Raw genomic sequence first — 121,199 nt, forward strand, 5'->3', positions numbered from 1 at the left:
TGTAATCTCAGCTGCTCGGGAGGCTGAGGCAGGAGAATCGCTTGAACCTGGGAGGCGGAGGTTGCGGTGAGCCGAGATCGCGCCATTGCACTCCAGCCCGGGCAACAAGAGCGGAAATTCCGTCTCAAAAACAAACAAACAAAACAAGTCGCATCTTTCAGATCCTAAAGCACCACGTCGTCGGAAAACATTCAAATGGTTGCCGGTTTGCTTGTGTGAATTTTTCTTTTCCTTAAACTATAAGGAGAATCTCGATTCTCCTGCATTTAATTAATGCTGGGATCACCTCAGCCACTTTAACCAGAAATCAGCCACCGCTCCTCTGAGAACATTTTGACAACGTGACAAAAGACACTGCCAATCTAATAATGGGGGTGGGGTGGAGGAGACAAAACTACAGATACAGATTTGCATCCTGAAATCCTTAATTGCACACAACTCGGCCCGCTTTATGAGAGTCCGGGAGGAAGTGCGACACCGAGTCCTCCAAGGCTAACTAGAGGGTTAAAGTATAAGGTTACTAATCCGCCCTGCTTGTCAAGGGCCTAAAGGGACTCTGCCCCTTTCTGCTGCAGTGCCATCTGCTGGCTGCAGCCCGCTTGGTTACCCAGAGGGAAAACTGTCAAAGCTGGCCTGGAAAGGCAAGCCAAAGTCTAGTGCAGGGCAGACGCCTTGAGAAAATATACATACATGCAGAAAGAAAAAGAAAAAAAAAAGGCGGAATATATACGGGACAAAACCTAGGACAAGGCCAGGCAGCCACTCAGATTATATATATGTTTGCACATTCACACACAGACAAATTCCCCTGCCCAAAAGAACTGTTCAGGACCACTCAAAACAGAACAAAAGCTCTATTGTGTAGGCCTTCAAACCCTTCATCAACCGTTGTCTAAAACGGCAGCAGCTAATCCCAACACTTTGGAAGGCCGAGGCAGGCGGATTACCTGAGGTCAGGAGTTCAAGACAACCCTGACCAACATGGTGAAACCCCGTCTCTACTAAAAAATAAAATAAAATAAAATAAATTAGCCTGGCATGGTGGCGTGGGCCTGTAATCCCAGTTACTCGGAAGGCCGAGGCAGGAGAATCTCTTGAACCCGGGAAGCGGAGGTTGCAGTGAGCTGAGATAGCACCAGTGCACTCCAGCCTGGGCAACAGAGCGAGACTCCGTTTAAAAAAATAATAATAATAGTAATAATTGCCCCTCTTTGGCCGGGCGCGGTTGCTCATGCCTGTAATTCCAGCACTTTGGGAGGCCGAAGTTGGCGGATCACCTGAGGTTGGCTGTTCGAGACCTGCCTGACCAACATGGAGAAACCCATCTCTACTAAAAATACAAAATTAGCCGGGCATAGTGGCACATGCCTGTAATCCCAGCTACTTGGGAGGCTGAGGCAGGAAAATCCCTTCAACCGGGGAGGCAGAGGTTGCAGTGAGCTGAGATCCGAAAAGAAAAAAATTGCCCCTCTTTTAATCCTACAGCCATCACCCTAACCCTCACAACTGCCTGATTACTCCTGTTTTAGAAATAAACCGAGGTTTAGGGTAAGAACTGCCAAGTAATACACTGGCACAATAATTCCAGCCTTCTGAAATCAGGACTAGAAAATTTTCCTCCATACCACACTGGTGTTTCCTTTGACAGCAACCACTACCTACTGAATAATGCGTAAGTCCTCAGCTTGCTATTCAAGGCCTTCCAATAGTAGGTTCCACTGTTCCCTATATGGATTTTAAGCTTTGTCTATAAAGACTATGTTCTTCAGTTACAGTCTTTGCTTTCTCATTTTTGCTCATGCCACTCACTTTTTAAATATAATTTTTTCTCCCTCCCTTTTTTTAACTAGATGAAAACCTCCAATTTTTGTCATGCTCTGAAAGACAAGTCTTTCCTCTTCGGTAACTCTCAGAAGTTAGAATAAAGTTAATCGGCCGGGCGCAGTGGCTCATGCCTGTAATCCCAACACTTTGGGAGGCCGAGGCGGGAGGATCACCTGAGGTCAGGAGTTCGAGACCAGCCTGGCCAGCATGGCGAAACCCCATGTCTACTAAAAATTCAAAAAAAATTAGCCGGGAGTGGTGGCAGGTGCCTGTAATCCCAGCTACTTGGGAAGCTGAGGCGAGAGAATCGCTTGAACCCAGGAGTCGAGATTGTGCCATTGCACTCCATCCTGGGCAACAGAGCGAGACTCCACCTCAAAAAAAAAAAAAAAAAAGTTAAGCCTGGGCGCAGTGGCTCACGCCTGTAACGCCAGCACTTTGGGAGGCCAAGGCGGGCAGATCACCTGAAGTCAGGAGTTCAAGACTAGCCTGGCCAACATGGTAAAATCTCGTCTAAAAACACAAAACTAAAAACAAAAAAATTAGCCAGGCATGGGGCGTGCGCCTCCAATCCCAGCTACTCAGGTGACTGAGGCAGGAGAATCGCTTCAGACTGGAAGGCGAAGGTTGCAGTGAGCTGAGATTGCACCACTGCACTCCAGCCTGGACAACAGAGTGAGACTCCCTCTCAAAAAAAAAAAAAAAAAAGGAATAAAATTTAAAGGCTGAGCGTGGTGGCTCACGCCTGTAATCCCAGCACTTTGGGAGACTGAGGCGAGTGGATCACTTGGGGTCAGGAGTTGGAGACCAACCTGGCAACATAGTGAAACCCTGTCTCTACTGAAAATACAAAAATTAGCTGAGCGTGGTGGTGTGTCTGTAATCCTAGCTACTCGGGATGCTGAGGCAGGAGAATCACTTGAACCGGGGAGACAGAGGTTGCATTAAGCCGAGAACGGGCCACTGGACTCCAGCCTGGGAGACAGAGCAAGACTGTGTCTCATAAAACAGAAAAAAAAAAATTAAGGATGAAATCGAAGCTGAAAAACCAGCAGCAGTGATGAATTGGCAAATTACAATTTTTTTTTTTTTTTTTTTGAGACGAAGTCTCATTCTGTTGCCCAAGCTGGAGTGCAGTGGTGCGATCACGGCTCACTGCAACCTTCCCTTCCTGGGTTCAAGCAATTCTCCTGCCTCTCCTCCCGAGTAGCTGGAACTACAGGCACGCGCCATCATGCCTGGCTAAGTTTTGTATTTTTAGTAGAGATGGGGTTTCATTATGTTGGACAGGCTGGTCTTTAACTCCTGACCGCGTGATCCACCCGTCTCGGCCTTCCAAAGTACTGGGATTACAGGCGTGAGCCACAGCGCCCGGTGGCAAATTATGATTTTTATTTTATTTTATTTTATTTTAATTTAATTTAATTTTATTTTATTTTTGAGACGGAGTCTCACTCTGTTGCCCAGGCTGGAGTGCAGTGGTGCCATCTCAGCTCACTGCAAGCTCTGCCTCCCGGGTTCACTCCATTCTCCTGCCTTGGCCTCAGGAGTAGCTGGGACTATGCAGGTGCCCGCCACCACGCCCAGATAATTTTTTGTATTTTTAGTAGAGGCGGAGTTTCGCCATGTTAGCCAGGATGGTCTCAATCTCCTGACCTCGTGATCCACCCGCCTTGGCCTTCCAAAGTGCTGGGATTACAGGCCTGAGCCACTGCGCCCTGCTCCCTCCACCATATTTTTTCTTTTTCATATTGTATAAGATATTTTACATTTTTTTAATTGAATAGAGTGAGTCTCCCCAGGTTATTTCAAAATTAGTTGTATCAAGACTTTTATATTCTAAAAAAGAAAAAGTTGGCCAGGTGCGGTGGCTCATGCCTGTAATCCTAGCACTTTGGGAGGCTGAGGTGGGCAGATCACGATGTCAAGAGATCAAGATCATCCTTGCCAACATGGTGAAACCCCGTCTCTACTAAAAATACAAAAATTAACTGGGCGTGGTGGCAGGCACCTGTAGTCCCAGCTACTCGGGAGGCTGAGGCAGGAGAATCGCTTGAACCCGGGAGAAGGAGGTTGCAGTGAGCTGAGATCGCGCCACTGCACTCCAGCCTGGTGACAGAGCGAGACCTCATCTCAAAAAAAAAAAGAAAGTTCAGTTTTCTGTGAAATTGAGTTAGCTCCTTTCTAAGGTTGTTGGAGGATTAAGTGAATTACTATTTACAACAATATCTGACATGAGTAAGTGTTCCATAAATGATAGCTATTATTGTTTGTCCGGAGCTGCACGCCCCGGCCATAGCGAATGATAGCTGACGATTGGGAACGCCTGAGCTCTATTCATTTCCACCCCACGCCTTCTCCCTATCTTTGCCTTTTCTACCTGTATTAATACCTCATAAAAGATGGCGCTCTTCCTGCTTCTTCTTCACCCATTTTTCCCGCGCCCGCGAAAATTACTACCTGACAGCGCAGGTGCAACATGACGTTCGACCAGAGAAACCAATACCTACTTGGTCACGCCCTCCACTATGAGATCATCTTCGCCTTGGCCCAACCCCTTTCCCTCCAAGTGTATATAAGGCACTGCATTACCGCCATTAAGAGAGACTTGATCAGAGCACTGTCTTGTCTCCATTTCTCGTATCTCTTGTTCCCCAAATTCCCACCCCCTCCTCCAGGGCCTGCTTCGACTATCCCGCGGGCCGGGAGAATTGTTGTTGTTCATTTGTTTAAAAAGTATCTGTGGTTGGCCTGGTGGCTCATGCCTGTAGCCCTGGCACTTTGGGCGCTGAGGTGGGCGGATCGCTTAAGCTCAAGAGTTCAAGACTGGCCTGCACAATACAGTGAAAGCCCATCTCTACAAAAAATACAAAAATCAGTCAGGCATGGTGATGCATGCCTGTGGTCCCAGCTACATGGGATGTGGAGGTTGCAGTGAGTCATGATTGCACTACTGCACTCCAGCCTAGATGACAGAGCGAGACCCTGTCTCGAAAAAAAAAAGTATTTGCCAGTGTCTACTACTGTGTACTAAGCACTTTGCTAGATTTTGCAGAAATGAGTCCCTGTCCTCAGAGAACAAAATATGTTGAATAAGATAAATGAGCCGGGCGTGGTGGCTCATGCCTGTAATCCCAGCACTTTGGGAGGCCGAGGCGGGCGGATCACGAGGTCTGGAGATCCAGACCATCCTGGCTAACACGGTGAAACCCCGTCTCTACTAAAAATGGAAAAAAATTAGCCGGGCGTGGTGGTGCGCGCCTGTACTCCCAGCTACTCGGAGGCTGAGGCAGGAGAATGGCGTGAACCCGGAAGGCGGAGCTTGCAGTGAGCTGAGATCCCACCACCATACTCCAGCCTGGGCGATAGAGCGAGACTCTGTCTCAAAAAAAAAAAAAAAAGATGAATAAACACATTTTAATAGAACATGAACATTGTGTAAAGACAGCATCTTTGATTTGCACAACTGTTCTACAGATTTTTTTAAAAAATGAAATCTTGGCCGGGCGCGGTGGCTCAAGCCTGTAATCCCAGCACTTTGGGAGGCCGAGACGGGCGGATCACGAGGTCAGGAGATCGAGACCATCCTGGTTAACACGGTGAAACCCCGTCTCTACTAAAAAATACAAAAAATTAGCCGGGCGCGGTGGTGGGCGCCTGTAGTCCCAGCTACTCGGGAGGCTGAGGCAGGAGAATGGCGTGAACCCGGGAGGCGGAGCTTGCAGTGAGCTGAGATCCGGCCACTGCACTCCAGCCCGGGCGACAGAGCGAGACTCTGTCTCAAAAAAAAAAAAAAAAAAAAAAAAAAAAAAAATCTTGAGACTTAAAGAAGGGATGTGGGTGAGATATCCTGTTAGCATCCAAACCCAGGTCTAAGCTCAAAGCTCCCTTTCCCTTGTTATCACACTGCCTCAAATTACAGTGCTTTCCACTAATATTGATCTTTGATTATTTTGTTACAATCATTAATGTTTCTGTCCCCCTGGAAAGTCTCATAACCTCACTGCCACGTAGTGCAATCGTGTCTCACATCAGGCCAAAGCCCCCCTGGGTCACCAGCTCTTGCAGCCCAACTGCAAAGAATAAATAGAGCCTCCCAGCCTAGGGATTCTCAATTCAGACAGTCCTTCCTCAATTCATTTCAGTGCACTGGAGAACTGGTAGTTGTTGCCAAACGCCTGTCAGTCAAGAACAGTGGCCTGTTTGTTAGAGTTGTTGCAGTTATTGTGGTGAACACTAATCAGTCATGGGGACCATGACTGTGGCATTCTGGTTTAACCAAGGAGTAAGTTCAGCCTCAAAGGCACAGCTTGCAACAATAGCTTCATTTGAATTACAACATATTTGAAAAGGGATGTCAAATAGGCATTAATTCATGCTACAAACATTTGTTCCAGCACTTCTAAATCTAAGGAATGTGCTAGCCTTTGGGAACTCAAAGATGAATGAGAAATAGACTCTCTTCTTAAAAAGTTTAAGATTTAGTAGAAAAAGATAAGCTGTGTTTATAAATAACCAAAAAATACAGTAGAAAGTGAGAAGTGTCCAAGGAAAATGAAAACGAAGTGCTGGGGGAGTAGAAAGGAGAAACTGCCTTCAGCTGAAGTGTTCAGGGAAGGCTTTATTGAGGAGCAGACATTTTAGCTGGGCCTGAAAAGCATATAGCATTTCAATAAGCAGAAATAAAGAGCATTCTAGTGGGGGAGGGAATTGAGCCATCAAAGGCCTGGAGAGGGAAAGTGCAAGGTAAGATTGGGGCACAGTAAAGCCTCCCCTTCCTCCTTCAATGGCTAACTCACATTCATCCCTCAAGTCCCAACTCAGACTTCAATTGCTCAAGGGAGACTTCTCGGACCTTCAGTCTCCTTCCCCAGTCATCTTTCCAAAGCATACAATATCCGTTTAACTTATGTCCCCCTGCTATACTGTAATGTTCATTTGTTTTGTTTGTCATTTTATCCACAGTCCCATAGCTAGTGCTGAACATTTTGCAAGTGCTTCATGAATATTTATTGCATGAATATTTGAATGTGGCTTTGTGGAATTGGAATGTAGAGCTCATGAAGGACAACAGCAGAAGGTAATGGTGAAAGGCTCTTAAATAAAAACAACTGCCGGGCGTGGTGGCTCAACCTGTACTCCCAGCATTTTGGGAGGCCAAGGTGGGCGGATCAACTGAAGTCATTATGCTTCAGGGGACTACAGAAAGCCAGCTTCCTTTGATCTGTGTGTAAATCAGTCCTTGGCAGAGTGCATATAATGTCCATATAAATTACACCCCTCAGTGATAAGATTACATACCTCCTTCATAAAAACCTGTCATCCTGTTTTGTTCTTCAGCTCCTCATCAGGATCTTTTCAACCTGCAGCTCGTTAGGGAAGGAACTAGGCTGTGTTCAGACCTCTTTTGAAGAGAGAATTTTCAAGACTTCTTTTCACTCTTTGATTTGGATCTGGCAAATTGGGGAGGGGATGCTGGGTGGGAAACAGTTATGAAATGCCAAGATATTCTTTGGCTTTAGAAATTCATTTTTCATGTACCCATCTGGAAACATAAAAGAGAGGCATAGTGCTCACTGCAAAAAGAGAACAGATGAAGTAGCTGTGTTATGTGCTGGTATCTTGAGTTTTGCCAAGAAAATCTGGGCCTACATAAAATTTGAGAATTATCTGTGTGATGAGACCAGAAAGCAGTGGCTTAGACAAGAAAAAATTTTTCTGTTCACCAGTATCCTCAAATGGAGACTTCACTTGATCAGATGGTATATGAAAAATGAATCAACTGTTGCTATTTCATAAAACCTTTTTATATTTTCTAAATTACTTAGTGCTAAATACTGTTACTCAGTTTTAAATACCCCAACTAAGGAAAAAGAAACTATTGAAGAAATAATTGTTTGAGGCCAGGCGCGGTGGCTCACGCCTGTAATCCCAGCACTTTGGGAGGCCAAGGCAGGTGGATCACCTGAGGTCGGGAGTTCAAGACCAGTCTGACCAATATGGAGAAACCCTGTCTCTACTAAAAATACAAAATTAGCCGGGGTGGTGGCGCATGCCTGTAATCCCAGCTACTCAGGAGGCTGAGGCAGGAGAATCGCTTGAACCTGGGAGGCGGAGGTTGCGGTGAGTCGAGATCGCGCCATTGCACTCCAGCCTGGGCAAAAAAGAGCGAAACTCTGTCTCAAAAAAAAAAAAGAAATAATTGTTTTTTATATTTGCAGTTGGGGTAGAAGAAAGAAATCTAATATATTGATTCATATACTGGTAAATTCATCTAGTATAAGAACTTGTGATGTTAAATTGAAGTTTTGTCATCTTATAAAAGACAACAAACTTATTTTGTGTTTAAGTCTGAGTTGTTACAGCAATTTTTAGTTGATTATTTATTTTTCTTAGCCAACTCTTAATTTTCTTCATATTGCATTACTCTTTAGTTGTCTCTGGAAATTCTACTTACTTTAAGGACATGAGAAATTCAAATGAGAAAAGTTGCTGATATTCATCAGTGTGTTTGGACAGTTCATAGGATCCACAAATCAAATGAGGGTGTTTCCTGAAGTAGAAGAAAACAGAACTTTGCAATTGATACTGAAGTATTTTGCCATGGAGTTAGTAACTCCTGAGCAGACCATTTTAGATGGCTCAGCATTTGACAGGAAGACTTCTCCATTCCCTCCTTATATCTACAGAAGGATCTGTTGGATGTCTAGAACTTCTCTATTTAAAAAAAAAAGAGTAGGTCTAAAATTAAATTATTATAAGCAAGCATAGGCATGGATCTTCCAGTTGAATTGTCCATTATCGTAAAACTTAATGGTGGACAAGTTAGCTGTGGTTGATTCCTGTGTGGCAGTAAATTGTCTTCTGTCTGCTTACTCCAAATAATAAAAGCTGCTAGGAAGTTTAGATTTTGAAATAGGCAGTTTAATGCTTTGAGGGTTTCTAGAAATACAGAAAGTCATCAAGTAAACACTACATGTCTAATCATCTCAGAGTTGTGGCTGTTATCTCTTCAGGAATTGGTCCACAGGGTAAATTTCAACAATTCATATGTTTTCCATTGTCAATTCTGAAGACCTTTGAGATGAGAGAAAGGAAATCTAGTGGAACAGGAAAGAGAGTTACACCTTGTGGGTGTGAGTTTGGGACCTGTTGGCCAAAGGGAATGTCACTCCCTGGAAACAGGTTCAGCATGTTTGCACTTGTTATTTTGTAGCTTTAATGATTTTTGTTTTCTAATGTCTCTAAGCTTGGTGTTTAGAGCTGCTTCATATTTTAAACTAGTTCCATTCCACAGTACTAGTTCAAACCAGTTCTTACAGCCTCCTGGGTGGGTCATCTTGACCTAAACTCTTTGTGTTGTCACATTTTGAGATGTTTTCATAGCAGAATGTACCAAAAGTGCACAAGGTAAAGGTAATTTACAGCAAGAAACAAATACACATTTGTTTTATTTCTTGACTTTCCCTAAGCAGATAAGCAGAAACTTGTTTAACTCATTACTTTGTTTGATGTGTCTTGCATATTTTTGACTAAAAGTTATAGGAAGTTATTCCTCTGGGGGAATCTTTTACAGGTGGAGGAATGGGGATAGCAGTATAGCCTCAGATTCAAACTGGCATCACCCTAAACCCTGTAGGCCAGGGTGGAATGAAGTCAGCTCCTTTTTATGGTTGAAATACAATTTTTTATTCACCATTGTCTGCACAAATCCTTGAAAATAAACGTTTTTTCCCCTACAATCTTTGTCAATTTATTTGTCACATGCTGAATTTATTGAAGTTTGTTCAATACTCCCCTGTGTTCAGTTCATAGCCTACCTTTTTAGTTCACATTAGTGAATACCATCATTCCTGTTATCCCGTTGTGACAGCACTGAATATATTATATAGTTCAGAATCTGGCCGGGCGCGGTGGCTCACACCTGTAATCCCAGCACTTTGGGAGGCCGACGCGGGCGGATCACGAGGTCAGGAGATTGAGACCATCCTGGGTAACACGGTGAAACCTCGTGTCTACTAAAAGTACAAAAAAATGAGCCAAGTGTGGTGATGGGCACCTGTAGTCCCAGTTACTGGGGAGGTTGAGGTAGGAGAATGGCGTGAACCCTGGAGGTTGAGCTTGCAGTGAGCTGAGATTGCGCCACTGCACTCCAGCCTGGGCAACAGAACAAGACTCCGTCTCAAAAAAAAGAAAAAGAAAAGAAAAAAAAGGCCGGGCGCGGTGGCTCAAGCCTGTAATCCCAGCACTTTGGGAGGCCGAGACTGGCGGATCACGAGGTCAGGAGATCGAGACCATCCTGGCGAACATGGTGAAACCCCGTCTCTACTAAAAAATACAAAAAACTAGCCGGGCGAGGTGGCGGGTGCCTGTAGTCCCAGCTACTCGGGAGGCTGAGGCAGGAGAATGGCGTGAACCCGGGAGGCAGAGCTTGCAGTGAGCTGAGATCCGGCCACTGCACTCCAGCTCGGGAGACAGAGCGAGGCTCCGTCTCCAAAAAAAAAAAAAGAAAAAAGAATCTGGCTTAGCTTTCTCCTTTAGGGCAGCTGAGATAGATATATCTAGAGATATCTATAACTAGATATATATGTATCTATGATATGCTGAGATATATATAACTAAATGTATGTAGTAAGGTTTCATAGATATACGAATAAGATATTCATATATATATGAATTAATAAGTTTTGAGGCGTATTAAATAAGGTAGATAGCACCCCTAATACATTTCACCTACTATTGCTATTAAAATACAAGTATCATCTGCCCTAAACAGTCATAAACATCTTCATTCAAATGAAGTTAACAAGTTAGCCAGCCAGGCACCTAGAAAATCCTGGAGCCAGGCTGGGTGCAGTGGTTCAGGTCTTTCATCCCAGCACTTTGGAAGGCCGAAGCGGGTGGATCACTTGAGGTTAGGAGTTCGAGATCAGTCTGGCCAACATGGTGAAATTTTGTCTCTACTAAAAATACAATAAAAGATTGCACCACTGCACTCCAGCCTAGGTGACAGAGCAAGACTCTGTCTAAAAAAAAAAAAAAAAAAAAAAAATTCCTTGAGCCAGCGGGATTCTGGCACATACAATGGGTACTTTCCCCCTTATTTATTTTAAGTGCCTGGTGAGACTGGCACAAGTACACAAGTACAAATTAGAACTTAAGTCATTTTCTACTAATCTCCAAAATTCTTCTGATTTCTACCCCCCAACACCCATTTCATTGAAAAAGGAAAAAGAAGGAATTGAGCCATTAAAATTATGCTTTCTAATGTGAGAGGAGCTAATTCTGCTTATATAATCACTGCTATTTTACACTCTACTCATTCTGGAACTTGGAAGTCAATGTATATTTTAATAGATATGACCATAAATGAAGGTTCAAAAATTTGGATGTCACAGCATTAAGTTCTGGGCAGCCTTAGGGCTCTCTAAGTGGGGACAGGAATATGTCTTCCTATCTTTACCCATTTCATAGATATCCTGACTTCCTAATACTTAGATTTAAATACAGTATTCTTGGCTGTGTGCAGTGTCTTAAGTCTGTAATCCCAGCACTTTGGGAAGCCAAGGCAGGAGGATTGCTTGAGCCCAGGAGTTCAAGACCAGACTGGGCAACATAGTGAGACCTCTGTCTCTACAAAAAAATTTTTTAAAACAGTAGCCAGGTGTGGGCCTGATGCGGTGGCTCACGCCTGTAATCCCAGCACTTTGGGAGGCTGAGGCTGATGGATCATGAGATCGACAGGAGATCGACACCATCCTGGCTAACACGGTGAAACCTTGTCTCTACTAAAAATACAAAAAATTAGCTGGGCATGGTGGCACGCACCTGTAATCTCAGCTACTCAGGAGGCTGAGACAAGAGAATGGCTTGAACCTGGGAGGCGGAAATTGCAGTGAGCCCAGATGGCGCCTCTGCACTCCAGCCTGGGCCACAGAGCGAGACTCCATCACAAAAAAAAAAAAAAAAAAAAAGAAAAAAGAAAATAAAGTAGCCAGGTGTTACCTGTGGTCCCAGCAACTGCAACTTGGGAGGCTGAGGTGGGAGGATCAATTGAGCCCAGGAGGTTGAGGCTGCAGTGAGCCGTGATTGTACCACTGCACTCCAGCATGAGCGACAAACAAATAAGTAAGTAAATACATACATACATACATACTCTATTCCTCACCTTTCCCTTTGGTAAAATGACGTTTGCCTTCTCCCTAGGGAGAAGGGGCTACTGGGGAAGCCAATGCTCCCCATGGTAATAACCAGGGATTGCTGTCTTCTTGGAAAAGAAGTCACTCACCTATAAATATCCAGAAGTTGAATCATTTTAAAAAATTTAAGGGCTGGGCGCGGTGGCTAATGTCTGTAATCCCAGCACTTTGGGAGACCAAGGCGGGTGGATCACCTGAGGTCGGGAGTTCAAGACCAGTCTGACCAACATGGAGAAACCCTATCTCTACTAAAAATACAAAATTAGCTGGGCGTGGTGGCGCATGCCTGTAATCCCAGCTACTTGGGAGGCGGAGGCAGGAGAATCGTTTGAACCTGGGAGGCAGAGGTTGCGGTGAACCAAGATTGCGCCATTGCACTCCACTCTAGGCAACAAGAGTGAAACTCCGTCTCAAAAAATAAACAAATAAAAAATAAAAACAACAATACTTATGGAATATTTACTACATGCCAGGTACTACCCAAAACACTTTATGGTTATTAATAAATCTAAGCCTCATAATAACCTTATATGGTTAGTAACTATTATTATCCCCCGTCATAGATGAGGAAGTGGATGTACCAGCAGGTCAAGTAAGTTGTCTTAAGGTAACATAGCTGATAAATAATACAGCTAGGATTTCAAACTCAACCTATCTGATCTCAGAGTCTGCATATTTAACCATGGAGTACAGGCAGTGTGGTTAAGACTGTATTAGGATTATTGCAGAAATTCTGAAAGCCATTTAAAAAGTGACATTACTTCGCTAAGCCCAAATTAGGGAGAAGCACTGTAGAAGTTTACACCCTGGGATGGAGGGGTGAAAGTGGAGGTAGGGGTGGGACTGCAAAGCTTCTGCCTTGATTTGGAGTCTGACTGCTGCTACCTGCCTGCCCATATCCCATCACTAACACCTCTCAAACCGACCATCCAGCTCCTGCTTTCCTCATTTCTGATAATCCCACCCCTGTCATTCCTTCCAAATTACTCTCATACAGCTCCATTTCTTTCTTCTATCAATTACCTCTCTACTGAATCCATTCTTTTGTGAACAAATCTCTTTCGTCATTACCTTTTTCATTAAAAGCTCATTCCATTTTTTTGCTGTAATGAAAGGATTTTCTGAGCAGTTACCTGAATGACTGGGATAAGTTCACAGCTTCAATTCATTCAGTAATCATTCATTCAAAGTCCACATTCCTTGATCCTACTGCCCTCTTGCCCTCTTTTTTCTTTTTCTTTTTTTTGAGATGGAGTCTCGCTCTTGTCGCCAGGCTAGAGTGCAGTGGCGTGATCTGAGCTCACTACAACCTCTGCCTCCCAGGTTCAAGCAATTCTCCTGCCTCAGCCTCCCGAGTAGCTGGGACTACAGGTGTGTGCCACCACGCCCAGCTAATTTTTGCATTTTTAGTAGAGACAGGGTTTCACCATGTCAGCCAGGATGGTCTTGATCTCTTGACCTCTTGATCTGCCCGCCTTGGACTCCCGAAGTGCTGGGATTACAGGAGTGAGCCACCGCTCCCAGTCTTTACTGCCCTCTTAAGGCTACTTTCCTCTCTGGTTTTCTACCTTCAGTATCCTAGTATACACTCATTCTTTAAACTTTTATAATCTGGCTTCCCTCTTCACCAACACCCTCAAACTTTGTTCTCCAGATTATTCCCATATCTCCTAGTTGTCAAATTCAAGGCCTTTTCTTAAATCTTCAATCTTGTAATCTCTGGCACTGAGCACTCCATACCACCTGCTTTTATTTCTTGGGTTGTTTTGTTTTGTTTGAGACAGAGTCGCACTCTTTACCCAGGCCAGAGTGCAGTGGCATGATCTTGGCTCACTGCAACTTCCAACTCTAGGGATCAAGCGATTCTTCTCCCTCAGCCTCCCAAACCACTGGGACTACAAGCACTCGCCACCACACCCGGCTAATTTTTTTTTTTTTTTTTTTTTTTTTTTTTTGTATTTTTAGTAGAGACGTTTTCACCATGTTGGCCAGGCTGGTCTGAAACTCCGGACCTTAAGTGATCAGCCCGCCTCAAACTCCCAACACCTGCTTCTTTTTGAAACTTTTTCTTTTTGGGTTTTCAGTTCTTCTCCTCCCTCTCCTCCTCCCCTTTTCCTACTTTTATCTTTTCCTACCTCTTTGACCATTCCTTCTGTCACTCTGTCTCTTTGATGTACTGTTTCTAAGGCTGTGCCCTTTGCCTCTATTCTCTTAGCCTTTGTTTCTGTGCAATCTCTAGACTATCACTTTGTGATGTCTCCCGTGTCATTTTCTCTAGTACTAACTTTTCTTTCTCTGTTTTTTTTTTTTTTTTTTTTTGGTATTTTAGTATAGAGACAGGGTTTCACCATGTTGCCCAGGCTGGTCTCGAACTTCTGAGCTCAGGCAATCTGCCCGCCTTGGCCTCCCAAAGTGGCCCACAGGTGTGAGCCACTGTGCCTGGCGTAGATCTAGTACTAATTTTTCTGTGGATTTCCGAGCCTGTAATTCCTGGCCTGGATTTCCATCACTTTTAGGACATCTCCAGACTCTCAAACACAGACTAAACTCATTTCCTTCCACTTCCAACTTCTTTCCCCTTTTTCTTTCCTATTTATATTAATAGCATTCCATGCTTCTGTCCATAGCTCTCACATTGTCACAAAGTTCTGTAAATTGTCTCTTAAAGTTTGTCTTAAATCAGTTCCTTCTTCCTCTTTGCCTTAATTCAGATTATAATAATCTCTCATCCTAGTTTCCCCACTAAAGTGATCTTTTTAAAAACTATAAAGTCATGTGACACATCTATGTCTGTTCTATTCTGTTCTGTTCCCAAGAACTCTGTAGTTTGAATTTCAGTCTCTGAAGAAAACATTTAAGGCCTTTCACACGCATATCCAGCCTCATTTCCTGCATCCCCACCTAACAAACTTGGCCCTGGCAACCTACATAGAACATCTTGTAGAAGCACACCATGACTTTTCACTCTGTGTTTTCCTTCTGCTCTGCTTATCACACTGCAATTTTTCCCCCAACTTTGTATTTTGGATCTCAGGTTCACAGGACTGAATTATTCACATGCCGCAGTTCATGGCATACTATTACAATTGGCCCTTCCAAAGTCCTTCACTTGTTATTGATCAATGTATTCCTTTTATCCTTATTCCCATTTCTCCTAGACTGTAACTTACTCATGTGTTTAATGTCTATGCTTTTTTATATTTTCCTGTAAAATAAGTAGTACTTTTAATTTCTATAAATGATATTATGTTATAAATTTTATTTCTTACTTTTTTAACTTAGAACTGCTTTCGAGTTCTCTCATGTTGCTACATCTATTGCTTCTGATTGCTGCATTGTACTCTATGCTGTGCATCCAGCATATTTTACCTGTCTACTCCCTTGATAACAGACACTATGAATGTTTTATGCATGACCTCTTGGACACTGGATCACTACCTAAAAGCAGTTCTCAACCCTATCAGGCTCAACAATCTCCCTTAAATATTAATAACAAATACAATGTCTCCATTATTGTGCAGTGAAATTCAAAAATAATATAATTGACTGTGGTAGGTGGCCTCTCAGAAAGCCCCCAGTGATCTCCAGCGCAATATTCTTGCCCTTATGTAATCGCCTCTCCACAAATTTGGGCTGCACTTTTTCTTGTCTGAGACAGAGTCTCACTCTGTCGCCCTGGCTAGAGTACAGTGGCGCCATCTCAGCTCACTGCAACCTCTGCCCCCGGGTTCAAGCAACTGTCCTGCCTCAGCCTCCTGAGTAGCTGGGATTACAGGTGTCCACCACCACACCCGGCCAATTTTTGTATTTTTAGTGGAGACGGGGTTTCACCATGTTGGCCAGGCTGGTCTCGGAACTCCTGACCTCGTGATCCGCCCGCCTCCGCCTCCCAAAGTGCTGGGATTACAGGCGTGAGCCACTGCACCCCACCTTAGCTGCACTTTTAGTGAATAGAATAGGGCAGAAATGATGGGATGTCACTTCCAAAATTAGGTAACAAAAAACCTGTGAGTTCTGTCTTCTGGGTTCTCTCACTTGTATCCTCTGGAGGAAGGCAACTGGCACACTGTGAGCTGCCCTATGGAGTGGATTACATGGAAGGAACTGAGGGAGGCCTCTGGGCAACATCCGGTGAAGAACTGAGGCCCTTATTCCAACAACCTTGAGGAACTGAAACCTCCAGCAACCTGTGAGTGACTCTGGCAAATTCTCCTCCATCAACACTTGAGGTATGACTGTGGCCCCAGGTAACATCCTGACTGCAACAGGAGGGACCTTGAGCAACAGGCACCCAGCTAAATCGCACCCACATTGCTGACCCACAGAAACTGTGTGATAAATATTTGTTGTAAGTCACTAAGTTTTGGGGTGATTTGTTATACAACAATAAATAACTAATATATCTACCTACTCACATAATTTTGAAAATAACATAATACCGTAACAGGATCCAGTGATCCAGTGTCCAGGAGGTCAGGCATAAAGGTAATATAAAGTAAAGTAAAAATAGTAACATATGTTTCTTTTTCTTTTTTTTTTTTTTTGAGATGGAGTCTCATACTGTCGCCCAGGCTGGAGTGCAGTGGCAGGACCTCTGCTCACTACAAGCTCCGCCTCCTGGGTTCACACCATTCTCCTGCCTCAGCTTCTCCAGTAGCTGGGACTACAGGCGCCCACCACCACGCCCAGCTAATTTTTGTTGTATTTTTTAGTAGAGACAGGGTTTCACTCTGTTGGCCAGGTTGGTCTCAAACTGTATCAGGTGATCCGCCCGCCTCGGCCTCCCAAAGTGCCGGGATTACATGTGTGAGCCAGCGCACCCAGCCAACATATGTTTCAATATATAAACACTCGAGCACTAGGGGGTATAATGAAGATTTCAGATGCTTGTAACTATATGTAGAATTACTTTGAATGCAGACTGATTAGAGTGAGTATTGTCGACCTAAAAGGAAGAAGCTGAGGCAAAATTAATATAAATAGAGAGTTTATTTGGGCCAGACTTGAGGATTGCAACTCAGCAGCATAAAGTGGCCCGGAATACACTCTAAGATTAGCAGCAGGTACAAGTGGATTTTTAACGGAAAAGAATGAGGACGGGGAGTGGGCTGACACAAAGTTGTCCTTAAGGAATTCTCATTGGTTTACAAAAATAACATTGATTAGTGATTGGCTAAACATTATCAAGCTATAGGGTGTGGGATATAGTGTCTGGTGGGGCATAATTAGGCTAATTTATAACTAATACTTGTGGAATGGCAAGCAGTTTTAAGACATAAATACATAGCTCAAAAGGGGGCAAGTAGGATGTGATTGCCTCTCATTTTAATGCCTCTCAGGGCCTAATAATTTAACTCACTTTCCTCAAATCAAAGTTCTTTTTTCAGTATTCACTATTCAAATTATTACAAGTGATGTTGCTTTTGGTGACGTTATTTCTTGAAATGGTACACAACTCTTAATGAATTCCAAACAAAACAATACAATTACTATTCAATTTTGGGGCAATAACATTCCTAGAAAATTCAACGTACATTAAAAGTGTGGGAAAATGCTTTGTGTGTTTTTTTTTTTTTTTTTTTTTTTTTGAGACGGAGTCTCGCTCTGTAGCCCAGGCTGGAGTGCAGTGGCCGGATCTCAGCTCACTGCAAGCTCCGCCTCCCGGGTTCACGCCATTCTCCGGCCTCAGCCTCCCGAGTAGCTGGGACTACAGGCGCCCGCCACCTCGCCCGGCTAGTTTTTTGTATTTCTTAGTAGAGACGGGGTTTCACCGTGTTATCCAGGATGGTCTCGATCTCCTGACCTCGTGATCCACCCGTCTCGGCCTCCCAAAGTGCTGGGATTACAGGCTTGAGCCACCGCGCCCGGCCGCTTTGTGTTTATTAACAAAGATAGGTTCAAGCCTCACATAACTACTTTTCACTCACCAAATGTTCAGCAGGACATTCAGAAATCGTGTGTATTGCGGGATTTTCTTTATGTAGCATCATCTGTTACACTGTAGGACACATATTTTATATCCCTAGCTCTGGCTTTCCAATGCCTGTGGTTTTCCCAACCATTGTTCCGACCAAAAGCCTTCCCCAATGGACACGGTGGCTCACACTTGTAATCCCAGCACTTTGGGAGGCCGAGGGGGGCAGATCGCTTGAGATCAAGAGTTCCAGACCAGCCTGGGTGATGTGGCGAAACCCCATATCTACTAAAAATACAAAAATTAGCCGAGCATAGGTGGTGTGTGCCTGTAATCCCAGCTACTTGGAGGCTGAGGTGGGAGGATGGCTTGAGCCCAGCAGGTCTAAGCTGCAGTGAACCCGGATTGTGCCACTTCACTCCAGCCTGGGGGACAGTGAGGCTGCGTCTCAAAAAAAAAAAAAAAAAAAAAAAAAATGAGGCCGGGCATGGTGGTGCACGCCTGTAATCCCAGCTACTCGGGAGGCTGAGGCAGAAGAATCGCTTGAACCCGATAGGCGGACGTTGCAGTGGGCCGGGATTTCGCCACCGCACACTCCAGCCTGGGCGACAAGAGTGAGACTTGGTCTCAAAAAAAAAAAAAAAACACACACACACACACACAAAAACAAACCTTCACAAAATTTTAAATGCTTAGTTTTGGGACACCATCTCTTGGAAATTTGTGGTGAAGCACAGTATCCCCAGTAATTAACATAGTGCTTAGAAACAGTGGAACCACAACTCTTTAAAATGATTTAAAAGCATTTATGTCAGATAAAGGACCGCTGGCTAGCCCTCCTACGATCCATAGCTTCGCAGTCCCCAAACAGGAAGCCGTGATTCAATGCGCAGTAGCAAATTTAGGGTGACAACGAGATACATCCCACGTAGTCCGTGATTTCCTTTTCTTTGTTAGTTTTCAATTCCTTCAGTATTACAGGGAGGAGCTCCGGCCTCCTCCGCTACAGACTGTCGCATTTCCGCCGCTAGGCCGGAAAGCACCACCGTCCTTCCGCAGGCCTCAGTCAGCTAGGCCCAGCTCCAGCCCCGCCCGTCACCGGAAGTGAGGCGGCGGAAGTAGCGTAACCCGCTGAGAACCAGCCGGCGGGGCGCTGTGGGTTGGCGGGCTAGTGGGATGGCAGATGAGGAAGAAGACCCCACCGTGAGTGACCGTCTGTGTCCAGAACCTCTCTTTTCTTCACTCCTTCGGGCTCAGTAGCGGAGGCAGAGTTCAGGATCGGATCTGCTTGCCTTAGTCAATTCAGCCGACGGAATTCGGGGACTTCACTCCCTAAGGATTGATCATTTTAGAAAGTGGGGAAGGACATGAAGGAAGAGTAGGTTTTGTGACCCCTTTCCCCTTGATTTTGGTCTGTATTTGCCAGACACTGAAACACTTACAGAATCATCAGACGTCAAAACTAACATCTATTAGCGCTCACTATGAACCAACAGATCAATTGTTAACAAAACTGTACTTACTGTGAAGTAATGGGAAAAGAATGCATTGAAAGTCAGACAGCCTGGATTTCAAAATCTCCATTCTCTCTAAGCAAGTTATTTAACTTTGACAATCAGTTTTCTTGTTACAAAATAGGGTTACGGGCTTACTTAAGGAACGTTTTTAGCACCGTATATGCAAATGCTTAGTAAATATTAGTTTTGCTTAATTGAAAGTCTACAAAGGTAGACTTTGATTCAGTATCAACTGTTTAACAGTAGCAATAGGCCACCTTAGTTGTTTAAAAATAAAACCTATGGTCATTGTAACTCTTACACGTAGAAGCAGTAGGATTATTTGTTAGGAACATTGTAGAAGCCATTTTTGGATGAGTTGGAAATTGGACTCGATACCTAGGCTGCTTCCGTGCTAAGGTTTTGTGTGTTTTTTTTTTTTTTTTTTCTGCTTCCTTTAGGCTTTCTGGCCTATCTGTTGAAAAGGAAAAAATATTGTTATTATTAAAATATCAAATGCAAGGCAATTATTTGACATTTCTATATATACGTTTTCTAGTTTGAGGAAGAAAATGAAGAAATTGGAGGAGGTGCAGAAGGTGGACAGGGTAAAAGAAAGAGGCTTTTTTCTAAAGAATGTAAGTAGTATTTGACAATGATTTTGTTATAGATGATGAAAACTTTTGGACATATCCTTTCAAAGTACATTTATTGCTTTGAATGTTTCCCTGTAGTGACAATATTCTCAGACTAGCCTATCAAATTTTGTTTAACTTTTGAATCAGATAGTACCAATCCTAACCCCAGTTATATGTGTGTGTATGTGTGTCTGTGTATAAATTGCTTTTTAGGTGAGCAAATGTAGTTCGTGATTTAATTTAGGGCAGAAGAACATACCTCCATTAGTTTTCCTCTTGCCTTTGCAGCAGTAGAAAGAGAGGCTTCTTTGACTGTAAGCCACAGATACTAATGGATCCTGCACCAGGTGTTGAGGGAGAGTAGCAAGTGAGTTGGGGCTTGGGCTTTGGACTAAGGCTATGAACAAAGTAAGAAGATGGTGTACAGCTGGGTGTAGTGGCTCACGCCTGTAATCCGAGCACTTTGGGAGGCTGAGGCAGGTGGATCACTGGAGGTCAGGAGTTTGAGACCAGCCTGGCCAATGTGATGAAACCCCATCTCTACTAAAAATACAAAAATTAGCCAGACGTGCTCGCTTGAACTCAGGAGGGAGAAGTTGCAGTGAGCCAAGATTATGCCACTGCACTCCAGCCTGGGTAACACAGCAAGACTCTGTCTCAAAAAAAAAGAAAAAAAAGAAGAAGGTGGTGAATAGTGTAAGACATTAGAGTGACATGGAGGCTAGATGCAGTGGCTCACGTCTGTAATCCCAGCACTTTGGGAGGTCAAGGCAAGCATTTCGCTTGAGCCCAGGAGGTCAAGACCAGTCTGGGCGACATAGTGAAACCCTCTCTCTACAAAAAATACAAAAATTAGCAGGGCATGGTGGCACGCCCCTGTAGTTCCAGCTACTCTGGAGGTTGAGGTGAGAGGATGGCTTGAGCCCAGGAGGTGGAGGTTGCAGTAAACCCAGATTGCGCCACTGCACTCCAGCCTTGGTGACGGAACCAGACCCTGTGTCCAAAATAAATAAATAAATAAGCAAAATAAATAATGACATGGAGATTATAATGTATTGATTCTGCATCCTACCCCCTCAGTAGATGCTTTTGACCCTTTTTGGCAACAAGAGGAAGGGAGAGCTGCTGCTACTACTGATGGTACAGGCCAAGCCCTGGAACACAGCATAAGAATGTGCTCTCCATCTCCAGTCCTGGGTCCTTTATGTAAAGTTATATCTAAGTATTGAGAGATGAGGCAACACAGATTTATGAATATGGTTTATTTAGGCGGGGTTATATGTGAGCAGTTCCCAAATGCCCTTGAAACTACAGGGTCAGTATATCTTTTTTTTTTTTTTGCAATTAACTGGGCATGGTGGCGTGTACCTATAGCCCCAGCTATTCAGGAGGCTGAGGTGGGAGGATCACTTGTGCCCAGGAGTTCAAGGTTGCAGTGAGCTGTGATCATGCCACTGTACTCTAGCCCCAGTGATAGAAGAGTGAGACCCTGTCTCGCCACCAGCTCCAGCTAATTTTTTGTATTTTTAGTAGAAACGGGTTTCCCCATGTTAGCCAGGGTGGTCTCAAACTCATGACCCAGATGATCTGCCTAACTCGGCCTCCCAAAGTGCTGGGATTACAGGCCCGAGCCACCATGACCAGCCATACCCAGCTAATTTTTGTATTTTCAGTAGAGACTAGTTACACCATGTTGGCCAGGCTGGTCTCAAACTCCTACCCTCAAGTGATCCTCCTGCCTCAGCCTCCCAAACTGCTGGGGTTACAGGCATGAGCCACCACACCCAGCCAGACACTCTTATTTTTTAACCATCCAAATCCTTTTCCATATTTCGTTTCCTCACTAAAGCTGACCATTTCTTATTTCATTTCTCTGATGCTCCTTATACCGTTATGTGGTTTTACTTATTATATCAGCATAAGAATGGGATCCTTGTACCAGAGCATCCCAGAATGATGTTCAGTTGGTTGTTAGCAAAGACCTTTTTTCCAGTGAGATTAGTTTGTGATGACAGGAATTTGGAATCTTCAGGCTTCTCCTTATCTTAACTGAATATTCATAGAGGTTACTGACGAAAGATCTGTTTCGTGAACCTTAAAAAAAAAAAATTTGCAGGAGACTAGGTACAGTGGCTCATGCCAGTAATCCCAGCACTTTGGGAGGCCAAGGTGGGAGGATCACTTGAGGTCGGGAGTTCAAGACCAGTCTGGCCAACATGGCAAAACCCCGTCTCTAATAAAAATACAAATTTAGCTGGGTGTGGTGATGCGTGCCTGTAACTCCACTACTCGAGGGCCGGACACGGTAGCTCATGCCTGTAATCCCAGCACTTTGGGAGGCTGAGGTGGGTGGATCATGAGGTCAGGAGATCGAGACCATCCTGGCTAACACAGCGAAACCCCGTCCCTGCTAAAAATACAAAAAATTAGCTGGACGTGGTGGCACATGCCTGTAGCCCCACTTACTTGGGAGGCTGAGGCAGGAGAATTGCTTGCATCCAGGAGGCAGAGGTTGCAGTGAGCCAAGATGGCGCGCTGCGCTCCAGCCTGGGTGACAGAGCAAGACTGCCTCTCAAAAAAAAAAAAAAAATTCCAGCTACTTGTGAGGCTGAGGCTGGAGAGTCACTGGAACCTGGGAGGCAGAGGTTGCAATAGGCCTATAGAATTTCAAAGCATTATCTGGCATTTGTTTATGCCTTTATAGACCCTTTAGCCAAATACAGTTTACATACTTCCCATATAATAAGTTTCCCTTTTCCAGTGAAATATATTTTCTGTCTGGTGAATTCTGCCCATCAAAATGTTAGTGACAAAGTATCTTCCTCGAAATATTTAAACAAAAACAGTAAACTTACAATGGAGAATTCTGGAAGACACCATGTTAATCAAGTGATCAAAGCATCACTAATAATATACAGTATATTGACATTATATGCCCCTGATATGATGCATTAAGAGGACACATCACCTTGGTGTTCTTCCTGGTAATGTCTAACTTCAATCTAACGAGGAAACATCAAAGAAACCCAAATTGAGGGATAGTCTACAAGATAACTGACCAATATTCTTCAAAAGTGTCAAGGTTTTTTGTAAACAATGGTTTCATTTAAAAAAAAGGTGTCAAGGTTTTGAAAGATGAAAAAGTCGAACTGTCAGAGAATAGAGGGAACTAAGGAGACATGACAACTAAATGGTATGGGAACCTGAAACAAAAAGGACATTGGTGGAAAAACTCGTAAAATCTGAATAAAGTCTGTACTTGTACCGATGTTAATTTCTTAGCTTTGATGACTCCCTATGGTTGTATAACATGTTAACATAAGGGGAAGCTGAATATAGGGCATATGGGAACTGTGTACTATTTTTGCAACTCAGCTGTAAATCTAAAATTATCTTTTTTTTAAAAAAAAAAAGGCAAAAAAGTACGGAATCCAAAACAGAAAGATAAAAACTATTGGCTCCTGTGTTTGTTTTTTTTCCTCCTGTTTCTGGACCTAAAGTCTCTTGCCAGTGTAAACCCTAGGGACATGTCTATCTCAAGCTGGTTTCCAAGTCACCCTTTTCTTCTGTAGGCCTGGCCTACTTTCTTCTCTTTGTACTTCTACTAGTTTTTACTTCTTCTAAATAGAGGAATTATTCTTAATTTACTCATTTCTTCCTTTAGAAGTATTCTACAAGTACCTTTTTTTTTTTTTTTTTTTTGAGACGGAGTCTCGCTCTGTCGCCCAGGCTGGAGTGCAGTGGCGCGATCTGGGCTCACTACAAGCTCCACCTCCCAGGTTCACGCCATTCTCCTGCCTCAGCCTCCCGAGTAGCTGGGACTACAGGCGCCTGCCACCATGCCCAGCTAATGTTTTGTATTTTTAGTAGAGACAGGGTTTCACCGTGTTAGCCAGGATGGTCTCCATCTCCTGACCTCGTGATCCGCCCGCCTCTGCCTCCCAAAGTGCTGGGATTACAGGCGTGAGCTACTGCGCCTGGCAGTATGTTTTTTTAAAAAAAAGAACTTAGATACAATAAGTTGTGCAAGTCTTAAGTGAACAGCTTGCTGAATTTTATGTATACTATACAGTCGGCCCTCTATATCCATGGGTTCTGCATCCATGGATTCAACCAACCTCAGATGGAAAATATTCAGAAAAAAAAAAACTGTGTCTGTATTGAATATGTGCAGACTTTTTTTCCTGGTCATTATTCCCTAAACAATATAATATAGCAACTATTTACATAGTATTTGCATTGTATTAGGTATTGTAAGTAACCTGGAGATGATTTAAAATATAGATAGGAGATGATTTAAAATATAGATGTTTAGGTTGTATGCAAACACTATGCCATTTTATATCTGGGATTTGAGCATCTGAAGATTTTAGTATCCACGGGAGGTCCTGGAACCAAGCTCCCAAGGATACTAAGGGGTAACTGTATACACGTGCACACACACACACACTCACACACTTGTACGCACTACTAAGATCAAGATAATAAAAGACTTGCAGCATTTGACAGAGTTTCTTACCATTTACATATACCCCTTTGAGAATCTGATGAGAGTTATAATTATTCCCAGAAAAATGCCCATGTACAGGTAATGTATAACAGGCTGGAGAGGTGTTGCAGTCACAGCTTGCTGCAGCCTCAACCTCCCTGGCTCATGTGAGCAGCTGGGACTACAGGCACATGCTACCATGCCTGGCTAATTTGTGGGGTTTTTTTGAGACAGAAGTCTCACTGTGTCACCCAGGATGGAGTGCACACCTGTTGCTTCCTGTAAGAATGTATTTGGGGTGGGGCGCAGTGGCTCACGCCTGTAATCCCAGTACTTTGGGAGGCCGAGGCAGGTGGATCACCGAGGCAGGTGGATCACGCCATCTCAGCTCACTGCAACCTCTGCCTCCTGGAATCAAGGGATTCTCATGCTTCAGCCTCCCGAGTAGCTGGGATTATAGGCATGTGCCAATACCGCCATCTGACTTTTGTGTGTTTTTTTTTTTTTTTAGTAGAGACGGGGTTTCCCCTTGTTGGCCAGGCTGATCTCAAACTTCTGGCCTCAAATGATCTGCCTCAGCCTCCCGAAGTGCTGGAATTACAGGCGTGAGCCAACATCCTGGCCTTCGCCCAGCTAATTTTTTTTTTGTAGAAACAGGGTTTTGCCATGTTGCTCAGGCTTGTCTCAAACTCCTGAGCTTAAGCAGTCTACTTGCCTGGGCCTCCCAAAGTGCTGGATTACAGGTGTGGGCCACTGCACCCGACCTAGACTTACCTTTTTCATTTCATATGGTTTCTTTTTTTTTTTTTGAGACAGAGTCTCGCTCTGTCGCCCAGCCCAGGCTGGAGTGCAGTGGCGCGATCTCGGCTCACTGCAAGCTCCGCCTCCCGGGTTCACGCCATTCTCCTGCCTCAGCCTCCCGAGTAGCTGGGACTACAGGCTCCCACAACCGCGCCCGGCTAATTTTTTTTTTGTATTTTTAGTAGAGACGGGGTTTCACCGTGGTCTCGATCTCCTGACCTTGTGATCCGCCCGCCTCGGCCTCCCAAAGTGCTGGGATTACAGGCGTGAGCCACCGCGCCCGGCCTTCATTTCATATGGTTTCTTCAGATGAAGGCTGAAAGGGCTTTGCCAGCAGTTGTATTGATCTAGGAAATGTCAAAATTCCTTGTAGTAAGCCCTCTGCTTTCTAATTTTGATTACCCTGTTGCTTCCTGTAAGAATGTATTTGGGGCCAGGCGCAGTGGTTCACGCCTGTAATCCCAGCACTTTGGGAGGCCGAGGCGGGCGGATCATGATGTCAGGAGATCAAGACCATCCTGGCTAACATGGTGAAACCCCGTCTCTACTAAAAATACAAAAAATTAGCCGGGCGTGGTGGTGGGCACCTGTAGTTCCAGCTACTCGACTCGGGAGGCTGAGGCAGGAGAATGACGTGAACCCAGTAGGTGGAGCTTGCAGTGAGCCGAGATGGTGCCACTGCACTCCAGCCTGGGCGACAGAGGGAGACTCCGTTTCAAAAAAAAAAAAAAAAAAAAACCGGCCGGGCGCGGTGGCTCAAGCCTGTAATCCCAGCACTTTGGGAGGCCGAGACGGGCGGATCACGAGGTCAGGAGATCGAGACCATCCTGGCTAACACAGTGAAACCCCGTCTCTACTAAAAAAATACAAAAAAACTAGCCGGGCGCGGTGGCGGGCGCCTGTAGTCCCAACTACTCGGGAGGCTGAGGCAGGAGAATGGCGTGAACCCGGGAGGCGGAGCTTGCAGTGAGCTGAGATCCGGCCACTGCACTCCAGCCTGGGCGGCAGAGCGAGACTCCGTCTCAAAAAAAAAAGAAAAACCTATTTGGAGAACTTTCTCTCATGTCTTTTCCCCTGTGGTAATATCAGTAAAGAGTCTGCCTTTTTTCCAATGCCCCTCTGCCATGCCCACACACAAAAACTGCCTCCAAAAAAGGCTAAGCTGTTGCTATCTGTCCTGTCCCCTGCCGGAGTTTCCTACTTAAAGGTGTTCTGCTGGGTCAGGGACTGGTAAGTAGATGATAGAGATTAGGAAAACACTGTTTACCTTAGGGTTCAGTAGCTCGGAGGAAGGAAGAGTTTGGTTGGAGGCTACATGGGAACAACTGGTCATCAGACTGTCCTTAAACCTTTTACACCAGAATCCATACTTGGAGATAACAAATACAATGCAAATATGTTTTTATACCAATATTGTCTATAACTTGGTTCACTTCTAGTTTATTTTTTTAAAGCATTAAATTGTTAAATCTGTAAAAGTAAAGAAAAGTGATTGTTCTTTTACAGTGCGATGTATGATGTATGGCTTTGGGGATGACCAGAATCCTTACACTGAGTCAGTGGATATTCTTGAAGATCTTGTCATAGAGTTTATCACTGAAATGGTAAGATTCTTTCCTAACTGGTCTTACTTAATTGAAGAATAGATTTGAAATATTAAACTTTAGGTAAGGCCGGGCGCGGTGGCTCAAGCCTGTAATCCCAGCACTTTGGGAGGCCGAGACGGGCGGATCACGAGGTCAGGAGATCGAGACCATCCTGGCTAACACAGTGAAACCCCGTCTCTACTAAAAAAAAAAAAAAAAAATACAAAAAAAACTTTAGGTAAGACTAGAACTTATGTCATCCGTTTGAAATAAGCTATCCATTTGAGTGCTTGTTTGCAGAAGTTATTGGTTACTGTTTATCATTAAGGATGGAGGTTATACATACATATTCTATCCCCACTTCTTCCTTTTATTTTTTGAGACAGAGTTTCATTCTTGTTGCCCAGGCTGGAGTGCAATGGCGTGATCTCGGCTTACCGCAACCTCCACCTGCCAGGTTCAAGGGATTCTCCTGCCTCAGCCTCTGAGGAGCTGGGATTACAGGCATGTGCCACCACGCCTGGATAATTTTGTATTTTTAATAGAGACAGGGTTTCTCTTCATTGGTCAGACTGGTCTCGAACTCCCGATCTCATTTGATCCACCAGCCTTGGCCTCCCAAAGTGCTGGGATTATAAGCATGAGCCACCGTACCTAACCTCTTCCATTTTTTATAAGGACATAATTGTAAAATCCTTGAATAAAATAAAAATACTACCCATAATGCCATTATCCAACATAGGTTTATTTTTTTCCCCTCCTTTTCCAGTATTTAAAGATATACACTGTTTTTTTTGTGTGTGTGTGTGTTTGTGTGTGTGTGACAGGATCTCACTCTGTTGCCCCAGCTGGAGTGCGGTGGCATGATCATTGCTCACTGCAGCTGAGACCTTCTGGACTCAAGTGGTCTTCCCACCTCAGCCTCCGAAATACCTGGGACTATAGGCATATGTCACCATGCTCTGCTTTTTTTTTTTCTTTTTAATTTTTCTTTTCTTTTTCTTTTTCTTTTTTTTTGAGACAGAGTATTGCTCTGTCACCAGGCTGGAGTGCAGTGGCATGATCTTGCCTCACTACAAGCCCCGCCTCCTGGGTTCAAGGCATCTCCTGCCTCAGCCTCCGGAGTAGCTGGAACTACAGGCGCCCAGCACCATGCCCGGCTAATTTTTTGTATTTTTAGTAGAGATGGGGTTTTGCTATGTTAGCCAGGATAGTCTTGATCTCCTGATCTCTTGATCTGCCCGCTTTGGCATCCCAAAGTGCTGGGATTACAGGCGTGAACCACTGCGCCTGGCAAGCTCTGTTAATTTTTAAATTTTTTGTAGAGACGGGGTCTCACTATGTTGTCCGTTGGTCTGTAACTCCTAGGTTCAAGCGATCTAACCCCTCTGCCTCACAAAGTGGTGGGATTACCGGCATGAGCCACTGTGTCCGGCTCAATGCCGTATTATTAAGTATTTAGCTTCTCTTTTTTTGTCGTTAGAAATAATACTATGATAGGTCTTCAGTTTTGCACAGGTGAGTATATAATGACAGGGGATGAGATAGATTTATTTGATTTTTAGAAAACCCACCAATATTTATTGGGTATTAAGATGGAGGAGGATATGCCGGGCGCGGTGGCTCACGCCTGTAATCCCAGCACTTTGGGAGGCCGAGGCGGGCGGATCACAAGGTCAGGAGATCGAGACCACGGTGAAACCCCGTTTCTACTAAAAATACAAAAAATTATCCGGGCGCGGTGGGGGGCGCCTGTAGTCCCAGCTACTCAGGAGGCTGAGGCAGGAGAATGGCGTGAACCCGGGAGGCGGAGCTTGCAGTGAGCCGAGATTGCGCCACTGCACTCCAGCCTGGGCGACAGAGCGAGACTCTGTCTCAAAAAAAAAAAAAAAAAAAAAAGATGGAGGAGGACACAAAGCATAAATGAAATGGGTGAGTACACAAAATGATAAAATTATTTTATACAAATGAAGACAAAATCTACATATATCAAAAAAACAGAAAAGGAACAATAAAGTTGACAGTTTTAATGTCCTTAAGATATTTTTTTGGCTGGGCATGGTGGCTCACACCTGTAATCCCCCAGCACTTTGGGAGGCCGAGGCGGGCAGATCGCCTGAGGTCAGGAGTTCAAGACAAGCGTGGCTAACACAGTGAAACCCCGTATCTACTGAAAATACAAAAAAATTAGCCGGGCGTGGTGACAGGCGCCTGTAGTCCCAGCTACTCAGGAGGCTGAGGCAGGAGAATGGCGTGAACCTGGGAGGCGGAGCTTGCAGTGAGCTGAGATCGCGCCACTGCACTCCAGCCTGGGCGACAGAGCGAGACTCCATCTCACAAAAAAAAGATATTTTTTTAAAGTGACTGTGAAGCATAAAGGGAACATTGCTAATAACCCACTAGAAAATGGACAGAGGACATGAGTAGAAAGATAATTCACAAATGAATAGCCATAATATAGCCATAATAATAAGAGAAAATCTTCGAACTCACTTGCAATTAATAAATGCAAATTAAAACAGTAAAATATTAGATTGTAAAAAATTAAATATAATATGTTTCTTTGTAATAGACTCACAAGGCAATGTCGATTGGAAGACAAGGTCGAGTACAAGTTGAAGATATTGTCTTCTTGATTCGAAAGGACCCAAGAAAGTTTGCCAGGGTTAAAGACTTGCTTACTATGAATGAAGAATTGAAACGAGCTAGAAAAGCATTTGATGAAGCAAACTATGGATCTTGACACTTTTTGTAGTTTCTGAAAATTACCATCTGGGGAAATCATATATAATAATTGTATATTTTCTAAAGTAAGGTTCTGATATCTAGCCATGTAAATGAAAGATAGAGAAAGTTTTCAGCCTTTATTTTTATGCCTTTGATTTTAGAGTGATATTGGTGTATTTAATTGCCTGCCTTTGTATTACCATACTTGAATCACTTACTGGGGTTTAATGACCACACATAAGTCAATGTACCTTGCAAACCATGCCGTTCCTTTTGACTTTTGACTGTCTAAAGGATAAAGTAGTATTTGTCTGTTAGGTATGTTTATACCCTTGTAAGCTGTACTGTAGCTTTTTTTTTTTTTTTTTGAGACAGAGTCTCGGTATGTCGCCAGGCTGGAGTGCAGTGGCACGATCTCGGCTCACTGCAAGCTCCACCTCCCGGGTTCAAGTGATTCTCCTTCTTCAGCTTCCCGAGTAGCTGGAACTACAGGTGCCCACCACCACGCCTGGCTAATTTTTTGTATTTTTAGTAGAGGCGGGGGTTTCACCGTGTTAGCCAGGATGGTTTCAATCTCTTGACCTCGTGATCCACCTGCCTCGGCCTCCGAAAGTGCTGAGATTACAGGTGTGAGCCACCATGCCTGGACTACTGTAGCTATTTAATATGTGAAATCTAAATGGCATTTTTGACTCGACAGCTCAGACTTGTACTTCATGTATTCAGAAGTTTTTAGACAGCAACTAGTTTATTGTCTAGTTCATTATTAAAGATAATTATTATTAAAGATAATGAACTAGGCCAGGTGTGGTGGCTCACACCTGTAATCCCAGCACTTTGGGAGGCTGAGGCCGGCAGATCACTTGAGGCCAGGAGTTCGAGACCAGCCTGGCCAACATGGGAAAACCTTGCCTCTACTAAAAATTAAAAAATTAGCCAGGCATGGAGGCATGTGCCTGTAATCCCAGCTACTCGGAGGCTGAGGCAGAAGAACTGCTTTGAACCTAGGAGACAGAGATTGCAGTGAGCTGAGATGGTGCCACTGCACTCCAACCTGAGCAAGAGAGTATGACTCTGTCTCAAAATAACAACTACAGATAATGAACTGGTTTGCATTTCTTTTAAAGAGATGATAGAGGAAAATATAGTTTTTTGAGAGAATGTTTATATCTCTTAAAAGATAATCTGTTTTAATTTTCTTCAGATAACAAGTTATTATTTTTTAAGAAATCAAGTTTCACATGAATAATGCTATGTTGGAAGGCTTTTTGATTTAAAATCTTTTCAGATTTATAACATCCTGTTAAGTTTTAGGAGAACCCGTTTTCCCAGATCAGATTCGAGCTTCTAAAAATAAATGCTTTCAGTAGCAGGAATGGCATTGCTTAAAAAGCTCATGGCAGGATAAGCATTTGGGTTAGTGTTTTATTAACATATTTGTAAGTACTTGTTCATTGTGGAAATGTGACTAAAACCATATGTGGCTATGGAACCCATGTTTGTAGTTCTGGATACACGAGTTTGTGTGTATTTAGTCTATTGTATTAAATTATTATTGCCCTCAGCTTAACGTAAGGATTACAATTGAATTTAAGTAGATCACTGATCTACTTATTGTTTATGAAACTTAACTTTTTGTGTGCCGCTTATAAACATGATCTATAAATCAGTGCTTGGGAAAATTTTACTTTCCTAATCTACTGATACAGGAATAAAATATGAACAGTTAAACAGGTTGATCCTTGAATCTGACTGATTTATGACTTTTTTTCCTCCCAGAATATTATGCCCATTACTGGTAATATGATAATTCTTGCTGCTTAGTCTAACTGAAAATTTTTTTTATTTCAGTGCATATCAGGGTGAATCATTTCATTTAAAAAAGCAGGGCTGGGCACCATGGCCCATGCCTGTAATCCCAGCACTTCGGGAGGCCTAGGCAGGAAGATCTCTTGAGCCCAGGAGTTGGAGACCAGTCTGGGCAACGTAGACCCCATCTCTGCAAAAATCAAGGCCAGGCACAATGCCTCACACCTGTAATCCCAGCACTTTGGGAGGCCAAGGCGGGTGGATCACTTGAGGTCAGGAGTTCAAGACCAGCCTGGCCAACATGTTGAAACCCTGTCTCTACAAAAAATACAAAACAATTAGCCAGGCATGGTGGCATGCCTGTAGTCCCAGCTACTTGGGAGGCTGAGGCGGGAGGATCGCTTGAGCCCAGGAGTTGGAGACCAGGCTGGGCAAGATGACAAGACCCCATCTTTGTGAAAAATAGAGCCAGGCACAGTGGTGTCCGTTTGTGGTCCCAGCTACTCAGGAGGGTGAGGGGGGAGAATCGTTTGAGTCTGGGCGGTCAAGGGTGCAGTAAACTGCTTACTCTGTCACCCAGGCTGGAGTGCAGTGGCACAATCACGGCTCACTGCCTTGACCTCCTGCGCTCAAATAATCCTCCCACCTCAGCCTCCCGAGTAGCTGGGACTACAGGCATGCCTGGCTAGAGAAGCTATTTCACTGTGTTGCCCAGACTGAGTGGGGCTTTGCATTAAGACTATTTTAGGTTGCAAGTGATACAACTTAACTCAAAACTATTAATAGCATAAACAAGGCAGTTATTGGCTTACCTCACCGAAACATGGAAAAGAAGGGATGGAGCTGAATTTAGGGTTGACTGGATCTAAGTACTTGAGAAGCAAGACACTGTCTCTCTGTCTTTTATCCTAATTTTGGTTTTATTCTCAGAGTGGCAAAGGAACATGATGGCCACCAGTTCTAGGGTTCCCTCCTTACAACTCCAAATTGAAGAAGCTGCTTTACTTCGTAATATAGAACATTCCAAGCAAGGACTATGACAATCCGAGCTCTGCTTATTTTCTTCCTGGACCAGTCACTATGGCCAGGAAGAAGTTGTGCTATAGCCCGAATCTCATGCCCCACTTCTGGTAAGAAAGAGCTTGGAGTGGGATTGGGATACTGCATACTGCTATTAACAAAAAGGGAAAAGAGGCTCGGCGGGCTGACTTGATTCACGAGCTTGCTTATTAACTTCAAATTCTGGTAGTAAGGTGGCATGGCTGTCTTCCAGTATCTCCAGCTGCACTGTGTAAATGGTAGCCACTAACCACATGTGGCTATTTACATTTTAAAATGAAAAATTCAGCTGGATGTGGTGGCTTGCGCCTGTAATCCCAGGTTTTTAGGAGGCTGAGGCAGGCATATCACTTGAGGTCAGAAGTTCAAGACCAGCCTGGCTAACATGGTGAAACACCATCTCTACCAAAAATACAAAAATTTGCCATGTGGTGGCACATGCCTGTAAGCCCAGCTTCTCGGGTAGCTGAGGCAGGAGAATCACTTGAACGCAGGAGGCAGAGGCTGCAGTGATCCGAGATTATACTACACGCCAGACTGGGCAACAGAGTAAGACTCTGTCTCAAAAAATAAAATATTTAAAAAATGATGATAAAATGAAAAATTCACTTCCTTAGTTGCATTTGCTATATTTCTTTTTTTTTTTTCACCCAGGCTGGAGTGCAGTGGCGTGATCTCAGCTCACTACAAGCTCCACCTCCCAGGTTCACGCCATTCTCCTGCCTCAGCCTCCCGAGTAGCTGGGACTATAGGCGCCCGTCACCACGCCCGGCTAATTTTTGTATTTTTTGTAGAGACGGGGTTTCACCATGGTCTCGATCTCCTGACCTTGTGATCTGCCCGCCTCAGCCTCCCAAAGTGCTGGGATTACAGGCGTGAGCCACTGCACCTGGCCATGTTTCCTATATTTCAAGTGCTCAAAAGCCTTATGGTAAGCGGGTATAGCATTGGACAGTGCTGATATGGAACATTGCCATCATCACAGAAAATTCTTTTGGACAGTGCTGATCTGGAATATATAGGTGCTCTCTCCTAAAATAATTCACTTTTTTTTTTTTAACTTCGTATGGAAAATCTCAAGTATACACAATAATAGTGTAACTAGTCCCCAGCTTCAACAAGTAACCAACTTTTTGCCAATTTGTCCTATCCCCCTACCTTTAAATAATTTTTTTATTTTTATTTTTGGACCTTGGTTTCAGAACCCTTACCTTTTTTAAGGTAGGAGGACAGTATTATTTTAAAGCAAATCTGGCTGGGTGCAATGGCTCACGCCTATAATCCCAAAACTTTGGGAGGCCGAGGCGAGTGGATCACCTGAGGTCAGGAGTTCGAGACCAGCCTGCCAAGATAGTGAAACCCTGTCTCTACTAAAAATACAAAAATTAGCTGGGCATAGTCACGGGAGCCTGTAATCCCAGCTATTCGAGAGTCAGGAAAAAGAATCCCTTGAACCTGGGTGGTGGAGGTTGCAGTGAGCCAAGATCGTGCCATTGCACTCCAGCCTGGCAACAAGGCCAAGACTCCATCTTAAAAAAATAAAAAATAAAGCAAATCCCAGACATCCTTGTATCATTTCATCTATAAATACTTCAGTATATATATTTTTTTCTTTTTTTCTTTTTTTTTTTTTGTGTGTGTGTGACATAGTCTCACTCTGTCACCCAAGCTAGAGTGCAGTGGTATGATCTTGGCTCACTGCAACTTCCACCTCCTGGCTTTAAGTGATTCTCCTGCCTCGGCCTCCCGAGTAGCTGGGATTACAGGCATCTGCCACCATGCCTAGCTAATTTTTGTATTTTTAGTAGAGATGGGGTTTCACCATGTTGGCTAGGCTGGTGTTGAACTCCTGACCTCAAGTGATCCACCTGCCTCGACCTCCCAAAGTGCTGGGATTACAGGTATGAGCCAACGTGCCTGAGCTTCAGTGCATATTTCTAACAAAGTTTAAAAAGCCCAAATAGTATTACCATATTCTATCAAAAATTAACACTATTTCCTCAATATTCCATCTGATACCCAATTCCTGTTAATTTTAAAATTTTTTTGAAATAGGATCTTGCTCTGTTGCCCAGGCTAGAGTGCAGTGGCATGATCATGGCTTACTATAGTCTTTTCCTCCTGGGTTCAAGCAGTCCTCCTACCTTAACCTCCCAAGTGGATAGACTACAGGTGTGCAGCACTACTACTGGCTAATTTTTAAAATTTTTTTGTAGAGAGAGGGGTCTCACTATGTTGCCCATGCTGGTCTTGAACTCCTGGGTTCAAGTGATCCTCCTGCCTTAGTCCTGCCAAAGTACTGGGATTGCAGGTGTGAGCCACAGTGCCTGATGCCAAATCCCTCTTTAAATCTTGCTGATTTGTCTCAACATATCTTTTTTGAGTGTGTGTATTATTTCAATTGTTACTGTAACAAATTACAGCTCATTTAGTGACTTACACACATTTATCATTTAACTAATTCTCTATGTAAGAAGTTTGACCCCGGCCGGGCGCGGTGGCTCAAGCCTGTAATCCCAGCACTTTGGGAGGCCGAGGCGGGTGGATCACGAGGTCAGGAGATCGAGACTATCCTGGCTAACATGGTGAAACCCCGTCTCTACTAAAAATACAAAAAACTAGCCGGGCGTGGTGGCGGGCGCCTGTAGTCTCAGCTACTTGGGAGGCTGAGGCGGGAGAATGGCGTGAACCTGGGAGGCGGAGCTTGCAGTGAGCCGAGATCACGCCACTGCACTCCAGCCTGGGAGACACAGCCAGACTCCGTCTCAAAAAAAAAAAAAAGAAGTTTGACCCCAGCCCGAATCACGAATCACGAGGTCAGGAGATCGAGACCATCCTGGCTAACACGGTGAAAACCCATCGCCACTAAAAAACACAAAAAATTGGCTGTGCGTGGTGGTGGGTGCCTGTAGTCCCCGCTACTCAGGAGGCTGAGGCAGGAGAACGGCATGAACCCAGGAGGCGGAGCTTGCAGCGAGCCAAGATCGTGCCACTGTACTCCAACCTGGGTGACAGAGTGAGATTCCATCTCAAAAAAAAAAAAAAAAAAAGAAGTTTGACCCTAGCCTTACTGTGCTAAAATCAAGGTGCTGACACAGTTGTGTTCCTTTCTGGATGTTCTAGGAGACACCTGTTTGCTTGCCTTTTCCAACTTGTAAAGGCTACATTTCTTGGCTTCTGTTACCCTTCTTCAAAGCTAGCAATGTTGCATCTCCCTGGCCTGTGACTCCAGCTGGTAAGGATTCTCTGATATTGGACCCACCTGGATAACCCAGAATACTCTCCCCATTTCAAGGCTCTTAAGTTAATCATGCAAGCAAAATCTCTTTTTACCATGTCAAGTAACATATTCTCAGGTCCTGGGAATTAGGATGTGGACTTTTTTTTTTAGATGGGGTCTCGCTTTGTGACCCAGGCTGGAGTGATCATAGCTCACTGCAGCCTCCAACTCCTGTCAAGCAATCCTCCTGCCTCAGCCTACTGAATAGCTAGGGCTCCAGGCAACGCACCATCATGCCTGGCTAAAGGAAATAGACATCTGTGAGGGGTTATTATTCTGCTTCCCACAGTTTCTTTGAAATAGGATCTAAACAAGGTGTCACCCATTGCATTTGTTTGGTATATCTAAATTTCTTTTAATCTATAATAATTCCCTCCAAACGTTGTGACTTTTTGTTGTTGTTGTTGTTGTTGTTGTTGTTGTTGAGACAGGGTCTTGCTCTGTCACTCAGGCTGGAGTGCAGTGGCAGGATCATAGCTCACGGCACCTTGAACTCGTGGGTTCATCATCCTCATTCCTCAGCCTCCCAAGTAGCTAAGACTACACTGCACCTGGCTAATTTTTTTCTTAATTTTGTAGGGATGGAGTCTCACTGTGTTGCCCAGGCTGGCCTTGAACTCCTGTCCTCAAGCCATTCTCCTGCCTCAGATTCCCAAAGTTCTAGGATTATAGGCGTGAGCCACAGTGCACAGTCTCCACTTTAAGTGAAGCACTCTCTTTTTTTTTTGAGACCAAGTCTCACTCTGTTGCCCAGGCTGGAGTGCAGTGGCATGATCTTGGCTCACCACAACCTCCGTCTCCCAGGTTCAAACAATTCTCCTGCCTCAGCCTCCTGAGTAGCAGGGATCACAGGCGGGTGCCACCATACCCAACTAATTTTTGTACTTTTTTAGTAGAGTGGGGGTTTCGCCATGTTGGCCAGGCTGGTCTCAAATTCCTGACCTCAGGTGATCCGCCCACCTCAGCCTCCCAAAGTGCTGGGATTACAGGCATGAGCCACCACGCCTTGCCGGAATTGGTGTTCTTTAGTAAAAACTGTAATATTGTAAATGTAGAAATTTTAAAATGGAGGAAAGAGCTCACTTGGCCTGTCATCAGTGGAGAAGGGTGCTGCCTGGAGAGTCATTTGGCCATTTCCCAAGAGACTTTGGGAGGTTGCGTTACTTGAGTGAGTATACTATAGTCCAGAGCCAGAGTTTGATTTCCAGCATTGCAGGCTTAGAAACTGATTTCATCAGCAAATAGCACATTCATCTCTCTGGGTACACTCACAGAATCCAAACTTATAAGACCAGTGTATGAAAACGGATACCAGTTTATAGAGGTAAGTAAAACTTGCACCTATATGATCAGCACATTCTTCCTTCTCTAGGCATACACATGTAGGAAATGAAAACAACATTATGAGGGTGAATGACAGTGAGGGGGGTTACATGAATGCATTGTCTAGAGCAGTGGTCCCCAACCATTTTTGTGCCAGGGACCAGTTTTGGGGAAGACAGTTTTTCTATGGACTGGGGTGAGGGTGATGGGGGATGGTTTTGTGATGATTCAAGTGCATTACATTTATTGTGCACTTTATTTCTATTATTATTATATATTTTTTATACACGCGCCCATCTAATTTACTTCATTTCATTAATTAATTAATTTATTTATTTTGAGACAGAGTCTTGCTCTGTTGCCCAGACTGGAGTGCAGTGGGACGATCTTGGCTCACTGCAACCTCTACCTCCCAGATTCAAGCGATTCTCCTGCCTCAGCCTCCTGAGTAGCTGGAATTATAGGCACCCGCCACCACGCCCGGCTAATTTTTGTATTTTTAGTAGAGACCGGTTTTCACCATGTTGGTTGGTTAGGCTGGTCTCGAACTCCTGACTTCGTGATCTGCCCACCTTGGCCTCCCAAAGTGCTGAGATTACAGGCGTGAGCCACTGTGCCCTGCCTAATTTTTTTTTTCTTAAAGAGATGCAGTCTTGTCATGTTGCCCAGGCTCATCTTGAACTCTTAGACTCAAGCCATCCACCCGCCTCAGCCTCCCAAAGTGCTGGGATTACAAGTTTCAGGCACTGCACCCAGCCTAAAACCAAGAACTTTTAAAAGCTCTGCCCACATCACAGAACATACCCATTTTTCTAGGTCTGATTTTCTTAGAGTCCCCATGTTTTCCTTCTTGCCACAAATAGATACTGGAAGTGTGGATGATCAGGGAACAAGGTGTTAAATGTGTTGTTGAAGGCTGCTGCTTTTCCTGGGCCCTTGTAAATGACTATATGAGTATTCACACCATTAAATTATGTGATAGGGCAGTCTGGGCGACATAGCGAGACCCCCATCTCTACAAAAATAAGAAATAAAATTAGTCGGGTGCAGTGGCATGCCCTTGGAGTCCTAGGTACTTGGGAGGAGTGGTCCTAGATGGGAGGACCACTTGAGTCCAGGAGTTCGAGGTTACAGTGAGCTATGATTGCACCACTGCAAACATGTGAGACCCTATCTCAAAAAAAAAAAAAAAAAAAAAAAAAGCTGTGCCCAGTCCTGTAAATCTAGCACCTCTGGAAGCCAAGGTGAGAATCGTTTGAAACCAGGAATTCAAGATCAGCCTGGGCAATATACTGAAACCCTGTCTCTTAAAAAAAAAGAAAAAAGAAAAAGGCCGGGCGCAGTACCTCACACTTGTAATCCCAGCACTTTGGGAGGCCAAGGCGGGCAGATCACCTGAGGTTGGGAGTTCGAGACCAGCCTGACTAACATGCAGAAACCCCATCTCTACTAAAAATACAAAATTAGCCAGGCATGGCAGTGCACACCTGTAATCCCAGTTACTCGGGAGACTGAGGCAGAAGAATCACTTGAACCCAGGAGGCGGAGGTTGTGGTGAGCCAAGATCGTGTCATTGCACTCTAGCCTATGCAACAAGAGCGAAACTCTGTCTCAAAAAAAAAAAAAAAAAAAAATTAGGGGATTGGCTCAAGGAAAACGTTTTCATATATTGAGTATTTATTTATTAAACACCTATTGTATCTGAGACAGCACAGGTACCATTTTGCTATGTGGTATCCAGATACATGGAATTCTTTTTTTTTTTTTTTGAGACAGTCTTGCTCTGTCACCCAGGCTGGAGTGCAATGGCATGGTCTTGGCTCACTGCAAGCTCTGCCTCCTGGGTTCAAGCAATTCTCCTGCCTCAGCCTCCCGAGTAGCTGGGACTAAGGTTTGTGCCACCACACCCAGCTAATTTTTGTGTTTTTATTTTTGCATTTTATTTTTATTTTTATTTTTGAGATGGAGTTCTACTCTTGTTGCCCAGGCTGGAGTACAGTGGTGCAATCTTGGCTCACTGCAACCTCTGCCTTCCGGTTTCAGGTGATTCTCCTGCCTCAGCCTCCCAAGTAGCTGGGATTACAGGTGACCACCACCACATGCAGCTACTTTTTAAATTTTTAGTAGAAATGGGGCTTCACCATGTTGGCCAGGCTGGTCTCAAACTCCTGACCTCGTGATCTGCCTGCCTCAGCCTCCCAAAGTACTGGAATTACAGGCATGCGCTACCATGCCTGGCCTAATTTTTGTATTTTTAGTAGAGACAGAATTTCACTGTGTTGGCCAGGCTGGTCTCGAACTCCTGGGCTCAAGTGATCTGCCCGCCTCGGCCTCCCAAAGTGTTGGAATTCCTTTGGGTGTGAATCACCGTGCCTGGCATTTTTTTTTTTTTTTTTTTTCCCAAGGCAGAGTCTTGCTCTGTCACCCAGGCTGGAGTGCAGTGGTGCAACCTTGGCTCACTGCAACCTCCACCTCCCAGGTTCAAATGATCCTCCTGCCTCAGCCTCCTGTAGCTGGGATTACAGGGGCACGACACCATGCCCAGCTAATTTTTGTAGAGACAAGATTTCATGGTGTTGGCCAGGCTGGTCTGGAACTCCTAACCTGAAGTGATTGCCCACCTCAGCCTTTCAAAGTGCTGGGATTACAGGTGTGATTCCGATAAATGGAATTCTAAAGTTAGAAATAGGGCTGGGTAAGGTGGCTCATGCCTATAATCCCAACACTTTGGGAGACCTAGGCAGGCAGATCACTTGAGCCCAGGAGTTTGAGACCAGTCTGGGCAACATGGCAAAACCCTGTCTCTACAAAAATTAGCTGTGTGTGGTGACAGACACCTGTAGACTCAGCTACTGAGGAGGCTGAGGTGGGGGGATTGCTTGAGCCTGGGAGGCAGAGGTTGCAGTGAGCTGAGATCATGCCACTGCATTCCAGCCTGGGCAATAAAGCAAGGCCCAGACTCAAATAACTAAATACAATGAAATAAAGTAAGGAGCAAATTTTTTTGTGTTTTACCGGTAGGTTGATAGGAGTTCCTATTTGAACTTTTGTACAAAATCTCATGTTATTTGTAGTACTGAGACTTCTATGTATCATACTTTATTATATTTATACATAATATGATGATTATTTGTGATTACACAGAGAATCTGGTAGACTGCCTTGATATCCTTGGGTACATTCTTTTAGGATCAGAACAATTACTAAAGCAAAAATCATTTTTTCAATTTGTATTTGCATGACCATTTTAGATAAATAACTGAAATTTTATTGGAAAGAGCCTGCATAGTTACTGACCAAACTCTAAAAGAAATGCTAATGCTATACTTATTTTTTCTGAAATAGGGTTTTCGTAAGTATTTTGGAGGCATGTGAACTTATAAGACACCAATCAAGACTTGTTTTGGTGATTATGACATTTCTTCCATCTTTATAGGAAGTTCTACTAAATGGTCACAAGCTTATTACTGGAAACTTTCTAACCTTATCCTAAAACAACTATCTGAAATTATGATGCTTAATGTGCTTTATGTATTACTAACATTTCCTAACATTTAGTTTCCCCTTTTAAAAATTTTGACATATGGCCGGGCATGGTGGCTCACACCTGTAATCCCAGCACTTTGGGAGGCCAGGCAGGCGGATCACGAGGTCAGGAGATGGAGACCATCCTGGCTAATAGGGTGAAACCTCGTCTCTACTAAAAAAAAAAAAAAAAAAAAAAAGGATACAAAAAATTAGCCGGGCGTGGTGGTGGGCGCCTGTAGTCCTAGCTACTCGGGAGGCTGAGACAGGAGAACGGCGTGAACCTGGGAGGCGGAGCTTGCAGTGAGCCAAGACTGTGCCACTGCACTCCAGCCTGGGTGACAGAGTAAGACTCCGTCTCAAAAAAACAAAAAAAAAATTGACATATTTCACTGACTTGATTATAGTGGATTTTTCCAAAATAATTTATTTTATTTATTTTTATTTTCAAGAATATATAAGATATTTACTTAATATAAATAACAGCATATCTCATTTATGTATAACTAAGTTTTTGTTTAGAGGTCTAGATAGGAGCCCTGGAAGACTGAGGTAATTCTACCTCTGTTGCCCAGACTGGAGTGCAGTAGTGCGATCTCGGCTCACTCCAACCTTTGCCTCTTGGGTTCAAATGATTCTCCTACCTCAGCATCCTGAGTAGCTGGGACTACAGGCATGCACCACTAGGCCCTGCTAATTTTTGCATTTTTCAGTAGAGACAGGGTTTCTCCATGTTGGCCAGGCTGGTCTTGTACTCCTGACCTCAGGTGATCTGCCCCTCTCAGCTTCCCAAAGTGTTGGGATTACAGGTGTGAGCCACCATGCCTGGCCCTTGAATCTGTTTAAAGGAGAAGCAGCAGTGGTGGTGCTTTGTTCTCCTAAAGCCTCACTTAGGTTAATTCCATATCTTGGTTAGGTGCTACTGTCTCTGAAGCACAAAGCTCTTTGATGTGTGTATGTATGTGCGTGTTCTAGTAATGGGAGTGGAGCTTCTAAAACACGTTCTCTTAGCTCCACAAACTTCCCCTGAATTCCTTGAGGCAAAGTTTCCTAGCTTGGGCTTGTACTCAGACTCCTGTCTCCTGTTTGGGGAAAACCAAAAACTTCTATTCTCCTTTTTAGAAATAACATTTGAGAATCATATTAAAAGAGGTCCACCTTAGCCTATAGGCATTTAAGTCACAAGGCACAATGAATCATTCTGTCTTGTAAGAACCTGCATTTCCAAATGATGCCTAACCTAGTTCCTGACCCAGAACTGGCATTCAGTTAATATTTGGTGAATGATTGAGGCAGTATCTTGGGATCTGAGGACAGTCCTTCATCTAAGCAAGCCTTGTCCTCTTTGAACAATTGACTGCTATTGCAGCAACTAGAGTGAAAGACAAGAAGATCTAATCTTAACCAGTGGGGCTGAGTATAGAAGCAAAGGTGATACCTTAGGCTACCAGCTATTAAGGTTGTAACGTAAACTTTGATGTTACATTAAGAAACAAATATACAGTCAATGCATTTATAAGTGTGCAAGTGATAAGATGTACCAGATGTCTTGTGTTTCAGTGCCTCTTTCTCTCCTTCCACCTTCTTTTTTCCAGAAATATAATGGTGATATATTGAACAATGCTGAATTCCTATGCATTGAAAATGAATATGCAAATAGCACTATGCTATAGGTTATGGAGAATATAAACATTAATAAGACTTCTTGTCTTCTCTACCTTGTCAGAATAGGGTCCATTGTATTCAAGCTAAAATTTCTGGCTGAGCATGGTGGCTTAAGCCTATAATCCCAGCACTTTGGGAGGGAGTACAGTGACACAATCATGGGTCACTGCAATCCTCAACCTTCCAGACTCAAGCGATCCTCCTGCCTTAGCCTCTCTAGTAGTTGAGATAACGTGTTACCATGCCCGGCTATTTTTTTAATTTTTATTTTTAGTCAAGATGGGGTCCCACTATGTTGCCCAGTCTGGTCTCAAACTCCTGGGCTCAAGGGATCCTCCCGCCTTGACCTCCCAAAGTACTGGGATTACAGGCATCAGCCACTGTGTCTGGTGCAAAATTTCTTAAAACAATTAGCCAGGCAAGGTGGCTCATACCTGTAGTCCCAGCTACTCAGGAAGCTGAGGCCAGAGGATAGTTTGAGCCCAGGAGTTTGAGACTGCAGTGAGCTATAATCATGCCATTATACTCTAGCCTAGGTGACACTTTAGCCTGGGTAAGAAAGTGAGACTCTGTCTCTTAAATAAATAAATACTAAAATAAAATTTCCAGTTAATATAGTGTGGTAGAATGAGGCAGAGCATGGTGGCTCATGCCTCTAATCCTAGCACTTTAGAGGCTGAGGCTGGCAGATCACCTGAGGTCAGGAGTTTGAGACCAGCCTGGCCAACATGGTGAGTCCTCGTCTCTACTAAAAATATAAAAATTAGCTGGGTGTGGTGGTGCATGCCTGTAATCCTAGCTACTCAGGAGGCTGAGGCGGGAGAATCGCTTGAACCAGGGAGGCAGATCTTGAAGTGAGCTGAGATTGCACCACTGCACTTCAGCCTAGGTGGCAGAGTGAGACTCCCTCTCAAAGATAAAAAAATAATAATAATGTAGTAGAATAGAAAAAGAAAGTTTTATGAGTCAGAATGTCTCTGCTACATACTAGCTGTGTGACCTTGGGCAAGTTATTTAATCACTCAAATGGGAATAATTAATAGGTGTTTTAAGGGAGATTATGAGGTTTAAATAAGAACATAAGCAAAGCATTTCCGTTTGTGTTCAATGAATGCCAAAGCCAATCTAATACCTCATTGGGATTCTCCTTCCTTCCTTCCTTCCTTCCTTCCTTCCTTCCTTCCTTCCTTCCTTCCTTCCTTCCTTCTTTCCTTCCTTCCTTCCTTCCTTGTTTCCTTCCTTCCTTCCTTCCCTCCCTCCCTCCCTCCTTTCTTTCTTTCCCCTTCCTTCCCTTCCTTCCTTCCTTCCTTCCTTCCTTCCTTCCTTCCTTCCTTCCTTCCTTCCTTCCTTCCTTCCTTCCCCTCCCTCCCGCCCGCCCGCCCTCCCTTCCTTCCTTCCTTCCTTCCTTCCTTCCTTCCTTCCTTCCTTCCTTCCTTCCTTCCTTCCTTCAGATGTCACTGTAGCAGTCTTATATTTGCAACTCAAGGAATCAAAGCAGCTCAATATACAGGTCACCTAACCAAGATTTCTTTTTTTTTTTTGAGAGAGAGTCTCACTCTGTCTCCTAGTCTGGAGTGCAGTGGTATGATCTCAGCTCACCGCAATCTCCGCCTCCCAGGTTCAAGCAATTCTCCTACCTCAGCTTTCTGAGAAGCTGGTATTACAGGCACCCACCACTACTCCCAGATAATTTTTGTATTTTTAGTAGAGGTGGGGTCTCATCATGTTGACCAAGCTGGTCTCGAACTCCTGATCTCAAATGATCCACCCGCCTCAGCCTTCCAAAGTGCTGGGATTACAGGTGTGAGCCATGGTGCCTGGCCACGAAGGTATTATTATTATTATTATCATTATTATTATTTTTGGGACAGAGTCTCTCTGTGTTGCCCAAACTGGAGCGCAGTGGTGCAATCTCGGCTCACTGCAATCTCTGTCTCCCAGGTTCCAGCGATGCTCCTGCCTCAGCATCCTGAGTAGCTGGGATTACAGGCACCTAACGCCACGCCTGGATAATGTTTGTATTTTTAGTAGAGATGGGGTTTCACCATGTTGGTCAGGCTGGTCTCAAACTCCTGACCTTGTGATCCAGCCACCCTCGGCCTCCCAAAGCACTGGGATTACAGGCGTGAGCTACTGCGCCTGGCAAAGGTTTTTTTTTTTCTTTTTTTTTTTTTTTCTTCTGAGACGGAATCTTGCTCTGTCACCCAGGTTGGAGCGCAGTGTCACGATCTCGGCTCACTGCAAGCTCCACCTCCTGGGTTCACGCCATTCTCTGGCCTCAGCGTCCCAAGTAGCTGTGACTGCAGGCGCCCAACACCATGCCCAGCTAATTTTTGTATTTTTTAGTAGAGACGGGGTTTCACTATGTTGGCCAGGCTGGTCTTGAACTCCTGACCTCGTGATCCAACAGCTTCGGCCTCCCAAAGTGCTGGGATTACAGGTGTGAGCCACCACACCCGGCAAAGGTATTTTTTAAACTACCACATTTACTCCGAAGCCCCTTCATCTCCTTCAGCATCCCACCAATGAAGCACATGTTCTGCTTAGCTAGATAAAAAGGTGAGGCACACTTTGCACTGCTGACATCACAGGAAAGCTGTCTATAAAACTATACTTCTGATACTGGGCTCCAGCTTTGTTCTCACAGGTCATCATCCTCATCCGGGAGATCAGCTGTCTGAGCAAACTCTAAGTCTTCTTTCCGTGGAAGACAATAGATTTTGCCTTCACTTTCCTGTCCTTAATATCCACTTTGTTGCCGTACAACACGATGGTGATGATTTCACACACTGGCACCAAATCTCTCTACCAGTTAGGCACATTCTTGTGTGTAATTCTTGATGTTACATCAAACATTATGATGGCACACTGGGCTACGGCTTGGATATAACAGCCATCTCTGTCCACCACATTTCTCCTGGCCGGCTGTATCCCATTTATTGACTTAATACGTTCTCCGTTGGTGTGGAACACTTGGGTGATGAAACTCAACACCCAAGGTGGCTACATAGCTCTCAAATTCACCAGTCAAATGATGTTTCATGAAAGTAGTTTTTCCAGTACCACCACCACCAACCAGTACAAGTTTGAACTAGACCTGGGGCTCTCCCTGGGCAGCCATCATGGCCTTCCTTCCAGAAGTGTCTCCTGCCCGTCGGACTGAGCCATTCTTCCTTTTGAACATTTTAACAATATTTATTCTTCCATACCATAAACATGGGATATCTTTCCATTTATTTGTACCTTCAATTTCTTTTAACAATGTTTTATAATTTTCAGTGGATAGATCTTTGCCTCCTTGGTTAAACTTATTATTATTATTATTATTTGATATGGAGTCTTGCTCTGTCGCCCAGGCTGGAGTGCAGTGGCTGGATCTCAGCTCACTGCAAGCTCCGCCTCCCGGGTTCAAGCCATTCTCCTGCCTCAGCCTCCGGAGTAGCTGGGACTACAGGCGCCCGCCACCACGCCCAGCTAATTTTTTATATTTTTAGTAGAGACGGGGTTTCACTGTATTAGCCAAGATGGTCTCGATCTCCTGACCTCGTGATCTGCCCGCCTCGGCCTCCCATAGTGCTGGGATTACAGGCGTGAGCCACTGTGCCCGGCCTCTTCCTTTTTTTTCAAGCACTATCCCTAGCAGGTGATCGGTTGTCAGATTATCCCTGATTAGTTACTCTTTCTAGAGCTAGTAGAAGATTTAAATATTTAAAGGATGCTGGGCTGGGCATGGTGGCTCATGCCTATAATCCCAGCTCTTTGGAAGGCCAAGGGGAGAGGATCATTTAAGCCCAGGACTTTAAGACCAGCCTGGGCAACAAGGCGAAACCCCGTCTCTACAAAAAAAAAAAAAAAGAAAAAAAAAAGAAAGAAAAAAAAAAAGAAAAATTAGCCGGTCATGGTGACTTGCACCTGTAGTTTTAGCTACTGGAGAAGCTGAGGTGGAAGGATCGCTTGAGCCCAGGAGGCCTAGGCTGCAGAGAGCCATGATTGCCCCACTACACTCCAGCCTGGGCGACATAGCAATACTGTCTCAAAAAAAAAGAAAGAAAGAAAGAAAGAAAATGTAATTAAGTCCTAAAGTTTCAGAATATGAGTCCATGGGGAAAAGGTTCTAACTGATAAAACTGTTGCAAATGGGATAAAAAATGAAGTTAAAAAAAAAAAGGATATTGGTTCTCAAAACTTCTTGTTTAGCATAAAGATTTAGAAGTGGTTTCTTAAATGAACTATACTAGCAAAATAATTGCGAGACTACTTCCAGGATATAACGTATCTGCCTACTTTTTCAATTTATACACTCTGTAATGCATTGTTTGTTGGCTTGTTTTGTTTTCAATATCAAGATCCTGGGTAACATTCAATTATGTTTATATTTATTTGCCTGTCACTTATCATTAAGAGGGTTCATAATGAAGACTTTCTTCCAGGAGTTATTGACTAGGCAATTGAAATTTTGTAGTTCAGCTTTTGTGTGTTGTTTTTCTGAATGCATACGTATTTTTCTTAGAAATGTTTCCTCGGCTGGGTACAGTAGCATGTGCCTGTAATCCCAGCACTTTGGGAGGCCATGGCGGGAGGATTACTTAAGGTCAGCAGTTTGAGACCAGCCTGGCCAACATGGTGAAACCTCGTCTCTACTAAAAATACAAAAATTAGCCGAGTGTGGTGGCACACAAATTAGCCGAGTGTGGTAGCACGTGCCTGTAATCCCAGGTACTGAGGGCTGAGGCAGGAGAATCGCTTGAACCCAGGAGGCAGAGGTTGCAGTGAGCTGAGATTGCACCACTGCACTCCAGCCTGGGTGACAGAGTGAGACTGTCTCAAAGAAAAAAAAAGAAGGCCAGGCACAGTGGCTCGTGCCTGTAATCCCAGGACTATGGGAGGCTGAGGCAGGCGGATCACGAGGTCAGGAGTTCGAGACCAGCCTGACGAACATGGTGAAACCCCGTCTCTACTAAAAATACAAAAACTAGTTGGGCGTGGTGGTGCGCTGTAGTCCCAGCTAGTCTGGGGGCTGATGCAGGAGAGTCGCTTAAACCCAGGAGGAGGAGGTTCAGTGAGCTGAGATTGCACTACTGCACTCCAGCCTGGGTGACACAGTGAGACGCCATCTCAAAAAAAAAAAAAAAAAAGAAAGGAAAAAAAAATGTGTATCTTCAAGCTCTCGCTTCTTTTATCTTGAATTGGACAAAATTTTGTATTCCCAGAAATATGGTTTAAATTTTATTTTTAATTTTTATGATTACATAATAGTTGTACATATTTCTAGAGTAAATACAATGTGTAATGATCAAATCTGGGTAATTGGGATATCCATCACCTTAAACATGCATTATTATTATTAAGAGACAGGGTCTCAATCAGTCACCCCAGTGGGAGTGCAGTAGTGTGATTATAGCGCACGGTAGCCTCGAACTTTGAGCTCAAACTATCATCCCAGTTCAGCCTCTCAAGTAGCTAGGACTGCAGGTGTGTCTCGCCATGTCTAATTTTTTATTCTCGTTTTTGTAGAGAGGGAGTCTCACTATGTTGCCAGGCAAGTCTCTAACTAGTGGCCTTAAGTGAGCCTAAGCCTCCCAAAGTGCTGGGATTTCAGGCATGAGCCACTGTGCCCAGGCATTTATTATTTCTTTTATTTTATTTTTTGAGACAGAGTCTTGCTCTGTCACCAGGCTGGAGTGCAGTGGCCCAATCTCAGCTCATTGCAACCTCTGCCTCCCAGGTTCAAGTGATTCTCCTGCCTCAGCCTCCTGAGTAGCTGGGACTACAGGCACGCACCACCACACCCGGCTAATTTTTGTATTTTTAGTAGAGACAGGGTTTCACCATGTTGGCCAGGATGGTCTTGATCTGCCCACCTCGGCCTCCCAAAGTGCTGGGATTACAGGCGTGAGTCACTGCGCTTGGCCTGCCATTTACTATTTCTTTGTGTTGGGAACATTCTGAATCTTCTCTTCTAGCTATTTGGAAATATAGAATAGATTACTGTTAACTATAGTCACCCAATTATGCTATCGAGCACTAGAATTTATTCCTGCTATGTAACTGTAGTTTTGTACCCATTAACCTCTTTATTCCCCCTTCGCCCTCCACTCACTTTCCAGCCTCTGGTAACCACCATTGTATTCACTACCTCCATGAGATCCAATTCTTTTAGTTCCCACATATATGTGAGAACGTGCAATATTTGTCTTTTTGTGCTTTGCTTGTTTCACTTAACATAATGTCCTCCCGTCCCATCCATGTTGCTGCAAATGACAGGATTTCATTCTTTTTTATGGGTGAATAAGATTGCATTGTGTGGCTGGGCGTGGTGGCTCATGCCTTTAATCCCAGCACTTTGGGAGGCCGAGGCGGACGGATCATGAGGTCAGGAGATCGAGACCATCCTGGCTAACACGGTGAACCCTCATCTCTACTAAAAATACAAAAAAAAAAAAAAAAAAAAAATTAGCCGGAGGTGGCGGCGAGCGCCTGTAGTCCCAGCTACTCGGGAAGCTGAGGCAGGAGAATGGTGTGAACCCGGGAGGCGGAGCTTGCAGTGAGCCGAGATCGCACCACTGCACACTAGCCTGGGCGGCAGAGCGAGACTCCATCTCAAAAACAAAAAAACAAAGATTGCGCTGTGTATATGTACCACATTTTCTTTATCCATTTGTCTGTTGATTGACCTAGGTTGATTCCATATTTTGGCTATTGTGAATAGTACTGCAATAAGCATAAGCATGGGAGTGCCAGAAATATTTTTAATGTTTATTCTCTTTACCAGACTGTTACCCCATTTTCCCCTTTTGGGAGGTCCAGCTCACTCTGGACTTTCGCCTCTGTGAGGATGATTTTTTTTTTAATTTTCTTTGTGAGACGGAGTCTCACTCTGTCACCCGGGCCTGAGTGCAATGGCATGATCTCGGCTCACTGCAACCTCCATCTCTCGGGTTCAAGCGATTCTCTTGCCTCAGCCTACCGAGTAGCTGGGATTACAGGCAGCTTGCCACCACACCCGGCTAATTTTTGGATTTTTAGTAGAGATGGGGTTTCACCATGTTGGCCAGACTGGTCTCAAACTCCTGACCTCAGGTGATCCTCCCGCCTCAGCCTCCTAAAGTGCTGGGATTGCAGGCATGAGCCGCCGCGCCTGGCCGAGGATGATGTTCTTACAGGTTTGTGTAATTGTATTCTTCCTTATGGTTATACTTCCTGGATGCTTAATTCAGCTTGGTTGAGCATCACGTATATTTGTGGAATAAGTGGCTTACAACCAACAGGGGTAGATAAAACTGAACATGTTAAATGTTAAGTAACTGAAAAATGCTTTCAAGGCAGATCACCTTTACAAAATGAGAAACCAGAAAGGGGACAAACTACTGGAGTTTTCTGGGATGAAGTGGGACCTAGGAAAGCAGCGAGAGAAGGGTAGAAGGCGACATTAATTTCATTCACCTTTATTAATTATCTGGGAGGAGTACGAAGAGTCAATCCTAATGCGCAGTCTTCTCTGTTTGGAGGCGACAACCCCGTTAGTGCTATTTTGGGACATGGGGTCACCGACCTGCTACGGGTCTAACTCCCTGCCACTGGTCTCACGCTATTGACGCGCGCGTCCTGCTGGTTCCCCCCGCCCCTAGCCGGTCTTTCCAAGCCCGCCCCGCCCCCCGCCCCGCGCAGGCTTTGGGTCCGCCCCGCCCCGCCCCGCCCCGTCCAGCCCAGCCCCGCCCAGCCCACCCCAGCCGACTCGCCCTTCGGCTCAGGCACCTGCCTGGCCGCCCCGCGCGGCGGGGTCCTGAGGCGCCTCGGGGAAGCGCGGCGATTGGCTGCCGCTCGCGGGTAGAGCTCGGCTCCCCGGCATTTGACAACCGCAGTCTGCAAGAGGCTGAGCTGAGCAGTCGCGGGGCCGGGAGGGGCCGACGTGAGAAGGACGGGTTGACTAACTGATGGATTGACGCGCGGGCGGCAGGAGGGAGGACCGACGCCAAACCCAGACCGCCGCCCTCGTGCTCCCGCCGCAGACCGGAGCCGGCCGCTTCGGTGCCCTGGCCGCCGGCCTCCCAGCCGCGTTCTCCTCCGTCGCTCCTCCGGGCTTGCCCTGGAGCCCTCAGGTGAGTGTGTCCGGGAGGCGGAGGCGGGGTCGGACAGCTGCACACCTCGGGTTGCCATGGTCACCCGTCGCCTCCTGTCACCACCTGACACGGCTTCGACTGGGCGGCCCCGAGGGCTGTTTGCGGCCCCAGAGAGGGGTCTTTAGTAGGCTTGGGTGCCGACTGGGAGGGGACTGGGGTCGTGGGTGAGGCCCCAGCATCGCGGGATGAGGACCTGCGAACTGCTGGGCCCCGGTCCGAGGTCACCGCTCCTGGACCACACCTTTCTCACATTACCAGTCGGTTTCTGGGGGCAGAGCGACACCCCTCGCCCTGGCACCGAGCAGCAAGTGAGCTCGAGGTTCGTGCCCATTTCGCCGCTGCGCCGATTCTTCCTTCCTCGCCCCTTGGTCGAGCCCGTGCTAGAACTGAGGGGCGCGCTCGCGTCCCTTTCTAGGCACGCCTTGGCCCGGAGGAGGAGAGGGAGCGGCGGGGCTGGGAGCCCCGCTGGGGCCGGGTTTGGCTTTTCTTACATCAGTGGTCTCTGGGAGCAGGCCTTTGGGGGTCTGGGTGTGGTCGCGGAAAGGGGCAGCGACTCGATTTAGAACTGGGATTGTACTGGAGGGGCGCCTGCGTAGAAGAACGCAAGGTTGTGGAACTCAAAGGGTTAAACCTCTTCTCTTTATTGGGGAGAAAAATATTGGAACTCTATCTCTGGGGCGAGGCCGTGGGCAAAGGGGGCGGGGGCGGGGGCGAGGGTTGGCCAGGGCGGCATTTGGGCTTTTGACCAGATGATTTTTGCTTCTCTGTACACAGACATGCAGTTAGTAACCGTGCATGGTATCTGAGGGGACCTTTTTTTTTTTTTTTTGGCAACTTGGTTTTCTCTGCGTAATGAAAGGAGAAGTCTTTGTTCCACCCAGATTCATAGATTGTGATCCTAATAGTTATTTCTCTCTTTGTTGTAGACTCTGTAGAATGCCTCAAAAAGTTAATGGCACATAAATGAACATGTAGGTTTAAAAAATGCTATAAATCTTTTTTTCACAGTAAATCCAAGTAGAATTTTTTTGTCTCCAGCGTTGGCATATGTTGCATTGACATTTTACTAAGAAGGAGAAACGCCTAAGAGCCCATTTTCCTTTATATGGCATATTTTCGAGGTCTCATTTAGGAAGAAGATGAAATGAGTAATTCTACCTTAGGTTTGGGAGGTTAGGATAGATTGCTTCCAATAGGAAAGAAACATTATTACACGGTAATGGAAAAGTCAAGCCACAACAGTATATTGTTAGGTAGAAAAACCAAAACCCAGACACTTGAATTTGGATGCCATTATGAAGACGTAAGTTTTTTTTTTTTTTCTTTTTTGACAGGATTTTAACCTATGTTTGTCTCCCACTGGTCCATTTCCTGGTTCTTTTCTCCCTCGTCTTAAAAACCAGTACTGTTAAGAATGTGCCATAAGAGAACAGGGGTACAATCCTATGTTACTACTTACATAATGGTGTTCAACCTCTTTTCCTGTTTGTGAAATAGAGTTTATTAGTTATTTAATGGACAGCATGTGAAATACTTAATGTATGCTGCAGTTTCAGAAACGCTTTAGTTATGAAAAGATTTGAAGTTTTCCTTAGTAGATCAGTAAGCTGAAAAATCAGATTACCTGTATTTGAGCTTTCTTTTGCTACGGACTGCATTCTTGTAAGAGCTACTAAGCCTAACATTGACTAATGTCTCATTCCGTAAAATAGTGATAATGCTTGCTATTGTTTTAGTTTGAGAATGGGCTCTGAGTTGAAAGCACTTTGGAAGGCATCTGTTGATTACCTTTTTTTTTTTTTTTTTTGAGACGGAGTCTCTCTCTGTCATCCAGGCTGGAGTTCAGTGGCACGATCTCAGCTCACTGCAGCCTCCGCCTGCTGAATTTAAGTGATTCTCCTGCCTCAGCCTCCCAAGTAGCTAGGATTACAGGTGCCTGCCACCACGCCAGGCTAATTTTTGTATTTTTAGTAGAGACGGGGTTTCACCATGTTGGCTAGGCTAGTCTCGAATTCCTAGCCTCAGGTGATCCACCCTCCTTGGCCTCGAAAAGTGTTGGGATTACAAGCGAGAGCCACCGTGCCTGACCCTGTGTATTATTTTTGAACAGAAGACTTAAACCCAGGTCTTCAAACTCCAAATCCAATGCTGGCCCACACCTGAGGATACTTCAGTTTTGAGACTATTACACTGAATAGCCAAAGCTTGCATATTTCAACTAATTTTTCTCTATATTGAGTTTGTTTTTGTTGAAATGAAAAGATATCCTTTAAAAAGGATTTATACCGGCCGGGTGTGGTGGCTCATGCCTGTAATCCCAGCACTTTGGGAGGCTGAAGCGGGCGGATCACCTGAGGTCAGGAGTTTGAGACCAGCCTGGATAACATGGTGAAACCCTGTCTTTATCAAAAATACAAAAATTAACTGGGCATGGTGGCATGTGCCTGTAATCCCAGCTACTCGGGAGACTGAGGTAGGAGAATCGCTTGAACACAGGAGGTGGAGGTTGCAGTGAGCCAAGATTGTGCATGCCACTGCACTCCAGCCTGGGCGACAAAGCAAGACTCTGCCTCAAAAAAAAAAAAAAAAAGGAATTTATACCACACACTCCCTTAAAACCTTTCTTTTGTGTTCTATAGTCTTGTTCACCGTAAGAGCTCGATCATTGTATCCCAGTTTGTAGCGTGTTGTTAATACTTAGTAAATACTCCTCAGTCATTACCTACCTGAACTTCCCCTGTTTAAATGGCTTCAGATGAATATTATCACAAGTAGGAGTTTCTTCATATGGTACGTTTAACATAATTGATCTCAATGAACTTTCCAATATTATTTTTTATTATTATTATTATTATTATTAGAGACAGAGTCTCGCTGTGTTGCCCAGGCTGGAGTGCAGTGGTGTGATCTTGGCTCGCTGCAACCTCTGCCTCCCAAGTTCAAGTGATTTTCCTGCCTCAGCCTCCCAAGTAGCTGGGATTGCAGGTGCACACACCTCCACACTTGACTAATTTTTTTATTTTTAGAAGAGACAGGGTTTCACCATGTTGGTGAGGCTGGTCTCGAACGCCTGGTCTCAAGTGATCCACCCACTTCGGCCTCCCAAAGCGTTGGGATTATAGGCGTGAGCCACTGCACCTGGCCTATTTATTTATTTTTTGAAACAGGGTCTCACTTTATCGTTCAGGCTGCAGTACAGTGGCGTGATGATAGCCCACTGCAGCCTCAAATTCCTGGGCTCGAGTGATCCTCCTGCCTCAGCCTCCCGAGTAGCTAGGACTACAGGTGCTTGCTACCACACCCAGCTAATTTTTGTATTTTTTGTAGAGATAGGGTTTTGCCATGTTGCCCAGGCTGGTGTTGAACTCCTGGGCTCAAGTGACTTGCCTGCCTTGGCTTCCCAAAGTGCTGGGATTACAGGCATGAGCCACCGCACCTGACTTGATATTTTTTAAATTACTGAAATATTTTCAAAAATAAGTAAGCTTATTCCAAAGTAAATTTTTATACTGCACAGCGCAGTAGCTCTCCCGCAGCAATTCATTAGCAGTCCTTTTGACACATTGTCCTTACCAAGGCTAGGAGCTCTGAAGGGAAGAAATTTACATTTATTGAGCACCAGTTGCATGCTTTCCACTCTGCTAGGAGCTTGTTCTCGTTTTATAAGTCAACATCCTATTTTACAGAGAAATAGTACTGGGCTGGGCGAGGTGACTCATACCTGTAATCCAAGCATTTTGGGAGGAGGCTGAGGTGAGAGAATCACTTAAGCCTAGGTTGACAAGGCTCTACCAGCCTGGGAGACAGTGAGACCCAGTCTCAAAAAAAAAAAAAAAAAAAAAGAAAAAGAAAGAAGGAAAGAAAAAACAGTACTACATGCAATGCAAAAAGACATAAAATTTTATACTATTTATAATTACTCGTTATATAGTACACTTGACGTATGTAACTCAAATAATGTTTTTTTCCTATGGCTAAGTACCATGTTTTGTGACTCTTGTTGATGTGATGAGAAAGAAAAAGAAAGTGGAACCTTTTATAAAATCTTTGTTTTTTTCTTTTTTTTTGAGACAGAGTCTCACTCTGTCGCCCAGGCTGGAGTGCAGTGGCGTGATCTCCTGCCCGCTGCAAGCTCCGCCTCCTGGGTTCACACCATTCTCCTGCCTCAGCCTCCTGAGTAGCTGGGACTACAGGCGCCCGCCACCACGCCCGGCTAATTTTTTTATATTTTTAATAGAGACGGGGTTTCATCGTGTTAGCCAGGATGGTCTTGATCTCCTGACCTCGTGAACCACCCACTTCAGCCTCCCAAAGTGCTGGGATTACAGGCGTGAGCCACTGCGCCCAGTGGTTTTCTTTGAAACTTTAAGAAAAGCTTTGGAAATGAAATTGCTGGAAGTGCAAAAATAGCATTTCACAGATAGATGATGATATAAAGAAATTTTAGGTGTATTCATTGTAAAGAGCCTAGATTATGGGATATGTTAGTTTCACTGTGTATAGTTCTTGATCAGACCACACCTGGAGTGTTGTGCTTTATTTTTTATTTATTTGTGTTTTTGAGATGGAGTCTTGCTCTGTCGCTCAGGCTTTAGTACAGTGGTGTGATCTCAGCTCACTGCAAGCTCCGCCTCCCGGGTTCACACCATTCTCCTGCCTCAGACTACCGAGTAGCTGGGACTACAGGCGCCCGCCACCATGCCCGGCTAATTATTTTTGTATTTTTAGTAGAGATGAGGGTTCACCGTGTTAGCCAGGATGGTCTCAATCTCCTGACCTCGTGATCCGCCCGCCTTGGCTTCCCAAAGTGCTGGGATTACAGGCATGAGCCACCGTGCCTGGCCTATTTATTTATTTATTTATTTTTTGAGATGGAGTCTTGCTCAGTTGCCCTGGCTGGAGTGCAGTGGCGCCATCTCGGTTCACTGCAACCTTCACCTCCCAGGTTCAAGTGATTCTTCTGCCTCAGCCTCCTGAGTAGATTCTCCTGCCTCTCCTGCAGCCTTCCCCTCCCAGGTTCAAGTGATTCTTCTGCCTCAGCCTCCTGAGTAGCTGGGACTACAGGCGCAGGCCACCACGCCCGGCTAATTTTTGTATTTTTAGTAGAGATGGAGTTTCACCATGTTGGCCAGAATGGTCTGGATCTCCTGACCTCGTGATCCACCTGCCTCAGCCTCTTATAGTGTTGGGATTACAGGCGTGAGCCACCGCCCCTGGCCTATTTTGGCCTCTTTAAGAGGGAGATTAACAAATATTTAGAGGAGGATGACAGGAGTGGGAGGGGATCTAGAAGCTACCTTCTGGTGAAGAATGGTTTTTGTAAGGATCAATTAAACAATGAATGTAAGATCCTAAAATAGTACCCAGTAGTTTTTGCATTGTAAACAAAGCAGTTAATCCTGTTTTGGGGATTCTACTTTAGTTGGTACCTTAATATAGATTAGAACTTTTGAGATCTAATCCTTTAATATGTATATATTTTTCATTTTCATAGTTCTTTTTTGCTTTAAAATTAAAAATTGAGCCAGGTGAGCTGGCATATGCCTATAGCCTTAGCTACGCAAGAAGCTGAGGCAGAAGAATAGATTGAGCACAGGAGTTTGAGGCAGTAGTGTGCTATGAACAGGCCTGGGAATAGCAACTACACTCTAGTTTGGGCAACATAGTAAGACTCCTTCTCTTAAAAAAGAAGAAGAGGGCCGGGCGCGGTGGCTTAAGCCTGTAATCCCAGCACTTTGGGAGGCCGAGACGGGCGGATCACGAGGTCAGGAGATCGAGACCATCCTGGCTAACATGGTGAAACCCCGTCTCTACTAAAAATACAAAAAAAATTAGCCGGGCGAGGTGGCGGGCGCCTGTAGTCCCAGCTACTCGGGAGGCTGAGGCAGGAGAATGGTGTGAACCCGGGAGGCGGGGCTTGCAGTGAGCTGAGATCCGGCCACTGCACTCCAGCCTGGGCAACAGAGCCAGACTCCGTCTCCAAAAAAAAAAAAAAAAAAAAGAAGAAGAAGATACGAAATTAAAAATTGGCTGGGCACAGAGGCTCATGCCTGTAATCCCAGCATTTTGGGAAGCCAAGGTGGGCGGGTCACATGAGGTCGGGAGTTTGAGACCAGCCTGGCCAACATGGTGAAACCCCGTTTCTACTAAAAATACAAAATAGCTGGGCGTGATGGCGGGCGCCTGTAATCCCAGCTACTCGGGAGGCCAAGGCAGGAGAAAAAAATTAAAAAGTCTCCTTCAACCCTTTTCTTCTGCTAGATCCTTGCCCTCCACCCCAATGCCATTCCTCTCTTCAGAGATAATCACACTGAACAGTTTGGCATGCATCATTCCAGACCTTTTTTTGTGTGTGGAGTTTTTTTTTTGTTGTTGTTTGTTTGTTTTTTGTTTGTTTTTCCTGAGACAGGGTCTTACTCTTTCGCCCAGGCTGGAGTGCAGTGGTGCAATGTTGGCTCACTGCAGCTTCGACCACCCAGACTCAAACAGTTCTCTCACCTCAACCTTCTGAGTAGCTGGGACCTCAGGCGTGCACCACCACACCTGGCTAATTTTTTTTTTTTTTTTTTTTTTTAAGAGACGGGGTTTCGTCATGTTGCCTTGAACTCCTGAGCTCAAGCTATCCTCTGATCTCAGCCTCCCAAAGTGCTGGGATTATAGGCATCAGTCACTGTGCCCGGCCTCAGACCTTTCTTTGTATATTTATTTAGACACAGAGATATTATGCCTCTCTCCTTTTAAATAAATGGACCTACTTATATTCATTCATTCAACAAATATTTATTGATAGCTATACTATTCTGTGATGCACTTTTCCTTTTTAGGATGTATAGATATGCATCACTGCATTAGTATTCTATAGCAGCAGTCCTCAGCCTTTTTGGCACCAGAGACTGGTTGGTTTACTGGCTTCCTAGAAGAAAATTTTTCCACGGACAGGGGAAGAGGTGGAAACCGTTCTACCTCAGATCAACAGGCGTTAGATTCACATAAGGAGACTGCAATTTAGATCCCTTGTATGTAGGGTCCGTGCTCCTATGAGAATCTAATGCCACTGCTGATCTAACAGGTTGGGGAGCTCAGGCAGTAATGCTTCCTTGTCTGCAGCTCACCTCCTGCTGTGCGGCTTGGTTCCTAACAGGCCATGGATCAGTATTGGTCTGTGGCCTGGGGGTTGGGGACCCCTGTGTTATAGTATAAATTTACTGTAATTTATTTACCGATTCTGCTATTAAGGAGAGTTCCGTTTATTTCTAGTTTTTCTCTATTACAAATAAATTTTCAGGAAACCTCTTTTATTTGCAAGTATTTTTGCAGGCTGGGTTTCTATAAGAATTGGAATTGGGTAGTTTACATTTAACTTTATTTATTTATTTATTTGAGATGGAGTTTCACTCTTGTTGCCCAGGCCAGAGGGCAATGGTGTGACCCCAGCTCACTGCAACCTCCGCCTCCTGGGTTCAAGTGATTCTCCTGCCTCAGCCTCCCAAGTAGCTGGGATTCCAGGCATGTGCCATGACGCCCAGCTAATTTTGTATTTTTAGTAGAGATGGGATTTCACCATATTGGTCAGGCTGATCTCAAAGTCCTGACCTCAGGTGATCCACCCACTTCAGCCTTCTAAAATGCTGGGATTACAGGCATAAGCCACCACGCTCTGCCAACATTTTTGTAGGTAAAAATTTCATGCTGTCAAATTCTCTCAAAAAGTCCATCGCAGTTTACATTCTTTTTTTATTTTTATTTTTTTGAGACAGAGTTTCACTCTGTCGCCAGGCTGGAGTGCAGTGGCGCGGATCTTGGCTCGCTGTAACCTCTGACTGCCTGGTTCAAGCAATTCTCCTGTCTCAGCCTCCCGAGTAGCTGGGATTACAGGCATGCACCACCATGCCCAGCTGATTTTTGTGTTTTCAGTAGAGACTGGGTTTCACCATGTTGGCCAGAATGCTCTCATCTCCTGACCTCGTGATCTGCCCGCCTTGTCCTCCCAAAGTGCTGGGATTACAGGTGTGAGCCACCACATCTGGCCCCCAGTTTACATTCTTAACAACAGTATATGAAGGCATTTGCCCACACTGTTGCCAAAACTAGATATTATCAGGTATTCTTTTTTCTTTTTCAAAACTGGTAGGCCATAAATGGGTACCTCGTTTTACTATGTGTGGAAGTGAGCATGTTGGTACCTTGTTATACAACTATTATTGAGGTTGAGCATCTTTTCATAAATTTATTGATGTTCATAGTTCTTTTGTGAATTGTCTAGGATTTTTGCTCATTTTTCAGCTGGAATTTTGAGGGTATTGATTTTGAAGATGCTATTTATGCTATTTATATGCTCTAGATAATAACCATTTACCTCTTTTTTTTTTTTTTTTTTTGGAGACAGAATCTCACTCTGTTGCCCAGGCTGGAGTGCAGTGGCATGATCTCAGCTCACTGCAACCTCCACCCCCCTGGGTTCGAGTGATTCTCCTGCCTCAGCCTCCCAAGTAGCTGGGATTACTGGTGCCTGCCACTGTGCCCAGCTAATTTTTGTATTTTTAGTAGAGACGGGGTTTCACATCTGGGCCAGGCTGGTCTTGAACTCCTGACCTCATGATCCACCTGCCTCAGCCTCCTAAAGTGCTGGGATTACAGGCGTGAGCCACTGCGCCCGGCCCCATTTATATCTTTATGTGTGTTTTACTTAGTCCTGCTTTGTGCCTTGTCTTTCAACATAATTGTTTGTGGCAAGTTTCTGTTGAATGGAAGATTTACGTTTTACAATTTTTTTTTTTTTTTTGGACAGAGTCTCACTCTGTCACCCAGGCCGGAGTGCAGTGGTGCACTCTCAGTTTACTGCAACCTCCACCTCTTGGGTTCAAGCATATTCCTGCCTCAGCCTCCGGAGTAGCTGGGATTATAGGCACATGCCACCACACCTGGTTAATTTTTGTATTTTTAGTAGAGACAGGGTTTTGCCACGTTGGCCAGGCTGGTCTTGAACTCCTCACGTCAAGTGATCTGCCCACCTGGCCTCCCAAAGTGCTGGGATTATGGGCGTGAACCACCATGCCCGGTCTACATTTTACATTGTTAGTCTCAAAGTTTACAATTTTTTTCTTTATCTTTTCTGCATTACATGACTTAATTGAGCAGTTTGAGTAACAAAATCGTTTTTATATTGTGAATTTTTAGTACTTCAGTAATTTTAAACATACTTGTTAAAAAATGTCTGGGTTTGAATATGGAAAGAACACACATACCTTAGTCCTTAATCTCATAAAGAAAGATTGAGGCCAGGTGCAGTTGCTCATGCCTGCAATCTCAGCACTTGGGGAGGCTGAGGCTGGCAGATCTCTTGAGCCCAGGAGTGGGAGACCAGCCTGAGCAACATGGTGAAACCCTGTCTCTACAAAAAACACAAAAATTAGCCAGGTGTGGTGGTGCATGCCTGTAGTCTCAATTACTGGGAAGGCTAAGGCGGGAGGATCTCTTGAACCCAGGAGGTAGAGGCTGCAGTGAGCTAAGATTGTGCCACTGCACTTCAGCCTGGGATGGAGAGCAAGACCCTGTCTTCAAAAAAAAAAAAAAAGAAAGATTGAAATGGTATTTAAATCAGATCAGATCTGAGAAGTCTTGGGTTATGCGGAAAAAATACAAATTCCTTTGAAATGTTATTACTTCATTATATGCATTAGTTTACTAATTCTTTCTGTGTGTGCAAATGTAAATATGTTATTTATGTTTTATTATTTTTAAGTTTTTGAATAGGTAATATTCGTCCATGGTACAAAATTCCAAAAGGGTATATAGTGAAAAGTTATCTTCCCATTCCTCTTCTTTTTTTTTTTTTTTTTTTAATTTTAGGTTCAGGGGTACATGTGCAGGTTTGTTACATAGGTAAACTCATGTTACAGGGCTACTTTGATGTACAGATTCCATTCCTATTCTTTAATTATCTGGTTTTCCTTCTAGGATACAACCAATATAATCAATTTCTTACGTTTTTTTACAGAGATATTTTATGCATATATACAACATACAGTTTATATTAGGTTCTTTTCTTTTTATACTTATATAAAGTTGCACCTGCTTTAAACATAATTTATTTCTTCTGGCCAAAAATCATTCACAGTTCCAGAAGGTAAATTAAAATAATTGATAAATTGAGAACAGCTGTCAACAGTAAGAAGGGACATGTGCTGCACCCATGTTACAAATGTTAGGTGATTAGCAGACATCACAGCTTTGGTTAAAAGAGCTTTTCTTTTGTTTGTTTGCTTAAGTGATCTAATGCAAATCTATTTTGTTTCTTCTTATTAAACAGACCTTATTAATTATAGGCTTCTGATTATCCCAGACTTGATATTTTCTTTTTTTTTTTTTTTTTTGAGATGGAGTCTCGCTCTGTCGCCCAGGCCGGAGTGCAGTGGCCAGATCTCAGCTCACTGCAAGCTCCGCCTCCCGGGTTCAAGCGATTTGCCTGCCTCAGCCTCCTGAGTAGCCGGGACTACAGGCGCCCGCCACCGCGCCCGGCTATTTTGTATTTTTTAGTAGAGACGGGGTTTCACCATGTTAGCCAGGATGGTCTCGATCTCCTGACCTCGTGATCCGCCCGTCTCGGCCTCCCAAAGTGCAGGGATTACAGGCTTGAGCCACTGCGCCGGCCCAGACTTGATATTTTCTATATATTATTGATATTTCCCAAGAATATGTACTTTCTGATATTGAAATGTGAGTTAAAGCAATTTATAAAACTTGAAGGGAAATCATAGAAATTAGACAAATGAATCCCCTTACTTTATGAATGAAGAAATTGAGGCACATAGAGGTTAAGTGACTTGCAACATCACGTATGTATTCCTGCAGGTCTGGACATTTAAAATTAAGTGACCTGGCAGCAACATAAAGTTTTTTGAATGCCATGTTACTAAAAACAGCTAGCAGTTTTTTTCTTCCTTTTTAAAAAAAAAAAAAAAGAAAAAGATGCAGTAGTCCTGTGTTGCAGTTTGATATTTTATTGAAAAGCTTCATGACACTTCATCTTCTTGTCTGCATTTTTGCTTGTGAACTTCTATCGTAAAGCACTATTATTCTGTGTTAGGCACTCTGTAATACTTGGAAGATTAAAGAGAGCAGTTTTTATTGTGTGAGATGGAATTGCAGATTAATGGAGCCTTTCTTAAGCACTTTTGTCGTGACTATAAGGTTTATGATGACTGTGCCCTAGTTCTTTTATCCTTATATTTATAATAATTCTTAGCCTGTTGTGTTTTTCTTCCTTCATACTGTGTGTTTAACCGCATTGCAAATGAACATTTAATTAAATCATATCTACTTATATTTGGTTAGAAAGCTACCAGTGATATTTTTTCATGAAGTTTTTCCATATCTTTGTATGGAAATACACAGAGTCAATATATTATTATTACTAGTATATTTTCTTTCTTTTTTTTTTTTTTTTGAGACGGAGTCTTGCTCTGTTGCCCAGGCTGGAGTGCAGTGGTGCAATCTTGGCTCACTGCAACCTCCGCCTCCCAGGTTCAAGCAATTCTCTGCCTCAGCCTCTCGAGTAGCTGGGATTACAGGCGCCCCCACCATGCCTGGGTAATTTTTTTGAAATTTTATTTATTTATTTATTTTGAGACAGAGTCTTGCTCTGTCACCCAGGCTGGAGTACAGTGGCGCAACCTTGGCTCACCGGAACCTCTGCCTCCCAGGTTCAAGTGATTCTCCTGCCTTAGCTTTCTGAGTAGCTGGAACCACAGGTATGCACCACCACGCCCAGCTAGTTTTTGTATTTTCAGTAGAGACAGGGTTTTACCATGTTGGCCAGGCTGGTTTTGAACTCCTGACCTCAGGTTATCCACCAGCCTCAGCCTCCCATGGATTATAAGCGTGAGCCACCACACCTGGTCAGTTTGTTTGTATTTTTAGTAGAGACGGGGCTTCACCATCTTGGCCAGGCTGGTCTTGAACTCCTGACCTCGTGACCCACCTGCCTCGGCCTCCCAAAGTGCTGGGATTACAGGCATGAGCCACCGCGCCCGACGGTTTCATATGTATTATTAGCATTTTACCTTTAATCTTAGATTTCTAAAAATTTTATTTTTAACCCTTTAATACATCCTTCTAATCTCGTTTTACTAAGATAGTAATCAATAGGAGTCCATATAGAGACCCCATCTGGAATTAATTTCAGTACATGTTAATTGTATCTAAGGACTAGAATACTAAATACCTTCTAGCTGGTTTCCAGTCATATTTATTTTTAAAGAACACTCATTTCTTTACCTAGTCTGGATATTGGATATAAGTAAAATTTACTTTTTAAAGGAAAATTCACAATTACGTTTTTGTGATTTTAACCAGAGGCCGGAAGGGAAAGAGGGAAGGCAAGGATGAAAGGGAAAAAAGATATAGATTTATTTATTACCACTGAACTGTACACATAAAAATGGTGAAGATGGTAAATTATATATGTATTATTAAATACATATTAAATTAATTAAAATTTTAATTATTAACCTCAAAAATGTTTTTTTAAAAAAGTTATTTAAGGCCAGGCGCGGTGGCTCATGCCTGTAATCCCAGCATTTTGGGAGGCCAAGGTGGGCAGATTACGAGGTCAGGAGATCGAGACCATCTTGGCCAACATGGTGAAACCCCGTCTCTACTAAAAATACAAAAAATTAGCTGGCGTGTTGGTGCGTGTCTATAATCCCAGCTACTTGGGAGGCTGAGGCAGGGGAATTGCTTGAACCCAGGAGGTGGAGGTTGTGGTGAGCTGAGATCACGTCACTGCACTCCAGTCTGGCAACCTGGCCACAGAGCAAGACTCCGTCTCAAAAAAAAAAAAAAAAAAAGTTATTTAATAAGGAAATACTGAGACACTCAGAATCTTTTATGTTTTGTTTTCCGTGGAATACATTCTTACTGTTTACCTACATAAATTCTATCTGGCAAACAATTGTTTGTTCACATGTGCTGTGGACTAGCAGGTCTACCTAAGAAGCTGTCAGAGTTGACTTGGGCTAAATAGTTGGATTGCTTCAGTCACAGCTCCATCCTTTTCAGTGGGTTTTTGAACAATTAAAAACAAAGTCATCTGGGCCAAAGTGATGGCTCATGCCTGCAATCCCAGCGCTTTGGAGGTTGAGATGGGTGGATTGCTTGAGTGCAGGAGTTCAAACAGTCAGACTAAGCCTGGGCAACATGGCGAAACCCAATCTCTACAAACAAAACAAAACAAAACAAAAAAAACAAAAATTAGCTGGACCCAGTGGCACATGCCTGTGGTCCCAGCTACTTGGGAGGCTGAGGTGGGAGGATTGCTTGAGTCCAGAAGGCCGAGGCTGCAGTGAGCCATGATTGACCCATTGCACTCCAGCCTAGGCGACAGAGTAAGACCCTGTCTAAAACCAACAAACAAAAAAAACCATAGTCATCTGTTCTGTACTTTTGTAGAGACATTTCTTTGGTGACTTTTTACCTCTCAAGTTAATTCAGCTAATAGTTATTTATTGAACACATATTATGTGTGCATCTCATTTTAAAAGATAATTTTAGTAGTTCCTAAACTTGTTAAAATCTTTTACAGATTTATAGCTCCCCCAGAGGAGAGAGGAAGAAGTAATTATTATTGAATTCTATTTCTCTGAATTAGAGAAAAGTTCTAACTTTGTGGTAAATAGTTTGAGGAGATTAGAAAATGTTAATTATATGTTATTTATTTATTTATTTATTTATTTAAGATAAGGTCTCACTATGTTGCCCACTTCAGCCTTCCAAAGTAGCTGGGATTAGAGGAAATGGATGTTTAAAATATGTATATAGCTGGGTGCGGTGGCTCACGCCTATAATCCCAGCATTTTGGGAGGCTAAGGCGGGTGGATCACGAGGTCAGGAGTTCAAGAACAGCCCTGCCAAGATGGTAAAACCCTGTCTCTACTAAAAATAAAAAAATTAGCCAGGTGCAGTGGCGGGCGCCTGTGATCCCAGCTACTTGGGAGGTTGAGGAAGGAGAATCGCTTGAAACTGGGAGGCAGAGGTTGCAGTGAGCTGAGATTGCGCCACTGCACTCTAGCCTAGGTGACAGAGCAAGACTCTATCTGAAAAAAAAAAAAGTATATAGTATATATCACTTATAGAGGTAGGATTTTGGGAGCCTGTATAAATGTTTCAGTAATACAAGGGGGTTAGAAGAGAATAATTCTAACATACAGTCATCAGGCATGTGCCTATGCCTATATTTATACTGTATTCAGCAACAGTGAAGCTTATAAGAATTAAAATTCTGTGCCGGGTGCTGTGGCTCTTGCCTGTAATCCCAGCACTTTGGGAGGCCAAGGTGGGCAGATCACCTGAGGTCAGGAATTTGAGACCAGCCTGGCCAACATGGCAAAACCCCGTCTCTACTAAAAATACAAAAAATTAGCGGGGTGTGGCAGCACACGCCTGTAATCCCAACTACCCAGGAGGCTGAGGCAAGAGAATTGCTTGAACTCAGGAGGGGGAGGTTGCGTCGAGCCAAGATTGTGCCACTGCACTCCAGCCTGGGCAACAGAGTGAGACTCTGTCTTAAAAAAAAAAAATTCTGGGTTGGGTGATTAAAATATACTATTCTACTGGGAATTTCAAGGTATAGAATTAAAACTTATCTTTTTTTAATTAGTTTTGTTTTTAAAAACACTTGAACCAATTTTAAGTTAATTAGGATATATTTTCTGTTACCTTCAGCTGTCAGTATAAAATATGTATTTGTAAGAATGTAGTTCTTTTAGGCTTTATTCACCAAAAATGACAGCAGCATTAAACTTGTAGTTATTATTTAAAGTGGGACTATTGTCATAAATTCCATTCAGATTAACTTTATATCTGGACTAGTATTTAGATTGAATGTTGAATATGAGGCCTATACAATGTTTAGTATCATTGGTATATTGAGCTATATTAAAAAAATTACAGTCCCAATTCTGCATTAAGTTTGTGTGGTTGGTACATGGAGATACATGTGATGTGCCATCTAAGAACCTACAGAGGAGGGAATGTTTTTCATCTAAAGATTTGAGGAATGCTAAAATCACTAATCAGTGTGCTCTAAGAATAATATTAGGGAGATAGTTCTGATATGATCAGAATTTAATGAGTAGTTTCCACAGATAACCTGAAAAAAAAAAAAAAAAAAAAGGTGGGCACGGTGGCTCATCCCTGTAATCCCAACACTTTGGGAGGCTGAGGCGAGAGGATTGCTTGAGCCCAGGAGTTCGAGAGCAGCCTGGGCAACATAGGTAGATCCCGTCTCTACAAAAAATAAAATAAAAAATTAGCTGGGTATGGTGGCACACACCTGTGATCCCAGGTACTTGGAAGGCTGAAGCGGGAGGATCACTTGAGCCTGGGAGGTCAAGGCTGCAGTTAGCCATGGTCATGCAACTGTACTCTAGCCTAGGCAACAGAGCAAGACCTTGTCTTAAAAAAAAAAAAAAGAGGCCGGGCGCGGTGGCTCAAGCCTGTAATCCCAGCACTTTGGGAGGCCGAGACGGGCGGATCACGAGGTCAGGAGATCGAGACCATCCTGGCTAACACGGTGAAACCCCGTCTCTACTAAAAAATACAAAAAAAACTAGCCGGGCGAGGTGGCGGGTGCCTGTAGTCCCAGCTACTCGGGAGGCTGAGGCAGGAGAATGGCGTGAACCCGGGAGGCGGAGCTTGCAGTGAGCCGAGATCTGGCCATTGCACTCCAGCCTGGGTGACACAGCAAGACTCCGTCTCAAAAAAAAAAAAAAAAAAGAATTTAGTGAGTTTTAGTGAGTGGAAATGTTACTCATTTTATTGTATCCTCTTTTGGACGAAGTCTATGAACAGGAGGATGGTGGTCAGCTCAGAAGATAGCAAAGGGAAACCTAAAGCATGCGGGGTTGGGCAGCTGGTGTGTTGGGAGAGAAGTTCGTGATTTACTGTTTCCGGAAGCAGACATGTTCTTACTCTGTAGAGGGATTTGTGTAGTCTGATGTCATTAAATATTTGAGTGAGTCATATAATTGTTTTTCTGTGGTTTGTCCCTTGTTTACCCTAGCACCTTTTTTTTTTCTTGTTTTTTTTTTTTTTCCCCCCAAGATGGAGTCTGGCTCTATCGCCCAGACTGGAGTGCAGTGGTACAATCTCGGCTCACTGCAACCTCTGCCTCCTGAGTTCAAGCAGTTCTGCCTCAGCCTCCCAAGTAGCTGGGATTACAGGCACGCACCACCATGCTCAGCTAATTTTTGTATTTTTAGTTGAGGCAGAGTTTCACAATGTTGGCCAGGCTGGCTTCAAACTCCTGATCATCTACCTCAGCCTCCCAAAGTGCTGGGATTACAGGTGTGAGCCACTGTGCCCAGCCTTCTTCTTCTTCTTCTTTTTTTTTTTTTTTTTTTGAGGCAGGGTCTCACACTACCACCCAGGCTGGAGTGCAGTGGTATGATCACTGCCTGTAGCCTCAACCTCTGGGGCTCCGGTGACCTTTCCACCTCAGCCTCCTGAGTAACTGGAACTACAGGCACACATGTTGGCTAATTTTTATATTTTTTTGTAGAGACCATGCTTCACCATGTTGCCCAGGCTGGTCTCGTGCTGCTGGGCTCAAGTGATCCTCCCACCTCGACCTCTGAAAGTGCTGGAACTACAGGTGTGAGCCACCGTGCCCAGGCCTCTAGCTGAGGGAGAAAATGTACTCATCTGCTGATGAGAGCGTTGTAGTCTGGTAGACATCTGCATTTCTTGTTATGAACAAATAAATTGACCCAAAATTAAATAAATGGAAACAACACCTGTGGGCCTACATATATTTTTTTGTTTTGTTTTGTTTAGAGACATGGTCTTCCTCTGTTGTTCAGGCTGGAGTGCAGTGATGTGATCATAGCTCACTGTATGTAACTTCTAACTTCTGGGCTCAAGTGATCCTCCTGCTTCAGCCCCACAAAGTGCTGGGACTACTGGCGTGAGTCTCTACACCCAGTCCACATGTGTATGTTTATGTTTCTGCAAGCTTAGTTAGAGTAAGTTGGTCCTGTGAGAAAGATTTGCTTATAGTCTGTTTCATCTGATGAAGTTTCTTTGTGGCTACTCCACTAGTGTGGTGGTATTTTGCATTGCTCTGAGCCTTAACATTTGAAAACTGCAACAGTTTAGGCCATTTAACTTGTGTGACCTCACTGGTAAAATTAGAATGTTGAACAAATGATCTTATAGTCCTCCCAGGTCATAACCTGAGCATTACGTGCTCAGTTGTAGCAGACCTACAGGTAAGAGAAGGAAGCTTGGAGAGTATGGAAATATCACTGATATTACCCATATGACTAAAGTTGTACTTTTTTCTTTCTTTCTTTTTTTTTTTTTTTTGAGACAGAGTCTCATTCTGTTGCTCAGGCTGTAGTGCACTGGCATGATCTTTGCTCACTGCAGCCTTGATCTCCTGGGCTCAAGCGATTCTCCCACCTCAGCCTCCAGAGTGCTGGGAATATAGATGCACACCATCATGGCCTGCTAATTTTTTTATTTTTTGTAGCGACATGGTTTTGTCATGTTTCCCAGGCTGGTCTTGAACTCCTGAGCTCAGGCAGTCCTCCCACTTTGGCCTCCCAAAGTACTGGGATTACAGGCGTATGCCACTGCACCTGACCTAAAGTTGCACATCTTAACTAACCTTGTTTTGTTTGGCTCCACTGTACTGACCAGGTATCATTTAGGTATTGCTGCTAGGCTAAAGCTTCTTAAGGCAAGGCCAATGTCTACTGAGTACAGAATGGTGTCTGTCACAGAGAAAAGGCATTAAGTACTTATTGAGTGAAGTATTAGAGCATACCTGGGGCAATGTATTTGGGACATAGCTAAACATGGTTTGATTATTAATGACTTTTTAAAATATTCTTTATTATGGAAAATTTTAAACATGTAGGAGTAGACAGGATTATATAATAACCCTCATTTACCTATCACCCTGATTCAGTAACCATGATCATTCTTGTTTCATCTTTATCTCTTTCCACTCTTCTCTTCTATTATTTTCATGTAAATCACAAACTTTATATCATTTAATCTGTAATTATTCCAATATGTATCTCAAAAATAAGGACTTTAAAAAATCATGGCCATGCCATTGTCACACATTAAAGAATGACTTGGTTTTGATAAATACTAAGTTAACTTCACTTCAGAATATGTGTACTAAAGATTCCCAGTAAACCTGTTATGTGTAGTTTCCAGGCAGTTAAACTTAGAAATAAATCAATAGGACTAGCTTTATTGTTTTTCTGTTTCATATTTAGGCTATCAATATGACGGCTGAGGAAACAGTGAATGTAAAAGAGGTTGAAATCATTAAGCTAATTTTGGACTTCCTGAATTCTAAGAAGCTTCACATTAGTATGCTGGCCCTGGAGAAGGAAAGTGGAGTCATAAATGGCCTGTTTTCAGATGATATGCTTTTCCTGAGGTATGATTTCATTATACTGTGAAGTTTGTAGCTCCTTCAAAGAGATGTTAAGTATTAATAAGGTAATATATTTAATACAGACAGAACTTTATAATCATGAAAAGGCTATGTAAGTGTAATTTAAAAAAATATTTTAAAAATAGAACATTTACAAAATAGGCCGGGCATGGTGTCTCACGCCTGTAATCCCAGCACTTTGGGAGGCTGAGGCAGGCGGATCATTTGAGGTCAGGAGTTTGAGACCAGCCTGGCCAACATGGTGAAATCCCACCTGTACTACAAATGTAAAAATTAAATGGGCGTGGTGGCGCATACCTGTAATCCCAGCTACTCAGGAGGCTGTAGTCCCATCTACTTGGGAGGCTGAAGCAGGAGAATCGCTTGAACCGGGGAGGTGGAGGTTGCAGTGAGCTGAGGTGGCACTGCTGCACTCCAGCCTGGGCAGCAGAGTGAGACTCCATCTCAAAAATACAAAAATATAAAAAAGAACATTTACAAAATAATGCTTTCTGTAGAATGTTTTCAGTAGTAAGACCCAGAGGTCTGTTAAAAAGAACAAGAGTCACAACTCCATTGTGGTTGTGGTATCATAATAAAAGATATTTGACTGAGAAAATCAGAGACTTTGAAAAGGTAAGAAAATGTTTCTGAAATACCATTTTTTGGCCATAGAAATAAAATGTGTTCATTGTAGAAAATATAGAAAGATAAATGAAAGAAAAATTACCCCACCACGCAGACATAATATTGTTCTTATTCCTTGCTGTTTTCATTCTTAGAGTGTAATTACTGTGCATCTTTTTTTTCATCTATTAAAAATTACAATTCTGTTGTGTTTGTAATTTAGAATCGTGCCTTATCTATTAACATCACAAGGTTTCTCTGTGTGATTACAAATTCATATTTAAAAAATCTTCAGGCCGGACATGGTGACTCATGCCTGTAATCCTAGCCATTTGGGAGTCTGCAGATCACCCGAGGTCAGGAGTTTGAGACCAGACTGGCCAATGTAGTGAAACCCCGTCTCTACTAAAAATACAAAAATTAGCCGCATGTGGTGGTGCATGCCTCTAGTCCCAGCTACTCGGGAGGCTGAGGCAGGAAAATCACTTGAGCCTGAGAGGTGGAGGTTTCAGTGAGCCATGATGGTGCCACTGTACTCTAGCATGGGTGACAGAGCGAGACTAAATAAATAAATAAATTATAAATAAATAATAAATTAAAAAAGTCCAGGCGTGGTGGCTCATGCCTGTAATCCCAACACTTCGGGAGGCCGAGGTGGGTATTTTACCTAAGTAAGGTCAGGAGTTCGAGACCATCCTGGCTAACACAGTGAAACCCCGTGTCTACTAAAAATACAAAAAATTAGCTGGGCGTGGTGGCGGGCACCTGTAGTCCCAGCTACTCTGGAGGCTAAGGCAGGAGAATGGCGTGAACCTGGGAGGCGGAGCTTGCAGTGGGCTGAGATCACACCACTGCACTCCAGCCTGGGCGACAGAGCGAGACTCCATCTCAAAAACAAACAAACAAACAAAAAAAAACAAAACTAAAATTAGCTGGGCATGGTGGTGCATGCCTGTAATTCCAGCTACAAATAAAAATTTCCAGTTTACTTAATTTCCTAAATGGTTCCCCTAATTTTATACAATTGTTCCCAATTTATCTTAAATAATTGCTCTACAGAACATCTTTTATACATGAGTTTTTTTTTTTTTTTTTGAGATAGAGTCTTGCTTTGTCGCCCAGGCTGGGGTGCTTTGGTGTGATCTCAGCTCACTGCAACCTCCACCTCCTGGGTTCAAGTGATTCTCTTGCCTTAGCCTCCCAAGTAGCTGGGACAACAGGTGCACACCACCACGTCTGGCTAATTTTTGTATTTTCAGTAGAGGCAAGATTTCACCATGTTGGCAAGGCTGGTCTTGAACTCCTGACCTCAAATGATCTGCCTGTCTTGGTCTCCCAAAGTGCTGGGATTACAGACGTGAGCCAATGCATCTGGCTGAGACTTTTTCTATATATTGGATTATTTCCTTAGGACAAGATTCTTAGAGGTGGAATTGCAAGGCAAAGTGAAGTAACATGTTTGCCAAAATGGAAAGCTAAATATATTCTAGTTTGAATTGGATAGAAACAGAAAATCCCAAATTTGCAGGCAGAAATGTAATTCTATTTTTATGAGATACCAAATATCCTTGACAAGAAGTACAGATTTTTGGACATGTGGCATTTTGTGATTTGGAAAGCCTTAAGAAATGAAGTGTTCCTCCCAGGAGGCGAAGGTTTCAGTGAGCTGAGATCGTACCATTGCACTCCAGCCTGGGTGACAAGAAGGAAACTCCATCTCAAAAAAAAAAAAAAGTGAAGTATTCCTAACTTAAGGAACCATTCAACAACAGCAACAACAACAACAAAGCTTTATTATATTAGGGGAGTCTATTTAAACTTGTTGCACTTCCCTATATTTTGTGTTATGAATATCATCCAGCCCCAGAGAGCTTAGTTTTTAGTGTAGTATTTTTTTAAGCACTGTCTTTCAAGCATTAATACTCCTAGAATTTAACAGTGGCTGCTCTCAAGTACCCTCCTGCTTGATTTATGATGAAATTTTACTGGTCTTAGGTGAAATGCAAATAATAATAAAATAGTAGGTTTTTCATTAAACTAAATATGTTTGGCTGGGCGTGGTGGCTCACACCTGTAATCCCAGCACTTTGGGAGGCTGAGGTGGGCAGATCACGAGGTCAGGAGATCGAGACCATCCTGGCTAAAATGGTGAGACTCCGTCTCTACTAAAAATACAAGAAATTAGCTGGGCGTGGTGGCAGGTGCCTGTAGTCCCAGCTACTCGGGAGGCTGAGGCAGGAGAATGGCATGAACCTGGGAGGTGGAGCTTGCAGTGAGCCGAGATCGTGCCACTGCACTCCAGCCTGGGCAACAGAGCAAGACTCTGTCTCAAAAAAAAAAACCAAAAAAAAACAAAAAAAACGAAATATGTTCATCTTAAAGGGCTGGCCTTTGAAATTACATCCTTTCTTTTTGAATATTGAAATTCACCTTTATAAAATGATTATGAGATGCTGTGATTGCTTTATTTTTATTTTAAAAATTTCCTTTTTTTTTTTTTTTTTTTTGAGATGGAGTCTCACTCTGTTGCCTAGGTTGGAGTACAGTGGTGGGATCTTGGCTCACTGCAGGCTCTGCCTCCCAGGCTCACGCCATTCTCCTACCTCAGCCTTCCGAGTAGCTGGGACTACAGGCGCCTGCTATCACGCCTGGCTAATTTTTTGTATTTTTAGTAGAGACGGAGTTTCACCATGTTAGCCAGGATGGTCTCAATCTCCTGACCTCACGATCCGCCCACCTCAGCCTCCCAAAGTGCTGGGATTACAGGCGTGAGCCACCACGCCCGGCCTAAAAAAATTTCTTTATTTTAAACTTTTTTTATAGAGATGGGCTATTACTATATTGCTGCCTTGGCTGGTCTTGAACTCCTGACCTCAAGTGATCCTCCCATCTTAGCCTCCCAAAGTGCTGGGATTTACAAACGTGAGCCACTGTGCCCATCCTGCTTTTATTAATATTTCTTCTTTGCAGAATATTGTTAATCCTGTGTAGGTCTTCCTGCCCATCCTTCCCATTTAAAATTTCTCTGTTCTAAAACGTTCAAAAATACGGAAATTGCCATTGTAAAAGAAAAGAAATAAGAATGCCTTGTAACTTTTGGATATTCCCATAGACCATTTAAAGTAGGATGAAACTTGTTCTTATTCCTTGCTGTTTTCATTCTCATTGTAAACGTTATTGTTAGATTTCTCAAAGCTGTAGATTTCACATAGAATTCACAATGTAGAGCAGAGTTTCTCAGCCTTGGCACTGCTAGCATCTGGGCCAGATAATTCTTTGTTGTGGAGGGTTGTCCTTTGTTGTAGGATATTTAACAGCATCCCCAACTAGATCCCAGTAGCTCCACCCACTAGATCCCAGTAGTATCCCCAGTTGTGACTACCAAAAATGTCTTTAGATGTTGCCAAATGTCCTGACGGTGTGCAAAATCACCCCCAGTTGAGATGGGTTTTCACCATGTTGCCTCAGCCTCCTAACATGTTGGGATTACAGGTGTGAGCCACCACGCCCTTCTTTTTTTTTTTTTTTTTGGAGATGGAGTCTCACTCTGTCACCCAGGCTGGACTGCAGTGGTGCTACTTTGGCTGTCTGCAACTTCTGCCTCCTGGGTTCCATCGATTCTCTCTGCCTGAGCTTCCCAAGTAAGCTGGGATTACAGGCACCTGTAGTTTTTGTATTTTTAGTGGAGATGGGGTTTCGCCATGTTGGCCAGTCTGGTCTTGAACTCCTGACCTCAGGTGACCCGCCCGCCTTGGCCTCCCAAAATGCTAGGATTACAGACATGAGCCACCATGCCTGGCCCACTCCCAGCTTTTAAAATTCTTTTTCCTTTTTTTTTGAAACAGGGTCTTGCTATGTCACCTAGGCTGCCAGGCTGGAGTGGAGTGGCATGACCATGGTCGCTGCAGCCATGACCTTCTTGACTCAAGCGATCATCCCACCTCAGCCTTCTGAATAGCTGGGGCTACAGGCATGTACCACCATGCCCAGCTAATTTTTAAATTTTTTGTAGAGATGGGGTTTTGCATATTGCCCAGGCTAGTCTTGAACTGCTGGGCTCAAGTGATCACCTGTTCTTTCTTTTTTTGTGTGTTTTTTTGAGACAGTGTCTCACTCTGTTGCCCAGGCTGGAGTGCAATGGCACAATCTCAGCTCACTGCAGCCTTGACAATGTGGGCTTAAGTGATCCTCCCACCTCAGCCTCCTGAGTCGCTGGGACCACAGGCATGCACCACTATGCCTGGCTAATTTTTGTATTTTTTGTAGAGACAGGGTTTCACCATGTTTCCCAGGCTGGTTTCGAACTCCTTAGCTCAAGTGAATTGCTTACCTTAGCTTCCTCAAGTGCTGGGACCACAGACATGAGCTACTGCGCCCAGCCACTTGTTCTTAAAATAATGTATAATAGCTTTAAAACTGTAAGATGAATATGGAAATATAGGAACTTTTAGACTTAGTCCAGTTTTTTTTTTTTTTTGGAGACAAGAGTCTTGCTTTTGTTGCCCAGGCTGGAGTGAAGTGGTGCAATCTTGGCTCACTGCAACCTCCGCCGCCCAGGTTCAAGCTTTTCCTGCCTCAGCCTCCTGAGTAGCTGGGATTACAGGCGCCCGCCACCATGGCCAGCTACTTTTAGTAGAGGACAGGGTTTCGCCATGTTGTCCAGGGTGGTCTCAAACTCCTGACCTCAGGTGATCTGCCCGCCTTGGCCTCCCAAAGTGCTGGGATTACAGGCGTGAGCCACCACGCCCAGCGTGTCCAATGTTTTTACGTAGGTCAAAAACCACATATACGTTAGTATGAGTGGTTGTAGATTCACACATTCTTCTCATATAGTATATGTCGTTACAAGTAAGTTAAGAAAAATTTAGGCCAGGCGAGGTGACTCATGCCTGTAATCCCAGCACTTTGAGAGGCAGAGGTGGGTGGATCACCTGAGGTCAGGAGCTTGAGACCAGCCTGGCCAACATGGTGAAACCCTGTGTCTACTAAAAACACAAAAAAATTAGTGGGGCACAGTGGTGTGAGCCCATAGTCCCAGCTCCTCGGGTGGCTGAGGCAGGAGAATTGCTTGAACACAGGAGACGGACATTGTAGTGAGCTGAGATCGTGCCATTGCACTCCAGCCTGGGCAACAGAGCGACACTCTGTCTCAAAAAAAAAAAAAAGTTATGTAACATTTGTTTGAGGAATCAAATAAAATGTTAATCTCATTATGTGCTTTATGAAGTTTGAATGCTGTTTTGTCACCTGTTCTGCTTTTAATTAGTATAACCTGAATTTGGTGACATACTGGTTTTTTTTTGTTGTTTGTTTGTTTTTTAATTCAGGCAGCTAATTCTTGATGGTCAATGGGACGAAGTTCTTCAGTTCATTCAGCCTCTAGAATGTATGGAAAAATTTGACAAAAAAAGGTAAGATTTTATCTAAAGTTTTTATTGTCTCATCATTGGTAGAAGCTTAGCAAAACAATGAACAAAAATTTTTATTTTTATTTTTCTTTCTCCACTGGCTTTGAGCAGAGAGTAAACAAACTGATCTCTCTCTGTCATCCAGGCTGGAGTGTGGTGGCATGATCACAGCTCACTGCAGCCTTGGTCTCCTGGGCTCAAGCAATCCTCCCACCTCAGCCTCTCAAGTAGCTGGGACTACAGGCATGTGCCATCAGCCTAGCTAATTTTTGTAGTTTTTCAGAGTTGGGGTTTCACCATGTTGCCCCAGCTTCCCCTGTGTTTTTATTTTAAGTTGATTTAATGTTCACTGACCTTTTCTTCTGCTATTAGCAATCTGATGATAAATTGTGAATTTTTAAAGACAGGTTCTTGTTCTACCACCAGGCTGATGTGCAGTGGCATGTGTGTGGCACTGCAGTTTCAAATTCCACAGTGAATTTTTCACTTAGAATATTATGCTTTTCATTTTCAAATTTGTATAATTTTTTGGTAAGATTTTTCCATCTGTTCGTTCATTATGATTATATTTTTCTTTAGGTCCTTCAACATACTGAGAGTAGCTGCTTGTTTGCTTGTTTGGTAATTTGGACTTGTGCTTATATCAGGCTCAGTCTCTAATGATTGCCTTTTCTCTTAACTGGGAGTCACTTTTTGTTTTTTTTTAACTATATCTAATTATTTTGTAAATGTAATCTGCACATTGTAGCTTCACTCTTGAGACTCTGAATTCTGTTCTTTTCCTACATAAAAAGTTTGATTTTTATACAGGCAATTATTTAACTTAGGTAGCTTCAAAATGCAAACTCTTTCTCCCCTCTTATGGATACCAGCCAAAATCTCTGCTCAGTTCTTTGGCCTTTCATCTGTTTTCTCCAGACTCCTTGGAGTCTCCCTTGCATCTTTACAGTTTAGGGGATAGCCAGGGATTTGGGTACCTAAGTTTATACAGTAGATTTTGGTATGTTTCCTACTGTGACTCCCTCCTTTTTTTGGATCTTCCACTCATTTTTCAGCTGCTCTGGCAGTACCAAACTTTTTTTTTGAGACAAAGTCTCATTCTGTTGCCCAGACTGGAGTGCAGTGGTATGAACACAACCCACTCTAGCCTTGACTTCCTGGGCTCAAGTGATTTGCCTGCTTCAGACTCCTGTGTGGCTGGGACCACAGGCATGTGTCACCCCGCTAGGCTAATTTTTAGATTTTTTATAGAGACCAGGTCTCACTTTGTTGCCCAGGCTGGTCTTGAACTTCTGGGCTGAAACAATCCTCCTGCCTTGGCCTCTCAAAGCACTAAGATTACAAGTATGAGCCATTTTGCTCAGTCAGTACCAGACTCTTCAAGCCACAGCATTCTGTTTGAGTTCTAGCTCACACTGTGTGAACTGGAGAGTGCCCTCAACTGGAAAGCCTTATGCCCTTGAATCTGACCTCTGAAATTTCAGTGTTTTTATTTTTATTTTTTTCTTTGAGACGGAGTCTCACTCTGTTGCCCAGACTGGAATGCAGTGGCACGATCTTGGCTCACTGCAACCTTCGCTTCCCAGGTTCAAGCGATTCTCCTGCCTCAGCCTCCCGAGTAGCTGGGACCACAGGTGTGCACCACTATACCCAGCTAATTTTTGTATTTTTAGAGATGGGGTTTCACTGTGTTGGCCAGGCTGGTCTCGAACTCCTGACCTCGTGATCCACTCACCTTGGCCTCCCAAAGTGCTGGGATTACAGGCTTGAGCCAACGCACCTGGCAAATTTCTCTTTTTTTAAGGGTTGACTTCCCTCTAATTGTGCCAGCTTTTCAAATGCATTCAAAATAGTCATTTTTTGAGGCCAGGCATGGTGACTCACGCCTGTAATCCCAGCACTTTGGAAGGCCAAGGCAGGCGGATCACCTGAGGTCAGGAGTTGGAGACCAGCCTGGCCAAGATGGCAAAATCCTGTCTCTACTAAAAATACGAAAAAAAATTGGCTGGGTGTGGTGGCACATGGTTGTAATCCTGGCTACTTGGGAGGCTGAGGCAGGAGAATCGCTTGAACCTGGGAGGCAGAGATTGCAGTGAGCCGAGACTGTGCCACTGCACTCCAGCCTGGGCGACAGAGCAGGACTGTGTCTCAGTCAGTCAATCCATAAACAAATAAAGTAGTCATTTTTTGTATTTTATGTAGGATTTATTGTTGTTATATGCAGAAAGTTAGCCAGATACAAGTTACTCCATCATTATCAGAAGTTGAACCTCTTGTTATTTTTTGATTTGCTGTTCAGACCATGCTGCTTGATATTTCTTTGCATTTGTACATTCTTCACTTATCTGGAATATTAATCCCTTCCCCATCTCCTGCCTTTACCTGGTACAATTCTGATTGTCTTCTGCGAGTCAGTTATTATGTCTTTTTTTTTTTTTTTTTAACTTTCCACCCCTTTTGTACAATTGGTTTCATACTTCTTTGAGACCTTGCTGAATTCTGTGAATATTTCATATAATTTATTAGGTGACCCTCTTTTTTAAGGCAGGGGTTTTGTTTTATTAGACACAATTTGCTACTACAATAGTGGCTGAAAGAATGACTGAAGGTTCATTATTTTTTTCTTTCCAGACTTAGAAATACTTTTTCTATAAATTGCTTTGGGCAATAAAGCTTTTGATTCTTAGACAACTTAGGTAGACTCTTTGCTATCCCTTCCCTCACTGAAAAATTCTTGTTAAAAAGCTTTAAGTTGGGACCAGGTACAGTGGCTGATACTTGTAATCCGAGCACTTTGGGAGGCTGAGGCAGGAGAATTGCTTGAAGCCAGGAATTTGAGATCAATCTGAGCAACAAAGTGAGACCCAGTCTCTACAAAACAATGTTAAAAATTGGCTGGGTGCTGTGATACACAATTGTAGTCCTAGCTGCTTGGGAGGCTGAGGCAGGAGGATTGCTTGGGCCAAAGTTTGAGGCTGTAGTGAGCTGTGATCATGCCACTATCCTCCAGTCTGGGTGACCGAGCAGAAGACTCTGTCTCTATTTAAAAAAAAAAAAAAAAAAGCTCTAAGTCTCTATTTCGTAACGTTTTAGAAATGTTAATTTTCTCCTGCCCTTTCAGTCCCATTTTTTATTAGACTTTTCTCATATTTAAAAAGAAAATATTTGATTTAATCTTTCTACAATGTATATGTATATAAAAATGTAACATACCCCATAAATATATACTACTATTTGTCAATGAAAATTTTTTTAATAAAGAAAAAACAGAATGTAAGGTAAACAAAACATTTTGGATATAAGACTTTTGATTTAATATTAGGTAACATTTGATATCTTCTATAAAAATTGGATTTTTGTTTACAATTAATATTGGAAATAGAAATTCATTCTCTGAGTGTTAAATTGTGATTACTTGTCACTGAACTTTCTTCAGTTATGGCTTCAATATGATAAGAAGCCTTGTAAATTATTTGATTATTTGAATAATTTTCTTAAAGCAAAAGTACTTATATAGTAACTTCTAAGTATATTTGACATCAGACATTGGAAAAATTAATGTTTCATTTTTTTCCACAGGTTTCGTTATATTATCCTGAAGCAGAAGTTTTTAGAAGCTTTATGTGTTAACAATGCAATGTCAGCAGAAGATGAGCCCCAGCATGTAAGATTTTTATTCCTGAAGGTTTGCGCCCTAGTCTTGTTTTCAGTCATAAGTATTTTAGTCACTGAAATGAAGGATTAGCATCACAAGTTTTCTAAGTTTTTATGAGCTGGGTTGGGGCAAGATCTGGTGTTTTCCAGGTGTAGTATTTTCAATCTGTAGTGCTTCTAAACTTGTTCCATGGTTTAAACCAAGATATATAAATAGCTGGCTAGTTGAAGCGTGTGTGCATCTCTCTTGTTTAAGGTAAGTCAGCAATAGCCAAAGTTTGACTTGATGACTCTTCCTCATTTCTTCTTTTTTTAATCCCAGAAGTGGGTTGGTTATGTTTATTTCCTTTTTCTCTTGTCTTTTCCGTATTTTCTTTGATCCAGAGATAGTTTTTTTGCTGAAATGTTTATCTTCATGATTATTTAAATTTAATGAAATTAAATTCATTTTGATTAGGAAAGTGACTTTTAAAGATTCAGTGTTAATACTAAAACCGAGAAAACTTTTATTAAGTTCTAGTAACTGTTAACTGAAGTAAAGTGTATTAGTCCATTTGAGCTTCTATAACAAAATATCATAAACTAGGGGGCTGGTAAACAATAGAAGTTTATTTCTCACAGTTCTGGTAGCTGTAAAGTCCAAGATCAAGGTACCAGCAGATTCGTTGTCTGATGAGGGCTTGTGCTCTGGTTCATGGATGGTGCCTTCTAGCTGTGTTTTTCACCTGGTTAAAGAGGCTAGCTAGCTCTCTGGGGTCTCTTATATGGGCACTAATCTAATTCATGAGGGCTGAGCATTTATAACCCAGTCACCTCCCAAAGGCCCGGCTTTTCTAATACCATTACCTTGTGGGGTTAGGATTTCAACATAGGAATTTTAGGGAGGCACAAACATTCAGACTGTGGCAAAAACCAAAGGATTTTACAGTGGAGACTTTCAGATAGAGAAATATTTGCCAGACAATGATGTTCAAAAGTGAAAAGAACACTGGAACATGAGTTAGGAGACCTATTTTTTATTCTGTCTTCGCCACTAATCAACTGAATTACCTTGGTAAATGTGTACCCTGACTTTTCCCATATGTAAGATATGGAGGCTGGACCAGGTGAGCACTGAGGTTCCTTACATCATTAAAAGCTTGTGATTCAAAGACAGTATTCACTATACAAATTATTATAATTTGTCTCTCAGCTAAGCTTCCTTTTTGGTCTGTCTGGATTGTTTTGTAGTAAGTCAACTGTAGGCTTTCCCTTTCCTTTTTTTTTTGAGGCAGAGTCTCGTACTGTCGCCCAGGCTGGAGTGCAGTGGCGTGATCTTGGCTCTCTGCAACCTCAACCTCCCGGGTTCAAGTAATTCTCCTGCCTCAGCCTGCGGAGTAGCTGGGATTACAGGCACCTGCTACCACGCCCAGCTAATATTTTGTATTTTTATTAGAGACAGGGTTTCACTATGTTGGCCAGGCTGGTCTCGAACTCCTGACCTCGTGATCTGCCCGCCTTGGCCTCCCAGATTGTTGGGATTACAGGTGCGAGCCACCACGCTCGGCTCCCTTTTCTTGACTCTCTGTCCCCACACAATTTTGCTCTAAGGTAAGTTAGGACTAACAGAATGGCTCTTTTGCCTTTTGGGTAAGCTGGAATAATAGCAGGGTTTATAAACAGTTGAATATTGGCATGCTTCAATTTTTATTTCTAGAAAAATTATTCTTACCCTTAAAAAATTGTATATTTGAGAGCTGTGGCACACCTGTGGTCCCAGCTACTTTAGAGGCTAATGATCACTTGAGCCCAGGAGTTCAAGGCTGTAGTGCACTATATTTGTGTGTATGAATAACCCCTGCACTCCAGCATGGGCAGAAGAGTGAGATCCCGTCTTAAGCCTGAATTATAATAGAACAATGTTTTTATAGATAAAAGTTTAATGCGCTAATTAACCAAATTTTTTATTATTTTTATTTTAGTTGTGAAAACATTTTGGTTCCTGTCTTGAAAGCTGTTGCATATCTGACAGATTATATGAGTATTCTGTGGCAATATAATTTATTCTTTGTACTCTTGTTGTTTTTATATTTTACAGCATGTTTTTTATAGTGATTATTTGATCATTTGTATTTTTCTTACAGCTGGAATTTACCATGCAAGAAGCTGTGCAATGTTTACATGCTCTAGAAGAATACTGTCCTTCTAAAGATGACTATAGTAAGCTCTGTTTGCTTTTGACTTTGCCTCGTCTGACCAATCATGCCGAGTTTAAGGACTGGAATCCCAGTACTGCACGAGTTCACTGTTTTGAAGAGGCTTGTGTCATGGTTGCAGAATTCATCCCTGCTGATAGGAAGCTAAGTGAAGCTGGTTTTAAAGCTAGTAACAATCGTTTATTTCAGCTTGTAATGAAAGGCCTACTTTATGAATGCTGTGTAGAATTTTGTCAGAGTAAAGCAACCGGAGAAGAAATTACAGAAAGCGAAGTGCTTCTTGGCATCGACCTCTTATGTGGTAATGGTTGTGATGACTTGGATCTGAGTTTACTGTCATGGCTTCAGAATCTTCCATCTTCTGTCTTCTCTTGTGCTTTTGAACAGAAAATGCTTAATATTCATGTTGACAAACTTCTGAAACCTACAAAAGCTGCATATGCTGATCTTTTGACTCCTCTTATCAGCAAACTCTCTCCCTATCCATCGTCCCCAATGAGAAGACCTCAATCAGCTGATGCCTATATGACCCGCTCTCTGAATCCTGCTTTAGATGGCCTCACCTGTGGACTAACCAGTCATGATAAGAGAATTTCAGACCTTGGAAACAAAACTTCTCCAATGTCACACTCCTTTGCTAACTTCCATTATCCAGGGGTACAAAACCTCAGTAGAAGTCTCATGCTTGAGAATACAGAATGTCACAGTATTTATGAAGAATCCCCTGAGCGGTAAGCATTTGCTTATAAAAATTAGGAAATCTTAGGCCGGGTGAGGTGGCTCACGCCTGTAATCCCAGCACTGTGGGAGGCCAAGGTGGGCAGATCACGCGGTCAGGAGATCGAGACCATCCTGGCTTACATGGTGAAACCCCATCTCTACTAAAAATACAAAAAATGAGCCAGGCGTGGTGGTGGGCGCCTGTAGTCCTAGCTACTTGGGAGGCTGAGGCAGGAGAATGGCGTGAATCCAGGAGGCGGAGCTTGCGGTGAGCTGAGCTCGCGCCACTGCACTCCAGCCTGGGTGACAGAGTGAGAATCTGTCTCAAAAAAAAAAAAAAAAAAAAAAATTAGGAAATCTTCGGAAGTTCGAGATAATCTAATTATAGTGTGTATATGTTTTATTTTCTTTGAGACGGGGTCTGGCTCTGTCACCCAAGCTGGAGTGCAGTGGAACAATCTCCCAGGTTAAAATCAGCCTCCTTAGTAGCTGGGACTACCAGCACACGCCACCATACTTGGCTAATTTTTGTATATTTGATAGAGACGGGGTTTTGCAGTGTTGCCCAGGCTGGTCTCAAGCTCCTGGACTCAAGCGAAGCAATCATCCCGCCTCGGCCTCCTAAAGTTCTGGGATTACAGGTGTGAACCACCACGCCCAGGAGTGTGTATGTTTTCTTAATGTTCAGGTCATTTTAGTTGAAAGTTAGTCCTTAATACTTTAGTAAGTGTTTAAAATTTTTGATAATTAAAATTATATGAGAAAAATCTTCATTTTTGTATCTTATTATTTTGCTGGTTATAAATGTAATATATGTGCTGTGAAGAAAATTTGGAAAATATAGAAGAGTAATAGAATGAGAATTAAAATCCCACACAATCTCATACTTAGACCAGTCTTTTTTTCTCTGAGTACTTTTTTTTTTTTTTTTTGAGATGGAGTTTTGCTCTTGTCACTCAGGCTGAGTGCAGTGGCACCCTCCATCTCCCAGGTTCAAGTAATTCTCCTGCCTCAGCCTCCCAAGTAGCTGGGATTACAGGCACCTGCCACCATGCCCAACTAATTTTTGTATTTTTAGTAGAGACGGGGTTTTACTATGTTGGCCAGGCTGGTCATGAACTCCTGATCTCAGCTGATCCACCTGCCTCGGCCTCCCAAAGTGCTAGGATTACAGGTGTGAGCCGTTGCACCCGGCTATCTGAATACATTTTAAAAAATTGGGAATGTATTATATAGATTTTCACGTAATCTGCTTTTTCCACTTGAAAGATCATGACTGTTTTCCATATTCTTGAAAATTTCTTGATATCAATGATTAATCATAAGTATGCAGTATTTTATTGTATGACTATGTCACAAATTTAACTCCTTATTGTATAAATTTAACTCCTTATCCTTAAGGATGCCAGATTGTTTCTCCTTTTTTTCTCCTGTACATAGTAGTGTGGAGAACAACCAGAACTTAAAACTCCATAATTATTTCCACTTACTTTATTTAGTAATTTTTATACATATGAAGGAAATAAGTGTTAAAGCCACCATTCAGTTTTTCCTTCAAACCTGGCAAGAAATAGTAAACTCCTGATCAACAGTTATTTATTTCAGGGTTAGGAAACTTTCTGCCTCATTTTTCCAGGAAACCCATGAGTATGTATGGATGGTTTTCTGTAACTTAGAGTTGGCACAATGAAGTATTAGTGTTGACTTCAATAAATTTATTTCATGAAAGAGATAAAAATGAAACCTTTTCACATTACATAGGATAGTTGGAGCCATTCTTTGCAGAGGAAGGAGCAGTGGACTCAGAATTTCTGTTTCTAATTACAGCAAGTGAGCTGGGTATGGTGACTCAGGCCTGTAATGCCAGCACTTTGGGAGGCCGAGGCGGTGGATCACTTGAGGTCAGGAGTTCAAGACTAGCTTGTCCAACATGGTAAAACCCCGTCTCTACTAAAAATGCAAAAATTAGCTGGGCGTGGTGGCACATGGCTGCAGTCCCAGCTACTTAGGAGGCTGACGCAGGAGAATCGCTTGAACCTGGGAAGTGGAGGTTGCGGTGAGCCTAGATTGTACCACTGCACTCCAGCCTGGGCGACAAAGTGAGATTCTGTCTCAAAAATAATAATAATTAGAGCAAGTGGAGATCCTTAGTTAAAGCTTAAGAAATACAGGGTAAGGCTGGGCACGGTGGCTCAAGCCTGTAACCCCAGCACTTTGGGAGGCTGAGGTGGCTGGATCACCTGAGGTCAGAAGTTTGAGACCAGCCTGGCCAACATGGTGAAACCCTGTCTCTACTAAAAATAAAAAAAAATTAGGTGGTGCGTGCCTGTAATCCCAGCTACTTGGGAGGCCAAGGCAGGAGAATCGCTTGAGCCCGGGAGGCGGAAGTTGCAGTGAGCAGAGATCGCACCATTGCACTCCAGCCTAGGCAACAGAGTGAGACTCCATCTCAAAAAAAGAAAAAAGAAATATAGGATAAATGTATAGGGAAACCTTTTCCGTTAAGTTGCTCTGAGATTATAGAGGAGAAGGTTGTGATATTTTCTTTCATGTTCTTTAGAGAGGAGAATCTAACTTGAGTCAGTTAAGTGAGGGACTTCCTAAAGGGTAGGTTAACTTTTTTTTTTCTTTTTTTTTGAGACGGAGTCTCGCTCTGTTGCCCAGGCTAGAGTGCAGTGGCGCAATCTCGGCTCACTGCAACCTCCGCCTCCTGGGTTCAAGCGATTCTCCTGCCTCAGTCTCTCAAGTAGCTGGGACTATAGGCGCCTGCCACTGTGCCTGACTAATTTTTGTATTTTTAGTAGAGACGAGGTTTCACCATCTTGGCTAGGCTGATCTCGAACTCCTGACCTCATGATCCGCCCACCTCGGCCTCCCAAAGTGCTGGGATTACAGGCATGAGCCACCGCGCCCGGCCTGAACACAGTCTTTAAAGTCAGACATAGGTCTGAACAATAGCTTTGCCATTTACTGGCTGTGTGACCTTGGGAAAGTTACTTAATCTCTCTGAGCCTCAGTTATCTTCTCTATATAATAAAGCATTGACTTGCAAAATGAGATAAAGCTTCTAGTAGAGTGGCAAGCATGTGATTGGTACTCAGGGAATATAAATTTCTTCCCTTCAGAGCTCATAGCTTTGGTAAGGACAGTGTGTCAAAAAGGACTACTAATGAAATGCTGTGAGAGTTACTGTCCTATGGATAAAGTGTAAAAGTTTACTTTGGAACAAATGTACTTATTTTTAAATATATTTTAGATGTAATTTAAAAAATATTGGGACAGGTACGGTGACTCACACCTGTAATCCCAGCACTTTGGGAGGCTGAGGTGAGAGGATTGCTTGAGGCTAGGAGTTTGAGACCAGCTTGGGCAATATAGTGAGACCCCATCTCTATTTATTGTTTTTTAAAATATATATATAAACTCAATTAGACCAATTATGCTAAGTATGCAACATGAGGAGTACTACTTGAAATACTTGAAGTCAGTATCTTTTTTTTTTTTTCTTTAAGTGGGTATGCATTTAAAATATATTTCAGACTAGGCACGGTGGATCACTGGAACCCAGGAGTTCAGGACCATCCTGGACAACATGGTGAAAACTTGTCTCTACAGAAAAATACAAACGTATTAGCCAAGCATGGTGGTGTGTGCCTGTAGTCATAGCTACTTGGGAGGCTGAGGTGGGAGGATCGGTTGAGCCCAGAAGGTTGAGGCTGCAGTGAGCCTTGATTACACCACTGTACTCTAGCCTGGGTTACAGCAAGATATCCTATCTCAAAAAAAAAAATTTTTTTTTTTTTGGTGATTACTATATGCTAACACCATGCTACAATGTGATTGGACTACTATGGTGAACAAGAAGATAAAACATGAAAGAAAGGGAGTGTGTAATATTTTATAAGGATATCCTTCCGCTTGAACAGAGACACTTAAAATGGAGGAAAAGTCATTTGAAATATGTAAGCTTGAAATGCATGTATTTTAGGCATGGGCCAGCATTGGAATTGGAGTCTGATGACCTGAGTTCGAGTTCAAGCTCTATTTTCTAGCTGTGCAATCTTAGGAAAATCACTTGTTTTTTGAGTCTGTTACCTCTCTGTGAAGTGGGTCTTATAACCTGTTTCACAGGTTATTGTGCAAGTTAAATGAGATAATGCATATGGAAGTTCTGTATATGTTGCAAAATTAAATGAAATGTTACTTTTTGAAGGTTATTTTATTCTTTATACAGTTAATAGCTCTTACAAATTTTTCTTTGTGGACATAAAAGGGGACTTCTTATGGTCATTAGTAATTTACAGCACAGCCTGGTAGCCAAAAAACTCCTCCTCAGTCTTTTTTTTTTTTTTTTTTTTTTTTGAGAGGGAGTCTAGCTCTTATTGCCCAGGCTGGACTGCAATGGCGCGATCTCAGCTCACTGCAACCTCTGCCTCCCAGGTTCAAGTGATTCTCCTGCCTCAGCCTCCCAAGTAGCTGGGATTACAGGCATGCGCCACCATGCCCGGCTAATTTTGTATTTTTAGTAGAGACACGGTTTCTCTATGTTGGTCAGGCTGGTCTCATACTCCCGACCTCAGGTGATCCGCCACCCTCAGCCTCCCAAAGTGTTGGGATTACAGGTGTGAGCCACTGTGCCTGGCCCAAAGAAAGTCTTCTAATAAAATCTCAAAAATTCTTAAAATTGTATAGAAACGTATTGGAGGAAAAAATCTTTAGATAACAAAACTGTAAGTTTATATTTTATAAAGATAATTTAGGCATTATGTTATCCAACTTATTATTTGTATTCATCAGCCTATTTTAAGCCGAGCTACAGAGAATATAAGTGACTGTCCCAAGGCCACACAACTGATTTTATTTTTTATTTATTTTTAGTTTTATTTTTTTGAGGTAGAGTCTTACTCTGTCACCAGGCTGGAGTGCAGTGGCCTGATCTCAGCTCACTGCAACCTCTGTCTCCCTGGTTCAAGCGATTATCTTGTCTCAGCCTCCCAAGTAGCTGGGACTACAGGCGCATACCACGCCCAGCTAATTTTTGTGTTTTTAGTAGAAACGGGGTTTCACCATGTTGGCCAGGATGGTCTCGATCTCCTGACCTCGTGATCTGCCCACCTCAGCCTCCTAAAGTACTGGGATTACAGGCATAAGCCGCTGCGCCTGGCCCATACAACTGATTTTAAACTGGAGACCTACTCTCACTCTCCCTACCTAATAACCCATTACTCCTCCATTAAGACCTTCCTATTTTTAAAAACTCTTTTTGTGGTATTTTTAAGAGAAGAAAGGAATATAAAAAATCTATTTGTGTATAGTTTATACACAGGCTAAATATTCTTTTTTTATTTTTTGAGACAAGGTCTCACTCTGTCACCCAGGCTGGAGTGTAGTGGTGTGATCTTGACTCACTGTAACCTCTACCTCCTGGGATCAGGTGATCCTCCCACTTCAGCCTCCCGAGTAGCTGGGACCACAGGTGCCCCACCACACCCAACTAATTTTTTTTTTTTTTTTAAAGAGGCTGGGCTTCGCCATGTTGCCCAGGTTGGTCTCAAACTTCTGAGCTCAAGCGAGTTGCCTGCCTTGGCCTCCCAAAGTGCTGGGATTACAGGCGTGAGCCACTGTGCCTGGCCTATTCATTTTTTAAAATTAAAATTTCTTGGCTGGGCTTGGTGACTCATGCTTGTAATCTCAGCACTTTGGGAGGCTGGGGAGGGTGGATCGCTTGAGATCAGGAGTTTGAGACCAGCCTGGCTAACATGGTGAAACTCCATCTCTACTAAATATACAAAAAATTAGGCAGGTGTGGTGGCAGGCACTTGTGTTCCCAACTACTCTGGAGGCTGAGGCAGGAGAATTGCTTGAACCTGAGAGGTGGAGGTTACAGTGAGCGGAAATTACATCACTGCACTCCAGTTGGGGCTACAGAGAGAGACTCTGTCTCAAAAATAATAATAATAAAATAAAATTTCTCTAACTAAAATATATTTTCCTTTACTCCCCCCTCTGCCTTTTTGTTTTTTTTGCACGTTTCTGGAAGAAGTGATACACCTGTTGATGCACAGAGGCCTATAGGCAGTGAAATCTTGGGCCAGAGTTCAGTTTCAGAAAAAGAGCCTGCAAATGGAGCACAGAATCCAGGACCAGCTAAACAAGAAAAAAATGAGGTAATATTTACTATACCTAGTGTTTTTCAGAGTTATTCTCTTTGTAAGAAGTAATAGAATTTACTTAGAATATAAAAAGAATTTTCTGATATTTGGGAGTAGGAAAGAATATACATAGATTTTCTTATTATTAGCTTACTTTCTCTCCTCTCTTCAACAAATATGTGATGTATTTAGTTGCCTTTATGTATTCTGGAGCAATTTTAACAGGTCAATTTATTAACAATATAAAATATTACAGGTGACATTGCATGGTTTGCATGCTTTGTGACTCAAGTAATTGAGCTTACATTAAACATGGCTAGTTTACATTTTTAAGATATATGGCCTATATTTTACTAATTAGATTTAAGAATAAGAAATTAAACATTTTAAATATAGAATAAAACTTTTATCCAAGTCCAGGGTTCTAGTGTTTTTGTGAGGAAATTTTATTGTGAAATAGGATATAAGTTTTGTATAGGCTGGGTGTGGCAGCTCCTGCCTGTAGTCCTAGCACTTTGGGAGGCCAAGACAGGTGGATCACCTGAGCTCAGGAGTTCAAGACCGACCTAAGCAACATGGTGAAACCCCATCTCTACTAAAAATACAAAAAATTTGCAGGGCGTGATGGCACAGCTACCTGTAGTCCCAGTTGCTCGGGAGGCTGAGGCAGGAGAATCGCTTGAACCTGGGAGGCAGAGGTTGCAGTGAGCCAACATTGCACCACTGCACCCCATCCTGGGCGACAAAGTGAGACTCTGTCTCAAACAAACAAACAGGTTTATATAGCATGCCATTTCTAAGGGGTTAAGTGGTTTTAATAAGTTAAATATGTTTTTTGTTTTCAACTATTAAGAATGTATTTATAGCAATGCAGGAAAAAAAATTAAAAAAAGAATGAAGTAAAAAAATTACTGTTAAAAGTACATTGATATGCACCAAACATATCAATGTACTTTAAAATATGATGCTTTAAATATGATGCAAATATTGAGAGAGCTGAAGGAAGAAATAGTTTTGCAATAATAGTTGGAGACTTCAATACCCTACTTACAATAATGGATGAAACATCTAAGTAGAAGTTCAATAAGGATATAGAGGACTTGAACAATACTGTAAACCAACTAGACCTGACAGACATATGTAAAACACTCCACTCAATAACAGCAGAATACATACCCTTCTCAAGTGTACATGGAACATTTTTTAGTACTAATTTAGGGCTATTGGTAATTGTGCTGCGATAAACATACACTTGCAGGTGTCTGTTTGATATGGTGACTTATTTTCCTTTGAGTGGATACTCAGTGGGATTGCTGGATTGAATGGTAGATCTAGTTCTCTGAGAAATCACCATACTGTTTTTTTCCATAGAGACTGTACTAATTTATATTCCCTCCAGCAATGTGTAAACATTCCCTTTTACCCCATCCATTCCAACATCTATTGTTTTTTAATGATGGCCATTCTGGCTGGGGTAAGTTGGTATCTCATTATGCTTATTAAATATTAATGCCATCCCGCAGCATGGATATTTTTAAAGAAATGCCAGATTTGTATTAGTCTTTATCTACATTCATATTCTCTGATCATGGCCCCCTTGTAAGCATTATAATTTGTATTTTTATTTTGGGTTAGTCAGGGAACCAAGGCAACCATTTCGGTCAGTCTGTTTCTGTGGAATAAAGCAAATTAACGGATCCACTTGAGTATTAAGACTCATACTGTTTTTCAAAGAGCAATAGATTAAGTATTTTTGATTGTTAAATATAGCTAATTGTATATTTTATTCAGCTTTTATAAAAAGTACTGTTGAGTGAAGACATATTCTGTCATAATTTGCTCAAATATGTATATTTTTTCTAATGTTTTTAAGCTTCGAGATTCAACAGAACAATTTCAAGAATATTATAGGCAAAGATTACGCTATCAACAGCATTTAGAACAGAAGGAGCAACAGCGGCAGATATACCAACAGATGTTGCTTGAAGGAGGCGTGAATCAGGAGGATGGTCCTGATCAGCAGCAGAATCTTACTGAACAGTTCCTTAATAGGTTGGTCTTCTAGTCACTTTTTAAAATATGGAGTTATTTGAAAGCTATTTAAAACATGCAATAACTGCTACTTTCTATGTATAGTTGGACATTTTAAGGCTTTTTAAGCATTTCAAGTAATGTGGAGTTACATACTGCTTTCTAGTCACAGCATTCTGAGGGCTCATCTAGTTTCGTCCTTATTCCCTAAGCAACTAGAGCAGAAGAGTGCAGAGGTTCAGTGCACAGGCTGAACCTGTGCATAGCCGACAGCCAGGTGGATTCAGCTGTCCCAGGGTAACTGAGAATCTAGGGGAAGTTACTCTAGTTCTTTTTATCTCTTTATCTGCTGCCCTTTTTTTTTTTTTTTTGGAAACAAGGCTCTCACTGTCTCCCAGACTGGAGTGCAGAGGTGCGATCTTGGCTCACTGCAGCCTCAACTTCCTGGGCTCAAGTGATCCTCCTGCTTCAGCCTCCTGAGTAGCTGGCATTACAGCACACACCACCACACCCACCTAATTTTTTTATTTTTTGTAGAGATGGGGTTTTGCCCTGTTGCCCAGGCTGGTCTCAAACTCCTGGCCTCAAGCAGTCCGTTCACCTTGGCCTCCCAAAGTGCAGGGATTACAGTCCCTGTTCTGGCCCTTATCTACTTCTTATTTCCTCTAACCTTCTTACAAGGTTACCATGAGGATAAATAGAGTTAATATGTGTGAAGTGCTTACAACAGTATCTGGCACACTGTAAACACCGTGTTGTTAGCTGCTATTTTTATTGTTACTAAAGTGCTTAAACCTATACATTTTTTTGATTTGATATATTAAAATGATTGTTATAATTTCTGCCAAAACAATATGAACTACATTTATTGTTTGCAATTATAGGAGAAATATATACACACGTGTTTTTATTTTTTATTATTTTATTTAATTAATTTATTGATTTATTTATTCTTGAGATGGAGTTTTACTCTGTCGCCCAGGCTGGAGTGCAGTGGCGCGATCTTGACTCACTGCAACCTCTGCCTCCTGGGTTCAAGCAATTCTCCTGCCTCAGCCTCCCGAGTAGCTGGGATTACAGGCAGACGCCACCACACCTGGCTAATTTTGTATTTTTTAGTAGAGATGGGGTTTCATTGTGTTGGGCAGGCTGGTATTGAACTCCTGGGCTCAAGTGATCCACCCATTCCCAAAGTGCTGGGATTACAGGCATGAGCCACTGCACTCCTGGTCTTATGTGTGTGTTTTTAGAATTCAATAAAATAATAAATATTTAAGCAATGATTGTTGGAAGATTAAGTCAATTAATATATACAAATGTGCTTACAACAGTTCTGGCACATAGGAAGTGTCCTATAAATGTTGGCTATCATCATGGTTACAATTAGGTAACTGTAATGGTGACTGTTAGCTCTTCACTTGATTCAACAATATTGGAAGTAATCTGCTTGACAACTCTGAGTGTTATGTAAGTCAATGAGCCTGAAATTGATCCTGTCTTCAAACCTTCACAAAGGGAGTGGGGTTTTTTTTGTTTTTTTTGTTCTTTTTTGAGATGGAGTCTCACTCTGTCACTCAGGCTGGAGTGCAGTAGCACGATCTAATCACAGCTTGCTGCACCCTCTACTACCCTAGTTGAAGGGATTCTCCCATCTCAGCCTCCCAAAGTGCTGGGATTACAGGTGTGAGCCACCACACCTGGACTTTTTTTTTTTTGAGACGGAGTCTCACTCTGTCACTCAGACTGATGGTGGTGCAATCTGGGCTCAGTGGAACCTCCACCTCCCAGGTTCAAGCGATTCTCCTGCCTCAGCCCCCTGAGTAGCTGGGATTACAGGTACACACCACCACACCTGGCTAATTTTTGTATTTTTAGTAGAGGCATGATTTCACCATGTTGGTCAGGCTGGTCTCAATCTCCTGACCTGGTGATCTGCCCGCCTCAGCCTCCCAAAGTGCTGGGATTACAGGTGTAAGCCACTGCGCCCACCCTTTTTGGTTTTTAAATAGAGATAGAGTCTTGCTATGTCATCCCAGGCTGGAGTGCAGTGGTGTGATCATATCTCACTATAACCGTGAACTCCTGGGCTCAAGCGCTCCTCCTGCCTTGGCCTCCCAAAGCTCTGAGATTACAGGCATGAGTCATCGTAGCCGGCTCACACAAGGATTGTTTAAACTGGTGGTCTCAAGAGTCTAAATAGGCCTCTGAACATCCAGTTTGAGTATCATTTTCTTATCATCTCTGATGAAGTCAGTGGCTTGTCAGAATTATTCTTATTTGATGAATTGCCATTTCTGATTTTTGGATGTTTTCTTCATAGCCATAAAAGTCATGAATGTAATTTTAATTTCTGACCAACTTATTTTGCAGTAAGAGCAGATATCTAGCAGTGAGAAGATGAAATGGCAAAGTTCTGTGACCCTCCTCCCCAGTAGTGATTAGTGATATATGTCCTCAGAAAAAAAGTGAAATTATTCAGGAAGGTTCATCTTTCCTTTAAAGACAATCATAAATAGAATTTAAATTCTTCTTTTTTTTTTTTAATTTGAGACAGGGTCTCGCTCTGTTGCCCAGTCTGGAGTGCAGCAGTGTGGTCATGGCTCACTGCAGCCTCGACCTTCCACCTCTGGGGCTAAAGTGATCCTCCAGCCACCACAAACAGCTAATTTTTGTATTTTTTGTAGAGATGAAGTTTCTTCACCATGTTGCCCAGACTGATCTTGAACTCCTGAGCTCAGGCAATCCTCCTGCCTCAGCCTCCTGAAGTGCTGGGATTACAGGCGAGAACCACCATGTCTGGCATAGAATTTAAATAATTTAAATTCTGTCTTGTAATTTAAGTTTATTTATAGTATATTTATTGTTTTGTTTTTGTTTTTGATACGGAGCCACTGTGCCCGGTCCATCCTAAATTTTTATATATTAGTTTCCCATAAATTTTCTGCATTCTCTTTTTTTTTTTTTTTTTTTGAGACAGAATCTTGCTCTGTTGCCCAGGCTGGAGTGCAGTAGCGTGATTTTGGCTCACCGCAAGCTCTGCTTCCTGGGTTCATGCCATTCTCCCGCCTCAGCCTCCGGAGTAGCTAGGACTACAGGCGCCCGCCACCACGCCTGGCTAATTTCTTTTTTTTGTATTTTTAGTAGAGACGGGGTTTCACCGTGTTAGCCAGGATGGTCTCGATCTCCTGACCTTGTGATCCACCTGCCTCGGCCTTCCAAAGTGCTGGGGGTACAGGCTCATTCCTGGCCCGATATTTTTGTTTCATTATTTTTTCTAGACTCTTTAGTTTTATATATTTGAGCCTGTACTAGGGCTTTAAGATACCTAATATCAAGGACAAATTGAATGGAGATAGGATCTGTAAATTAAAATGTGCTTTTTCCTCTTAATGTTTTATTCTTCCAAATCACTCTTGCTGCAGGTCATGATTTCCAGATTTAAGTTTTACTTCTTCCTTCTGAGGGGCATAGAAAGAAGAGAAATAAGTTGTGTTATACAATTAGATCTTACTGAAAAAATTATAGCATGATATGAATTTTATTAATAATGCTATATCATTACTTTATACCTCTTGATCTTTTGTTTTTATTAATACTAATAACTGGCACCATTGATTTGACAGTTAATAGGCATATTCAGCCTCTTCCCCATCCCACCCCATTTTAAGAGAGTTCAAATGCTATATTAACATTTTTTTTTTTTTTTTGAGGTGGAGTCTTGCTGTTTCCTAGGCTGGAGGGCAGTGGCGTGACCTTGGCTCACTGCAACTTCTGCCTCTCAGGTTCTAGCGATTCACCACCTCAGCCTCCCAGGTAGCCGGGGACTACAGGCGTCCACCACCATGCCTGGCTAATTTTTGTATTTTTAGTAAAGATGAGGTTTCGCCATGCTGGCCAGGCTGGTCTCAAACTCCCTACCTCAGGTAATCTGCACGCCTCGGCCTCCCAAAGTGCTGGGATTACAGACATGAGCCACTGTGCCTGGCCTGTATTAGCATTTTAAATGCTTTTTATACTTAGCGTTTTTCTGAAGTGTATTTGACCTCATATCCTTTTTTATGGAGAGTATAAAAAAGATATATGTACATTTCACAAGAAATGTGTTTCACAGAACACAATTTGAGAAATGCTATTTAATTACAATTTTTAACTGATACATATTTAGTAAAGGCTAACAGTTCCTCTAATAATATTGAGCTGCTTTTTTGTAAGTATTTTTTAAGCCTTAAAAATATACACACACAATGTTTAATATAGGAAAATTTAAAAATACCATGAGCCACAATACCTCTCAATAATTGTACTCCCTGTGTTAGTCCTTTCTTATATTGAATCTCAGCCGGAGAAAGTGATGCTGGGCTAGTTTTGGGTCTAAATCTTCCTTCCTCTCTCCCTCTCCTTTCTCCTCTCTTCTCTTCCTTCCCCTCCTCTCCCCTCCCCTCCCCTCCTCTCCCCTCCTTTCCCCTCTTCCGCCCTCTCCTATCCTCTCCTTCCTTTCTTTTCCTTTCCTTTCCTTTTTCCTTTCCTTTCCTTTTTTTGTTTTCTCTTTTCTCTTTTCTTTTCTTTTCCCTTCCCTCCCTCCCTTCCTTCCTTCCTTCCTTCCTTCTTTCCTTTTTTTTTTTTCTTTCTTTCTTTCTTTTTTTTTTTTTTTCTGAGACAGGATCTTACTTTGTTGCCCAGGCAGGATCATGGCCCATTGCAGCCTTGACCTCCTGGGCCCAGGCAATCCTTCCACCTCAGCTTTCCAAGTAGCTAGGACCATAGGCATGCACCACCATGTCTGGCTACATTTTTCTTTTTCTTTTTCTTTTTCTTTTTTTTTTGGTAGAGACAGGGTCTCCCTCTGTTGCCCAGGCTAGTCTCAAATTCCTGGGCTCAAGCAATCCTTCTGCCTTGGCCTCCCAAAGTGCTGGGATTATAGGCTTGAGCCACTGCTCCTGCCCATGGGTCTAAATCTTTTTTTTTTTTTGGAGATGGAGTCTCGCTGTGTCGCCCAGGCTAGAGTACAGTGGTGTGATCTCAGCTCACTGCAACCTCTGCTTCCTGGGTTCAAGTTATTCTCGTGCTTCAGCCTTCTGAGCAGCTGGGATTACAGACATCTGTCACCATGCTTGGCTAATTCTTGTATTTTTAGTAGAGATGGTGTTTCACCATGTTGACCAGGTTGGTCTCGAACTCCTGACTTCAAGTGATCCGCCCACCTCAGCCTCCCAAAGTGCTGGGATTACGGCTGTGAGTCACTGCACCTGGCCCATGAGTCTAAATCTTAAAAGAGTAAAGTAGCATCCTGTTTGTGCCCTTTGTAGCCCTGATCTCAACGTAAGGAGTCAGGCTACAGTAATGGAAAGACTATTTGTTGAGGGGAAGGCCCTGAGGCTAACTTGTTTTGCTCCCTGTTTTATCTCCCTGTTGTCTAGATCAGAGCCTGGCAAACAGTATTCGTAGAATGAATTAATGAGTGAATGAGTACATGTAGAGTATTAGGGATGCCATTTGACTTTTTACTCATCATGGCCTGCTCAAGTCATCCATTTCCTACTTGATACTACTCAAGACAGATGGAATGAAAATGGCTTGTTTTGTTGATGAGCAATTTTGGTAGTGGTGATATTGTTATTGACTCTTTTTGAAAGTTAAGTTTTAAATGGAAAATTAAACCAAAGTTATATTGGGAAGAAGCATTTTTTTTTTTTTTTAAATAAAAGCTGCTTTCAAAAGTCTGTGATACTGGCTGGGCACAGTGGTTCATGCCTATAATTCCAGCACTTTGGGAGGCCAAGGCGGGAGGACAGCTTGAACCCAGGAGTTGAGGACCAGTCTAGGCCGTATAGGGAGACTCTGTCTCCACAAAAAATTTGAATAGTTAACTGGTCATGATAGTGTGCACCTGTTGTCCCAGGTATGTGTGGGAGCTGGAAGGATTGCTTGAGTCCCGCAGGTCAAGGCTGCTGTGAGCCATGATCATGCCACTCTGTACTTCAGCCTGGGCAACAGAACGAGACCCTGACTCACCAAAAAAAAAAAAAAAAAAAAAGAAAAGTCTATAATGCCCATTATGCCTATCTTCTTTAGTGTTTTACTATGGGAAAACGTGGATCTTCTTTCAGTATCTTGGTTATGTCTTAAGTTAATGGTGGTAATTTTTAACACTAAATTTGCCGTAGATTATATATGTGCATATATTTACCTTTTCACACTTTTAATCTTGTATATATTAGGAATGCATTTAAGTTTTTATTTTAAAATGATTATATTGTTTAATTTTATAGGTCCATTCAAAAGCTTGGTGAGTTAAATATTGGAATGGATGGCCTTGGTAATGAGGTATCAACACTCAGCCAGCAATGTAATGGGAGCAAAGGCAATGGATCTAATAGTTCTTCTGTGACTAGTTTTACTACGCCACCCCAAGACTCTAGTCAGAGATTAACACATGATGCTTCAAATATTCATACAAGCACTCCTCGTAATCCTGGATCAACAAATCACATACCGTTTCTGGAGGAATCACCTTGTGGAAGCCAAATGTAAGTGCTTGACTTTGTAAAACCTGGAAATATTAGCTTACTACTAATGACTAGAAGGTTGAACTTGTCTTTGGAGCCTTAAAAGTTTTTAGAGCTTACTGCCTACCAATATTTTTTCCCTAATCTGCCTTCATTCGTCTGTATTCTGTTCTACCAACGTCTAAGTCTCTTTATAGTTTTCATTTTCCTTCTATTTTTCTTTTTGCTTCCTCACTACCACCAAGGCAATTATATTTTTTATAAGCCATCCTACTCAAAGAACTACAGTTTTAGGATCTCTAAGTCTTCTTGATTTTCTTTTTTCTTCAATTGGCATCTTTGAACAAATAATCTTAAAATTCAGACTTTCAGGGCATAGAAAGATGTTTTACAGTCTGGTGGAATGATTGCAGCTGCAGTGTTGGCCGCTTTGGCAATTACAGCAGTGGAAGACTGCATATTTACATTTTCACTATTCAGGGAAAATTTTTATCTTTCTGTCATTAGTATACAAGTGTTAATTTATGCAATGGGAATAGTTAAGGACCGTTTTCTTTATTCTTAGCATAAAACAGTTTTCAGGGTGGTTCATTAAAAAATGTATAAGATGAGATTCCCAGCTTTTTGGCTGAGATTAAGTACAAAAATGCATAACTTGCTTTTGGCACTTGGATGCTTATAGGAATTCACTTTATAAATAATTAGTGTCAAAAACCTAGTTTTATTTCAGAGCATACATTCAATTTTTGCTTTTCTAAATTTTTATTTTTTTAATATTTGCTTTTTATTACAGTTTTCATAATAGTTGTTTTGAGTACTTTCGAAACAAGAACTCAAATTTTAAAATTTAATTTTTGTTTTTGTCCATGTAATATACATACATGATTTCAAAAGACAAATAGTACTTCAAGGCTTAAAATAGAACCCATCTTTGTCCATGGTTTTATTTCTTATTGGCTGCCATTTTCAACCAATTTGGCTATTTTTTCTGATACATATAATACAGTTTTTTTTTTTTTTTTTTTTAAAGATGGGCTCTCACTATGTTGCCTAGGCTGGTCTCGAACTCCTGGGTTTAAGTGATCCTCCTACCTCAGCCTGCCAAAATCCTGGGATTACAGGAGTGAACCACCACACCCAGTCTTTTGCTATATCCGCATTTCTCAATAATATACTTCTATTACTGTTTTGCTTTTTTGAGATGGAGTTTTGCTCTTGTTGCCCAGGCTGGAATGCAGTGGCAATTCTCCGGCCTCAGTCTCCTGAGTAGCTGGGATTACAGGCATGTGCCACCATGCCCAGCTAATGTTTTGTATTTTTGGTGGAGACAGGGTTTCACCATGTTGGCCAGGCTGGTCTCGAACTCCTGACCTCATGATTTGCTCACTTCAGCCTTCCAAAGTGCTGGAATTACTGGCATGAGCCACCACACCTGGCCTCTATTACTGTTTTTGCTATGTGTTGATTCCCTACCATACTCTTCATGCATGGCACCCTCAATTGGTCTATCCCTTATCTTCAGTATATATCAATTTTTGTTTAAATCAGTATCAGTGTTAACATTACTATGACCTTGTAAATGTTATTTACAACTGAGTCATGTAGTGCCATATGATTATATTTCTTTTTCATATAGCTTCTTGTTTTTCCTGGAGACAATAATTGCATCAAGTTGTTGTACATGTGTCTGTACATGATTAGTTTTCTTAATATTTATCACTAAACTATCTGTAAGTGCTTTGACAGAATTATAAGATCATAAAACTTCTCTCATTAATTGTAAAAAGTATCAGAAATTTCTCTATTCCATTTTTTCTCCTTGGGAGATGTCCCTCCAGGATCACTCCTGTTTCACTTTATATTTATTGCTTTTTTGATCACTTAGATAGAATCTTGGGACTTTCCTTACTGTTCTCTTGGGGTTTCCTTTACCTCATCTCTTTATTAAGTTCCCTGTTTTTAACATCTCACAGTTACCTGAAAAGGGATACATTAGAGGTGAAGTTTCTGAGACTTTGCATGTCTAAAAATGTGTTTGCTTTTTCACCGTTTTTGTTAGTATTGCTGGGTATAGAATTCTAGGATGAAAATCATTCCTCAGTATTTCAATGGCATTGCTACATGGTCTTCCAATTTTAGTGTTCTGAGTAAAAAGTCCGATGCTATTTTGATTCCTCATTGTCTTTTTTTCTTTTTTTTTTTTTGAGACAGGGTCTTGCTCTGGCTCCCAGACTGGAGTGCAGTGGTGCAGTCTTGGCTCACTGCAACCCCCACCTCCTGGGTTCAAGTAATTCTTGTGTCTCTGCTACCCTAGCAGCTGGTACTGCAGGTACACGCCACCACACCCAACTAATTTTTGTATTTTTCGTAGAGATGGGGTTTCACCATGTTCACCGTGTTGGTGAGGCTGGTTGATTCCTCATTCTTTGGGTGAGGCCTATTGCTCCTTCTACTCTGGAATTTTTCAGGTTCTTCGCTTCCCTGATAGTCTGAAACTTCATGATGATATAGAAAATAGACCTCAGAATGATTCTATTTTTCTTCATTCTTCTGGGTATTTCATGGGCCCTTTTAAGTTGGAAACTTAAGTTCTAGGAAATTAAAAAATTATTATTTAGCAATTTCCTCACTTCCATTTTCTATGGATTTACTTTTTTCTACCATCATATTTTAATTTTCTAAGAGGTCTTTCTTATTATCTAATTTCTTTTCCTTTTTAAAAAATAGATCTTGCTCTTGTTTCCTTATTAATCCATTATTTCCTCTTCTATCTAAGGATTTAAATTATATTTTTGTAGCTTTTGTTCCCTAAATTGCTTCTCTTCTCCCAAGTTCATTTTTCTGTTCATTTTAGTCTATACCTTTTATCTAGGGTTTCTTCAGGTATCTAGAAAGCTTTGGCTGGCTGTAAACAGTGAGGCATTAAAACAAAAACTGGCCGGGTATGGTGGCTTACACCTGTAATCCCAGCAATCTGGGAGGTTGAGGGGGGAGGATTGCTTGAGCCCAGGAGTTCGAGACCAGCCTGGGCAACATAGCGAGACCCCGTCTCTATTATATTTTATAATATTAAATAAAAAATTAAAAAGCTGATTAGAAGGAAGGGCTACATATGTGGGTGGATCTGTCTGCCTGTTGGCCTCATAAAAAGTGATTAAGTGGAAACATAGTTTTACTAAGGGACCCTTAACTGTGAGTTTCTGATATTTTTTTCTCTTGGGCCAGATAATTTCCCTGGAGCATTCTCCAGCGTCCTGTCTGGGGTTGGATTTAAGCATAGCAAACAGGATTCTGGAACTAAGCAAGAGAAGGGTACTTGACATCTCACTATAAAATATGTGGACTTTGACTTAATTTTCTTTCCAGAATGGCTTTTTTTTTTTTTTTTTTTTGAGACGGAGTCTCGCTCTGTCGTCCAGGCTGGAGTGCAGAGGCGTGATCTCGGCTCACTGCAAGCTCTGCCTCCCGGGTTCATGCCATTCTCCCGCCTCAGCCTCCCAAGTAGCTGGGACTACAGACGCCGCCACCACGCCCGGCTAGTTTTTTGTATTTTTAGTAGAGACGGGGTTTCACCATGTTAGCCAGGATAGTCTCGATCTCCTGACCTCGTGATCCACCCGCCTCGGCCTCCCAAAGTGCTGGGATTACAGGCTTGAGCCACCGCGCCCGGCCCAGAATGGCTTTTCATCTCCTCCTTACAACTCCCATTGGTGCTACTGAATCCAGAGGCTATTTTAATAAATGTCTCCCGAGAGTAACTTTGGAGTCAGCTAGGATTGTTTGCTAAAAAGAAAAATTAGTGTTTGAAAGGGTAAATTAATTTAGTTTCTATTTTGATACATGGAGTAAACTTTACTTGAATTTCTACTCCCACAGCTCATCAGAACATTCGGTCATTAAGCCACCTCTTGGAGATTCTTCAGGGAGTCTATCAAGGTCAAAAGGGGAAGAGGTAATACTTTGGGGAAGGAAGTTTTTTTGTTTTCATATGCACTTGTAAATTTTGCTAAGGAATTCTCAATTCAAAGAAAGAACGGTTTTAGTCAGACGTGGTGTACAGTACCTAGGAGGCGGAGGCAGGAGAATGTCTTGAGCCCGGAAGTTTGAGACTGTAGAGTACTAGATCGCACCTGTGGATAGCCGCCGCACCACTCCAACCTGGGCAACAGAGTGAGACCTCGTGTCTTTAAAAAAAAAAAAAAAAAAAAAAAACTTTTAAAAAAGTAGTTATTACTGCTAATATTGGTATTTATTTCAAGGCTCAGGGCAGTTGAGCTCTCAGTGGTGTAACTGAAGAGGGAGCCTTAGAAAGCACAGTTGGACATGTGGGAGTGTTCATATTAATGGCCCAGTAGCGGCCTTGGGACATGAATTGAGGCTCTGTGTTATTCTCTGAACCCTATGGTTAATTTCATTATTGGTATCTCTTTGGGCTTCTCATCAGTACACCTATTTTTTTTGCTTTGGAACCAAGCATCCTTTCCTAACTAGTATATAGCTTCACTCTATCTTACTTTTCCTAGTTCAGATTTTAACCCCATAAACAAAGGTGTTAATTTGAGATGCTTTTAGGGATGAAATAGATAGGCATAAAGGAACATTTGTCCCTTGCAAAAGAAATATGCAAGTCCAGTGTTTCCAGTTCCTTTGATTTTTAAAAAAAATATTAGGCCAGGCATGGTGGCTCACACCTGTAATCCCAGCACTTTGGGAGGCTGAGGCAGGCAGATCATCTGAGGTCGGGAGCTGGAGACCAATGTGGCCAACATGGCAAAACCCCGTCTCTAGTAAAAATACAAAAAGTAGCCGGGCATAGTGGCTCACACCTGTAATGCCAGCCACTCCGGAGGCTGAGGCACTAGAATTGCTTTAACCCAGGAGGCAGAGGTTGCAGTGAGCCAAAATCGTGCCTTTGCTCTCCAGCCTGGGGGACAGAGCAAGACTCTGTCTCCAAAAAATATATGTATGTATATCTATTAATAGAGACATGGTCTGACTACATTGCCCAGGCTGGTCTCGAATTCCTGGGCTCAAGCAATCCTCCCACCTCAGCCTCCCAAAATGCTGGGATTACAGGTGTGAGACACTGCACCTGACCTGATTTTCAAGAAAAGCTAGAAATCTAGATTTTTATGTGAAATATCCTAGTTTTTTAAATGACAACAAATTAAAAAAATTTTAAGGTTGGATGCAGTGACTCACTCCTGTAATCCCAACACTTTGGGAGGTCGAGGCAGGTGGATCACCTGAGGTCAGGAGTTTGAGACCAGCCTGGCCAACATGGCGAAACCTCATCTCTTCTAAAAATACAAAAAATTAACTGAGCGTGATGGGGGGTGCCTGTAATCCCAGCTACTTGGGGGGCTAAGGCAGGAGAATCACTGGAACCCGGAAGGCAGAGGTTGCAATGAGCTGAGATTGCACCATTTCACTCCCTCCTAGGCAACAAGAGCAAAACTCTGTGTCAATTTAAAACACTGAAGGACAGCAAATAAAATCAATGTGTGTGGCTTCTGCTATAAAGCAATGTTTAGTAATTATTGATGTGCTATAGGCCATTTAGTTAATTAGTCATCTTTCCTCCCTTTTTCTCTTTACCCCATGCTATTATATAATTTTGCAGTCACATTCCCTTTGTATGGATTATTGGAAAATGCAACATTTCTAGCCAAATTCATACGAATAATACATTCAATTCACTTACATAGGACATACATAGTATAACACATTAGGTTGTATTGCATGAATAAAGGCTTAGGTAGAGAGAGGCCTAGTCTTTTCATTGCTGTAGTCATTATGGGTCCTAGACCTCTCAGAATACATCCAGAGCTGAAGTGATTTTCCTTTGTCTGTGTACTTGACATTCATACTTCTCAAAAGACAGGGTTTGGTTGAGTCTATTGACCATACCTAGTGTAGAGGTTCCTTCACCATGTCCAGTCAGTCCTGGTCGGGGTAACACGGTGGTTTCAAATGACGTCAGTAGTAGGAGTCACCAAAGCTTTTATACAGAACTGCTTCAGCTTCTCTCTTCAGAAGATAGATCTGGATGGACGAGTTGACAGTTTAAAGTAAAAATGAGGCTGGGCGCGGTGGCTCACACCTGTAATCCCAGCACTTTGGGTGGCTGAGGTGGGCGGATCACTTGAGTTCAGGGGTTCGAGACCAGTCTGGCCAACATGGTGAAACCCCATCACTACTAAGAATACAAAAATTAGCCGAGTGTGGTGGCGCATGCCTGTAACATCAGCTACTTGGGAGGCTGAGGCAGGAGAATCACTTGAACTTGGGAGGTGGAGGTTGTGGTGAACCAAGATCGTGCCACCGCACTCCAGCCTAAACAATAGAGTGAGAATCCATCTCAAAAAAAAAAAAAAAGTAGAAATGAAACATTCAAATGTTTCCATTATTTTTCCATTTATTTTATAGGGATGTTTGTTTGTTTATTTATTTAATTTGAGACACAATCTTGCTCTGTTGCCTAGGCTGGAGTGCAGTGGTGCGATCTCAGCTTACTGCAGCCTTGACCTCCGAGGCTCAAGTGATCCTCCCACCTCAGCGCTCTGAGTAGCTGTGACTACAGGCATGTGCTACCACACCCAGCTAATTTTTGTATTTTTTTTCTTTTTTTTTTGGTAGAGATGGGTTTTCATCATGTTGCCCAGGCTGTTAAAGGGATATTTTATAACTTCAGCTTGAAATACTGAAATATTCATTGCTAGAGATAATGGTAAACATTTTTTCTTAAGCAGATTAATAATCCTTTGTACTTCCTTCATTTGGAAACACAAATGATACTCTATTATTTTTGTTAGAACTTCTAGTGGGCTTTTTTTCTCTTAATAGTTAAAGAGAACTTAATATAGGAATGCATACTTATTCTTTCCTTCCTTCTTCGTGCCCCAGCCCTCCCTACCTTCTACCTCCCTTCTCCCCACTCCCCGCTCCCCTCCCTGACAGGTGTTGCCCAGGCTTACTGTAGCCTCAAGCTCCCAGACTCAATCGATTCTCCCACTTCAACTTCCCAAGTAGCTGAGACTACAGATGCACACCACCACACCCGGCTAATTTTTTTTTTTTTTTCATTTTTATAGAGATGGGGTTTCGCCATGTTGCACAGCCTGGTTTCAAACTCCTGGGCTCAAGCGATCTGCCCAACTCGACCTCACAAAGTACTGGGATTATAGACATGAGCCACTGTGCCTGGCCCATATTTATTACTATATTTTGTCTTAATAATTGAAGAAAAACTTGAGTGTTTATGAACTGAGCTTAGTTTAGCAATGAGTAATGAAAAATAGAAAAATTAGGGAATTTGAATTTGCTACTTAATATATGGAGACTGCTATCAGAAAAACTTCATGTAATCATATGTATTTAAATACAATTGGCTGGAACCAGGTGCAGTGGCTCATGCCTGTAATCCCAGCACTTTGGGAGACTGAGACAAGCAGATCACTTCAGGTCAGGAGTTCGAGACCAGCCTGGCCAACACAGTGAAACCCTGTCTCTACTAAAAATTCAAAAATTAGTCTAGCGTGGTGGTGGGCACCTGTAATCACAGCTGCTCAGGAGGCTGAGGCAGGAGAATCACTTGAACCTGGGAGGCGGAGGTTGCAATGAGCCAAGATCATGCCACTGCACTCCAGCCTAGGCAACAGAGCAAGACTCCATCTCAAAAAAACCGAAACAAAACAAAACGAACAATTGGCTAGGTGCAGTGGCTCACACCTGTAATCTCAGCACTTTGAGAGGCCATGGTGGGCGAATTGCTTGAGCCCAAAAGTTCAAGACCAGCCTGGGCAACATGGAGAAACTCCATCTGTATTTTTTTTTTAATTAAAAAAAGTAAAACTTTTTTAAAAAGGAAAGCAGTAATACTGCATTTTAAAAGAATCATCTAAAGAATGTAGACATGGCCCATGGACATGGACGTGAACATGAACATAATAAAATGGAATTTCCAGATTATAAACAATGGAAGATAGAAGAAACACCATTAGAAACCATCCAGGAGAAGCTGGCTGCAGGAGGGCTAAGGATCTATGGGGCTGTAATGAAGCTTGGAGAAACATGGGTGACTTTGCAAATAGTGTTTCGTCTGATGGTGCATTATTAAAAGGATTCAAAGATTTGCTGCATTTGTGGTAGCTGTAGGTGCTTAATATTACCTGGTGTCCCAGAATAAAGATAAGAAGCATCACTGAAGATAATACCTGGAAGTATCTTAGTGGCTTCTTAAGTCTCCAAAATAGGATTCTTCACTGTAGCCTACTCGTGTGTGTGTTTGCCTCTTAAAGGATGTTACTAAGATTTAATAAAGTAAGAAAAACATAGAGAAAATAATATATGGTTATTGGTAGTAAACCTAACATGATCCAACAAGAATAATACAGTTCAAATGAATTTAAAATGAGAGAAAGATGAATTCTTTCAAATTCATTTTTTTAATAGGTGACTTTAATATTCATTCTTTCCATAGGATGACAAATCAAAAAAGCAGTTTGTTTGTATTAATATCCTAGAAGACACACAAGCTGTTAGAGCAGTGGCTTTTCATCCAGCTGGAGGTTTATATGCTGTTGGTTCTAATTCAAAAACTCTGAGAGTATGTGCCTATCCAGACGTAATTGATCCAAGGTAAGGATCAATGACTTGTGCTGCCATTCTTACCTTAGTTTTTAATTTAGCCTTATAGGTTCCTTTTCCAGAATTGCCATTCAGTAGTGTTTCAAATCTTTCTTTCCTTTGATTAAACTTTATTTTCTGTTACAAAATAACTGTTTTTACTTTCAGTGCTTAGGAAATATACTTAAGTCATTGATTAACTTTATAAATTTTTCATAAAATGTTTTTGATTACAACATTGCTCATTTATTGCTTTAGATTTCTTTATTTCCATGGCTTTTGTATTTTGTTTTTTATCTGAAAATTCTTTATATAGTAATCCCCCCTTATTTGCAAGGGATACATTTTAAGAACCCCAGTGGATTCTTGAAACCTTGGCTGGTACTGAACCCTATATATACTGTGTTTTTTCCTATTCATACACACCTATTTATAAATTATGCATGTAATTTACATACAACTCTTACTGTTTTACACCTCTTAAGACTTTTTAATTATAACCCTAGTTTGAGAAACAGAGGGGTGGGATTTTTCATTTGTTTGTATTTTTTTGCTATCTCTATGTCTGAAACCAATAATTTAGGCTTTTGGACTGTTGATAGCATTTAATGATTGGGAAAGGCAATATAATAAGGCCTAGGTTAATTGATAGTATTATAATTTACTGGTGCTCACTGCATTATTTAAGTAGAAATATTTAAGAAAGAATGGCAAAATTCTCTATAAGGGAGTGAGAAATAGCAATAATTATGGAGGTAGAACCAAAGACTTGTATGTTTAGGATTAACTTGAACTTAAGGTAACTGTTTCTCATCTTTTGTATTTCTTACACAAACACAGATGTGTCATAGGCTGTGAAGAAACTGATTTGAAAATAAGGCCGGGGGCAGTGGCTCAAGCCTGTAATCTCAGCACTTTGGGAGGCCGAGACAGGCAGATCATGAGGTCAGGAGATTGAGACCATCCTGGCTAACATGGTGAAACCCCGTCTCTACTAAAAAATACAAAAAACTAGCCGGGCGAGGTGGCGGGCGCTCCATCTCAAAAAAAAAAAAAAAAGAAAAGAAATACATTTATTTAGCAAATACATATTTTGGGTTCCTGTGTGTTAGGTACTATAGTTGTGTGTAAAGCAAACATGTTTATTGGCTTCATGGAACTTCTGGTTTAGTGGGGAAGATGCATTCATTTGCATTATGTCATGCAAATGAACACAAATACACATTTTGGTAGATGTTATGAAGAAGGATTACAAGGTGCTGTGAGAGAATAAAATGGGAATGGGGTAGGGTGCAGACTGGCAAGTCAGAGAAAGACTTCTTTGAGGCAGAGGCACTAAAATTGAGATCTAAGGATGAGTAGAACCTAGCTATGTAAAGAGAAGGGAGAAGAGAATAATATAGAGGGAACATGAGGTGAGAAAGAGCTTGGCTTTTTTTAGGAACTGAAATAAATTCAGATTGGTTGGAAAATTATGAGCTTGAGTTTGATAAGGCCGCAGAGATAGACATGAACTAAATTAAGCAGAGCTTTCTAGCCATTTTAGATTTCATGCTGAGTGCAGTGAAAGTACTTACCACTGAAAGTAGCAGATCAAGTGTAAATGTATTTTGAGATGATCCCTCTGCCTGTGATTGAATGGCAATAAGAGGAGATGCGGCCGGGCGCGGTGGCTCAAGCCTGTAATCCCAGCACTTTGGGAGGCCGAGACGGGCGGATCACAAGGTCAGGAGATCGAGACCATCCTGGCTAACACGGTGAAACCCCGTCTCTACTAAAAAAAATACAAAAAAAAACTAGCCGGGCGAGGCGGCGGGCACCTGTAGTCCCAGCTACTCGGGAGGCTGAGGCAGGAGAATGGCGTGAACCCGGGAGGCGGAGCTTGCAGTGAGCTGAGATCCGGCCACTGCACTCCAGCCTGGGCGACAGAGTGAGACTCAGTCTCAAAAAAAAAAAAAAAAAAAAAAAAAAATAAGAGGAGATGCTGGGAGAAAGGGAGGAAGCTGTTTGTATTTGATGGCTAATGTGGTGGCAGTGGCGGTGGGGCAAAGTGGGTGGGTTTGAGAGGTATAATCTATTTAAAGAAGGAATCAGTGGTACTTGGTGATAAATTGGTTGTGCAGCTGAAAAGAAAATCTTTTTATCTGGTCTGTTCTCTAGATCAGTTTTTTGGTTTTTTGTTTTTGTTTTAAGACAGAGTCTCACTCTGTCTATCACAGGCTGGAGTGCATTGGCACGATCTCGGCTCACTGTAACCTCCACTTCCCTGGTTCAAGTGATTCTTCTGCCTTAGCCTCCTGAGTAGCTGGGACTACAGGCACGTGCCACCATGCCCAGCTAATTTTTGTATTTCTAGTAGCGACGGGGTCAGGATGGTCTCGATCTCCTGACCTCGTGATCCGCCCTCCTTGGTTTCCCGAAGTGCTGGGATTACAGGCATGAGCCACCGTGCCCTGCCTAGATCAATATTAAATGCTTCTTAGGTATTAGAGATTTGTCGGTCTTCTTGTTTGTTTTTAAAAAATTTCTTAATTATGAACATTTTCAAAGACACAAAAGTACAGAGACTAGTATGCTGAAATTCAATAGTTGTCAAGATTTTTGTAACATTGCTTCCTTCATCTTTTTTATTTGCTAAAGTATTAAAAATAAATCTTAGATATTATGTCATTTAACCCTTTCATCCTTCAGGATGAATCTCCAGAAACATGTACATTTTCTTACATAGACTTGATTTTATCGTTATACCTGATTTAGAAATCTTTAACTTCATATTAGTCTGTGTTTCAAAGTGTAGATAAAATGCTGTTACCCCATTAAGCCAATGTTTGACTGTCATTAAAGGACAAACTCTTGAGGAGCGTGGCATTTAGAACCCTCCACAGCTGAGCCTGCAGCGCCTCACCCACCACATCCCTCCTGCTCACTCTACTAAATGTCTCGTGCTTTTCACCGCTAGCCCCACAGACTCTTTGCATTGCTGCATACTCAGCCAGTACTTTCCCTGCTATATTTTATTGTCACTAAAGTGGTGGTTCTGCCTTCTTTTTCTGTAAAAATTCACCCTATCCTTTAAGGCCTAGTGCTTTATACTGGACTATATAACAACTTATACTTGCCTTACTGTATATAGGTAGTCATGACAATATCTACCTGTACCAGATTTTAAACTCTGGACAGAACTCTTTTGTACATTGCTCATATTATATGTTTATTACATGTTTATTATGTGCTTATTATATGTTTATTACATGCTTATTGCATTTTTAAAAAATTTGGAAGCGTTGTTAGCTTTTTAATTTTTTTTTGTTTCTGAGTTTAAAATCCATACAGAATATGAGAAATGGAGAGTTTTTTTTTAAAGTCGTATATTCTGTTTCCTTTGTCATCTGAAATGAGAGTTAGTTTAGTATGATTTGGTTTATAATTTTACTTTTTGGGTTTTAAGTATGCTTCTAATTTGTTTCTTCTATGATTTTGAAAATTATTAATAAGCTGTTGTCTGACATGCTTTTTGCTCCTTCAGGAACAACTATAATGTGGAACCTCATAATAATTGATTGTAGCAAGCAAGAAATTGAGATATCTTTCTGTAATTTTTCTTTTCAGTGCACATGAGACTCCTAAGCAGCCAGTGGTACGTTTTAAAAGGAATAAACATCATAAAGGATCCATTTACTGTGTGGCCTGGAGTCCTTGTGGGCAGTTATTAGCAACAGGATCAAATGACAAATACGTCAAAGTGCTGCCCTTCAATGCGGAGACTTGTAACGCAACAGGTAGGGCCCAAGTATGTAAGCAGTAGCTAGCTTACCAGTGTATACGTTATGTTTCCTCCATGTTGTATTTCTGTATTGTCTTTAATGAAATCCAAGAATATAATCTTAAGAATTTTTTAGTAATTCTAATTGTTTAGTTACATTCATGAGGTATTACTCTTTCTTAGTAAATTCTTACAGGTGTCTAGGTGGTGTTTGAGTTTTATAAAATTATTAGAAAAATAACCTTTAAATAGCTACCAGATGTTTTCTAGACATCACCTGTCTTCTCTTTCTTTTTCTTTGAGATAAGAGACAAGATAACCCTATGGTAATAGCTATTTTGATAAAATTCTTTGCTCAGTGAAGTGAAACTGCTTATAATACCAATCCCTAAATGAAAATACAAACCATATTTCTGAACCATTATTCTTGACCAGTTTTGAGGTAGTTTAGCAATCTCAAGTTACCACAGTAAGTTGAGCAGCATTTTTTTTTTTTAATTCTTATTACTGTTTCAGGACCAGATCTGGAATTTAGTATGCATGATGGAACAATTAGAGACTTGGCATTTATGGAAGGCCCAGAAAGCGGAGGAGCTATTTTAATAAGTGCTGGAGCAGGGGATTGTAACATTTATACAACAGATTGTCAAAGAGGACAGGGCCTCCATGCTTTGAGTGGACATACTGGTATGTAATATCAATTTCAAGTGCTGCTTTTCTTTTTGTTCAATCTGTGTTTTTTCCTCTCTGCATTTGCTTTTCTAAGAGACTGGGTCTTGCCCTTATTGCCCAGACAGAGTGCAGTGGCACAATTGCAGCTCACTGCAGCCTCAACCTCCTGAGCTCAAGTGATGCTCCTACCCAGGCTCCTGAGTAGCTGGGACTGTAGGCATGTGCTACCACGCCTGGCTAATTTAAAAAATTTTTTGTAGATACAAGGTCTCACTGTGTTGCCCAGGCTGGTCTTGAACTCCTGGGCTCAAGCCATCATCCTGTCTCAGCCTCCCAAAGTGCTGGGATTACAGGCATGAGCCACCATGCCTGGCCTAGTATGGTTTTGATGTTGTGCATTTTACTGAATTTTATTTTATTTTTAAAATTGTCAGTCTATTTGATAAATGTGAAAAATCTCTATCACATAGTACATTTGATTAACCAGACCTCCACTTGCCCTGTAAATAAGGAGTACTTAGCTTTTTCTTTTTTTTTAGAGACAGGGTGTTGCACTGTTGCCCAGGCTGGAATGCAGTGGCATGATCATAGCTCACTGCAGCCTCGAACTCCTGGGCTCCAGCAGTCCTCCTGCCTCAGCCTCCTGAGTAGCTAGGATTATAGGCATGAGCGACCTTGCCCAAGTCTAGAGTGCTTAGCTTTGAATATGTTATGGAAAGACACTCTCCCACATTAATAATTGAGTATATGATCTTTTATAGGGCATATTTTAGCACTTTATACCTGGAGTGGCTGGATGATTGCATCTGGTTCCCAAGATAAGACTGTTAGATTTTGGGATCTTCGAGTACCAAGTTGTGTTCGTGTTGTTGGCACAACATTTCATGGAACTGGTAGGTTTTTCTTTAATTTAAATGAATTTATATGAGGAAAAAAACTTTGTAAATTGCAGTAGCCAACTTCCTCTCCCCTGCAATATAAAAAATAGAAAAAATAATGAAATAAATACTTGATATTTTATTAGTTACTTTCAGTTCTTTCAAAATACTTTCATTTGTTACCTTATTTGTAAAAATAATATTCAGCTTAGGGAACCAAGGCCCAGGGAGATTAAGTATAATGTCCCAGATTGTCTGTTAGCAGGGCCATTTTATAACTCAGACGTCTAGAAACATTTTTTAAAATGCATGCACATGGCAAAAAGTGAAATTGAACAATGGAATGTACTATTTTCTTTCCATTCCTATTTCTTGGTCTCTCTTTCACTAAAGGACCAATTTCTTATTTATTCTTCCAGAAATATTCTATAAATATATAACCAGAAAGTTTGTATGTATCCTAATCTCCCTTCTCCTGTAAACACAAATGCACACACACACACATACACAGAGAAATGGTAGCATGCACTACAAATTTCTCTTTCTGAACTTAACAGTATGTCTTAGATTGTTCCATGTACTGTTCTTTGCATTGTACCACCTTTTTGTTTTTTTTGAGATGGAGTCTCACACTGTCGCCCAGGCTGGAGTGCAGTGGTGCGATCTCAGTTCACTGCAAGCTCCGCCTCCCAGGTTCATGCCATTCTCCTGCCTCAGCCTCCCGAGTAGCTGGGACTACAGGCGCCCGCCACCATGCCCAGCTAATTTTTTGTATTTTTTAGTAGAGATGGGGTTTCACCGTGTTAGTCAGGATGGTCTCGATCTCCTGACCTCATGATCTGCCCACCTCGGCCTCCCAAAGTGCTGGGATTACAGGTGTGAGCCACCTCACCTGGCCGCATTGTACTACCTTTTAAGCATGGTATCTAAGAGTGACACAGTGTTCTGCTATTATCCTTATTTTATTCTAAAGTACCTTTTCCACCTTTGTAGTTTTTGTTGTTGTTGAGACAGGGTCTCTTTCTGTCACCCAGGCTGGAGTGCAGTGGCACAATCTTGGCTCACTGCAACCTGTGCCTCACAGGTTCAAGCGATTCCCGTCTCAGCCTCATGAGTAGCTGGGACTACAGGCGCCCAGCACCACACCCAGCTAATTTTGGTATTTTTAGTAGAGATGGGGTTTCACCATATTGGCCAGGCTGGTCTCAGACTCCTGACCTCAGGTGATCCACCTGCCTTGGCCCCCCAAAGTGCTGAGATTACAGGTGTGAGCCACCATGCCTGGTCCTTTGTAGTTTTTAATAGCAGAATTAGAAGAGAATTCTATGGTAGTATTCCAAGTGAAAAGGTCTGCCTTGTATTCTAAATTTTTGGTATTTTTTTTTTTAATGCCTTGTTTATTCTTTTGAGTTTCATGGACCTTTTTCTTCACTTTGATTCAAACCAGATATGATGTTTTACAGCACATTTGAGTCCGTGATCATTGATTTGTTAAAATTTAGTTTGTATCATTTTCAAAATTAATATATGACATAGTTTAAGGCAGCAGTCCCCAACCTTTTTGGCACCCACCAGGAATCAGTTTTGTGGAAGACAATTTTTCCATGGGTGGGGTGGGAAGGGGTAGGGATGGTTTAGGGATGAAACTGTTCCACCTCAGATCATCAGGCATTAGATTCTCATAAGGTGCACGCAACCTAGATACCTTACATGCGCAGTTCACAATAGGGTTCCCACTCCTGTGAGCATCTGATGCCACCACTGATGTGACAGGAGGCGGAGCTCAAGTGGTAATGCTCGCTCACTTGTCGCTCACCTCTTGCTGTGCGGCCTGGTGCCTAACAGGCCATAGACTGCTATCAGTCAGTGGCGTGGGGCTTAGGGACCCCTGGTTTAAGAAATCAAGCAATTCAATAAGGCTTATTAAGAAAAACAGCATTGCCCTGGTTAAAATAATGTAAACAATGACTACTGATCTAACCAAAACTGATATAACTATATTGAAAAGATGTGGAGAGAGGAAGAATTTGTATGTGAATAAGGGACATATTCATATTTATTTAATTTATTTTCTTTTCTTTAGGATTATTTATTGACTTCCTACCATAGAAGATGAAGATTTAACTTTTTCATGTGCCTTTCCAACTCCCATCATCCCACATTCACATATATTTTTCCTCTCTCTGCATCTTTTTTTTTTTGTTTTTTGTTTTGTTCTGAGACAGGGTTTTGTTCTGTCACCCAGTCTGGAATGCAGTGTTGCATTCATGGCTCACTGCAGTTTTGACTTCCAGGTTCAAGCCATCCTCCCGCCTTAGCTTCCTGAGTGGCTGGAACCACAGGCACACACCACCCTGCCTAGCCCCTCCGCATCTTTTTGATATATCAGTTTTGGTTAGCTCAGTTAGTCATTGTTTACATTGTTTTAACCAGGGTGATGCCATTCATAGCTTATTTTTTTTCCTGTGTATATTTTCCTTGGGGTTAATAATTGTGTTTTTTTGTTTGTTTATTTGTGTAATTTCTATACACTTACCACTAATTTATTTTTAAACTCTAGCTTTCTACATTATTTTCAGGCCCTTTTTCTCCATTTCAGAGACTTCTAGTTTTTGGTTGTCTCCTCTCTCTGATAACATTAATGTCTTCCTCTTACGGTATCTCTCCTCCTCTGCTTCTCTGTCATGCACATGCAAACATTTTATAGAATTGGCAAGCCAAAAATTCATCTCTTGATCTCCTTATATCCCTTCCAGCTCTTACCCTCAATTTTTGCTTATTTTTTTACTCAAGATATCTCACAAGTCTTGCCTATATATACTGTTAGCCATTTCCTTACCCTCAGTCTTTAACTTATTCTAATCTGGTTCCTGCTGCAACCATTATAACAAATGCTGTCTTTTTCAAGATCACCAATAAACTTCCGGTTGTCAAATCACTTTTATATCCTACTTTTGCTTCAACTCTCAGTGTCATGCAACACAGTTGACTTCTTCCACTTTTCTTTTGGGCTTTCTGCTATTCTCTTACCTTTCTGGGTAATTATTCCTTTGCTGGCTCTTTCTCTTTGCTCAACTTCTAAATTCTGGCATTCCCTAGGGCTCAGGACTTTAGTCTCTTTTCTTTCTCTAGATGATTGCACCCATTTCCCCGGCTTTAAGTGTAACGCATATGCTGAAGGACTTACATTTTTATCTCTAGCTGAAACCTATTCTGTGTGCTAGGCTCATAAAATTCTTTTTTTTTTTTTCTTTTTCTTTTGAGACGGAGTCTCACTCTGTCGCCCAGGTTGCCCAGGCTGGAGTGCAGTGGCACGATCTCAGCTCACAGCAAGCTCCGCCTCCTGTGTTCATGCCATTCTCCTGCCTCAGCCTCCTGAGTAGCTGGGACTACAGGCTCCTGCTACCACGTCTGGCTAATTTTTTTGTTTTTTTTTTTTAGTAGAGACGGGGTTTCACCATGTTAGCCAGGATGGTCTCAATCTCCTGACCTCGTGATCCGCCTGCCTCGGCCACCCAAAGTGCTGGAATTACAGGCATGAGCCTCCGCGCCTGGCCTTAAAAAGAGTTCTTAGTAGAGAAACAGTAAGACAAACTTATACCAAACATGGTATATAACAACTTTATGCCTCAGCTACATGATCTAAAAGTTAAATGTCCCAGGAGTTGCACCTGGCCGGGTGTGATTGCTCATGCCTGTAATCTCAGCACTTTGGAAGGCCGAGGTGGGCGGATTTCCTGAGGTCAGGAGCTCAAGACCAGTCTGGCCAACACGGTAAAACCCTGCCTCTACTAAAAATACAAAAAAATTAGCTGGGCGTGGTGGTGGGCGCCTGTAATCCCAGTTACTCCAGAGGCTGAGGCAGGAGAATCGCTTGAACCTGGGAGGTGGAGGTTGCAGTGAGCCGAGATCATGCCACTGCACTACAGCTTGGGCGACAGAGTGAGACTCTGTCTACAAAAAAACAAACAAACAAAAAACCCAGTTACGTATTTTCCTCTATTTCTACCACTCTAGGATAAATAGGATAAACCACCAGCATCTCAACTGAACCACTGCACTAGCTTCCTTACTGTACACTTTCACTTGTGCTCCCTTTAGTCTGTGATCCACATAGCAGTCAGAGTACACTTTTGAAAAAATAAACCTGGTCACCTCACACCTTCAGTGGCTTTAAATCTTAAAGTGCACACTTGTTATCACGACCTGTAAGACCCTGCTTGACTTGGCATTTTTACCCTTCTAGTCTCATCTCAGATCACTTACTTTTTTTCTTTCCAATTCCTGGAACATGCCAAGGTCCATGTCCAGTAAAGCCATGCGCTGTTTCCTTAGTTGGAAATGTTCCTCCTCTTGTCTTCTCATGGTTAGGTCCTTCTTGTCTTTAGGTCTTAACTTCAATGCCACCTGGCCAGAGAGGCCTTCTTTGACTTACCTAATTGGGACCTCACCATTATTTTCTATTACTGAACTCTTATCACTATTTAAAATTATGTACTCGTTTACTTGTTTAGTGCTTCCCTCCTCCAATAGATTTTAAGTTTCATCAAGGCAGCAATGATACCTCTTTTATTTTCAGAAGAGGTTTAGCACCTACCATAGTGCCTGGCCTAAGGGAGTAGTGATTTAATAACTTTTTTGAGTAAATGAATGAAGATTTTTGTTGACACTATGAATTTTGTACGTGTAAAACTAAACTCTTAGTATTTCTCCTCTAAATCAGTTATTCTTCCCACCTTCCCTACTGTTGTTGTTGTTGTTGTTTTTCATTTTCCTAGTTTTGATAATGGTTCTTTTATTTCCTCATGCAACTAGATTTGAAATCTGGGACTCATTTGTGCTTTATTTTAATTAACTGCCCCACTCAGGCAGTTAATTTCCTAGACTGTTGACTGTTTATTCAGTTTTTGTTCCTGAAATCTTTCTTGTCTTCCAGGGGCCTCTTTTGTTCTATAATCTTTCCACTTTAATTTGATACACATTTTCACTTAGATTAATCTACCCAAAGTACTGCTCGAATCATGTAATTCTCTTGCTTAGAAACCTACAGTGATGCTTTACTGTCTACGGAGACAAGTTCAGAACTCTGCAGTTTGAGATTTAGGCGCTTGATGGCCTGGCCCTAACCCACCTTTTGCATTTCAGTTTCAAGCTGCCTTTCATGTTAACTTTTGTTAAAAGTTAAACTTTTAACTCCAGCCAAACTGGTCCACCTTCCTGTAACTGTTTTATACTTTTCCTCTAAACTTTTTCTCATGTAATTCTTGCTGATCATAATAGCCCTCTTCTCTTTCAATATATTTCAAGAAAAGATTATTCTTTATTACATATAAATGTATGTGTTTGCCTGTGTATACATACATACATACTCTTATTTATACTGTTTGTTTTTCAAGATCTAACTTGTGTCTCATTTTTTTGTGAAGTCTTCCTAGACCACTTTGGTCTAGAGCAGTGTTACTCAAACTTCTTATTTATTTATTTATTTATTTATTTATTTATATTTTTGAGACAGGGTCTCACTGTGTCTCAAAAAAATTTGTCTACTTTTTTTGAGATGGAGTCTCACTCTGTTGCCCAGGCTGGAGTGCAGTGGCACGATCTCAGCTCACTGCAACCTCCGCCTCCCAGGTTGAAGCGATTCTCCTGCCTCAGCATCCTGAGTAGCTGGGATTACAGGCACACGCCACTACGCCTGGCTAATTTTTGTATTTTTAGTAGAGATGGGGTTTCACCATGTTGGTCAGGCTGGTCTCGATCTCCTGACCTTGTGATCCGCCCACCTCGGCCTCCCAAAGTGCTGGATTACAGGTGTGAGCCACGGTGCCCAGCCTATTTATTTATTTTATTTCTGGGAGACGTGGATTCAAGTTGCCCTGAATATATGCCCCCAAGAGCTTATTTTCTGTTCACAGTTCCTACTGGCAGTAATCATGTGTTGCTTTAGTACATTTCCTATACTGTTGTCCTAAAATAAAATGCATTTTGTTACTGAATTTCTTGTCTCTTTAGCTAGACTCTTAGCTGGGTATAGGAGCATTTCTAGACACTTACTCAGTAGTGAAAACACTGGATTGAGAAAAGTGGTTTCTGTAGCATGGCTCATCTATTGCACTATAGGTGATGCTGTTCCACACAGTTCTCTCAAATGACAAAAAATGGACTTTCTCGTTTCTTACAAAATCTTGTTTAGGCCTTGGGCCTTAAAAGGACACAAGTGTTCATTGGTTAACTGTTAATTTGGATTTTTTCATAGCTGAACAGTATTGATAAACTACATTAAATCGTTAGTATATGGCTCAGTGAACATAATTAGCTGTGTTGCCATTTGGGTATATTGATTTTCCATATTTAAATTTTCATTCCTCCCACTACAGGCAGTGCAGTGGCATCTGTAGCTGTAGATCCCAGTGGTCGTCTCTTAGCCACAGGTCAAGAAGATTCTAGCTGCATGTTGTATGACATAAGAGGAGGAAGAATGGTACAAAGTTATCACCCTCATTCCAGTGATGTTCGCTCTGTTCGATTCTCCCCGGGAGCTCACTACTTGCTAACAGGCTCTTATGATATGAAAATAAAGGTGACAGACCTACAAGGTGATTGAAATCGACTTCTCTGTTTTTAATCTTTCCCGTTCTATTTTGGACCTTTGTTTTTTTTGTTAGTGTAATGTGGTTGATTATATAATCAACCACAACCACTGATTATATAATCAATTCTAATTCAATTGATTATATAATCAATTATATAATCAATTATAATTATATAATATTTTCAATCATTTTATGGTATTGAGCAAATTCTGAGACTGTATTAAGATATATAATAGCAAATTATTAAATAAGCAGTGAATAGTCTTATTGTTAGGTTTTGGTTTTGTTTTTATAGAGGCAGGGGCTCACTATGTTGTCCAGGCTGGACTCGAACTCCTGGGCTCAAGTGATCCACCCGCCTTCGTCTCCCAAAGTGCTGGGATTACGGGCGTGAGCCACCGCACCGAGCCTGTTTTTGTTTTTGAGACAGGGTCTCGCTCTGTCGCCCAGGCTGGGGTTCAGTGGCATGATCTTAGCTCACTGTAGCCTCTATCTCCCCTGCTCAAGCGATCCTCCCGCCTCAGCCCTGCAAGTAGCTAGGACTACAGGTGCATGCCACCACACTTGGCTAATATTTGTATCTTTCATAGAGATAAAGTTTTGCCATGTTGTGCAGGCTGGTCTCGAACTTCTGAACTCAAGCAATCTGCCTGCATTGGCCTCCCAGAGAGCTGGGATTATAGGTGTGAGCCACCATGCCCAACCTTATTGTTAGTTTTTGATTTCTTTTTTGAGGCAGGGTCTCACTCTTTCACCCAGGCTGGAATGCAGTGGCATGATTACTGCTCACTATACCCTTGACCTCCTGGGTTCAAGCGATCCTTCTGCCTCAGCCTCCAAGTAGCTGGAACTACATCTGTGCACCGCCATGGATGGCAAATTTTAAAAATTTTTTTGTAAAGATGGGATCTTGCCATATTGCCCAGGCTGGTCTTGAACTCCAGGCCTCAAGTGATCCTCCCGCCTCCACTTAAGATATTTTTAAAAATCAACATTTATTTATAGTGACTCATTCTGAGATAAATGATAGATTTATATACTCTTATTAGCTTCTACATTAAATAATTAGCATACAATCTTTGTAATTAGGTCTTAGTATCTAGTTTTATTTTTAAACATTCATCAAGCAAATATTGTGTATCAATTAGGGACTGACAGATGAGAATAAGACAGTTAATTCCCTCCCTGATGGAGCTTATATTGAGTTCAATGAAAAGTAAACCAATAAACAATGTAATTTTAGGTATTAGTGCTGTTTAAAAAAATTAGCATGGTAGGGAGATAGTGACTAGGGTGAATAGGGAAAGGCTGTCTGTCTGTCTGTCTGTCTGTCTATCTATCTATCTATCTATCTATCTATCTATCTATCTATCTATCTATCTATTTATTTTGAGATGGAGTCTTGTTCTGTCGCCCAGGCTGGAGTGCAGCGGTGCATCTCGGCTCACTGCAGGGGGAGGGCTATTTTAAATAGGATCATTGGAGTAGGTCTCTCCAGGGAAATGCCATTTGCACAGAGACCAGAATGATGAGGAGGAACAAGCCAGGCCAGGACCCTAGGAGAAGAGCATAGCAAGTATAAAGATGCTGAAGTAGGAACCAGCTTAGCACGTTCATGACACTACAAGAAGCCAATGTGGCCGGAACTTAGTGAACTAAGAGAGAGAGACACAGAAGAATAAATGGCAGGGTTTTATAGACATTTTTAAAGGGCTTTATTTTGAATAGCAGTTATAGGTTAACAGCAAAATTGAGAGATACAGAGATTTCCCATATACTCCTGACTCACACATGCATAGCCTGCCCCCCCCCATTATCAGTATCCCCCTCCAGAGTGGTACATTTATTATAGTTGGTGGGCTATAAGCATTTTAAAAGTATAATGTGAAGCCTTTGGAAGATTTTAAATGGGAGTGATAGGAGCTGAATTATATTTTTAGAGAATTTGGAGTTCTGTAGAGAGTAGATTGTAAGGGGGGCAAGAGTAGAAATATAAATGTCAGTGAGGAGGCTGTTGGAATACTTCAGGTGAGATGATGGTGGCTTGGACTAGGGTGGTGGAGGTGGAGGTAGTAAGAAATGACTAAATTTGAGATATATTTTATTTGGATTCGATTTAGGGAGTGAGGGGAAGAGGATTCAGTGATGATTCCTAGGTTTTTGTCATGAGCAACCAGATGGTGCCATTGAGATAAGGGAGATAGGCGAGGGGAGGAACAGGTTTAGGCAAGAAAACCGAGTTTGGTTTTAGACAAGTTTAACTTAGGATGACTATCAGGCAATCAAGTGAGATGCTGAATGACTATTTGGATACTAGTCTGGAGCTTAAGTGAGAACTCAAGATTGGAGATAAAATATGTATGAATTGTAAATATATAAATGGCCATGTTGCTAGATGAAATTTTGTAGGAAGTTAGGTACAGAGAGAACAGAAGAAATCTGAGGGTTGACTCCTGGGATTCACCAAGCTTTAAGTGAAGAAGAAAAGGGAAACTAGCAAAAGATGGGAGTGGCACTGAAATCAGGGAGAAATCAAGTTGAGAGAATTTCAAAGAGAGAGAGCAACTTGTCAAATGTTGCTGTGTGGGTATGTTACCAAATACTAATAGCATAATTAGGTAGTTAGTAATTTATCCCTGTGTAAACCTTTCAGTGTATTATATTAATGTAGTTTAAGATTTTTTATACTGTAATGTCTTAAAGTAACAGTAAGTCTATAAAATCTGTACCTATTCTTATTTTGCATTGTAAATCAACATCTCTTTTCTAATTTAGGGGACCTCACCAAGCAGCTTCCTATCATGGTGGTGGGGGAGCACAAGGACAAAGTGATTCAGTGCAGATGGCACACCCAGGATCTTTCCTTCCTGTCATCCTCTGCAGATAGAACTGTCACCCTCTGGACTTACAACGGGTAGAGCACACCCCATGGTGTAAGTCTATGCAGCAAAAGCACAGAGACTTAAGACTACTGAGTTGTGAAAATTACAAATCTGAAGAACGTAGTGTCCAGGAAAGTGATTTAGCACGAAGAGGCCCCTTATTACCATGTATCCCACTGATAGGAGGTGTTGGGTGGTGTTATTCCGCAGTGCTTTCAGTCTTCCATGTGAGCTCGTGCTGCTGTGACCTGCTATATGTAGTCTCGTTGCCAAAGTCTGCAGAAGAGCTCTTCCGTTGTTGGTGTGCACTCCAAGTCAAGGTGGACAGTGTGTTTACAGTTTAGTATTAAATGCATTCCTTGGTCTTTGCCTAAATAACAGTTTTATATGCACATTGCAATGGAATTATACTTCAACTATATTATTAAATGTAATGCAACCAAGTTCCTCCCAGATTAAACTTCCCAGGTGTTCAGAATTACTTTTGCTCTTCTCATGATCCCATATTGTATTATCACTTGTCTTCTAGAGGTCAGAATTCCATAATATATGTCACTCAAAAGTTACATGGTTGCTTTCACTTAAGGATCATTATGGAGTTTAAAGATGAATGAAAAACTGCTTCTTCACTATGTGGTATAGGCCCTTTCTTTTTTCTTAAACCCAGGGATATGATTATTTTGTCATATAATTTTGTTTCAGGCTAAAAGGTAAATGTGTTTGCTTCAGAAACTTGTTAACTTCAGTTTTTTGAATGCAACAGGATACCTCCCTTCCAAACTGAACCATAGAAGCAGAGCAGCAGCAGTTATGTGATGCAACACTTGATGGGGCAGTAAATTTACTGGCTAGCAGTTTTCTCCTTAAAAATTAAAATCCTTGCCATAGACCATAGCATGGCTTGAAATGCTATGTCTGCATGATAATTTAAAATGGAAGATTTAAACTTTGCACTCCAAAAGCTTATTTGGATTTTTTTCTTGCACTGTTTTGTGTAATGCAGAATAATGATTTTATTTCTACAGCTTTGTAGATTCTAACATTTATGTATCTTTATTTTCATATTGTACAGTAATTTTACTTTAAATTATTTAAATAGGCTATTTTATTTATTTCAAATGCAGTTGTATTGGTTCTCATTATTGAACTGTCTGTGCACTGTATGTAGCAAGCATTTTTCATCTGTTGTATACAAGTGGAAAGGGTATTAGAAGTGTAACTGTGCTATTATTTCAATAAAGACCTCTTGACACCTAAAACTGTTTCTGTTCCTCAGAGTCTTTGGCTTTCAAAAGAATGTTATTTTTTCAGTTTACTGGGAGAAAGTGAGGTCCAATGGATGAAGCCCGTAATCAGTTTCTTAGATTCTTTCTAAAGTTCTTCTACTAATTTGCTTTTTAATCCTTGGCAACTGTATAACTTAACAAAAAAATAATTTTTCTAGAAATGGGGTCTTGCTTTGTCCAGGTTGGTCTTGAACTTTTGGCCTCAAGTGATTCTCCCGAGTCAACCTCCTGAAGTGTTGGGATTACGAGCATGAGGCATTGTGCCTGGCCTGTATAACTTTTGTGTGTCTTCTAT

The 121,199-nt window shown here is 42.4% G+C and overlaps 2 protein-coding genes and 1 pseudogene across 9 annotated transcripts; all 3 read left to right on the forward strand.

The window, feature by feature from the left end:
- Nucleotides 1–19,051: 19,051 nt before the first annotated feature.
- TAF13 (transcription initiation factor TFIID subunit 13) lies at nt 19,052–31,421 on the forward strand. The gene is made up of 4 exons (XM_028830841.2): nt 19,052–19,140; nt 19,993–20,071; nt 26,868–26,965; nt 29,520–31,421. Exons 1-4 carry the CDS (start codon nt 19,114–19,116, stop codon nt 29,688–29,690), a joined length of 375 nt encoding a protein of 124 aa, XP_028686674.1. The 5' UTR covers nt 19,052–19,113; the 3' UTR covers nt 29,691–31,421.
- An 18,743-nt stretch (nt 31,422–50,164) lies between these two features.
- WDR47 (WD repeat domain 47) lies at nt 50,165–120,877 on the forward strand. 8 transcript variants are annotated; one of them, XM_001088345.5, is made up of 15 exons: nt 50,165–50,434; nt 68,746–68,912; nt 74,864–74,947; nt 78,524–78,608; nt 80,722–81,524; nt 87,554–87,680; nt 89,539–89,717; nt 95,966–96,223; nt 100,079–100,154; nt 104,685–104,842; nt 108,440–108,609; nt 109,110–109,280; nt 110,027–110,158; nt 116,521–116,739; nt 119,512–120,877. In XM_001088345.5, exons 2-15 carry the CDS (start codon nt 68,755–68,757, stop codon nt 119,652–119,654), a joined length of 2,763 nt encoding a protein of 920 aa, XP_001088345.2. In that variant the 5' UTR covers nt 50,165–50,434; nt 68,746–68,754; the 3' UTR covers nt 119,655–120,877. The 8 variants fall into 8 exon arrangements, with proteins under 8 accessions (XP_001088345.2, XP_015002090.2, XP_077808272.1 ...); XM_015146604.3 differs by having other exon boundaries at nt 87,557–87,680; XM_077952146.1 differs by lacking the exon at nt 116,521–116,739.
- LOC114671357 (NADH dehydrogenase [ubiquinone] 1 beta subcomplex subunit 3 pseudogene) lies at nt 104,025–104,549 on the forward strand (annotated as a pseudogene).
- Nucleotides 120,878–121,199: the final 322 nt, after the last annotated feature.

The sequence above is a fragment of the Macaca mulatta genome, chromosome 1, assembly GCF_049350105.2.
Source record: "Macaca mulatta isolate MMU2019108-1 chromosome 1, T2T-MMU8v2.0, whole genome shotgun sequence".
Lineage (NCBI taxonomy): Eukaryota > Metazoa > Chordata > Mammalia > Primates > Cercopithecidae > Macaca > Macaca mulatta.

Coding starts and splice junctions, on each gene's coding strand:
- TAF13 (XM_028830841.2), top strand. CDS start 19,114: ATGGCAGATGAGGAAGAAGACCCCACC. Junction 19,141..19,992: donor ATGAGGAAGAAGACCCCACC/GTGAGTGACCGT, acceptor TACGTTTTCTAG/TTTGAGGAAGAAAATGAAGA. Junction 20,072..26,867: donor GAGGCTTTTTTCTAAAGAAT/GTAAGTAGTATT, acceptor GTTCTTTTACAG/TGCGATGTATGATGTATGGC.
- WDR47 (XM_001088345.5), top strand. CDS start 68,755: ATGACGGCTGAGGAAACAGTGAATGTAAAAGAGGTTGAAATCATTAAG. Junction 96,224..100,078: donor TCACCTTGTGGAAGCCAAAT/GTAAGTGCTTGA, acceptor CTACTCCCACAG/CTCATCAGAACATTCGGTCA. Junction 100,155..104,684: donor CAAGGTCAAAAGGGGAAGAG/GTAATACTTTGG, acceptor TTCTTTCCATAG/GATGACAAATCAAAAAAGCA.